We start from the raw sequence: 143,770 nt of genomic DNA on the forward strand, positions 1-143,770 counted from the left end.
AGAAAATGTGATTTAACGTGGCTTACTGCGAGCTTGTCAGAGAAAACGCTTCTTCTTTTGCTTCAGGTGCGTGTTATTCGGAGGGGATGGTACCTCAATAACAGGCTTTCAGGATCTCAAGTATCTTTCTGAGAGGATTGCCAAATATGAAAGCAGCAGGATAACAAGAACAGTTTATCACCTGTCATAAACTATGTGGGAAATGTGAAATAGCGCACTGTGTAAAAATGTGTAATATTTTGGTATTGCATCTGTTTTTTTTTTGTTTTTTTTACCTAAAACGCCACAAATACAAATACAAAATAAATCCTAATCCTAATTATTGTAGCTCCTGATGTAATTATGTGAGTTAGTGCTGAAACAACATGATGCATCTAATATCACTGAGAACACTGCTTTAAAGTCCTTGCTCATGGAGCCAGTCATGCACATTAGTATCTGTCATTTACAGGAAATAATCTAATGTATAGAAAAAACAACACGTAATGCATTGAAGTTGTCTCAGATGCGTGTTGCAAGTATTTCTATACCTTTTTATGAAATTGCATGGATATTTTAGGACATTTTTACATCTTTCATGTTGCACATTTTCAGCATATATTAAAACTACTTAATATTCAAGATATTAAGTGATTTTAAAGCTACTTGGTAAACATTAAGATGAGACGCTTGCAGCCTAAAATCTGTAAATCCTTTCACTGACCACCTTCCACCACTAGATGGAGCTCAGGATCTACTTCTGTCTGGCTACATATTTTGATGTATGGCTGCAAAAACGGTAACAAATTAGTTTCATTAAAAAGCTATGTAAATAACTTATGATTTATTACGAATTAATATTATTTTTATTTTCTATTTATGTTTCATTAATGTCAAAGGACTTATATCGATTGTAATACAGTCTATGGCTTATGCAGTCAATCATGGACATCATAATTTGGTAACATAATCATGGCCCCCTTTTAAGCATTGTGTATTACTGTTGCTGTGCGCATTTTATCATCCTTGAAATTGTATATGTGAAATATATAAATGGAGCTCTAGATGCGTGGTTTAGGAAAATCAATTTCCCTTTTCTACTGAGGTATACGAGATTAAATGGATTTAAACACAATGCATTATTTCTGTTTATAGTAGGGACTTGGTGACAAGTGTAACTGATGGTTAGCTTTCTTTTGGTACTAAACGACAATATTGAGAGAAGCATTTGTCATCCTGTTCACTTGATAAAGAAAGAAATCGAATCTTCAGAACTCGTAAAGAGCAGGTCAAAGGAAGGTGTGTGCGCTAACTGGGCCGAGCAGGAGTGTTGCTCTGATGTTCCGGAGAGGAAGGACTGTTGTAAATGGTCATGATCGATGGGCCCCCACCCCAAGGGCCGAGCCTTTAAACTGAAGGGGGGGTAGGGAGAGGAGACGGGTGGTGCACTTATCTGTCTGAAATTAACACATGACACCACGCTCACACAGCCCCAGTTAGTTTACTCAGGAACAAGGTGAATGGCAGTTTAGATGGAGGGTTATCTAATAAGGTTGGGCAGTTAAGTGAGCTGGTTCTGTAAATGTCTGCTCCTGTTCAAGTCCCAATAAAACATATCCCCCCCCCCGCCCTCTCTCTAGTCCCTGTTAATCACACACATACACATCTGTCCTGGTCACATGACAGCTATAACCACAGGGATCAATTAAAGGTGGGTGACATCATCTCAGTGTCTGGGTACAGTTTCTGTCCCCGTGTGAGGAGGGAATTCCCTGGTTGGCCATGTGTGTGTGTGCTTTACTTCAATTATCGCTCTGTGACCTGCTGTTGTTATGGGTTCAATAAGCATTGGCTCAGAAAATGGTTTAGAATCATATTACATCTTTAGTGATTTGCAGACACATTTGCAAAAGGGAGACAGCATTAATTTTAGGGCTGGGCACTGGGCTGGTGTATGTCGTCAAAAAGATATAAACATCGTATATATTTTTCTATATCTTACAATAACACAGTGTGATACGTATCGTGATAGAATATTTTGGCCCTAAGTCATTTCATATGGTGTTATGATGAGTTAGACAAAGACTTAGTTAGTGTCTTATTCTTATGTATTTATGAGTGCTGTAACGTACAACACATTCACTCATCTCTTTTCAGTAGGGCTGCAACTTTATCGATTATTATTATCAATTGATTAATTATTTGCATTATAAAATGTCAGAAAATAGGGAAAAAAGTCCATCCTAGTATCCCAAGTCCAAGGTGAAGTCTTGAAATGTCTTGTTTTGTCATTCCAAAACCCAAAGTTAATAACTTTAATATGATATCAAGCAGAAAATCAAAATGTTCCATATTTAAGAGTTTGAAAAATTATTTTCTGCCATTTTTTCATGACGAATTAAATTATCCAAGATCATCGGCTAATTGATTAGTCTACTAATCATTGCAGTTCTACTTCTCAGTGAATAATCTCCTTTTTGTTTATTTAATTTTCTCAATATTTAAAGAAATATATGTTCAAATGAGCAGCGGGTGACCCATCTACTAAGGTTGAGCACTTACCGCAGCGACCCTTTTCCTTATGTCGTCCCCTCTCTCTCCCCCTTTCCAGTCTAACAAAGTCAGTCAACAACATTCAGTTTGTAACGAGGCACACAGAATACATCAAAATAAATAAGACGTGCGGCGACATGCTCACAATGAAAACGCTAAAAGCCTAGCATGTTCACCATCTTAGTTTATGTTCGGAGTGCTAAAGTAACATGTGCTTGATAACATTAACACAAAGTGCAGCCGAGGCTGATGGGTAATGCTGTTTGTTTTTAAGGTATTTAGTCATAAACCAAAGTGTTGGATAAATGGAACATTTGATCCGATGATGGTGCCGGATGAAAAGTTAAAGGATCACCAGAGTTGTTACAACTCATCCTCTGGAAACCACAGATGTCTGTACAGAATGTCACGGCGGTAATCCATCTAATAGTTGTTTCGATACTTAAGTCTGGACCAAATTGGTGGACAGACTGCCATCCCAAGAGCCATGCGACTTTCTTAAGTTACATTCTGCTGGAAAGATTCAATGGATACCTAATCTACGCTATACAGGTAAGCTTACACGTATAACACTATAAAATATTACAGAAGACCTTCAATCATCAGTCCCATATGGACAATTCAATAATGCATTTGATAGAAATACCTGTAATATTGGTATTAAAATAATTTTACAGAGTTGTATAGAATCTCATAATCCATTCACAGCTCTTTTCTTTACTCTCTGACATTTGACCTCAAACGTCCTTGAGGTTCATCCACTAGCATCATCATTTTCGCTGCAAACAATCAGTCATCAGCTTTGTTTGAGGAGCGGTCTATTTCTGCCCTGCAGATCTGTCTTCGGAGGCCAAACCAGGAAGAGGTGATGTCACGATGGCTATCGCTTACAATGCTCCAGCAGCCTGCTCCAGATGTACAGACCCCCCCCCCCCTCCTTCTCTCCTGAGGTATGACCTCAGCCTGGTTGTACAGAGGGAACATCTGCTTGATGATCTGCTTAGCAGGATGCAGGTTTGATCTGACTCAAGACGCTACACCAGAGAGAGGTTTCTTGTTTGATCTCGGGGAAAATATTTGCGATCAGACTTCATCTACTGTAGCTCGGCTCGGTGTTAATAGGTCACACACCAAAAGACGAGTTAAAGGTTTCCGCGTCTCCTTGTGTAATATAGTGTCCTTATTCGTGCATCTTGATTGATGAGGTCATTTTAGAGTTGCCCATGAGATGTTTCATTTGTGTTCCAGACGACATGGAAATACCTTTGGCAAGAAGATCCAGCAAGATACTGAATGTACTGCTTGAAAGTGTGACCCTGACATTCTTCAGCGCTGCTGTCAGATGACTCAGACTATCTGCTCACTCCACTGATGATCTATCACAAGGTGTCCAGTCCACCTAAAATATGCTATCAAATTAGATTTGTTTCTTGGCTAACTTTCTGAATAATAAAATATTTTGGCAAAACTTAACGTGATGCTTTAACACTTTTGTTTTTTTACAGAATAAACAAATGTGATATGTGTTTAATTAGTGAGCTTTTGAGGTGCTGATATGTGTATTTTACCTTAAGGCCCTGTCACACATGTCCGTATGGCAGAAACGTACGCTGGCGTATATGAAAATCTGTCAGAGTCCAAATACGTCCAACTTTTCATCTGATCGGAAAAGTGAACATATACAGATACGCATGTCTAACCTATTGATAGAGTATCACTTACTAATACAAACTGTATCAGACGAATACCCAACAAATGCATAACGTATACAACAATATGGCGTATACAAAATATCGGCAATACGCTGGTTTACGTAGATATAAGGTAAGGTATAAGTAGTATTCATTAAGAGCTCACTGTGTTACGCTGGGGTGCGTTGTTGAACGCTGATGTTTTGAGAATGTTAAAATTACCGGACGTACCCGACGTGTGCTTCATAAGATATGCAGACGTTACGTTACGCTTAGACATACGTGAATACGGAATACGTACGTGACTACTTACCTACGTGAATACAGTACGTGAATACTTACCTACGTAATATAGTACGTGAATAGCTACGTGAATACAGTACGTGAATACTTACCTACGTAAATATAGTGCGTGAATACCTGCGTAACTACGTTAGAGGAACGTTAGATATAGGCTACGTCGGCTGACGGTGAATCAGCCAATGTATTGATAACGAGTGGATAACCTATTCCTACCCGATGTTAAGATGATGCCTGACGACGGAGTAATTTATTAAACGTGTTTCTACAGTACAGCTAGGCGTTCAGCATGTTAGCTGTTCTCCAGCATCAGCATGACGTGAACCAGATGGCACTTTTCCAGCTCTGTTGGCCAGACGCTCTGATACGTTTTAAATAAGTAAGTGATACGCTATCAATGTTTGACATATGTATAATATTTGTTATGTATACGTCAGCTATAACACCGCTGTGGAAAAGTTAGACGTTTTTGGACTCTGACAATTTTGAGCTACTTTTCTTATACGCCGGCATGTTTCTGCCACACGGAGCTGTGTGACAGGGCCGTGTGTCTGCCGTGTTCAGCGTATCATCACCTTCGAACGATCACAACTTAATTTATATCAACCTATTGCCGACATTTCGTATGCGCCGGCATACGTTTCTGTCATACGGATATGTGTAACAGGACCTTTAGACAGAGTTGGGCTCGTTTGTTTTTTTTCCTGTTTCCAGTCTTTAAGCTAAACTAACCAACTGGTAACTGTAGCTTTATTTTGAAAGACAAGTATGAGAGTGTATCGATCTTCTCACATAACTAACTTGCTTTATTAGGGTTGACAGTTTTACCAAAGCATCTTGTAAATGGTTTACGATGTTAGCGTAATAATTCTGAAGTCTGGTCAATCTCTTTTATTTCTATAAATGTGACTTGTCCGCAGGTATCAGCAAGCCTTTGCTCAGCAGCTGAAGTCAGAAGGATCTTCAAAGGTATAACATTTCAAGCACAACTTCATTAATCAAAGAGAAGCGCCCCGGACTCGACACCAATGCTTTTTACCGGTATAAAGCCGTGCACCCCTGGGCAATTTAGAGTCTCAAAATTCACTTGACTTGCATGTCTTTGCAAAATGAAAGGAAATTTACACAGACACCAGGTAACACCAGCGAATGGTCAATGTATTGCTAAGACAAAAAGACACTTCCTTTAGTGAAGACATGCTTCTGAGAGTGCACCTGTATAGTGCGGGACAGCTGGCCAACATACAGGTGAACTGCCATGTGTCCACAAGCGTCGGCAGTTGGTTGAAGTTCACCATGTCACAACCCCCTTGTGCAAAATGTGCCGCGACTGCTTTGACTGACAGCTGTTTTATCTCGGGTTAACTGTTCCATCTAACAAGTGACTTTGACAGCTGCTGTCAGACTCTTCCCCTCCCCAAAACTCGAACACTTCTACTCAATAAACCAGGGCAGACCACCCTCCATACTGAGCCCAGGGAATCTCTTTTCTGCGGGTGAACTGAATGTATGCGTCTGTGTGTGTGTGTGTGTGTGTGTGTGTCTGAGTGTGTGTGTGTGTGTGAGGGGGGGTTGCAGACACAGTCCTCAAGGGAGTCTCATTTTACACAGTGTGTTTTGATTTGGAAATACGGCATTGTCTAGTGAGAGGACCAATGATCAAACCTTTTTAAAAGACCTGTGAGAACAATCAATCAAAGAGTGTTTGAGCGACACTAGAAATTGTGTCTGATGAGGTTTATTTCTGCACGCCATGAACTCAACTTATCAATGAACCGCGCTGCATGTAAACGGACATACCGTGACCAAAGTGGCAAACTAGTAGGACTTAAAGGTAGTGTCCGCCTCTGATTGGTGCATCCTCTGTCTCCATGCGACGAAGGTAGAAGAGGTAAACCGAGAGCCCCTGGAGACAGCGTTCAAATATTACCACCCCAGACATTATTTCTAGAAGGACTTGCAAAAAGCCGTGCCAAATGAGCCACTCGTTTGAAATGTGAGCTGGCTTGATGCACTGCTGCCATGCCTCGCATTGCTGCAAAAAAAAAAAGAAAAATGTGATGGACCTGCCAAGAGCCCTCGGATGGCAAAATGAATTGCATGTGTGAAGGAGTGTCATCTTAACACTTGTGTCAGTCATCGTTAAGCATTTCAACCCTGTGCTAATTCATGGAAGTCTATGGAGTTAATGTTGTAATCAATCCTAACCCGTGAGTGCGCTCTTCCTCCGTCTGGTTAGAGATAGGCAGCTCTCCAAAGTTTCTAAATGGTTCCCGCTCTGCATGAACCCTGACCTAATAGAGCCTACTACTAAGTGTTTCAAATGTTAATGTCCTGTCTACACTCTTTGCAGGCAACATGTTGGCCTTGCGGTTCATGTTCCTGTTTTGGGTTGAGGGGGCAGAAAAGAGTTTGACTATTTCAAGAGCAGGAGATCTTCTTTTACGTGAACATATCTGTCCTTCCTGCATGCTTGTGATTTTTGCATTTGACAGTGAAACAAGACTAACTGCCAAATATTGATGTGACAGGATGAGAAATGAAATTTGAGCGTGAGATTTAATTCCTGAGCTTTTGGGAGCAGTATGTGTAACAAAATAATTTTAAAAAAGCCTAAAGGTCCATCTAATCGCTTTTTGGAGCTTTCAACCAAAGTGAAAAACTAAATAAATGTAATGAGAGGTCTATGTTATTATTTGACCATGCAGTAATAGAGAGCATCATAAGATGGTATGGTAACTTGACAGTGCAGTAGAAATCACAGGTCGCTTGCCTTGTACAGACTGCTCATGGGGGATGAAAAACAAAACCATCTATGAGCAGTCCATTATCAGACGGGCATAAAAGGCGTAAGACTTCCAGCTCTTACCTTTCTGGCAGAAGATTTAGGGTTCCCAAGAGCAGGCTGAGCCGCTACAAACACTCATTCTTGCTCATGTCCATTAAGTTTCACATCACTCACATGTGATGTAATACGAATGTAGATGTCGGTTATGAGGGTTGTGCAATAGGTTGGCATTGTCAGTAGGTGTGTATGTGTACGGAAGCATTGTGTTAAGAGTTTGACGTTTTCTTCTGTATGTTTGATTTGTATCTTCTGTGGATCTGCAGCACGGAGTCCAGAATAAATCTCCCTATGAGGACAGGACGTTGTCTTTTCTTTTTTTTAAATGCAAGTTCAGTTTTCCCTATCTGAATGAAATGGATTAGCCATCAATGGATGCCTCCATGTTGTGATGTTGGGCCTTATGAATAAAAAAGAATCAGGATAATGATTAAAAGTCAATTGGTGGGACATTAGAAGCTGATAAGTCTTCCACAAATCTGTTGTTATATATCAGAGAGATAGCATTGTTAAATTCACTGTGATCCAATCATGGCTGTGGACTTTAACCCCGCATGGACTGGATTAGTGGTTTAAACTCTTACAGTGCTTTCAGACCAGTTCATCTGTCCTGACGACTAAAATATGCTTTGTTGATGTTCATACAGGCTTTTTACAAACGAACCAAGAGCTGTCCCACGAGGGGACGCATGTACGCATGTTTACAGCTCTTGGTTTCTGTGTTTTTAAAAATAAAAGCCAGTGAGAACAGAATTAAGAAGCAACAATTGACCATTTAGGATCTTTTGCCAGATATGGATGTTGGAGGGTCCAGCTAAGCCAATGCCTCATACAGGAGGAGGTCTCCAAACTGCTGCGTGACCAGACTGCACCTTGAAGCCACTCAGTTGATTAATTTGAAGCCACATTCTTGCAAAGTGTTTGCAGTTTAATGTGGAAATTATGAACTTATCTCTCAGCCTGAGAGCTCTGTCTTGCCATGGCAAGATTCACCGGGTGCTTACTGTGTCTCCACCTAAGGTTGGCTCACTAAGTGACATGTATGTATGAGATGGGAAGGAGCTGACCCCTCAGTTGGCCTTTACTCTTCTCCATCAGTGGTCGGTGTCCTGCTGTGTGATGGCTCAACAATGGGGACTGTCATCTAATTGCCTCCACATTCAGTTCTTACCTCTACAGTGCAAGGAGAGGAGATAACAGCACCCTCTCTTTGTCTGCTCAGAAGCCAAGAACTTCACTCTTGAGCCAAGAAATTAAATTTGCCAGCAATTCTTTTGAGCTTCTGTAAGATTTATATACTTTTGTTCCTTTTTGCAATGGTTCCCAAATTATGTATACAAACTACATCTGGTGGATATTTTAAAATCTGATTCCAGTATTGATGATATATAGGCCAACAAGTAAATATTATTTCCCCAACAATGTATTTCCTTGTAGTGTGGAGATGGCGTTGAAACAGAATCCAGAACTAGATTTAGATCTAATTTAATTTAATTCCTTAAATAAATTGTTAAAAACAAAATTGTTCCTGGCAAAAACCTTTGGTATAACGGGTTTGTCGTTACACAAGTAGAGGCTATTTATGTTTACTTTGTGGTACTTTACTGGAGATGAATTCAATACATCTTGTATATTATTGGGAAGCTTAGAATAAGATGATGCATAATGTTTTGTGTGTGAATTATATGTTATGTATTTAAAACAAATCATAATAACTATGCTGACTAAAGCTGTACTGTTAGATCAATTCAGTGGCGTGAAAACTACAAAATGTCACTCTGAAATGTACTGGAGGGGAAGTATAAAGTAGCATGAAATGGAAATATCCCTGTACCTCGTAAGTGCGCGTAAGTAAATGTACTTTGTCACCTCTGATAGAAAATACTGGGGTAGAGTAATCCAGTGTTAAATCCAAGATTGACGCTTTATACATATCAAAGTAAAACTATCTTTATGGGCACATTATCAGTTGATGGCTGTTATAAGAAGTCTCATAGCGGCTGTATAACGTCTGCTCCACTACAGCTCAGAGGTAAATGTTGAACTTTTTACCGCTTTAGTTACTTTTCAGATTACAATTTCCACAGCCTTCTTGTCCAATGAAAACCATTTAAAGGTTTGTGATAAACTGAAAGAATGAAGTGTTCCTTTTATTGTTGAGAAACTTCTCCTACTGCTTATCTAAAGCTACATTAACTATTTAAAAACACGTTTGGATCAGCTGGAAAATGCGTCATCACAAAGCTGATGTTTTTTTAAATGTATGAAAAGTTGACTTTTCAGAGATACTTGGTTCTTATATATAGGACAGCGAAGCTACAAACAACTGATGATCATATAGATTATGATGCATTGCTGTATATAACACTACCCAACAGTATATAAAGGAGTTAAAAGTAACTCCACCTTAAACATATACAGCAGTAATATTTAGATAATGCAGCATCTTATATACAAAAACACTGACGGGGAACATTTTACCTTTGATAGACTTACATTTTCCTGATAACACTTACTTACTACGTGTGTGTGTGTGTGTGTGTGTGTGTGTGTGTGTGTTTGTGTGTGTGTTAAAGGGAATCGTTCAACTAAAAAAAAAGTTAGCAGAGCCTTCTCTACTCATAATCATCATCATCGTCGCCGTCCCGACCCCTCCCTCCTCGCGCCCCGCTCCTCGCACTGTTTCCCAGATTTATTCACGTGCAGCTCGCTCCCGCCTCACTCAGACATTCTGTCGCCAGCGCCGTGACGTCACCTACGCCAGGAGCCTCCTCCGCTCTGAACGTTTCCCTCCGCCTGTCTTCAAGATAATCTAGTCCCTCCTCACCACAGCGACCCTGAACTTGATTAAATGAAACTCGCAACAAAAAAGCACGAAAAGACTTTGTTTATGTTTTGCATCACATCACATAATATGTGTATTATTTTACCCTAGCTTTCTGAACAACTAAAGTATTCCTGGGCTATTTAACACTGTAATGTTACTGTAATATTTACTCAAATGCCTGGTGTATGTGTTAGTCAGTATTTTTTAAGATGCTGTATTGTAGGCTACTTGTCAGGCATTTCAACTTTATATTTTATGAGGAAGTGTATTTATTATCTATAAAATCATATGTTGTCACATGGAATACATCTCTTTAACTTTGTTGATCAGATAAGATATTCAAAGATATTCTGTATTATTTTAGAATATTATTTCTAATGCACATATGTATGGACTGATTTAACTCACTTTTGTGGAAATGACACCTAATGTCCTCTGGCTGCTGCTGCTGCTGCTGCTACCCTGGCTGAAGGCTATTTTCATGCATTATCATGCAATATTAATGAGATGGTTTGAAGAACTGTTGGAAGTTTCACTCTTGACATTGCAAAATTATACCTCTACATGCCCACCAGTGTGGAAGCCTGCTTCAGGGATGAACTGGTTGTGTGTGTGTGTGTGCATTAATGTCTTGAGGTGAGAATTGAGATTATGGCATGTATAAGCATGCTCCTGCTTACCCTGCTCTTGGATACTTTTGTTCTCCTGACAACATAAATAGAGCTTATCATATCACAATCAAAGCAAGAGGGGAACTGAGAGGCAGGCTTAACACTGTGCAGTTCAGGAGTTCACTACAGATAAACCACAGAGTTACCCGCCTGTCAGTTACACTGCTGCAACAGATGACTGGCAAAGTATGGAGAAGAAGAGTCGTTTTATTTAGTAAAAACAGAGAGAGAATGAATGAACGTTTTTGCTTGGGGCAATCATAGCCTGTAATTGGAACTGATGGTCTAGTGTTGTCCTATACGTGTCCATTTAAGATGCTTTTTGTTGTATTTTGGAAGGTACTAGGGTGAGAAAAAGTCCTCAAATTCTCTCATTGCGCAATTACTTGTATAATACATGCAGACAGGAACAATTAAACAACTATCCCACATTTTGCAGGGATGTTGTGGGAGGCTCTGAAGTGAAGAGGTGCCCTTTCTGCTTTCTTTCTTAGTCTGAACTGCATCAAACAAGCATCATTTCACTGCAACAACACACTTGGTCATCTGAAAAGTAGCTGGTGAGAAGCTCTTTGTATTTAGCGAGAAAACAGCATTGTTTCACACGGTTACATAATCGGTTTCCACACAGTGAATGAAGATGTTAGATGTGTGAAAAGTAGGTCTTGTTATTGTCGGGGCTGCATCCCCGCGGCGTGATACTGGCGTTCAGCGGAGGGTGAGGCGGCTCCGCGACTGACTGACGCCAGGTCGAGCAGACCCAAGACAGGCAGAGAGAGGAGAGAGAGAGAGAGAGAGAGGGAGAGAGAGAGAGAGCAGCAGAGAAAGAAAAAGGTACTGTAAACTTTTTCTTTTCTTTTCCAACGTGCTAAATGAAAAGTTTCTTTATGTGAAATGTCACCTGTTATAGTGTGCATGGCTCTGTTTGTAAGGAAGTAGACCCCAGCGGTTATCAACTCAACAGTGTGTCTATTGGCAGCTTCAAACTTTTCTTTTTTTCCTTCACAGTTTTTAACCACAGTTTCAGACTGGAGCTGCACATTTAGCCACATTTTCACAAGGGTGTAAGCTAATTGTTTAGGCTACGTGTTAAAAACACCAGTGTTGTGCTAAAGAACTATAGTAATCATGTAATAATGTAGCTTAGCCTACTGTATATTGCAGAAAAAGAGTACGTTTTTTAAAGGTATATTGTAGAAGTGCTGCTTTTGGACTGTAAAAGCAGCATACATTGGGGTTAAATCACTCTAAAAATGATTTCAGTAGAAGCTCTAATAAATGTAATGCATACTGCTGTACACAGTGATTATTCTGGAGGAAATAAAGATGAAACTGCAGTTATTACACACATGGCATGGGGCTATTTGGTTCGTTAAGCTAAATTGCATGGTCTATTAAATGTCAGAAGATTGTGAAAAATGGCCATCACAATTTCCTAAAGCCCAAAGAAATATATTCAAATGGCTTAAACCCAATGATAGAGATAAGCAGCCAATCCTCACATTTTCAGAAGCAAGACGCTGAATATTCAGCATTATTTCTTTTTACTAATGACTTAAATGATTAAATGATTATCTCTATACTATATATTAGTATGGTGGCATAGTGTTTTCTGGCTTATTAAACTACAGGATGTGGTCTTTTTGCATCATATACTTGTTAACTGATCATATTTTGATGAATGAATGAATAAGTATGCAGTATATTGCACCACTCTGGTTACAAATCACACATAGCCTCCCCTTTTTACCTCTTGCCATTAAAAACAAAAAGTATTTTATCATGTAACTCTCTTTTGGCTCATGCTGACTTGCTGAGGCTATTTCAACTGGTGCACTAGTGTGCAGCACACGACATGTGTCTGGCTTTAGGTGTGTCAATGTGTTTATGAATTTGTGTATGTGGTAGAGAGAGGGAGAACGGAGGGAGGGTGAGAGAGAGAGACCTAGAGCAGCTAAGGCTAGATCTCCTGACATTATTGAAGATGACATATCAGATTACCCAAAGGACAGGAATTTGTCCTTGTCCGTGATTTACTTCCAATTGTTTAATCGTTTTTTATTCCTGCATCACCAGGGTATGCAGCTTTAAATTCGGTTTGAAAACAAAACTGTGTTTTTATAGGATTGAAATGACAGGGTTAGTTTTAGCCTCTTTAATAAACAGATGTGATTGTCAGATGATTTTATCATGCCTCTATCTATCTATCTATCTATCTATCTATCTATCTATCTATCTATCTATCTATCTATCTATAGTCATAGCAAAGGCAACTACATACCTACTCAACAACAAGGTGTAAATATAGGTTAGCAGCATTCCTGTATCCAGAGAGTCAGTCACAACAGTAGTGAGCGTTAAAAACCCTCCTGTGTGTCTGTACGGCCCGGACATCATGCGCCATGTGTCGGGGTGAGGTGTCCACCCTAACACAACACTAACCCAACACTGAGTGCCAAGCATGGTTGAGATAGCTGCTTGAAACCCCATGTGTTTGCTAGTTATGTCTGCAGTCGTATGTGGGACAGACTGGTGTGTCTGGGACATAAAGAATCTGATCCCAGTTCAGCCTTTTTTTAAAGTCAGGGCAATACTAACCACGGTGTTTGTGTCCGAAGGTTTTCTAGTGTTTTACTAGTGGAAGTGTGGCTCGCTAGATGTTTCTCACTTGTATCAGTGTAATGTTTACTAGGTCAGAGCTGGGTGTGCGTCGGTGTTTGTGAGGAAAAGTGACCCCCGGCGAGTTTAAGCAACCCCCCCAGGTCAATGCCATGTCTAGTCACTAAGGGCAGCACCTCATGTGGTTATTTCAAGCTCTGCTCTTCGTTTCATTAGACGTGAGTGGCTGTGGTAAATGTCTGCATTTACTGGCTATTGGAAGTGATGGAAGGAGTAATAGTAGTGATATATCAGCCAATATTACGTTATTGCAAATACTTTATTTTACCTCATATGTTGGCCAGTAATCTAGACAAACACGAGACAGATTAAGTTTAAATTTTAAAATGTCGCACTAATATTTTAGTTACACTCCTTAATAACAAAATACAATTGATCCTATTAAAAAATGTCAGGTCAGATTTGTAATTTCGTGTCTTTGATCCTAATTTAAATTCAAATGTTGTCAATTTTAGACTTTTTACTGTGTTTTTACATATGTTTGTGTTTAAACACATTTTAACATTTGGCTTCTTTTGTTAAATGGATGAAAGGGTTTTGTTCACTAGGGCTGCATCTAGACATTATTTTCACTGTCAATTAATCTGCAAATAATTGTAGATAAAGAATGTTTTAAACAATATAAAACAGAGATATAGCTCATACGTGAGATTGAACTTTACAACAACTGCTACTCTGGAGATTCTTTCAAACGTCATTGCTGCATTGCTATGATTTGTATTTGTAAAAGAGCATATATTGCATCCTTGTAGTGTTACTCTTTACTCAGTAATGACCCTTGAACACGCTTAATCGAGAACACACACGATATACGAGGGTTTTTGTCTCTCTCTCCAAAACAATCCCTCTGTCTCACGTCTCTGGCTTTGCCGTCACTCTCACTTTCTTCCTCTCTTTCTCTTTCTGCATAATTCCCTCCCTCTTCCTTTCTCTCTCTCTTTATCTACCACTCTCTCTCTTCCTGCACTCCTCTGTTTATAGCCAGTGACTCCATTGAGCGGGGGCTAATGGAGGCCCCGTCCAGGACCCTGCTGATAAATAATGTAGCTTCTTTATAATGCTCCGTCCCTGGGGAGGGTCCAGAGAGCATCATTACTGCCTCCTCATCCTACACAGCCCAGGCCTAAATTGATTAACAGACACTGGAGCGGTGCAAAATGATCCATGGGACTAGTGTAGTGGCTAACAGCTCGCACCAGGTGGGTCAAAGCCTCCGCCTGTCAGTGTCGCATGATCCCATTCTGTGCTCCCATTAGCCTCAGTCTCTGTCCGGTGGGCTAACTGATGGCCATAACAAGGTACCGCTAACACAATAGCGAGAGAGCATTGCCCGGACTCAGCTGTAGGGAATGTCAGAGTGGGTTTTATGGAGCTGTTGTGTAAATGATGGTGTGTGTTTCAGCTTTTATAGGGAGGAGAGCAGCGGCCAAGGCCAGTGCAGGCATCTGTGTGACTCTTCATTGACTGTGTGAGACAGGGGTGATTAGGCTCAAAGGTTGATGACTACATATAGATGTTTGATGTAAGGAATAGAAAATGTATCGACAATAAATGAGAAGCAGGTAATCGTGTAAGCTATCTATCCCCTAGACATTTCTGCTTTTTTAATGGTTTGTATTATTGTTAGTACGTTTGTGTTTTGGGCTGTTTGTATATATATATATATACAACCTGAGGCAAATCATTGTTAGTCGCAATCTAAATCACTTCCCACATTTAAGATTTCTTAGGGATTTAAACAAAGGTTTAAAGCAAACCAATCAGAGTCGTGTAGGTGGGATAAAGTGTCATCATCAACTACATCCATGAAAAGTAGTGGCAACAAGATCAATGCAGCTGTACAGGTTGCTGTTCGTAGATTTACAGAAATTGCTACTTTTAAATCAGCATTTATCTGTGATTGATTGAAAACAATCACAAAGTGAAACAAAATTTTAGTATGATTTTGAGGAAATCAGCTGAGTCTCCAACTTATGAGTGAAAAACATCTTTCAAGGTGACAAAATAAGGACTTTTATTTTGCATTAGGATTAGATCCTTACTTTGTTGTCTATTTAAAGTAGAATTTTTAAAGAGTCGTTTGGAAAGTTGGTGCACAAAAAGCCTGTTTATGTCATGCGAACATCCCAGTCTATACATAGGTATAGAAGGAACATGGAGGCACAATGGCGTCTTTATATTTCGACTGCCTCACAGACAACTCTAAACTAGCATTGTCCAAAGAACCAACACAAAGCCATATCAGACCCTTTAAATAAGCATGCGGTCAGGCCAGCCGTCAAGATATTTCTAACTGTCAGGGTTGGAAATATCCAAGAGATATCGTCTCCAGCTGCAGCAGAATGACAGCACGGGGTTGTGAATCCTGCTCCAGATGGTACACAACAGAACTTTCTGGAATCTTCCCTCTGAAATGGATTAAAGGTCGTCTTTCTGCAGCCGGTCCTGAACTTGTGCTGAGAGCGCTGGATGTTACTGAGAGGCCATCAAAGCATCTTTGCGGCTGGAAGTGGATCAAAAAGACTCCCTGCCTGTCTGGCTGGTGACCGTGGCACAAAGATGATATTGCAGTTATTGCCTTTTGAACTTTATGCTGTATTGTTATGCTCTACTACACACTCAGAGTCCAAGTACATCTTTTGTTTTTTGTGAAGATGTGCTGAGTCAGCTTAGAGTCAGACAAGGTCACAAAGCAGTGCGCTACATCAGCTCTTGAACATTTTGGAAATATTTAGTGATATAACAACAATAATACACATAGTTTACAGTAGTTTGGAACAACAGCACAGAAATACAGAAACTTTGATGGCGGAACAAGGCGAGCAAAGACTGGACCATTAACATTTGAGATTAGGGTTGTGTGCTGGTCAGATTTATAATCTTTCTTACTGGTGATTAGCCACGCCCATGACATCTCTGACCCATCTGAACACTTTCACTGGTGAGAGAGAGCAAGAAAGGAAGATAAAAGTTAGAGGTGGAGAGTTTAGGAAACTGCCTTTTTCGTCTCCCACCCTGCACCTGTGGAAAAACCTGCAGCTCTCAGCGAGAGGAAGTGATGTCGCTGCTGTGCGGGCGATGACAGATATGAAGACATAACTACACAGCCTGTTTCCTGTCTCTGGGATGGTGGAGAGTTGTTCTTTTAGGATGCTAGTAGTTTGTGACATCATAATGAAAATGATATCGCACACGCAAACACACTCACATACTCCAGAGTCCCCTCCCTTTTAGTTGTTCAGCGTCACTTTTGATTAGCCAATGTGATCAAAGCTAAGTATAGGTGCAGGTCCAGGGCCCCCCCACAACACACGCTACACACAAACACACACTCACGTTGTAAACAGCACCTGTCAGCATGATCTAGCCTACACATGCAGTAGCTGACAAAGATAGAAATCGCTATTCATCCCATAATCTGAAGGGCCAAGAATAACTACAGAGCAGTCTTAATGATGTAGTTGTTCCTGCTCGTAGGAAATCCAATATACTGCAGGCTTTACTGTCGGAGAGTGATGCATCCTCACCCATGAGTCAGTGCGGATAAAAGGTTGTGGATTTCTGACAAGCTGTTGATTTGATTCTAGGATTGCATATGAGCATTAGTGCAAAGCCAAACCTCAAACATAACTATGTTTCTATCTTCCCTAATTGCATTCAGAAAAAAAAGCTTGAAAAGAAGTTGCTACTGGGAGAGCTCAATGTGCTCGTGTTTTCCATTTTAATAGCTAGAATGCGTGTACGTCCTGGCTGCTGAATTGCTCCCGTGGGACCCGAGTGAATGGGCACATTTATCCTGGGGTCCACATGCACTTCCTTTTTATTGTCCTGCCCATTGCCAGATTCCTGCCCAAAAAAGTGTTTGTTGGTCGGGGGTGTTTATAGAACATTTGCTTATTGAAAGTCTCCATCTGAAAGATCTTTTCAAATTTCACACAGATGCAGAGTCGTCAGACAAACACTTTGTTTGCTCTAGATGTTACTGAAACGTGTTTGTGAGAGAGAGAGAGCGACGGAGAGGACTTATAGTCTTATCAAGTAAAACTGGTTGGCAATGTGGATAAATCTGTCACTGCATATTGAGTTTTATATTGCAAAGAGGACATTTGTGATTTAGTTTTGAGCTAAAACGATGAGTCTATTAATCCATTAGTTTCACAATCATTTTAATTGATTCATTGTCAAAGACATTTATTGATGACAATGCCAGAAATGAACTGGTTCCAGCTTGTCAAATGTAAATATTTGCCGGTTTTCCTTGTCTACTATGATAGTAATAATCATAAATCATCAATTTTCAATTGTTGGTTGCATAAATAACTAAATCGAAGACATCAGCTTGGGCTTTTTAAAATTGTGGTAAATATTTTTCATGAGTTTCTGAGAATGTCGCACATATATATATATCTATATATATAGATATATATATCTATATATAGATATATATATCTATATATATATATATAGATATATATATAACAATTTGAGCTGTCATATACATAGCTACAGTCTGAATCAGATGTTGAAGATACGAACAGGGTGGCAGATTAAACCTGGGAAAGAGTACATGTCTGCAAAGTGAATCAGGTTTTAAACCTGCTGGTTGAATTCCTGCAGGTTGTGTGTAGGCTACATGTGAAGTCCTTTACTGTAAATGACATCAGTGAGTGGTGGTAATGTGACAAGCCATACGGACAGGAAGCAATCTGGAGAATGCCTGGATGGGACGTTCACAGCAGGGTGTCCTGCGGTGACTCCTCTGCCAGTTTCCCAGAAGCCATGATCGACATATAATGGTAACGACTATAATGGTGACATCATCGCCTCATCAAGGGCTGTTCTGGCAATCTTCTGGTGAGACGTCAGCGCTGCTAGTGAGGCAAAAGGGGGAGAGGTTCAAATTCAACATACTTGCTACAACTTTGTTAGAAAGGACACTATAAACAGGACTGATCTGCAGAAATGTGTTTGAAATCTCTGAAAGAAAGACATGTTTTACTCAGACATGCTAACCTACCTCTCCTTTTCTTCTAGTGAGTGACGTTCAAGAGGACCTTATCTTACATCTTGGAAGCTGAGGGTTATCTGAAACTCCAAAAGGACAACCGTTTCACCCTTTCTCTTCTAAGACTAGGTCTTCTAGGACTGTCAACGACCGCTGCTCATACTTCTTTTGGAGAGAAAGGAGAGGGGAGGAGGGCGGCTTGTCCAACATGAACGTCACCTCGCTCTTCTCCTTCACCAGCCCGGCGGTTAAGCGACTGCTCGGTTGGAAGCAGGGAGACGAGGAAGAGAAATGGGCGGAAAAGGCCGTGGACGCTCTGGTTAAGAAACTGAAAAAGAAGAAGGGAGCCATGGAGGAGCTGGAGAGGGCTCTCAGCTGCCCGGGTCAGGTCAGTAACTGTGTGACAATCCCCCGCTCCCTGGATGGGCGGCTGCAGGTGTCCCATAGAAAAGGTCTGCCGCATGTCATTTATTGTCGGGTGTGGCGCTGGCCCGACCTGCAGTCCCACCACGAGCTGAAGGCCCTGGAGTGCTGCGAGTATCCCTTTGGCTCCAAACAGAAGGATGTGTGCATCAACCCCTACCACTACAAACGAGTGGACAGTCCAGGTGAGTGAGATGATCCTGAAATAATTAGAGATGCACTGACAGCACACACCTTTTATTTACAAGACTGATATGCAGAATTTTACCTCACATTAAATCTAGGATCAGGAGATTTTGCTTAAACCGAAGTTACAAAGTGCTTCACGCGAGGCAGCAGATCGTCAACTAACAATCAAATTAAAAACTATCAAATGGATTAAAAACCCCACAACATTCAAATCTAATTAAAAAAGTAAAATCATTATAAGCTCTCTGATAAAACTAGGCTATATTTAACTAACTATGTTAGAAGAGACAAACAAGACAAACAAATGCTATTCGGCCTCTTACTAAACAGAAAATAAGGGTCAGCTGACAAGATAGAAACAGCTGTGTGTAGGTTGCTAGTGTGTAAAGGGCCATGTGTGTGTGTGTGTGTTCGTTCATGTGTGTGTAGAGCAGGAATTTCCATCTGGGGGAGAATGAGGGCTTTGTTTTGAGCATGCTCTGTGCTGCTGGCCTTTTTTTTAAACATTTATGCACACGTGTAGACACACACACACACTCTCGCACTTGCACGTGTGTTATAAAAACCAGGATACACACACACACACACACACACATATGACTGCACACACAGTTTCTCTGAGGATGGCTGGAACAGGAAGCTAGTCACCCACACACAATGGGAGGAAAGAGTTGTTGCCTGCCTTGCACACTTTTTGTTTTAGCAGCGGTTGGAAGACGGAGGGCTAAGGTGATTAAACCCCACAGCACCTGTCTGTCCACACACCCCCCTAACACCCCCCGCCTACACACACATCCTGTCAATCTCCCTTCACTATTCAACCAAACACCTGCTCCACATATAACCTTTGAAATAAACTGCTACATTGATGCATTGGCCCGCTGCAGCACACATGGGCTACCTGCAGGAGTACTGACAGCACTGTGGGCCCCGTCTAAAATTTCAGTACCAGCTTTATTTATCTGCACAGGTATTTATAGACACAAGTGGAGCATATCTCTGTGGTTTGTATGTACTGCACCTGAATAGCCCACACATCAGCCAGGGTAGATACGCCAAGTGATGAATTACTCGAGAATGGCTCGCCTCACAATGTCTTTTCAAAGCAGAAACCCGAGAGTCTGCCAACAGACTGGAAGCTGACATTTGAAAAATGCAGGGACATCTGCACTTATAACTCCGAAACATGGAGAGTGCCAGAACAATATTTATTTAATATGTTGGAGTCAAATAACACAATTCCTTTTCAGTTTGTGTGAATAGGTGTCACATGCGTGTGTGACTGTACACAATGTCTACAGTGCCGAAACGATTAGAGGATTAATCATTAAACCGAGGTAGATAAAAGAAGTTCTTCATTATTCCCAATGGTCCTACAATAAAAACCCATAAATAATAAATAAGCAAGTCAAATAAAAGTATACCTAAAAAGAGAGAGAAACTGAACTAAAAACTAGAACCATATTCTTATTGAATGCAGGCTGTTCAATGATCATGCCACAGTAATACGCTGAATATTTACTGAACATTTATGCAAGTCATCTGGTAAGATAAAACATTCAGTCCAGCTTCAAAATGTGAGGACTTGCATCTTTTCAAAGTTTTGGACTGTTGATCGGACTGATAAATCATTTCAGCTTTGGCTCCGGGGAACTTGTGATTGGCAGTTTATTGGCCCTGTCGCACATATCCGTATGACAGAAACGTATGCCCGGCGCATACAAAATATCGGCAATAGGTTGATATAAATTAAGGGTAAGTTGTGATCGTTTGAAGGACGCAGACGTTACGCCGAACACGCCAGACATACACAGTTCTGTATGGCAGAAACATGCCGCCGTATATGAAAATTAGCTAAAAACGTCCAACTTTTCTGTGGAAAAGTTGGACGTTTTTAGCTGTACGTATACATTACGAATACATAACGAATTATTATACGTATGTCAAACATTGATAGCGTATCACTTACTTATTTAAAACGTATCAGAGCGTCTGGCCAACGGAGCTGGAAAAGTGCCATCTGGTTCACGTCATGCTGATGCTGGAGAACGGCTAACATGCTGAACGCTAGCTGTCCTGTAGAAACACGTTTAATAAGTTACTCCGTCGTCAGGCATAATCTTAACATCGGGTAGGAATAGGGTATCACCTCGTTATCAATAAGTTGGCGGATTCACCGTCAGCCGACGTAGCCTATATCTAACGTTCCTCTAACGTAGTCACGTAGGTAAATATTCACGTACGTATTCCGTATTCACGTATGTCTAACGTCACGTAGCGTCTGCATATCTTATGAAGCACACGTCGGTTACGTCCAGTAATTTTGAAAATGCTCAAAACTTCAGCGTTCAACAACGCACCCCAGCGTAACACCGCCTGCTCTTAACGAATACTACTTATACCTTACCTTATATCTACGTACACCAGCATGTTGCCGATATTTTATATACGCCATATTTTTGTATGGCGTATATGTTCACTTTTACGATCCGATGAAAAGTTGGACGTATTTGGACTCTGACAAATTTTCGTATGCGCCGGCGTACGATTCTGTCATACGGATGTGTGTGACAGGGCCTTTATATGTTACTTGCAGCCCCACACAAGAGCTTTAAAGCTTTCTTTCTCTACAAACTGCAAAAACATACAGTGATTGGTGGAAAAACTGCTGACGCATCGAAGCACTTCCTGTTTTAACCATTTTTATTTCTTCCTCAGTGCTGCCCCCTGTGTTGGTACCAAGGAACAGCGAGTTCAACGCCAAGCATACAATGTTGCCTCGCTTCCGCAACCCTCTACAACAGAATGAGCCGCACATGCCACAGAATGCCACCTTCCCAGAATCCTTTGCTCAGGCAAACACAATGCCCCCCAATTTTCCTACTTCGCCGGTAAACAGCTTCCCGAACTCGCCGGGAAGCGGCAGCAGCAGCGCCACCTTCCCTCAGTCACCATCCAGCACTGACCCCGGCAGTCCATTCCAGATGCCAGGTGAGCTCCAATGGTGGACTTTTCTTCAACTTTTCCTCCTCACTGAACAACAACAACTCACTTCCCTGCTCTTTGTTTTTGCCTCCTTCCTGATGCAGACACTCCTCCTCCTGCCTACATGCCCCCAGAGGAGCAGATGACTCAGGATTGCCCCCAGCCAATGGACACCAACCTCCTGGTTCCAGCCCTGCCCATAGAGAGTAACAACCGGCCAGGTAACCATGGCAGTTACTATATCACACACGCACTCACACATCCGCCCTTGAATTCACGGTGATATCATCCACATAAAGCTGTCTGCACCTGCTCGCCTTGATCTGCAGGGGCAAAGATTTCTTGGAAGTCTGGTTGTTTTTAAAGCTTTTTTTGTTTTATTCTTTTGTGGTCGAACTTTCGAATACAAAAAAAGAGAAGAAGAAGAAAAACAACTCAGCTGACTCGGTATGCCATATCCTGTCAGATAAAACCTGAACAGTGTGTGGATAGGATCTGCTAGTTTACAGCGAGGCTCTGTCTGTGGGTGCGAGCCCATGGGAAGCTCAAAGCCTCAGCAAATTAAGCCCGGCCACAGAGCAGCTTTATGAGGTCTATAAAAGCTGGGACTTACAGTATATCTTCTCTGCTGGTTGTAATGACTTGAAAACTCGTTAACGATAAAATTCACTAATTACCTCCAACTTCAGATCTGAAATGTGGGGCAATTTTCTGAACCGTGCGTTCATGAATACGCAATAGACCCTACAGTACTATGGACATGTATTGGACTCCAGAGCCGTCTGATTTAAAGGGTAATTCCATCGTTTCTAGGAATGTCCTAATCAAGTTTTCTTGCACCCGATCCGAGTCATTTAATAAAGTCCTGATCCGATGCTTCTATTTTCCTAGATAATACAGCTGCACAGTACACACTTCTAGTACATTAAAGTTATTAAAATCAATACAAGATATATGCTTGGCAATTAAATAGCTCTGCATTGCATTGAGAAGAAAAAGCCTTTATCCAAGCTGTTCCTAAATGATTTTCTTTACATTTTACAAAATGACAACAAACAACCCGTCTCTGTAAAACCTTCTGGAATGTCTCTCTGCTTTAAAATGTCCTCCGGTGTTTGTTGCTTCAGTGCAGACTTTGCCTAAGTTTCCTGAATGAACTATATATAAAATGATGTTGAGTGTTCTCTCTCATCTTTTGCACAGATTACATTTATAAATGACTTCAGATCAGGCTAAATATAGCCGATACTTTCCTCACAGTTTACAGACTGACTTCCTTTTACAGCTGCTAATACCTATTGTACTTAACATATCAGATGATTTAGATCAGTTGCTGCCAGCCTGCTTTGCCTGTGACCCCTCTGTACAAAGCAAAACCATCTTGCAACCTCTCATCACAACAGGCATGTCTGAGTCACAAGCAGTGCAATCAAAGAGGGATTTTCCCTACTCAGAACGATTTCTAGAGCATGAAGAGGCAAAAGTATGAAAAAGAAGCAATCTTGTGAAGCAGAATTTTTGTCTTTTCTTATTTCATATCCTGGTCACAACACTAAACTATTGGCTTTTATTACAACCTGTCTGACCGTCACACTCGGTTGTAACACATTCTCATATGTCAGTAATTACTTTGGTGAGCGTGACGTTATTACAACCAATAAAAACGATGGCCAAAACAATGGAAACTGGAACCAAACCTTTTCATTAATGCTAAAAAACATATATTTCTGCACTAAAACACCATGCAGGTGTTTGCAGTTCAAATATTCTCGCCTCACTTTGTAACAACAGCTGGACTTTGGTTTGAACTTGAGTTTTCCACACCTGACCAACTACATATTTCTACTTTTTTATGATCATGCACTCAGGGCCCAAACATTCTGCCCACACACGGTGACAGCAGTAGCGGGTGGAGCTGTTCAAATGTTTGCTGAAGTTTGGGGAGTTTTTTGAGTTCTTTTCCACAAGCTGCATCCTGCACAGGGGAGCGGGTTTCTATTGTAGGCCAGCTCCAGGAAGGAGACAGACAAAACACACCTGCCAGCCAGTGCCACGCTACAGGGGAAGTTTGAGAGAAGTATGCGCTTGGATAAACAGGATTTATTCCTCTCTCTCTCTCTCTCAGAGAGAGTGAGGCCAGCTGGCACTCGCTCAGAGAGCATGGCCAGGCACCTTCTATTGACGGTTTTTCTGTTCAATAAAGGCTGGCACACAGACCTCAGACAATAGGCATTTAGGATGCATCCCTATTGATTTTGTTCAGCATAAGTGTACACAAATGTAGCCAGTGGGTCCTATATATTTATTCAAATCGTTGTTATTGGCTATGTGGGACAATTTGGAAGAAATAATTTTGCAGATGAGTAAGATTTATAGCTGGCATCAGTGGCTCCTGGCAGCTCGTCTGCACCGGAGTCTTCTCAGAGGAGTCTTAAATGTGCATTAAATGTGTCTGCGTCTGCGTCTGCGTCTGCAGTGTACTCGGCTCACTCCTGTGACCTGTTAATGTGTTTCCTGCGCAGATGTGCAGCCCGTGGCCTACGAGGAACCCAAGCACTGGTGCTCTATTGTTTACTACGAGCTCAACAATCGCGTCGGAGAGGCGTTCCAGGCGTCCTCCACCAGCGTGCTCGTCGACGGCTTCACAGATCCCTCCAACAACCGCAACCGATTCTGCCTCGGCCTGCTCTCCAACGTCAACCGCAACTCCACCATTGAGAACACCAGGCGGCACATCGGCAAAGGTGCAGGGACTAAATCAATTCATGTTGTCAATAGGAACAGTAACAACAAATCGAGTAAACATTTGAATGCATTGATTTTTAAGATGAGCACACTGATGTTTTTTTTTGCTGATGAAAGTGACACAGTAACAGCTCTGCTTCACCAGGTGACCAAGACTTTATTCTTTCCCGCTTCCTCTCAGGTGTCCATCTGTATTACGTTGGAGGGGAGGTGTATGCAGAATGTCTGAGTGACAGCAGTATCTTCGTCCAGAGTCGTAACTGTAACTACCACCACGGCTTCCATCCCACAACTGTGTGTAAGATTCCCAGCGGCTGCAGCCTGAAAATCTTCAACAACCAGGAGTTTGCTGAGCTGCTGGCCCAGTCCGTCAACCACGGCTTCGAGGCCGTTTATGAGCTCACCAAGATGTGTACCATCCGCATGAGCTTCGTTAAGGTAAGCTGATCTTTTTATTTTTTATTTTAAAGAACAATATTGCATTTGTAGACTTCCTATATTTCAAATAAACTCATTTAATTGAGTTTTAAGTTGTATGTTGTTGTTTCAGAAATCTGGGAATATATAAATGTTATTTTGAAATTGGATTTAAGACTTCCCAAACATTCTTTAGATAAAGAATAAAATGTGCACAATGTAATAAGTAGTTCACTTTCTCTACTTTCTATTACTTGATGCATCTTCTCAACTGTGCACATTCTACCTTTTCTCTTCCCGGTGCAATGAACAGTATCTTCAGACAGCAACACCTTATCTTTAATTAGTACAACAACAACTTGCACAATCCTGTGGCGTCATTTCAAATGATGTGTTTTAATGTGTTCCAGGGCTGGGGAGCAGAGTACCACCGCCAGGATGTGACCAGCACACCCTGCTGGATTGAGATTCACCTGCATGGTCCCCTGCAGTGGTTGGATAAGGTGCTAACCCAGATGGGCTCCCCCCACAACCCTATATCCTCCGTCTCCTAGGCTTCACTGTCCTCGGCCCCCCCGTGGCTGTCTATACCCCAGCAATTTGGTCTAAGTAGCAAGAGTAGGGTCACAGATTGGCTTGTGGTTCAGCCTGTCTGCCTTTTCCGATAACTGATGGAGGTTTTGACTGAAACACAAGCTGATCTGGGACCAGTTGGGCTGGGCGGCTTTGGTCGGTTTGTTCTCTACTTGAAGGATGTCTGAATTGGGCACATTTACAGTCTGGGAGAGGAGTAAGCAAAGTGAGCGCGATGCAACTGGAAGATACTTGATCTTTGTGACCAACTGTAATAATTAGACCATCACACTCATCACGGCGCAAGTATCCTCCCTGATCTTGCTCCAACAATGTCTCTTTTTCATTGTTCTATTATTCTGACTCATTACTAGTTTTCATCTAAATATTCCCTCTCAAATCCAGATACACGTGTGTTGTTACAATAATTATGGGACATTCCACGTCACCAAAATTGCAGTCGGCTGCTGTCTAACTGCCTGACTGCAATGAGGTCGGCATGAAATGTACTTACAACATGTAAAACGTTCGCAGGGACTTGGAGGTTGACCAGTATGACTGAAAATGTGTAATAATCTCCAGATACTTAAACAAGTATGCTGTTTCCTCTTAGTGTTATTGTTTCAGGTTAATAAACTCAAGCAGTACAAAGTTGTTCTAAAAGTAAAATCCCATAACCACAGATCATGAAAATAATAGAAAGGCCACATTAGGGAGAGTTTGAGAGTTTAGAGTGGGGTTTAGTGTGGGGCACGGCATTAAAAGGGCATTTCAGACTATTCAGAAAAAAAGACTAATGTTTAAATGTTGCTCATCTTGTGTTTCAAATGGATTTTAAGGCAAAAAAAGAATAGTGTTTAGATATATTCACTATTAGAATATGTGCTGTGCAGTCTGGTTTTTGCAAAGCATAGTTTGGTTAGTGTAGTGTTACACATTTAAGACTGGGAGCTGAACACCACAAGAAGCAGAGGCAAGTGCAGTTTAGTTTGTCGCTCGCTGTACACTCTGCAGCAAAATCTAATGTGTCAAATACAGAGTCACATTGAGGACATACATATTTCAGTGACTGCTTCATTCTCTTATTACATCGACTGAGCAAAACGTGTTAATGACTGTTATGGGAAAATGTTGAGCATTCAAATTTTAATTGTTGACTGAGAAAAAGGTATCAGTTACTGGTGTCCTAATATTCTTTTATAAAATGCAGATTTTGCCATTCAATGTGTTTATGCTTTGAGCAATCCTCTTTGCTATTAAACTGTATTACTCTTTACATTCTTTTTGTATTTTTTTAACATGTTTTCTGTTTTGTTCGTCTGCACTTTCACACATTGCCTCTTTGTTTTGTTTTAGTTTTTTCTCCTTCTTTGTGTTTTTGCTCAGTAAAACTCCCAGAAAAGCAGTTTTATTCCATGAATATCAAGCCTCTACTGGAAGATTCAATAAATTTGTTTCATTACATGCAATATCTCGGTTTCTTTTATGAACACTGTGTCAGGGTGTGTGTGTGTGTGTGTGTTTTTATATTTGTGTGCCTGTCTGTTTAATTACAGGCCACCCATGCTAAGAAAATATGCATCTTGGTATTGTCAGGGACTTTCAAAAACATCAACCACTGTTTGTGTGTGTGTGTGTGTGTGTGTGTGTATGTATGCGTGTGTGTGTGTGTGAATGTAGACCTTCAATTAGGGAGGCACAACAATTACAAGTGCATCTAAAAGCCAACTGCATTAATGTTAAACATGATTGCATTTTCCAGTAAATTGCAGGAAAATACATGAAATGTGTTTTCATTTGTTTTATGGTAAACATTGCGACAGTACTGGAACATTTGCAACAATCTTCCAGGAAGCTCCCCTGGAAAGCACTGACTTAAATGTGTGTGTGTGTGTGTGTGTGTGTGAGAGAGTGTTTGTGCGTGCAGGAGTTCCATGTGACTGTACATGACGTGGGTGGTATGGTTGCACAGTGGTTAGTACTGTTGCCTCCCAAGAGTTTGCATGTTTCTCCCAAATTCCACAGACGGGCACATCAGGTGGACGAGAGACCAGGGATTAAAGTGTTAGTGAGTGTTTAGACTCTCAAGTCAGTCTCTAAACGCTTCGCTCAACTAGAGACTGAGTCTCTTAGTTGCTAAAATTGGGTGGAAACAATTATTAATTGACTGTTAGTCTGCCCTGCGTGTTACAACCCTGTGAAGTACTGATGAGCCATCAGAGGTGTCTGCATGCTTTCACTTTAAACTCTTAAGTGAAAGCCAAATGTATTTAGAGCTTTAAAACATATTAACACGGTATTTGTGTCAATTAATGTTTTAGGAGACATGCAGATTTGTCATATAAAATGCAGATTTTGTGCTTTTTCTATTATTATATCTGAATATCATTTTCAGTGTTGCACTTTTAGTTCTAACTAAATGAAGGTTCACTATTTTGCTATTACTTTAAGATCTGCAGTGCACTTTTTAAGTTCTATAGAAAGTGTAAAGATCACGTTTTTTAAAACATATTTAAATACATGTTATCAGTTGCTTTTTAAAGTAAAGATTTCTGTCATCATGAAAATGATTTATTCATTTTTGGTTTCATCACTTGAATTTCTGCTGCTTTACTAAATGTTTGCCCACTATTGTATTGTCTGTTTTGTACTTAATTAGTCCAATAGCTCAACAAATTGTAATCCTTTTATAATCGAACCCTTTTGGAGTAGCCTCGGCCGGTCCTCTCTTAAAGACTTTGGGTGATCTAATGTTCTTACTACTGACATGAGGATAAACAGGTGTTTATGATTAGGTATTTAAAAAGCATGACAAATGCAAGCTGTATATTCTATTATCATTTATGTCAAGAGAAATTGTCCAAAACACACAAAACACAAAGTTCCTCTTCATTTAAGAGGTGTGCATTTATAAATAAAGGATTCATTGACTGTAAAACCGAAAAATAAGCTACAATTAACAGTCTGGGAGTAATACAATATTTAAACATTTAGTAAAGCAGCGGAAACTTGTTGCAAAGTTTGATGATTTCCAGGGAGAAGAGCCAGTTTGTGGATGTATTATACAGCCATGGTTCATGTGGGACGGGAAGATTAACCTCTGCTGCCACCTGCTGGTTAAAGTTGTCTCCTGTCATCATTTTTACTTAATACCTAAACGACTCATTACCTCACATAATTTTTTTAAACAAATGCCGTGTTATATACATTTGGTAGATATCTTTATTTATAGATTTGTTTTGCATAAATAAATCGACGGAACCATTTGACGGGGGGGGCGGTGCCGCACGTCACCGGAAACAGGAAGTGGATGAAAGAAACAACCGTTGATATGTAACACCTCCATATACATTCGTGAAGGTACGAGGTCAGCGTTCATTCTCATTTCAAACTATTTGTTTTAAGTATTTTATTAGCTATAATATATGTGTGACAACTGTATTTACACTTGCAGGACGGGCAAACGTCGCGTTCACGTAATGTTAGCCTCACGTGCAAATGAAGATAACCGTTTAAAAAGCTAGTTTTGTAACAGTCTGGAAGTTAATTAGCCATGTCCCTAATGTTCAGCATTAGATACCGCTAAAGTCATGTTTTCTGTCTTTTTGTCATTTAAAATCGTAACTCATATGGAGCTATAGTTAATTTTATATACATTTTGAAGTACTCCCCTCTTTGAATACATGTTTAACCTCTTGCTACCCCCTCCCCTTGTTTAGAGGGGTGGGGGATGGAGGTGGTGTAAATCATCTGAAAGCTTTCAACCTGAAGAATAATTTGAGATGCAGCTCAGTACTGTGTGTGAAGATGTTGTAGTCGTAAATGAGCAATACAAAATATTAAAAATAATTTAGATAAATTATTAATTACAGAGAATTGATACAAATAGTAAAATAGTAAAAACAAATGCCCCCAAACTACCACATTAAGACACTGAGACATTGAGGAACACAAAAGAAAAAGTCATGATGTGATTTGTATCTAACACTTTTGACATTTGGAGATGTCTGCAAGAATTGCATTTTCGGCCGTAAGCACTTCTGTTCTTGAAATTACTCAGAAACCACTTTATGGTCAATAAAGATAGGAAGGCCATGCATCCTCTAAATGCCCTAGGTCTATACTTTGTGGTTGTAAAGTTTCATGAGGCAGTCAATATCCTGGAGGTCACAGCACGTCATTGTATACAGTAAGGTCGAGGAATAGCTGGTTCTTGCATTATCACACATGAATACAATAACACATTTACACTGCATGCACAAAACTGCGTGGTGTTTGCCCCAAACTGCTTGAGATTAGCATAAAGTAGGCATGTGTGTAAAGGGGAGACTTATAGGTACCTATAGAGCACATTTTCATTCAGATAAAATGACATGGTTGGTACCAGTATCTTCACTCTAGCTTTAAAAATGGTGGGCCGTTGGATTGAAGGGCATGTTGTGGTTTTACATAATCATTAACTCCATCATTGCTGCCATGGCCTGTATGCCTCTTTTCTTTTACTAACTATTCCCCTTGTGTTGCCCTTTTATGTGTTGTAAGTGTTCTAATATGTGCAATTGTTTTTATGTGAAACTGCTTATGACCAGGACTCCTGCCTGGAAGAGATCTTGTATCTTAATGGGACATTCCTGGCTAAATAGATGATAAAGAAAGAAACACGTTTCAGAATCCCCACTGTCTCATTGTTTTTCATCTTCTCCTCTTAGATTCCCCATATTTACCCTAAAATGCGACAGTTTGGCTTCTCCCTCCTGCGCCACATCTCTTCCCTCCCCTCCTCGTTCACTGTCCCCTCAGCATGCTGCCTCCACCAAAGGGTCTTCACTGGTTCCCACACCTGTTACCAGAGCACCATCGCCGGTCACAGCTGCCAGCAGCACAGGAGGGCTGTGAGCAGCTCAACCCTCAGGCAGCACATACAGGACCTGAGTGGGCCTGAGCAGAGACTGTTGGATAAACTGTACAAAGGGCTGATCGGAGGACAGCGGGCGTCTCTGGCTGAGTCCATCACTTTGGTGGAGACCCAGCATCCCAGGAAAAAAGAGCTGGCCCAGGTGCTGCTGCAGAGGGTGCTTGCCTACAGGAGGGAGCAGGAGAGTCGTAATGGGGGGAAGCCGGTGGCCTTCAGAGTAGGTGTGTGGTCTGAGTGGCTTAAGGTTTTTTGTATTTAGCTGCGTGAGGAAAACACCAAGGGAAACTGCGCTTTACCCTCCCTGATCACTTTATACATCTATACAGTACAATTTATTGCAATGAAACTGATCTGCCAGAAATTCTACATTTAAGAAGGTTAGTTAGTAAACTTTATTGTCCACTGTGGAAACATTTCTTTAGCTTCACCATCAACGTGAATTACAAATAAGACAACAGTCAGAACAAGGTAAAAACATCAGAAGAGCTTGGAGTTCAATCGTATGTTACACACAGCAAAGAAAGTACATTGTGCAAACAAGACAAATGTGAGGCGAGGGGTGGGGGGTTTGGTTTGACCATGTATTTAATCATTTAACTGCACTGCAGATAGAGGATAGCAGCTCACCAGACAGAGCTGAGGTCCACAATGTATTGATCAGCATCCACAAAGCTTTGATGTAACTGAACATGTGTCTTAGAAACGCGCCTCTCTTAATTATGTCCCACCTGCAACAGGTTAGTGGAACTGTATGTAGTAGCTTGAAATAAAATGATGTACACAAATTAAATACAAGTTTTGAACAGTTCACAACCCATTAAATGAAATATTAATACATATATGAAATAGTGAGCTGCATTGACAAATTGCTTGTTGCACTTTAAAGCTTCTTCCCGAAGGAAGCACTTTAAATTGTGGCTACGGGTCACTTGTTATGTCTAGAGCTTTCTTTTGGTATTCAGAACATGCATGCCGCTTTCTTACGTCTGTGGTTTCCCTATAATCTTCTGCTCGTGTTAACCACTCTTGACAGTTACCCTCTACAGTTGACATTCAAGTGTCCGTACCAAGCGGCCATGTTCAAAGACAAGATGCTTGCCTCTCTGACAGTTTCAATCAAAACTGAACATTATTATCCCTGTAAAGATTGCATTAGATGTTACAGTTTTATCCTCTACACATACATACGTGAATCTCCTGGATGATGTCATGACACAATAGGTTTATTGTTGAGTTTTACATATTACATATGCTACAAGGTTCAGTCACCGGTGTTAGTTTCAAACCTATAGAGGGGAGATTTATACAATTTATCCTTAATTTAAGTCTGTTTTTAGTCCGAGAACTCAGTTCTTACTGCCATGTGTAGCTGATTCGATTGCTCTGTTGATGTCTCAGGTCTGTCCGGACCTCCAGGAGCAGGGAAGTCGTCCTTCATTGAGGTGGTTGGGAAGATGTTGACAGAACGTGGACATAAAGTTTCCGTGCTGGCTGTTGACCCGTCCTCCTGCACTACAGGAGGTAAACAGATCCTCATCATGTGATACTGATGAACAGATGCTATTGGGTGCTTCACAATGCACAATAGATGTTTGTAGGAATTGCAGCAGTTGCTGCACCATGTTGTTAAATTCCCGCCACAACCCCGTCTTGTTGCAGGGTCTCTGATGGGTGATAAGACTCGTATGACTGAACTCTCCAGAGACATGGATGCTTTTATCAGGCCGTCTCCGGCCTCAGGAACACTTGGTGGAGTCACCAGAACAACTAACGAGGCCGTTGTCCTCTGTGAGGGAGCGGGATATGACATTGTCCTGGTAGAGACCGTAGGTAAGACGCTGTGTTTACAGGTGTATCTCAAAGTGGATGGAATATACACCTATTTTTTTTATTTCTTCTCCCTTAAATCTGGCATTTCAGTTGCATCTTTTAAAAAAAATGAAGAGTGGCACATGTTCATGAAGTTAATCAGCTGCGCATTGATACAAAATGTTTCGATGCAAGTGAATGACACACAATTATTTTCTCTTGGTCTTGAACCAAACATCACAAATGGATCATTGTTCAGTGCAACATTGCCTTACGAGAACATTGACACATTAAATGCAGTATAAAATCAACAACATTGTGTCTTGAAGTAACTGTAACATGTAACTGAATGATACAACTGATTTAGCTGCGAGAGCAGGCGTCATATGTTGTGGTGACACTTAAATCTGTCTTTGTTTCCAGGTGTCGGCCAGTCAGAGTTTGCAGTGGCTGACATGGTCGACATGTTTGTGCTGCTGATTCCACCAGCAGGGGGCGACGAACTCCAGGTAAGTGAAAGACACGAGCAGCAACAAGCCCATCTGTGTCGATGATGAAAAAATGATCTAATCTACATATTGAATCATTCAAATACACATTGTCATTATTAAGCAGGAACTGACTTTTGCGTCTACATTTGTATATAAAGAGGAGTATGTTGAAAAACACTACATAGCCTAACTCATTAGGATTAATATTACGGGGGTCATTACAGGACATTAAGCAGCTCAAGTTTCGATTACTGTAATTAAATCTTAAATAAAACTAATCGAACTTACATATAAACAGTAAATGTGTTTTATTCAGATTGAAAGTACAGTATCCCCAACAGCACAAACTTGTAACAAAACTATGTTACATACAGACATTTAATTGCATTATTGTGTGACACATTACGTGACTCAAGTAGAGCAAAATAACTTGTATGTAATATCTCACATGGATAAATCCCAAACAACACTTGAAGCTGCAGTTATTCAGCCTCGAGTCATCAGCTGAAGACCTTTACACACACCGCAGGCCTTTTCTTGTTCAAACCGCCTTTTTTTGTCGTGAATACTTTCACACGAAACGTGACAAAGCGGCATCATTTTATTGCCGGAATGAGGTCGATTTTATTCTGAGCGGATAAAGGCAGCAACCAATCACGTTGTGCAGAACGGACGTGTTCAAAGCGAGGCTTATTAAAAGGGCAACACGGAGGCTCTGAAGTCTTAACCAAGACGTCAAACTGTGTTGCCTCCTTTCAGCGTTATCACGTCCCCGGTGCGTAAAGGCCTTAACTGTTATAAAACAAACTCAACTGCTCTCCTTGTGTTGAATCAGTCAGAAGCTGACAGCAGTGAGGGATGGATGGAAAGCAACAATATCAGAATAATAAATAAGTAAACTGGCAGCCAACCTGCTCCATCCATCATTCTGTACACAGATCCCTCAGCAGATTAGGTGTCTAGACATCCGATTTATTTACAGTGTTTTGAGAAGTTAATGACCCCCCCCCCCCCCTCTGTGTAATGCCAAAATCTATGTCCAGGGTATCAAGAGGGGCATCATCGAGAGGGCCGACTTGGTGGTGGTGACGAAGTCGGATGGAGACCTGTTGGTGCCAGCCAGGAGGATCCAGACTGAATACACCAGCGCACTCAAGCTGCTCAGGAGACAGTCCAAGTCCTGGAACCCTAAGGTGTGTGTATGTGTGTAAGGGAATGTGTGTGTGTGTGTGTGTGTGTGTGTGTGTGTGTGTGTGTGTGTGTGTGTGTGTGTAGGCAGTGTAGTGAGGGAAGGAGCCAACAACAGCATGATTAGGCATTTAATAAAATAAAAAAGGGTAATTGACAAGTGTTCAACATTTGACCTACTGGGCAGCCGCAGCAGAAGTAACACTGCTCTGTGGAACCAACAAGCCGTCCCACTGAGAGGTCAGCTGACCCAGGAGGGGGCGGGAGGAGGACGATGATGATGATAATAATAATGATGATGATGATGATGGTGATGATGTCATGGCATCACAGTTTCAGTACTGCAGTGTCTCACCCCTCCCCACATGTCCCAGCTCACCCGCCTGCCTGCCTGCCTGCCTGCCTGCCTGGCCTTGTCCCTTTGTTTTCCCAGCCCAATGCAGCATCTGCCCACTGGGCACGCTGCCAGGAAACACCCCCACCCCTCTCCTCCCCCGCCACCCCCCCTACTCCTGCTGCTCTGAATACTCTGCTGCTGCGTCATGCATTTCGCTGATTAGAAGCCTGCGCACTCGACATAAAAACTGTTCTTCATCGTCTCCTCTGTATTTATCCTTACTTTTGCTGTCTTGCCCTCCTTTGTGTCTGATTGCTTTGCCTACAGCAGCATAATCTATGATTTGAGTCTCTCGCTGTCTCTCATCTTTATCAGTCTGCCCTCTATTGTCCAGCTCACTCAGCATGAAAACGTAAAACATGAATGGCATGGCATGAATGCTACTTTGATTTCTTAGTGATGTGTGAAAAATGCTGATGAACTACTTTTACTAACAATTAGCGCTGCAACTAACAATTAATGTGTCAATTGATTTAATTGTTTGTTCTATAAAATGTCAGGAAAATGTTAGAAAAACATGTTAGAGCCCCGGGTGGCAAGGACGTTCAAGGTACAATGATATGATACACGGAGTATCCCTTTTTATAGCGTCCGTTCGCCAACATATTTTGTCACTTACCTCACAGTTTTCATAAAAGGAGAAAGTAGTTTCACTGAAAACTATTAACGGACGAACAAACCGAACCCGAAAACATAACTTCCTTGCTGGAGGTAATAAAAGCAAATCTATGTGCTTGGCTAGACGCTTTAACGAGGATAATTCGGCGAGCGTGCAGTATGTTTAGTCTCACAAAGTTTGATTTCCTGTTTTTGCATCAGACTCAAATCAAGTCCTTGTAAAATGATTAACTCAGTGATGTAATTAGAGGATTCATAATTGGCTGTCGATCACAGACTGCCAATATTTATCAGGCTGCCACATTCAACTTTGTTGATTAGCAGTTTATGTCAAATTATCTCTAAATGATACGTGTAATTTCATTACGCTTTAGCAGTCGGGACTATCTGAGGTTTTCTTTGACATCACTGAGGTCTTATCTCTCCTCCTCCAAACTCCCTTTTCTCATTTCTATTCCCGCGTGTGTAATGAAGTGATAAATAACAGACGGTAAACTTTTATATGAACAGTTTCAATGCACTGACTGAATGAACTTTGTTTTGCCTTCCTAAATGTGAGGCTCTTTCACTTCTGTGTCTGCGTTGAATGTGAACGTTACCCTGAATTTCATCATGTGCTTTTGAATCTGCAGCAAGCTCTGAACAGAGACATGCAGTCACTTGAACTAAACGCATAAGTGACATTTCTGCACAGATTGCATGTGTGAGCGAGGTGTTCTGGGAACGACACTGTTTGTTTGTAACGGCGTCTTCCATGTTAGAGGTGCATCGCAAAAACATCTTAAACATAGAAATAACCCAAAAAGCAGCGACTCCCCAGACTCGACTGCAATTAACTAAATGCAAAATGCTCTTTTTATTATTAACAACAAAGCCGACACTGTTTTTTTGGAATTTTTGTTTTGCATATCGCTCAAACTAAAACATACGCAGGACTACCTTTTTATCGTTTACTTGTTTAAACACAAAGCACATAAATCAATATTTTAAAAATCAATGTAAATGTGTCTGCGTTGCTCAGTACTCGTAGGCCTGAACAAATATCATTTAAAAAAACACGATACAAAGTGAAGTCACAATAAGAAATGAGAGGAAATTCATCACAAACAGAGGATTTCATAGGAAGAGTATTCTAGAGGTCTGCTGCGGTCACAGAAAAGGCCCAGTTTTGCAGCATGAGTGGGACAGTACTATAGTGTTGAGAAAGAGACCCGTTGTATTCACACGTGCATCCCGCACCCCTTCCCCCTAACTCCCTCCTCAGGTGGTGCGCGCCTCCTCATACACCAACGAGGGCATCCCAGACGTCTGGGCCACGATAGAGTCGTACCGGGACGCCATGCTAGCCAGCGGTGAACTGCAGGGCCGGCGGAGGGCTCAGCAGAGGATTTGGATGTGGACTCTGATCCAGGAGAACGCCCTCTGCCATTTCCAGAATCACCCCAGGGTCAGAGAGGCTCTCCCCCACCTCGAGGAGAGGGTCACCAAAGGAGCCATCTCCCCAGGCCTGGCTGCTGACCTGCTGCTCAAAGCCTTCTCATCTGCATTACCATAGTCATCAGTGGGACTTGCACTTATGGATGCTTCATGGCTGATCGGGGCAACTCAATGCCAAGGAAAAGCCAGGACAGAGGGAGAATATGTGACCGTGACTCTTGTGCTTTGCACAAAGAAAAGCAGCAGTCTTGCTCTTTTTACACTTCATTTGAAATTTAAAACACCTAAGATAGAAGTCACCCCCTCCTCTGAAACTTCACAGTCTGAATACCTTTAATCCAAATCAGCAGTGGGAAGAGAGTGCTGACAGTTGTCACTTCTCACCGGCCGCTTCAAGACACATACACATTTGGACGGTGGACGGCAAAATGAAACTGCTATGTGATATGAAAAGTTGCACTGAAGCAGATGCTGGGATTGTCTTCTTGGACCAAGACACGACATATGAACAGTTTTAAGTGAGACTGTAAAGGCCATGTTGTTACTTTTGGAGTTTGGGCTCCAAATAATACCCATCATACCTCTCACTTGTACAATCAGGGTCATTGCATGGTGTGTGTGTGTGTGTGTGTGTGTGTGTGTGTGTGTGTGTGTGTGTGTGTGTGTGTGTGTGTGTGTGTGTGTGTGTGTGTGTGTGTGTGTGTGTGTGTGTGTGTGTGTGTGTGTGTGTGTGTGTGTGTGCGCCATAAATTACTTACTTTAAATAACACAAACAGCTAATTGTTAATGAAATGATCAGGCTTGGATAAATGGGATTTGTCATAGTCGGGTGTTTCTCTTGTTGAACTGCTCGAATGACATGCACACATTTCCCTTTGAAACTGGACATACACAATGTTGTTTCTGCTGAATATAATAAAAGAATGATGTGAATCTTAAGTGGATAAGTGAATAACATTAAATCTGTCGGTGCAGTCGGCCAAGCTTCTCTCTCTCTCTCCTTGTGTTTGCTCACGATATGAAAAAAAGGGGGAGTTATTAATGTTACCTCTACGAATATTAGTCCTGAGGTTTGTCGGAGTCGTAATGACATTTCTTTCCTGCACTATGGAGCCAGAAATGTCACTGCTACGTGTGTGTGTGTGTGTGTGTGTGTGTGTGTGTGTGTGTCCTGAGTCGGCTGCTTCCTATTCAGGCAAAACTCACTTTAATATTTTCAGAATTACTTTCATAATGCACTGCTCCCCTGGACGCCACCAGAGAATTAAGACAAAGAGAAGTCACACACTCATAACTCCAGTGTCGCTGCTTTATTAATTTAAACAGACGTGCTGCTTTATTCAGGATAAAGCAGGAGACTCCAGTGTCAGTGACTTGTGCTTGTATAATCTTTATAAAGGCTAAGGGAATCACAGACATCAGTCATTGTGATAATATCCTGCAACTAACTGTTATTTTTCTACTCTGTCAATGTTTTTTATTTTATAATCTATTAATTATTTCTTCTTTTAATGACAGAAAATTGCCGAAAATTGCTCTATTTTGTCCGGCCAACATAAATATTCATATTATGCTTCTATAAAACAGAGAAAAGCACCAAATCCTTATTATAAGAGAAGCAAACAGCAATAGTTTTTGCTTGATAAATGTCTAATTTGGCTCGACTGATTGGTTCCAGCTCGAGTGTGGACACAGATTTGAGTTGGGTTATTTGAGTTTTGAGTGTGCAGCTTTTCTTTTCATGTTTTTTGGTGTTCTTCCATTAATCCAGCATCTCACTGATATACAGGAAGTACAAATACCAATCAACAGTGAACTCTGGTCATTTTATGATGTAATATTTTGGTGTATAATAATAATAATGATGATCAGTTTATTAGTTAAATCCAGTTATAAATAATTAATTAAATGGTAAAAGAGATCTAATAAAATGAGCAAAAATAAACTAAACCAGGAAATATAAAATAATTCAAGTCGACGTACTAACTAACACTTTGGTGTTTCTAGCCAACATTTAAAAGAAGATTGTGAATGATGGTTGACACGTTGGAGTAGAAGAACTTTGGGTGGAGCTTTTTTTTGTTCCCCTTTGTACATATGGGCTCAATATGTCTGAAATATAAACTCTCTGACGCTTCAAACACACAGAGCTTTCTTCATCCAACAGCTGAAGAGCTCAGTACTTGGAAAATATGACACTTCTGGGCTGAGGAAGGAGATGTTTCTCTGAAAGGTGTTGGCACAAAACAATCAAGTTGCCTCGCTGAACTTCTTTTTTTTTTTTTTTACTTTCAACACAATTCTGCAAATGTAATTTAGAGTGGTTATGATACTGTATCTACTCCGTGTGGGTGTGAGCTTCTACTTTCTCCAGCCACTAGAGGTCTCCCAAATTCCACTCAGCTGTGGATTCATTATCCTAATGACTGGGCCCTGAGTGCCAACCACCCTCCTCCTTATAATGCCCCCGCCTCATGCCCTCCATCCATTCTTTATTGAGGTTGCCCAGGGTGCCAGGTCACTCGGAGGTGAGGACATCAGCAGCTGCCACTCTCCTGGAGCACAGGCTGTACTGTAGTCCTCGCCCTCAGTGCCAAACCCTCCTCGCCTTTTCTCAATCCAAAGAGGAGCCATGCGTAGTACAGTATAGAACAGTAGGGTTGAGTCTGTGACTTCAACCCTCTCTCTGAAAGTAGCCTTTATTTCAAGGCGAGAGAAAAAGGTAAATTCAACACTAATCCACGCTTGTCCTTGCTGGTCTGCTTTGGAAATAGTGAGCCTGAGCCTAAGCCCCCCCCCCCCCCCCCAACCGCTGGACGCGCTCCCAGGTCGCTGCTCGTTTGCTCTCGCCTGCGTACGAGAGGAAGAATGCCCCTTGCATGCAGATGGATTCATTAGGTCTGAGTAACACCCTTCTCCTCCATCATGCTGACACAAACACATACACACTGTAACTGCTCTGGCTTTGCAAAAGGGAACAGTGAGTTCTGCAGCTCTGGACACACTCCACACACACACACACACACACACACACACACACACACACACACACACACACACACACACATATGCATACACTACACACACAGTTGTCTCCAGTGTAAACAACACCATGCGGTTTCACTAAGGAAGATTAACTCAAATGCTGCCGGATCGTGTTCGGCCATTTTAGCCTAAACACGGGATCCATCCACATGTGTTTAGCATTTCACTGGATCTCTTGAATGTAAGCAGAGGACAGAGACTGGCTCTTTGATGAGGTCTTTTCATGTTTAATGGAGGGGCTTACATTGACAGCCTTTCTTTGTGTCAGCAGTCTGAAGTCAGAATGCTTTCCTGGCTCAGGACAAAACAAAACGGTGCCCTCATACTGTTGTAATTACAGTCCAAGAACTCCGCTTCCCCCCCCCCCCCCCGTCGAAACCTCAAAGTCTGGAATGAGTGCTGAACAATGGGGCTGCTACAAATGTCAGTAAACAAAAAAAAGAAGCATAACGTAGCACGGAGAGACATCTATGTTTTTCTTCTTGTTGGTTTTGTCAGAGTTCTAGTTTGGCTGTTTTCTGGTCAGGTCAGCGTGTGAAGGAAGCCTGACACTGAGGGAAATGTCAGACCGGCCCTCCTACCAGGCTGATTTGGGAGCTGTGTGTGTGTAGTGTGACAACCGGTCATGGGCTGCTGCCACAAAGCCTCACCCCGTCTCTGCTCTGTTTGCTCTGCTCCTTACACACACGCACATACCACCACACTCACCCGCCCTCCCCTCTCTTTGAACACTCGTCCTTCTCACCTCCTACACATCTTGTACATACATACAAGCCATCCATCCCCTGTCACACACACATGCACCCACACACGCTGCCTGCCTTGTTGTCTGACCGGCCGTTCCGACTCGGCTGGCTGCACCTGCTTTCCCTCTGTAGTGACAGATGAGTGTGTAAGAAGCATTTCCTCCAGGCTCAGAGCTCACTTTCGAGACGGCTGCAAAAAGATACAAGAAGCCACATGCTAATGGGGTTAGAGAGCTGCAGCGAAGCCCTGATTTTGTGTGTGTGTGTGTGCATGTGTGTGTGCATGTGTGTGTGCATGCTTGTAGATGTAACACCCCACTCATTATGCTGCTCTGATGGGTCACTGTGCAGCCTCTTTATAAGAAGACCCTTATGGCGACATGTCTTATTATATCAACTGCTGAGATGGATGTTAATACCAGGCTGCGCTGTGCATGCTGCGTGCTCTCTAGCCTGTAGAGTGATGAGACGTGGTTGGTATTCGAAGTGCGTCTCATTGCACGGGCTAATTCTATTTAACCTGGTGAAGTCTGCTTGATGGTACGGTCAGAATGCCCCAGGGAGACCAGTATGTACCTCTGCTTTATTACCCACCTGAGGAGGTTCGCTCTCCCACACATGTCACACACTGTTTGCTATGTGTAATTTACTGGGCAGCCTGTGGGCCAGGCCTTCATCTGCAGGAAGGCGCGAATAGAGCCTTGGCGCCAGTAATTGGACTTTAGAACTGATTGGGGAACTTGATTGACCCCCGGTAATGGATTTGAGTGAATAATTATTTGTAGTTATGGTTGGAAGATGATATCAGGGAGAGAGAGAGACCAATCCCACCAGTGTGACTCACCCCTGCCGCCAGAGCAGAACGCTGCCAGCACTCAATTAATGAAATCCAGCTGCTCAGACTCCCCACGTGTAGTGGCTGATCAAAAAAACACACAGGGGTCTGGTCAGAAAAAGGGTTATCTTCAGCCAACCTTTCCCTTTCGCCCAACTGGCAGCCCCGTGGCCCATCACAATAGTGATTATAAAATCTTCTCCACTCCAGGTACAAGACATTAAGGTTGATAATGTCTCCATTATTTTTTAACTGCCTGTGGCAGTGCTCAGCACCGCCCACGGCAGCCATGTTAATGAGACCTCTCAAGATGGCAGGCAGCGCCTCCTCAGGACACAAAATGCAATCACTCTTAATCCAGCACTTTAATTGCTGGCCAAGCCTGCCTAAGTGAATTCAGCTGTTCCATCTCTGCAGGCGAGTGGCTGCGCCTCGAGAATATCCAACATCATACTCCCAGAGATAAACTGTGCTTCAAAACAAATGGGAAGTGATGCGCGGCGGTCTGTGTTGTTAAAGCTGAGGCTTATTGTTCTGGTTTGAGGGTGTTGGACAGACTGCTGAGAACTCCGAAAGCACAAGTCAGATTTTCTCTTCTTTTCCCTCACAGCCTTAACCCATATTTTTTTGGCTTTCTTTAGAGGCTCAGGGAGGTGCAGGAGAACAGCAGCCACCTTCCTTACCTCACGGTTATCTTCCTCTCTTTGCTTCTTGATTGATCCACTTGCTCCCACATCATTATCCTCACCACAGTACATTTCTCTTTCCTCTCTTCTTCTCCCTCTCACTCTCCTGCCTTAATCTTTCCACCAGTCCTCCTGTCATATGTCCTTGTCCCCCCTCTTCCTCCTCCTCTCTCCCTCCGTGTGACCCCACATTGCCCTCTTGCCAGTGTCTATTATTTCTGGCTGCCCAGTGGCCTGGTCAGGCTGGTGCTCCGGGGCTCCAGGCAGCCCATGTTATGACAGGTAACACTGGGCCGCACACTCTCTCTGGTAACATGCGGAGGTCAGCCTGTCATACCTGTCCACAGCTCCACTGTGTGCACACACACACACACACACGCACAGACACATGTGCGCACACACACAAATGCCATTATTCACTGTGTATGGATAACTGCCAGACAGCCCTGGCCGTAACCTTAGATTCAGCAAAAGTGAGCGATGAGGCGCAATGGAGTAGAAATACACCTTTCCCCATTCTGTTCCTTTGTGCTCGCAAAACATTGTCTTTTGTTTTTAGAAGGTCTTTACATGATATGTTGCTTTTACAGCCTTGGCAACCAGTAGGAATGCTGTAGTTGTTCCTGTTTAGCACAGAGGAGGAGGATTTCACTGGAAGGTGGCTGTTAACTACAGCTAGACTCCTCTCTCTCTCCTGGCATGGCCTGCTCCCCGTGTTAATGACCACTCACAGTTGCTGCCCTGAGGGGGCTGCAGGACAGAGTCGGCCAACATCAGACCCTCACAGCACCTCCAAGACCATCTGCTCAAACAACGGAAAATATGTTCCGCTTATTATTTGTCTTTTGCGTTCATTGTTTTTGGCTTGTAAGAGGCGGTGCCAGGTTATAACTTGTTTCATTCATAGCAGTTTTTAATCGGTTGGGATTGCTTCTGCGATGTCCAAGGGTGTTCCCTGAATGCATTACCTCCTCGTGATGTCTCATTTCTGTCCAGCTGCCCTCTATCAATTAGTGAATAGCCAAGTTTTGTAAGGTTCAGGGCCAGTAATGAGAACAGTCATCCTGTACCCGACCGAACAAGCTCTATCCACCCTGGACAAGATGGTAGCGCCCCGGTAGTCGATCAGCGGTTGTTGTAACCGTGGCATGTTCCTGGCTCCACGTCTGATCCAGGGCAGCGCCCCACACTACCAGGCCTGTGAGGGGCCAAGGGGACGGCATGGGTTTGTCACGCCAGGTTGACATTTCAGGGAGCTTTGCCAGGACACCACAGCACATTTCGTCCTCCTGGACAAGTGGTGTGGGAGCAAACGTGTCAACTCGGGCAGATGGGCAGGCGTCAGTGCCAACCGCACTGGACCGTACCAGACCGCTGGCCTGGCAACTGTTGGCCAGCCAGACGTAGCGCTTCCTGGCACAACGTGGAGGGGCAGGTGTCTCCCTCTAGCAGCAAGATCTGGGAACATGTCTGTCTGCATACAGTTTATGTGTGTGTGTGTGTGTGTGTGTGTGTGTGTGTGTGGTGTGTGAGAAAAAAAGATAAAACCATACAAGTTATTGCAACTCAAAATAAGTATGCAGAACGGAATAAAACCAGAACCGTACAAAGTGAGGCCCGTGGCCCAAAGTTGGGCCGCAATTTGGCCAGCCCGATGTTTTCTTTTCCATAATTAATAGAAATTAGGCTTCTAATATAAATCACAGTTTATGCTGTTTCAGTTTTTGTGAGGTAAATGTTCTTTAAATATGTAGGATCCCTAAATATTAGTTATTTTTCTTAAGATGACAACAGTTAGCAGCGACACTTCAAGAAGTCAGTTTGATTGATTGAATACTGAAAATGCATCTCATGAACAAATTGTGATAAGAGCACTGATATAAAGATCTTAACAAGTAATGACAAATGGGATAGTATAGTATGGCAGAAACAAAGTCATATTATATAGTATGTCTTAAATAAATGTCATAAAGGGGTCACAATAGATTCAACACCGCTTTTGGTGTTTTCTTGGGTAGTAAGTAAATTTGACTATTATGTTCAATATGTAGCTACTATATGTGCGTACTGTACAGGTTTTGGAAGTGTGCATACATCTGGTAGCATCTGTGTTAGCCTGCACCTGTGCTTCTGTAGGAGTAAGCCTGTGTTTTGCTGCACGTCTTAGCCAGGCCTGCTTGGAGGGAGGGCCATTAATCTTCGCTAAATCAAATAAATCAAGTGCACTTTAGAAAAGAGCTGTCAGTGTAATTGTCGTGATAGCCATTCCCCGGCTTCTCCGGGGGGAGCTCTATTGAAAATTGTGCCAGGGAATGCACACTCACCGCCGTCCAAAGAAATGCAAGGGCTCTGGGAAAAGATATAGCCGAGGCTGCCCTCGGAATGAAGACGTCTGAAGCTACTCAGTAACATGATGAGCGCTGCTGAGAGTCCATCATAGTGGGATGTTCGGACAAGGCCGCTTGCAGTGTAGTAGGCCTGTCTTTGTGTTTGATCTTCCCTAATGCTCTGCGGTTGGCGCTGCTGTTAAACGGTTTCGCTCAAGAGAAAGCCACCGCGCTGATAGTTCATCAAACCTTATCTCCAGCTCCATCCTGTGCGTCTGCGCAGAAAGAGCACAATTTGGTATTTACATTTAAAAGAATGCTAAACCCTTTCAAGGAAACCATATTGGTGGCTGCGGGGATGAGACAGAGGAGATAATGGGGATGGAAAGAGCAGCATGTGAAAAGGCTGCTCTGCCCTCAGCGTCCCTCTCAACCAATGAGGGTTAAATGATTATCTGGGCACCTTGGCAACCATTTCTGTGCTTCTTCTCTTTCCTCTAATTCAGCCGTAAACTGGCAGAACAGGCTGCGTTCATCAGTCAACTATGCTTGTGCTTTTCTCTTAAAAAAGAACCAATGTGTTATTAAAGATTCTTGAAATACGTTTGATCTCACTGGAACTAACTTGGGATGTTTTCATCAACGCTTTTATAGTTTAGTTTATTAAAAATATCCTCTCAACATCGAAATGTTTCTCAAGGTTCCAGCAGATGGTGCCAAACTGTGTGTGTGTGTGTGTGTTTGTGTGTGTGTGTGTGTGTGCTGATCTCTTTAAGTGTGTGTCTTTGTATAAGAGCTTTCTTGAGAGATGAAGAGAGCCACTGTCACTCACCTTCACGTCAGGTATCACAATAACCAGCGGAGGACAAAAGATAAAACACTATACTTGTATTTATTCAAGGTTTCCGTAGAATACATTATAATCACAAGCACGGCGCTCGTTTGTGCAGACGGAGGGGGGGGGGTCAGGGAGAATCATATTGTTCCTATTTATAATGAATATTTAACTGCAACTCATCTTCACAAATCCTATTCCACATAATACAGGGATTTAACCTGATAGTTAAAAAGTAAAAAGTAACACAAAAAGGATAGGAAATGTGAAAAAAGATGAAAAGACATGGATGGATGCGATCTCTGTTAATTTGTTTGACCCACTCTCTTCTCAAATGAGAATGGATGGAGGGATTCCCGACGTCCTGATTGGAAGATGGATGAGTGTGCAGCTATGGCTTTAATTGATTGAAGACAGGAATTCATTTAGGGATAATTGAATCATGGAAATCATTAAAAGCTCAAGTGCATGAGATAATTAGGAAAGCTACTCAGGTTGTAATAAACCCTGCGTACAAATCATCTTTAGGATGCAGACTAAAAGGAGCTCCTTATCAAAAATGTAAGGCTTCGTGACATTTGGTGTAAAACAACAAACCAGCCTTTTATATATAAAGGCACACTGAAGCACTGGATGTATATTTATTAATAAATGACTGCTCTGTTTTAATATTTCTGTTTACTTTTGCCTAATTGGTCTCCAGGCCAGTTTTCCCTGCTACAGATTCCCAGGGTCAGCCGGGGGTCAGCGTTCTACTTCATTACTCCATCCAGGGAAATGAGGAGGCTGATTAGTTTGGGCTTGACCTTGGGGCTATTCTGTTAAGCTCTCTATAAGTAAATCTCCTCTCCTCAGCAGACTCCAATCATTGAAATCTGTGCATCTCACAGGAAAGAAAACGATAAAGCGTCTGTAGATGCTTCAAAATGAACATCGTGTGTCATGTTTTGCTCGCAGAGATTTCACTTATACGCTGCTGAGAATCGGTGGGCGATATCTTTAGCTTACAGAAGATGTGAATGAAGTGCGGCGCCAACTGTTACCCATAGAAACCAAGTAACCTATGGCTGGTGACTGTCATAGAATGCCATGGTAACAGCAGAGCTTAACAACAGGGGAGTTGGCTGGCTTGTGTCCTATCTATTTCAAAGACACGATCATACTCAAGTAGAGCTGCTCTCCCTCTGCCCATTACCCCCCCCCGCCCCCGCCCCTTCTCTCTTCTATAATGTGTTTGTCATCCAGTTGGAGTGGCCAAGCAGTAGCTTTGTATTTGAGGCAGCACCCAGCAGGGGGGTATGATCTGTCCTCCCTGCTGATTCAGGCCGCCCTAAGTCTGGATATGCTTGGCCCAGGGACTTTTGGGTAAACGCTCCCCCCCCCCCCCCCCCTAAAACACCCCCTGCAGAGCATCCTGAATCAGATTGCTGCTGACCCCCGCAGAGTGATGTCTCACCCCAGAGAATGGGGAACGGGCGCAGCGGGGGTTTCGGGCAAGGCAGTGATGCTATGCCCCGTGGGCTGGGCACCAAACATGCATGTACTGTAAATACATGTCCCATCATGCGTGTCCAACCAAACTGGACACACATGCACAAGCGGCAAGTGAGTGACGCACCACATGAGAGATCATCTCTCTCGGCCGCCTGCCCTCAGCCCTAGACTGTCTTTTCTTTGCACAGACTTGAACCTGACATCTTTGTTTTTGGCTCACACTTTGCATAAAGCTGCATGTATTTCCAGCAGACTTGCACAACTTCTACACACTATTAAAGACTGAATAAACATGGAATTTCATATTCACCAATTAGTTTCGGTGCCTAATTTTTTTCCAAAGATGAATAGATTTACGAATCAACAGGCAGCCTCAGCGGAGCCTTGTTCCGCACAGTTTTTGCCCTGGCTTCAACCCATGCCAAATCGATTCCAGAGGTCATTTTCTTCCTTCATTTTCTCTTCCTCGTGTGCCAGTGGTTCTGCTCTGCAGCCTGTACTGAAGGCTGTGTATGGCAGGACTTTGTGTGTTTATTTTGTCTTTTGGAGAAAAAAAAAAAGAAGAGATCTGTCTCCACTTAGCGAAGCCTCAGCTCCTTCACAGGGTAAAAACCTCGATGGCGGATGAGGGACAGTGAGGAGGGGGAGTCCTGGAAGTATCGATGCTGAGTGAAGCATGCGCCGGAGTTAACTGCAAAAGCTGAGGAGGTAAACAGGAGAGGAGAAAAGGAAAGTATTGAGTGAGGTGTGAAAAGAGAGATTGTGTGTGATAAAAAGATGTATATGGAGCTATAAAGGGGCAAAGGGGGAGTGTGAGGTAGATATGGTGAGCAAAATAGAGAGAGAAAAAAAGAGAGAGAGAGAGGCCAGGCAGCTGGGAGCTCCCACAGACACGCACTTCTGTCTAAGCAGCTTTCCTCTCAGGGCAGGGTCACGGCGGGTCATGGCGGGATTACACTTTTGGCAAACAAGAGGGAGCTCCTCTCTCACAAAGCCGTGCACGACTCCCCCATGACTCTCAGCAGCTGTAATAAAGCCAAGGCAGCCTGAACCTTCAAACAAAAAGCTAACACGCTATCGATCGACAGCGGCCAACTTTCGCGAGGTGGTGTCGAAAGGTCGACATTGTGCAGACAACTCGGGCCAGGGTAAAGGGCTATTATTGGGATGAGCAAAACTCCAGCATTTAGTCTCATCTCAGAAATTCCTCACTTAGTTGACAATGTCAGCAAACTGTCAGCGCAGGAATAAAGTTATTATTATTCGGTAAATGAAGAAAAACAGCCCCCCATGTACAGTGTGGTATTCCAATCACAAAATCCAAATGAGGTTTTCTATCCTTTCAATCAATAGCCATCCCCTGCAGTGCCTGCATGTCTCTCCACTTCCTAATCAACACTTCCACTCATAGGGAGGTCAGCTGAGCAGGCGCACAGTGCCCCGGGCGCTGCTTTGAACTTAATTAAGCAGCTTTAAACACAGCCGAAAAGATTCATTATTACACAGGCAAGATGAGCAGCTAGATGAGAACATGGCCCCTCAACAGAAGAGGTTCGGCTTCGAATGGCTGTCGAACCCACATGGGTCAACACTGAGGGCGCGGTGATGGAGGTCCCGCAAGGACTGCGAAATCCTTTCCGTAGGAAGGTTCCTCTAAAACTTTAAACGGTTAAAACCTCAATACATCTTATTATAGCCGCTGTGGATGAGAATGTATACACATAGAAATGTAAACAGCGATATTATCTGTTAAAACAACGCAAAGCCTTGCAACGAATAAGAGAGGAAGAGGTGTCCATGTGCCTGGAAGCTGCAGCGTGCCACCAGGGTACTTTGAGGCAGGGCCTGTTAAAGGAGAGCTCCAGACCAAGGTGTTCTATAGCTCGGGGGCTAACGGTGATAAATGAGTCCCTTAATGTCGGCAAACACTTTATCTCTGCTTCATCTGTTTTCATTAGGCAGGGCCAACCTTTGGCTGGGCGAGAACGTGCTGTAACTTTCATTACTACAACGCAGAGAGGAGAGGGAGAGAGACCTCCCATCGGTCTAATAAAAACACCAGCTAGACACCATGACAGATCCTATTCCTTATTATTATGATGGCACGCCACCGTTTTAAATGAGAGAATGCTATGTCCCTCAAAGATGATCAGTGCTGTTCCTTAATTCATGTCCCTGGCTCCTCTCTGAATGACGTCTGCTCTTTTCTGCTGCCCTTATTGCTCGGACACATGAAAAGAAACGGCGAGAAGAGATGAAGAGCATGTCTTTACTTGCGCTTCTTTCAACCGTTAATGGGCACCAAGGCTTTTATATTTCTTGGTAATATTTGTGGCAGAATGAGTTTATTTCATCTTCGCACTCCTCAGAAGTTGATTTGGATGCGAGCTAAACATGAGGATCCTTGTTTTGGGCAATATTCAATATTAGTTTATTGACTTTCAGAGGAAGCGTGTCGTCAAATGATCTTTTAGATTTTACATTTAATAATATAATATATCATGTCGACCGTATCTGAACTCTAATGCCACTGAAGGTTTTGTACTATTGTGTTTGATTTAACTAACGCTTTCCAATTAAACATCCTATACGCTTAAAAATTATAATTTTACTTAAAATATTCTTAATTATTACAATTATTTTCAATATCTTTGTTTAGCGATATGAACACTGTCTTTTTTTAATTTAAAATTGTATACGGCCTGTGTTCTGCTTATTGGACTTTAAATAACGCTACTAAAGGAAAAGAACAACTGTAGATGTTAGAATATATTAGTAATTATTACACGAGTATGACACAAGCCGGATGCTCGGCCGAGTCGTCTGATCACCGTTCAACATGCAAATAAACTTTATAGCATTGATAAATAGAAATGAGTCTCATTTAGCAAAGTGAAAGCGTGACGCCGTTCGTGGTGGATTAATGTGACACACACACCACCGACATAAAGAGCAGAGAAAAGACAAAACACTTGACGTAATATCTGATGTAAGCTTTACTTTCAAATCCTGTTACATTTAGACCTGGCAAGTTGAACATAAAATAATGCCAAACAAAGAAAACAAAATACAAAACCAAAAAAGTACAAATGATCTATTTACCAGTTATCGTCACAACCCTGTACAGCCTTAACAATGGAGTAATAAAAAAAAGCTTTGTACAGCACATACCAATCTTTACCGAGTGCCAAAAGATAAGATAGCTGAGCCTTTTCTAAATCATAACAGACAGCCAAACTTAAAGCTAACTGATTGTAGACAGTGCAGTGTGATGCTAGCTAAATGCAACCAAGGGAGTTAGTTTTAAACACAGTTAAGTGCTAAAGAACTATAGAGGGGGGCAATGTCATGCATACTCTGAAGTGCTGAAAAGGTAGTCAAGCTTTTAAAAAAAATAAAATAAAAGATCACTGTGTGACTTACAATTTGGGCTAAAGATAAACAGAATAAGTGCTTAAGAATATTGGTTTTCAAAACGGATCGAGCCCTGTTGCCTATTTAAACATTACACTCAAACTAGGGGGGGGGGACATAAAGAAGTGCAGCCATTCATGATTACGCTGTACTAAAAAAGGCAGACATTTTTAAAAAGGTGTCAAGAGTGGACACATTCTTTTCAACTTTTCTTTTCTTTCTTTTGGACCCTGACAATTAGTTTGACTCATTCTCAGAAGTCTCAGGTGGTTTCCTTCCACCAAGTGGCACTAGAGTATAAAAGATAACGTAGATAGTACAAGGAGAGTGTGTGTGTGTGGGTGTGTGTGTGTGTGTGTGTGTTGGAGGGATGCTCCTTTCACTCCAGAGACAGCATGCCAAAAGGAACAAACAAACAGTGTAAAAGGGGGGACAATCGAGGCATCACTCCAGAGCAGGACGTGACGGATTCAATCCTAACATCACATCCTGCCCAGAGTTACATTTTGGTCTCGACAATTCATGTTCTCCGTCCAAATCGACATTATTTCTTCCGACATGATTTAAGTAGAAAAATAAAAAAAGCAACAATGATTCATTATAAGAAAATGCATGAGTAAAATAGACACAAGGAGAACATAAGGAAAATAAAAAAGCAATCCCTTTACAATAAGGGATTTTGGCTTGAAGACCACCCACTTAAAAACACAAGCGCTATCAATAACGGGTAAAGCTTTTTTTTTCAAAATAAAATGCTTGTACTATGCTGCCCTTATCTCGGAAACGTACTTCTTTTTGAGCATTTTACGGATAAATACATATTCTCTTAATAATCAAAAAGTGCAGCACTGTGCAAAACTGGCTATCACAATTTAGCCTGGGACCTTTAGTTTCCAGGGAGAGCTTGACCTCTACTGTCTAATTCATGCAATTTGTATTAATTTACGTTCTCCGATTTCACAGAGGCAGGCCTTTTGCACTGCTAGAAATGCCTACATGCAAAACTAAGGGGTGTTGATTGAGTCATTTACAGCAACTACTGTCCAGTTCACATTACGGTAACTTGGTTGGATCTAAATTTGCGCTTTAAAAAAAAAAGGAAAATAAAAGGTTTAAGTGCTTTTGGCTTGAAGTGTAACTACATTAAGTGCAATTAAAACTCAAAAGGTTGACAAGGGGAGAGGAGGGGGGAGGTGAGGGGGGGGGGGGGGGGGGGGGGGGGGGACAAAAAGCAGTACCATGTCTGCCGGCCTAACAGAAGCCAGTGCCATTTAAAACACAATGCTGTACAAATGAATGGCTTTGCTTCATCATTGCACCTACAGGAGCTTTTTTTTTTCTCACGATGGGTTTCTCTATGAATGTTAGTAGAAAATGTTTTATTATGATGTAAAAGGCTCAGTAAAAAAAGTAAAAAAAAAGAAAGAAAGACAAAAACAACCCAAAAGACACAGAAGGCCACCAAACACACTAACTTTCCCCGTCTTTTCCAGCACAGAAGACGTCCCTGCTCACACTTCTGTATCGCTTCTTTTTCATGTACATAAACAAAAATACATTCATTCAAGTCATTTTGGAACAGTTTTTTTCTTTTTTTTGTACACAAAAATTACAAAAAGCTCCAAAAAGCACCATTAAATCGGCCTGTGGTGACCCTGGCTGTGGGGTAGCTCGCTAACCCAGAGCTGGTCACCTCCACAAAACAGTTATCTCATATATCTCTTCTAAGTATAGGTGCGTGATACATACTTCTGCATATGAAGCTGCGCTGATATCCACCTGGTCTCACGAACGTGTTTCTACTTTGTCGCGAGTCTCATTATTTCACTGCTTATTCACCGGTGAGTGCAAAATTCATTGTCAACATTTATATTCAAATCAGATTGTTAGCAATAAATGTAAAACATGATGGGTCAGATTCTCCTTATTTACACGATCACAGCTTATCTTCCGTTTTGTGAGCTTACAAAAAAACCTATTAAAATTAGCTAGTAACCCATTTAAAGGATATTCATTGTGAGACGGAGGTGATATCAGGCAGCAGCTATGCATACAATGTGTTCACCGTTATACAAAAAAACAACGGAAATCAAAAAAGATGGGAAGGGGAGGGGCTACAAAACTATGTACAAGACTGATAAATAAGTAAGTGCGTGGTTTGAGGCGTTGCTTTGGAAACGTGCCTTTTACAATGAAAAGCATTCCGTTTCATCGGTTCGTTCCACGTTGCACCGCTAACACTTCAGGATATCTCAAATGTAGCTTCCTAATGACGTCAAAGCTAGTTGAAACACAGGCATGCTATTTCGATGCATAATAGCGATAGACAAAAATGCACTAAAATATAGCACTTGCAAGTTTTGTTTCATCTTTTTATCTCGTCAAACGACTAACGGAAGAAAAAAAAAAAAAAAGAAATCTATAAAACTGAGATACGTTAGTTTCCTCAGATAATGCAACTGGGTCCAAGTCATTCAGACATTTAAAAACAGAAAAGAAAGGTAATAGAGAGTAGTAGTTGAAGTAGTAATAATTCAATCGATAGAACTGATAAGAAAAGCAGCTTTTTGATATAAATGCATTTTTAGCATGTACAGCCTTTTTCTCTTATAAATGTTTTTTTTTTTCTTTTCTTCAATATGTTTGTCTGGTCCAGCTTATTCTGCTGGTCTGATTGGAAAAGACGTTGCTCCCACTGCAATGGTCAAGTGTCATTCACAGCACTGTCCGAGGAGTGGGAGGGAGAGGGTGAAGAGGAGGAGGAGGAGGAGGAGGAGGAGGTGGGCGAGGTCAAACAGTCTTGGCTCTCTCCATCAGTCCCAGGTAGGCCAGGAAGGAGTGTTTGTGGGAGGAGGGTGAGGGGGGAGAGCGGGAGGGGAACGCCGAGTTGGAGGAGAAGAGGAGAGGAGATGTGGCGGGCCGCCATCTGGAGTGGAGGTGCGAGTGGAATGTGAAGCGGCTGTTGTGGGTGAACAATGTGGTGAGGGGGATCAGGTGCGCCCGGTCGCAGTTCCTGTACTGCTCGAACACGTGGCGAGACGAGGGGAGGAAGAGGGAGGGGCTGCCGCTGCTCGGGCCGCCGGGGTTTCTGGCGGCGTTGTTGCCGTTAGAGCTGACTAGGCAGCGCAGACGACTGCTGGCGTCCAGCTGGTGGGACTTGCCCAGTGTGAGTGACAGGGCAACGGACTGGAGCGCCTGGGACGCCGTTAGACTCATGAGAGGGCTGTTACTCCCACTCCCGCCACTGCTCCCTCCTCCTCTGCAAAACAAGAAGTTCTCCTCACTCTTCCGCAGCGAGGAGCCCCCTGGTGATGTTCCCTGGAGTGGCAGCTCCTCCTCTCCTGCCTCCTCGTCTTCCTCCACTTCTTCTTCTTCTCCTAAGTCTCCGTCCAGTCCCCCCGCTCCTCCACTCTGGTGTTTCTTGAGGTGGCGGCTGAAGACAAAGGGGTGTGTGGTGGTGAAAGGGCACTCTTGGCAGCCGAAAGTCTGGCGCGGTGCGTGCTTCAGCTTCTTGTGCAGGTTGAGGTTGTCCTTGCGCTTGCAGCTATAAGAGCAGCGGTCGCAGTGGAAGGGCCGCTCGCCCGTGTGCACGCGCACATGCTCGATCAGCTTATTGGCCGTCTTGGACAAGTAGCCACACTGCTCACACTTGTAGTGGTTGCCCAGGCGGTGCCCGCGCATGTGGGCCTCCAATGAGGCCTGGTCGGGCCACAGTCCCTGGCAGATGCGGCAGCGGTACTCCATCTTACAGTGCGTCTTAAGGTGGCACTCCATGGCCGCTGGACGATTGGTGGAGTAGATGCAGAAAGGGCACCTGGATAATGCAACAAAAGGGAAGTAGGGAGGGAGGGCACGACACACAAAAGCAAAGGAAAGTTGAAGGGGAAGTGAACATTGAAAAGCACATAACATACCTTGAAATTTTAAATCACTCAAAATGGTGAAGAGGAGAAGGGCAGGTAAAGGAAAAGTGTGTGTCATGTAGAGTTCTGTGTGCTCATGGTGGTATGTGTGGCAGTTTAATGGTTGGAGAATTGAGGTGATCAGGTAAATGTGTGTGTGGAGGAGGAGGAGGAGGAGGGGGGGGGGGGGGGGGTGACAGGCTGGAGAAAAGATTGGAGCAGTAGGACATGAAGGGAAATGAAGGAATGGAGTGGCACTTACATTTAAATAGCACCTTTCATCTGCTCTGGGCCCCAAAGCGCTTCACAAACCCTGCAGAACAGAATCACCTCAGAAAAACCTCCAAATGGTCAAGGCCCTCTCTCCCTTTCTACACACTGCTACATAGAAACACTTCACATTGCTCAAGCGTATACACGTGTGTGTACACACCAGTTGAGGGAAAAAAAAAAATCTTGATCTGGATGTTGAGGTCAGAAAATGTAGGCAATACGAGTTCATCTAAAACCGGTTTGCACTTAAGGTCCGTCGACTGACTCTACACCCGTTTGGTTAAATCCGGCCTGCTTTTGAAAGTAAATCTAAAATGTGGTTTACACAAATTAAAAGACTGTGTAAGCCTTGAAGAGCTGAACAGATAACCTACATGTGCAGATGTAAACAGTACAGCAAAGACGTTGAGTTAAAGCACATTTTCTGATACATTTAAATATAAAAAGATATCAAAAAAGGGCTTTTATCTCTTTTTGTTTCTGCCTTAAATTAAAGAAAAGATGTAAAACATCCACAATCTGCTTCTTTCCCCTTTTAAACGATAGCTTTAAAGAAATCAATCTGGCTTCAAAAACATTAACACCAGACAGAAGAAACATTAAAAACGGTTGTAAAAACTCCTTTACATGTATTCACGCACACACTACAGCTAGCAGCAAATCCTCCAGTCAGGGGCTAAAGATGCTGCGTGGAGACCTTTCAGCTACGAAGGGGCTTCTTGTGTGTTTGTCTTCCGTGAGCCAAAGGGTGTGTATAAAACATAAGTCAATGTAACTGTGTTGACAGCTTTTACATTTAGAGAAAAGCTACCATTTCCAGACATTTAGCAATGTTTACAACATCCTAGCTCCGCTGCATGGCTGCACAGAAAAAAAAAAGGATATAGAACACAGATCTTTGTTTATGACAAGATGAGGCGATAATCATAATGATACTCCATGATTCTGCACATGCACAGCTGGAGTTATGACAGCAACTCAAAAACAAAAAAAAATGGCTTGTGTTGCTTGAAATGAATCTTTACAAAATGTTTCATTTACTGCAATATTTCTAAATATATATATATATATATATAAAAAAAAAAAGGCCAATATTAATCCCAGACGCCGTAAAAGTACATTATTATGATTGGCCGGGACTCAAACACTAACATCATCAGTGTGTGGTTTGGTTGGTTCGACAGATTGAGGTTTTATGTTAGCTTGACAGACCTGAAATGGGACATAAACGTGTCACAGTACAACAAAGGCTCCTGAGGGACTGGAGTATGGAGATGGAGAGGGAGGCACGTGAGGAGACTACAACTGCGTAAACAGTCAATCCATATTAGGAACGCAAGGCTGCCTTAGATAACTATATGCAATGTGCACCAGCACTTGTTCATATTCTTCTATATGTAGGGGGTGGGATGCAAACTGTAGTGTGAGATATGTGTTTCTCTCCACAAACAGCCTGCATTAGTTTTGGTATATATATATATATTTACATTTGGATTAATTTGTGTCAATGTGTAGTGCAGGGTTGCCCAAACGTTGACACTTAAGACTTTCTTTTCCAGCAGTCTCTGCACAGCTGCGAACATATCTTCCCCTTGTTTGGTGCCACAGCGTCTCAGTACCAGACACATGTAGGCTTTCACTCACTCCCTGCAAAAACACCAAAAGCGGTGCTGAATCCGATATGACATTTTTTACGACATACTATAAACATTTGTAAGACTTTTCTGATTCTTTTTACAAAATACGACTTATTTTCTTTTTTTTTTAATGACTATTTTATGTTTCTTTTTCTTTTTCTACATAACTTTTTATGACATACAATGCCAAGTTTTCTTTATGACTTTTGTTATACAGTGATTATCATTTTTATGATGCCATACTTTATATCCGTGCTCTTATCAAAAGGCTGCAAGTTCAGCAGTTTCTGCCCTGAGATGAAACTTCAGGCTTCAATCAATCAAACTGACTTCCTGTAACCGATCTCATCTCGTTACTAATGAGGGATCCTACATATTTAAAGAGCATTTTACCTGACAACAAACACAACAGAATTAACTGTGATTTATAATATCATTTGGAATCTAGTGGGCCAAATTGAACCTTACTGCAGGAGCACTTGGGGCAGCCCTGGTGTAGTCTGTGATGTTACAGATCTAAGTAATATGACGTTTGTTCTTGCTCGAAATGATTATTTCTCTAGGGGTGTGCCAACACATTTTATATAAGTGTCTGTATTCGGGGAGGGGGGGGGGGGAAGTAGCTTTCTGGAATGCAATGTTTCAGATATCTTTGGCATGGCTGCTAGCTGTGGGCAGTAGAACAACAGACCCTGAGGGGAAACCCATTTCCATCTCCTTTCCACTCTCCCTTCTGTTCATAGCAGCCACAGAGACCACTGTCTAATAACTTACACTTGCCAAGAGAGGCTGTCGAGCAAAAACTACAGCTTGTATCATTTCATTTGCTGGCTGCAGATAATGAACATGAAAGGGAGGTTAACTGATTAAGGACACTTGACGAGAATAACCTTCAAACAGACCACAAATCTGTGTTTCCGTCTTCAGCTGTATGACTGTTAAAAGCTCTTATTTGAAAGAACCCAGATAAGGTCTTTACGTTATTTCACTAAAATTCCACTTAAATTCCTGAAACCTAAATTAATCCAGATTTAAAATACGCCATAACTTGCACACCCCTACAGCTGCTCGACGATGTGTTTATACTGAATGCATCTTTTTGTGTCTAGTGAAATCGACAGGGTGGGGGAGGGGGGAGGACGGGCGGAGTTAGGAACCTCTGTCTGTACTTGCTTTCCTTACTTGAGCCCTCCGGAGGGGACGGTGTGGCACTTCTTGTGCTCCAGCAGCTGCTCGGGCGTCTTGAGGAACTTGTGGCAGACGTCACACTCAAACATTCGGGTGATGAGGTGGATCTGGAGGTGCCGCTCATACATGCTACGCGTCTTGCACACAAAATTGCAGAAGACGCACTCGAAGCCTGTGGAGAAGCAAACAGGGAGAGGGTGAGCCTGGTTGTGCTCTTCAGACAAGGAAGAAACCAAAAGGGATGACTATGCTCTTAGTCAACAACACAAGAGACCTACGTTAACGTTAACATTGTCACGTCAGAACTCATTTGCATTATCGGTGTAATTCTAAAATGACAAAAGTACTGATGAATGAGGCCGTCACAGTGTTGAGTCTCATCACAGATTTCTACTTTACAAAGGCCCTGAAGTCTCATCAAGGATAGGGCCCTACATAACCTACATTGTTTGGTCACTGTCAATCAAATCTGATAGAACCACACCCACACAGTCTTGCAGAGTTTCTGACTGTTTAACTCGTCATAAATAATACCTCATGCCTTGTTGTTGCCGAGTCAGACATGAATATAAACATTACAAGGATTCAGTGCATCTGGTTGCAGTAATTCCCACAATGCCTTGCCTTTTTCAGACTTGTCCTCAGTTCCTGATCCCGAGTGGCTTCCAGAGCTGGACTGGCTGCCTGCAGAGGAGGGCGGGGCGAGCAGGCCCCTGAGTTCTTCGTTACCGTGGGTGAGGTCTCCGCCCTCCGAGCTGTTGAGTGAGTCGCTGAGGGCCGAGAGGGACGAGGAGGTGCTCTTGGTCTCGCTGAGGGGACTCCTCGAGTTCAGACCTGGACACAAGAGGACAGATTGCAAAGAGTGAGAAATCTTTATTATTACGTTGGAAAGCAATGTTGGGGAAGAACTGTACCAAGAGCCAACTGTACAAATTGTGGTGTATCCTCAATGCTGAAAAATCTGTTACAAGAACCCCTTCGTTATGTACATGCACACACACGCACACACACACACACACACACACACACACACACACACACACACACACACACACACACACACACACACACACACACACACACACACACACACAAACAAACAGAAACAGAATACAAGCAGGCAGCCTCAATTGCCCTGTGCTCTGACTAAGGCCCTGCTGCCAGTCAAATCAAGATGCAGTGTGCTTTTATTGATCCCCTTCTCTAAGTCTGCAATTCACTGGGAAGGGAGAGGGAATTACAAGGGGAGGGGGCGAGAGAGAGGGAGGGAGGGGTGAGGAGCGTGGGTCATGGCCGAAGGAGCTAAGATGGCGGGAGCATCTCAGGGCACAGCTCAACAAAGGGCATTCACTCAGGAGGGAGTGAAAGGAAGGAGAAAAGGCTGCACAGATCCTGAAATGGTTGACCTATCTTTTTAATACAGGCACAGGCGCACACACACACACACACACACACACACATGGGTCTAAAACACAGAAGAAGGTAGGCATGCAGTGCACACACAAGGCATTATACTTTAATAGAAGATATGATTAATTGCCTTCAATCAAATCTAAATAAACCAGGGTCATTCACAGTGCGGTGTTAGCAGCATTTTGAATATGATATTGAACCAGCTTGAGGGAGCTTTTATCTCCACTGCTGCAGTATTTAACATACACTTGCCTTCTCTTACAATATCCAAAAGGCTAATGCCACAGAATATAAGCAAAAAGGGAAGAAAAAAAAAGAAAAGGCGCTGCTCTTAGCCAGTGGGCCTCGACCTTGAAACACACCTTTACTGAAAAATATTCCATTTTTCTCTTTTACAGAATAACTTCGTCCTCAACGTTCAAGACATACGAACAAGCAATAAAAGAAGCAAAATCTTCCTCTCTGTCAAAGTCTCCAGAGGAAAAATCAAGTCAAAACCTGTCAAAACCTGTCCCCCCCCCCCTGCAGAGAAGGGCACCCAACCAACCCTCTCCCCATGGGAGTCCAGTCCTCAGCTTGAACTGTCACACCTGCTGAGCTCAGCCATCTCCTGCCTGGGAGTGTCTAACACAGTTGACCAGATAACTAGCCTTTTACCGTGTGACAGGATTCACTCTAAGTGCCGTTCTGTCTCCACTCGGAAGTGTCCACGCTTTAACAAAACAGGGCTGGACCGTGACACTTTATTAAGACTCGTAGAAGGTGGAACGTACGAGGAGACTACAAGCTGCGGTACACGTGTGTGTTCGGCGGTGGTGGTGTCCATCTTGTGTGAGACTTGGATAAATGCCATCCAGGCTGAGAGACTTAAAAGATGGCCACAGTGGCATCGTAAACCCAGCTCGTCTCCTAAGGAACCAAGGCCTATTGATTTTTTCCCCTCAGGCACGATAAGGGCCAACCTTCTCAGATAAACAAGGCCACTGTGGCCTCTGAAAGACCCCTCAGCTGTCTAGGCCGGACAATCCCACCCACCCACACAAGAAGCACACACACACACACACACATTGAGGAACAGTAGAGGAGCAAAACGTCAGCAATAAACTGGACAAAGCTGTTTTAGACAAAAACACTCATATCGACCACCAGGGGTTTACACCAACAGCTTTAAAAGTGCAGAGAAGGTCGACTGGAGGAGGTTTGTTTGTGAAACCCAATTCTACGGCTTTTCTTTCCCCGTGTCCTCTGAACTGACACAGAACTGTGTGTTTATGAGGCGCAAATTACTGTCATATTAGGAAGTTTTGACTTGGAGGTGAAAGTTAGGTGCTAATTCTAATTGATTTATGTACAGGTACATGTACAGGTAGCAGGTTCTCACATGGGGTTTATAATCTTATATGATGATGAACTGAATAGATTTGATTATGGACTGTTGGTTGGATAATTGTAAAGATAATCTGCAGATTAATTGATAAACGACACGGACTTTGAGCTTTAAATCGAGCGTGTTTACACACACAGTGTCGGCGTTGCACACTTATCGATGTCAGTAATTGGAGGGGCTACAATTCTCAAAACCCTTAAAAAGCTGAAAGCCAGCGCTTTAACGCCAGTCGCTGGTTAAATTTAAACCCCATGTGTTGGAGTACAGAGCCAAAACAATAGAAAATGTGTCACTGTCCAAGTACTGCACTGTATTTCTATTCTGAGCCGTGAACAAGAGCCACAATGTGTAAGCTACCACCCACTCGAACATGTGAGAGTAATTTTGAAAATAACTCCATAAGGCATTTTTCTAGGGCTTGTATTAGGCACTTAGCTACTATCCAGAACATTACGTTTGAGAACCCTGCACACACAGCAGACACAAGGACGTTACTCTAAAGCTGAAGAGATTAATCTTTTAGTCAAATCGACAGAAAAGTTGAAATTAGAAAAAAAAACGATTAATCGTTTGAGTTTAGATGCGTGTGCAGTTCCAGCGTCTAGATCTGCTGCTTTTCTTTGCCTTATGCAATAGTAATAAACTGCATAAGTTTAGGTTTTTGACTGTTGGTTGTCGTCTCCTTGATGGCCGTTTTTTTCACCATTACACCAACACACACGTGAGAGGGACTGTCGGGCGTAATCAGGGACCCTGTACCTGCATGTCCAGTACTAATGTGGTTCTTCATGTCGTTCTCTTCCATGCAGACGTAGTCACAGACGCTGCAGCAGAGCGAGAACATCCACTGCTCCTTGTCCACATGGAGCGACATGTGGCTCACAAACTGGGCATTCAGCTCAGTCTGGAAATCACACACATGGCAGCTGCACAGAGAACAGAGAGGAAGAGGGAGGAAGATGGCGAGAATAACAGGGGGGAGACCGTCAGCTTCAGTGTTATATTATGTCTGCATACATTTCTAAAGTAGTACAGCCTGGAAACATTTCTTCTAATTGAATAAATATGATTGAAAATAAAACATTTCCACACAGCAGACGTGGAACTAATTCTTTTCAGATCATTATTGGACATTTTGGGAAATGCACTCGAAGGACAAGATTGAGAACATTCTCTCGTCTGTACAGTAAATACTGCAGCCAGGACACAGTTAGCTTAGCGTAGCGTAGCACAGTAGCTAGGAGCATGGTGAAATATCAAATCGTAGATAGAAATGTGGATTTCTCCATAAAAAGGGCCGTCTTTGTGCAGCACATCAAGTGTCATGATCGGCATTATTACTTAATTATCATTATTAATAATAAATTGCATCTTCCCCGTCAGATAAAATAAATTGAATATTTTTGGCACATAACCCCACCTATAACCACAAACATTTTGTACAAATTAAATGAACAAGATTGTTTATGTTTATGTTATGATGTTTATGAGGAAGATTTAGAGGTTGGAGGGAAACGAGTGAACACAATAGAGCAGTTGGGGAGAAATTAAATCAAGAAATATATCAAGATATACTTGGGCGTCAGGCAGCAGATACAGATCAATAAAAAAAACAAGATTTTATCCTCTGCTATTTGCTGGAGACGTCCTAAAAAGAGTTGAGCGTTGGTGTTTTGGTCTGTTGTCACCACCTGTAGTAGTAAGGGCAGTTCTTGCGCTCGGTGGAGTCGGCTGTAACGGCGCTGACGATCTGCTCAGCGTCTGTGTTGACCAGCTTCACAGAGTGGATGGTCAGGTGCTGATTGAGGTTAGCCCTGCACTTGGCTGCGTAAGGACAAAGGTGACACTTGTACTTCCTCTCTTCTGCAAAAATAAACACAGACACAAGACATCGGGTTACTGTAAACATTACCTCAGATGATATTTCATTAAGTTGCGCTCAGCCTCTGAGCTTTTAAAGCAAGCTTAAACCTAATTGCTTAATGCCTAACCCTGCCTCACCTTCGCCTGACCCCAACTGTAACTCTGATCCTGGGAAAGAGGAAGAAAAAACACCATGTGATGTTTGATAAAATCAACTTTTCAGGGTATCTAGATATTCCTGTAAATGCCACAAGATGGTGAAAATATGAGAACGTACAGACATCATTTTACCTAATTTGCAAGCACTATAAAATCTAATTAAAAACAATTAAATCACAATATTTCCTTTTATCCCTAAACAAATCAACGTGTCCACTTCCTATAGCCCCCCCCCCACCCACACACACACACACACACACACACACACACTTTGCCCCAAGGACATGAAGCCAGGCAACCTTTATGTCGCCGGGGAAACCAAAAAGACCATCACACTGACATATGCCCCTGCTTCTGCTCTCTGTGGTGTGGCCAAGCTGTTCACAGCCAACACTCTCAGATGGTGTGTGTGTGTGTGTCGTGTAGCGTGTGTACGCAAAATGCGAGAGCATGTCCAATTGTGTGGGGGCATTTTGTACACAAGTCTCCATTTGTGCGCCCGGTGATTTAGTCTGCAATCTCAAGTTGCATTCATTTCTAATCCAGCGGTAATTTGCTTGAAATAAAATTGCATGAAGCAGGAGAGTCATTAATTTATTTCCCTAATAAGGACAGAGAGAGGGATTGCAGTAGACAGTGATGGGATAGAATGGATCAATCGGGAGCAAAGAAGGGCCAAGTTTAAAAACACAGTGTAATCAGGACACAAGGGAGCGTACAGCTTCATCCAGAGGAAGTCTCCCGTGTCTGAGTGTGAGAGAGAAAGTGAATGAGGGAAACAATCGTGACGGCATCAGAATTACTGGTGTGTGTGTGTGTGTGTGTGTGTGTGTGTGTGTGTGTGTGTGTAGATACTCTGTGAGGCATTCCTCTAGCTGGGTAATTAGACGGGCAGATTTCCCAGTGAGACTAATCATGGTGGTAATCTCTTTAAAGGAAGGGTAATCTAGTCTAGTCAACCTTATTTACTTACTGTGGGCCGCACGAACACGGCAGCGAACATCTACACATTAAACAAAGAGATGCAAATGTGCGGCGACGAGTGTGCACATACGCCGACGACGTGAGTGTATGCGCGTGTTTATTTACCTGTGTGTAGAGACAAATGTCTAGAAAGAGTCTGCTGTCTGCCAAACACTTTGCCACAGACAGGACACGGGAAGAGCTGTTCATTTAGTCTCCACTGGGCAATCCCGTTTCCCAGCTCCCCATCGTCCTTCTCCGAGTCTGAAACGCAGAAAGAAAACATACTCGTCATTCACAGTCGTGCAGCTGGAACATAAGTTTAATATGCTTTGATGTTGAACCTACCAAACCACAACACTCTGCTGTGCGGTGTTGCTCTGATTGTGTTCTTTGAACTAGAGGGTCATTTTAACTTTTAGTTCAATAGTAGAGAGTTGAGAGGTGACAGGGAACAAGGGAACAAGGGAACAGGGGGGAATGAATGCAACAAAGGTCAGAAACAAAAGACGGGGTAAGGTCGCAATCAAAATAAAACATACAGCATGCGTCTTACCCACTACAACGCCCTATTTACATCCATCTTTAACGAGATGCATCTCCAGTAAAACAGCTGGAACAACACGGGGAACAACATTTTGGGAAATCTGCTTATTTCTCACCGACCGTCGGATGAGAAGATTGAGAGCGCTCTCTCGTGTCTGTCCTCCCAACATGAAGCTACGGGCCGCTGGGAGTTATCTTAGCACAAAGACGCAAGAAATAATATGATACTTTTTTACCCAGCTATAACAATCAGCGTCCAACTCTTCTGTGTGGCTTCCCACGCCTCTGGCCTCCACTACACTACACAGACAGGCAGGCAGGAGAGGCTGGAGGGGGTCTGGCACTGGACGGACGAGAATTAAAGATGCGAGACAAAAACGGAGCATCGGAAAGCGAGCGAGACAAAACACTCGCCTAATATTTCACAATCTATGGTTAAGAATGACATTACGTTCAGTCATTTGGCAACTAAGTGCTCGGTTAAAGTATCGCAGAGCCAAAAACTACAAGGTCAAATAGTCCAATCTATCAGGAACAGTCTCATTGCCTTCAGTTTCAGTGAAACAGAACAACTGATACACTCTGGGCTAATTTGCTAACCCACAAGACTTAAACCTGTCTGCTACCACTTGACAGATGCTCCGTGTGTAGCCTGCGGGTGGGATGAAGTGCAAATGCATTCTTAATGTCAACAGCAAGCAGCAGTCCTTTGCTCTAAAGCCTGCAGCACACACATTTCACTGTAGCTCTCCTTTACTGTATGTCACTCCCCCCCCTCCCTCCCCACAATCAAAGAAAGGAAAAGAATGAGTGCAACTATTTTCAGATGCTTTGAGAGTCTGAAGAATTGAAGTTTCTGCTTTGAATTCAACCTCATCACAGGACAGAGAGTAATTCACGAGGATGAAAACGTGCTTTGCACCTTTTGTAGATGGAGGCAGGGTCTTTTAGCGATTGTGTGCATTTGTTCAAAGAGCATGATACCGACATTGGCTAAAACCTTTGCATTTGGAGATTATTCTGAGTTTTATTTTCAGTGTTTAAAACTCCCCTGCTTAGTTTCCCCCCTCGCACTAAAAGTTGTGATTCTTTACAGATGTAAATCAGTTCTCACAAGTTCTGACTCCACAAAAGAGGAAGAGAATAAGAAAAAAGGGTTGTTCAGTTACATAAAGTACAGTTTATACTCAACAGTGAGTTGTGGAAACTTCTTGAACTCACATTTTATCATTAAAACATGTTTTTTTTCAATATTATACAAAACACACAGATGAGTAAAAGTACCACAGTGGGAAAAAGGAAAGAATATATTATATTTTGTATATTATGCTGGAGGTATTATTATGGTACAAAATGTTGAAGAGCGGACGCATCGGCTTTTGGAAGGTGGTGTGAAAGGTCACTTTGCTGTTGTTGCACTGACACACAAACCCGAGAGCAGTTTTGTCTCCGTGTCGCATATTTAATCCCCTCTACATGCAAACTAGTGAATGTATGTTGTGTGCCTTTGTTTGCTTGCTTTTAGTTGCGTCACACCATCCCTCGCACATCTAACTGTCAAAGCAAACATACAGCACATTTGGTTTGATTCACAAAATAGTCTTATGCATCATTTGTGGCGAGTAAACTTATATACGCAAAGTATTTGTTGTATAACAAAGTATAACCCATACAGCTAAAGAGGCAGGCTGCATGTGTATTACCCTATGGACCGTTTTCTTTTGTCTCCATATGCTCTTTATATACACGTTTCTATTTTAGTTGTATCTACCTTTTGATTATTTACTTTCTCTACTCATCTGTGATACTGTGCTGCTGCAACAACCACACGACCCCCTGCTGAGGCCTGTGTATCATTCTAAGAAATACGAAACATGTCCTAAGTGGAATATCGCGTCATAACAGAGTACTGAAAGAATATTTTTATGAACTCAACTTACTCACTTAGAAATGTAGTTTCTCAGATATAAGCAGTGGGCTGCAGATCATGGCATCCTCAATGAGCAGAGCATGCGGAGAAATGTAGATCAGTTTAACTAGAGCTGAAATCATTCCATCAGTTAACGGACAGAAGGCCAAATATTCTTTTTTTTTTTTAGTTCTGGACGCAGCTTCTCCAACGGGAGAGTTTGCTGCTTCTCTCGGTTTTATATAACGTACATTGAATATCTTTCATCTCCCTACTACTGCAGATATTTGACCCCATCATTAAGGTGAGGGATGGCACATGGTGTTATGGTAAAGACATGCGAGTAGACGTTTGTAGTTCCTCGCACAGAGAAAAGCCACACAGGCGGCGAAGGTGTCACAACACGAGTAACTTACTGCGGCCTCGACCAACCTGCGAGTCACGCACTGCCTGACCTCCTGCATCAGCTGGAACCAGCCTCTCGCCATCACCGCCGGGCTGATAGCGGACTATAAACGGGCCGTTCAAACTTCGTTTCTCCGCGCTCATTGTCTTTGTATGGCTTATTCTGAGAATCCTAAACCTTCTTACGGGGCTTGTAGCAAATGAAAGCTTTAACTGGTCCGGACTCACAAGCGGCCTTTGTCACACAAGGTGACGAAAAGCCGGATGGCAAGGGCTCGAGGCCACGACCCCGCAAACACACTGATGATTAAGCCGGTTAGGGTGTGGCGTGAGCCTTGAAGTGGTTAATGGGTTAATTAGTGCTATTAGAGCGAGAGAGAGCGAGAGAGAGACACAAACAAGAAATGAAGGATTGTTCTAAACCCCAGACTGAAGCGAGAAGCAACTCCTACTCACTTATCCTTTCTTTCTTGTTTAAAGGGAAACACACGTTTTATTTCTACAGGAATATAACCATTACGATAAGCTCAAACAACACTGTTGGCGATCACCAGTTTAATCGCTCGCAGAGACATACGTGTACAGAAGGTCATCGCTGAGGACTATAATGATAAAACAATATATGTTTCTTCCCCCCCCCCCCCCCCCCTTTATAAAATATCTGCTGTAATGATGTCAGCTTTTGCTTTTAAACACACAGCCAGTTTCAAGACAAATCACGGCACCAGCAGCAAACTGTCAGTCGCAAATCATTTCACAACCAGTAAATACAAAACAATAATCTTAGCGGTGCCGTGAACTAACAGGAAAGTTCTCCAAATACTGAGCCTTCCGACAAGCTGCAACTGGAAATGCTTCCCAATATTTGAAGCAGCGGGTGAAAAAACAGGGAGAAAATAAAGAGAGACAAAAAAAAGGTAAAGAACAAAGAGACACACACGCGGAGGAGAGGAGAGAGTAAAACAGTACTACAGTAAAAGAGCGAGCAGCAGAGGCTTGATCTGAAGCTTAAACACACAAGGGAAAGGGGAGGTGGGCTGGGCGAATTAACTTTCAGGACACTCTTGACACCCAGAAGCCAATCAGATTTTCATTAACTGGCAGAGGGACAGGCAAAGCTGGCACCAGCTAATTAACCTCTGGATCTCTCACTGCCAGAGGAACATGGAGGGAAGTTCTGGGATGCCAGGGAAGAGGGGAGGAGAGGGAGACGGGGGATGCCCTGGGCAGAGGCCTTCGGGCTGGGGAAATGCGTGAGAGCAGAAAGGCCGGATGGAGCTCTAAATGTGAAACGGGGAGAGAGGAGGGTGAGATCATGTAAAGCTGGAGGTGGTTAATTGAGATGTGTCCTTGTGGCAGTACACTCGGATATAAAGATGTCTTCATATGTAATTTCATGTTGAGTAACTCGCCAGGCTACAAAGCCTTTGTGTAAGAGGGTGTGTGTGTGTGTGTGTGTGTGTGTGTGTGTGTGTGTGTGTGCAGGGTCTGTAAATGCATGCACATGTATGTACAGTATGTGTATAATGAGCATCTCCGCATAATCAGATATTTCTCCAAGCGACAAAGAGAATATCTTGAGACTTGGATACGCGTCTCTGAAGACGCTGTACTCTGAATGACACAGACTTAATGACTGTTGGCAGTTAACCCCTTCCTGCTTTGGGCCAGCTGCACATCTTTTTTTTCTTCTGACAATTATCTCTTTGGAGGAGATCTTTGTGTGGAACGACAAACATAAAGACATTAGAGCTGCAGCTAACGATTGCGGATTATTTTCTATATTAATAGTTTATTCTATGAAATGTTGAAAAATAATATCCTTGAAAGTTTATGAATTTAAGGCGAGAAAAAAAAGGCCTTGAAAGTTTAACAAAAAAGACAAATAGACACGAAGTCAATGAAAGAATTAAGATCTTTGTGTTTTGTGAAAGAATAGAAATGTAAGATCTTTTAACACTATTTTACTAAACTTTGTGCGCTGTCTGCATGCGTGTCCTACAGTTGCTTCATCGTTTCCCGCGCCACCTTCCTTTACAAAGTGCGACACTAATTAACCTCGTCTCAAACTTTAGCGTGTTGGATCCTTGGATTTGAGGGAATTGGATCTGTAACTTGCCATCACGAAGCTGTGGAGATCCTGCAACTGGTTAATCGACTTACCGGTCTAAAAGACACGATATGAGCAACGATCATTTCCATCCATCTACTGGCTACAATAAACTGCGATATGTCTGTGCTTCTACTACTACTCCTACTACTGTAGTATGTTCCTGAGCGAGTGTGTGTTTGTGTGGTTGTGTGTGTGTGTTTGACGCGTGTCTTACCGTGGAATAGTGCCCTGGTAGAGGAGCTGGCTTCTGCGGGGGAAGAGCTCTTCGAGCGTGAGTTAAAGGGTGATTGTCTGAAGCACTCATCCAGGAACGGACTGAAACATGATACATAATAACAGTTGCACAGCTACTAAATTAAAACACATACTGTATTCAAATGATATTAAAAAATGCAGGTTGATACCCATCATGGAGCAAAAGCACAGGGTATTATTGACTCACCTGTGTATTCCAACCATGTTACCGTCTTTGTGGTTGTTGGCTTTGCTGACTTTTTCTGGAAAAACAACAAAAAAAAACAGTCAATACAAAATAATTTACATATTTTATCATTTTTATTTATTCAATAGCTAAATCCGACCCCATAATCGATCGGTAAACAGACACAGTTGCAATCTACCTCCTCAACTAACGATTCTTCAAATCTCCCTGCACATTGGCCGTTACAGAACGCTATGTAATCCCGCTTCCTTGAAGTTTAACTCGGCTGGTAAAGCACAGGTTGGCCATGCCAGCAGGGGTGCACTGGCCATCTGGAGTAGTGGGAGTCTCTCTGGTGGCGACCTGCCGACCTGTGAGCCGAAAGTTAGCCCAACGATACCAATATGAAAAGATTTCTTTATTTCTTTTTAAATCAAAATGTGCATGGATGGTTAGATCACACAACCCAGATGGCACATGTGTGTGTTTGTGTACGGTTACACTCTTGTATGTAAATTGGGAACGAAAACATGACAAAAAACCTCTCAACATTTACCGACTGTGGCGTCGAAAAGTGCCAAGAGTTGAATCAACACGGCTAACGTGACAAAATAAAGCAAAGTGAAGATAAAGTTGAAAACAATATTTATTCCAAGGATTCTTTTTATTTGATTGCATTGCAATGTACAGATCTACATAATAGACCGGTTCTCTCTCTGGAGTCTCTGGACACAGGAAAAGTCTGTTGAAAGCTGTTCATCAGTGCAAAATTATAACTTTTAAATATTTCATGGTACTACTCTCGGAGGAATAAATGCAAAATGTGACCAACTGGTGATTATCAAACGTCCCCGTGTCTGACCTGCGATGGAGAGACTTTTTCCCCTCACTCGCATGCAACACCTGATTGCAACTATTCGTCCCAACTTTTTTCCGACATAGCCACGTACCTCTCAGAACAATTACAGTGACATTGATCAACCAATCACCCGCTGAATTAAACAACATCAATAACCTTAACATTATATTAAACAAAGCAGCAACGATTTCTCCTGCCAGCCTTTATTTTATAGTGCTGCGCTATAACACGCTGCAAGTAAGGTCTTCACACCTTAGATCACACACACACGTTTGCATGCAAAGCAAGTATAGTTTCTGTTGCATCCACCTGCAGTTGCACAAAAGCGAGTAGAAAACGAAGGTTATCCAAGTGCACCTCTGTATACCAGACAGTCACTCTAGATCCAACACAGTTGAGTTTCATGAACAGGATACTTGTAACATTTCTAGCTGCTCACAGAGCTATCGAGTATGACGTACAAAAGGATTTTAAGAGGTTTCTAAGTGCCAAGTAAAGTGAGAATTGTATAAACAACTAAATGCTTCTATAGGCTTCCAGTCTTCAGTCGTAACGAGCCCTATACTTCCTGCCTGAGAATGGAGCCATACGAGTGAGTTTCAAGGCGATGTACTGAAGGGAATTTCAAAGCTGCAACCATCTCAGTGTTCAGAGCGACCTTGCTACTGATGTGTCTCTGAGGTCCTACTGCTCTGGGTAATTCATATTGATTGCTCATTGTGTGACAGCAGCCCACACTGTTCCAGTCCCCCTCACATTCATACCCAGCTCTAAGGGGGCGGTCGTCGCTGTTGCCAGGCTAGCGATGCCCTGGCCTCCCTGGGTGGGCATACTGTGTACCCCTGCTGCCCTCTCTACCCTCCTTATCCTCTGCCCCCCCCCCCTCCCCTCTCCCCCTATGCAACCCAACCCCCCCCCTGTAAACACCCCACTCCGTCACACTGCTCGCCAAGGACAGAGGTCTCTTTCCACGTTGCCATGGAGATGCCGCACGGGAGAAATGTAAAGGGAGGAGGAGGGAGGGGAAGTGCAGGGGGAGAGCGTGTGCAGCCAAGTGTGCTTGAGCCGGCATGTCTGAAAACGAGTCAAGGGAGAGAGAGAGAGAGAGAGTGAGAGAATGAGAGAAAGGAGGCGAGGGAGGAGGGAAGAGGGGGCATTTGTGCAGACACCACTCCCCATGGGGCCTTGTGTGAGCGTGTAAAGGTGTGTATGCAAGACTGTGTGGGAAAGAAAAACTGCCAATGTGTGAATTTGTGAATATGTGTGAAAGCAAGAAATGGGAAAAAGATTTTACACAAGCTCGTTTCTTTATATGGCATTTAAGAGAAGCAATCAGAGGCAGGACAGAGATGGGGTCACAGCCCTGGACTACAAGCCTGACCCCGCCCCCCCCCCCCCCTCACACACTCACACATTTGCACCTTTTCCCTGGGGGGAGGGGGGGCACGATGGTTCCACCTCAAAGCTCTGTCTTAATCTAGCAATACAAACAGCTGTCTGCTGCTTCAATGTCACTTTCATGGCCGCACAGGTAAAAAGCAGGATGTCATTACATGTCATATATAACCTCGACTTTACAACAGAGCCACCAGAGGATGGAAATGGAAACATGTAGGTTTTATGATCGAGTATCAAAAACTGTCCAAGGTTTACACTGCGTAGAGCTGCAAGGGGGGGGGGGGGGGGGAAAGAAGACATGTTGCTGTGCATGTGTGCGTGCGGATCTACTGTTGCTCAGAGAACAGCGTGTGCCTGACAGCGCACGTCTGGAAGGAACGTACCTGACAGTTTGAACAGTAGTTCCGAGGCCATTTTGACCGATATGTCCTGGGAGAAGAGGTCTTTCTGGGGGCGGGCCAACGTCTCGGGGCGGTTACCCAATGGCTCGGTCTTCTCCCTCATCCCTAAAGTGCTGAAGGCCAGCAGGTGTGAGGCTGGTCGGGTGAGTTCATCTGGGGATGGGTCCACCTCCATGGGCTCTGCCTTAACTTTCAGCTTCTGGTACTGGTCTTTGTTGTTCTCTGCAGCAGATGATTGAACAAGAGAGGAATGTCTGGTCAGACTCTGAAGAGATTTAAGCGTTATACATTATCTAAGGATAAAGATTTTTGTTACCTTGACCCCTTTAACAATCATACACGGACTAACCAGAGAAATACAAAAACCAATGAAATGTGATGCAGGACATTTACTTGTAATGCAGTACAACAACACCGTGGTACTTGTACTTAAGTAAAGAGTACATCTTCCACAGTTTGTGGGGACCATATTTTATACCTGCTCTTCATTGGACCCGACTTTATGCATAGTACACGTCTTCCACGTGACCCTGACTGCAGAACAGATGATTACGCTGCAGCTGCATATCAAATAAAAGCTTAATTTGAAGCGTTTTCTCTCAAAATTACTCGTCAGATGTGTTTATCTTGAACAAGTCAAGTCGATTTTATTCATACAGCCCAAATTCACAAAATCACACATCTGCATCAAAAGGCTCTAAACGCAGTAAGACACAAGACACCCTCTATTCTTAGAGGCTTGATGTAGAAAAGATGAGATAAGATTGAAAGATATTCATTCTAAGGCTTTTTTTTATTTGATTGCATTGCGATGTACCGATCTACATAATAGACCATAACTCACTGTACAATAATATGCAAAGTCTTTGGACACAGGGGAAGTCTGTTGAAAGCTATTCATCAGTGCACAAATATTTTAACATTTCAAGGTACTATACTCTAGGAGCAATAAATGCAAAATAGGACCAACTGGTGATTATCAAACTTCGTCTGACCTGCGATGCAGAGCGTTCTTCTCCCTCACACACCAGCAGCTGATTGTAACTAGCCGAGCTGTTAGTCTGGACTTTTCCCAACTCAAAAGACTTTCTTTAGCAACGTGCTGCTCAGAATAATTACAGCGAAGAGACCAAGCACTGGCAACCAGTCACCTGCTGAATTAGACATATCCTGATGCTCAATAAGCCTAATATTAAACTTCATAAAACAATTAATAATAATAACTTAATACAGAGTGTACAAGTTAATAACGCATCCAGCATACATGTTTAAAGAACTTGTATGGATGGAATTACAACTGAAATAGTGAAATCCAACAGCCAAAACACTGCAGCTAAAGCTGCGCTGAGCCGGTTAGCATCTAGCTGTTTAATTATTAGGCCGAGAGGGCAGCGGGAGGTCACTTGTCGCTTGGGGAGGGCTCCAAGTAGCTCACTGAAGCAAACAGGGAAGACACCAAAATCAGAATGAGAAAGCCTTTAGCAATGTTAACTAAGAAGCAACGGATCTATGGCTCTGAACACTGGAGGTGTCGCACAGAAGAGCCTCTGATGTTTTTAGCACATGAACAATGGCCTGAAAGGGTAAAAACAGCCGTTGAGTCGCTTTTCATACAAGTTAAGGAGGTGAGGCAAAGTGAGCGGGCTAAAAATAGTCGAGATGGCATCTGTTAGGAATGTCCCGAGTCGATCTGCAGAATCAAACACTGCCTCTCTTCTCTCCACGCATATTAAACAAAAAGACTATAGGCCACCATTAAAGAAATATTGGAAACTATTAAAAGGACATTGTGATGTTCTTAATGCAGAGCTATTCCGATGTTAGACATTGGTTCTCGAATGGCCTCTGTGGCTAAATGTACTTGATTAAATGTAGGCCTACTTAAAGCTACAATAAGGACACACTGTGTAGCTGTAACATTTGGGGAACAAAGACGAATGAGTGAATAAATCCTTGATTGCTACATCCGTTAGCATCTGAACATCCAAGGTATCTGATCTTTGACTGCAGGGATGGCGGGAGGCAGTGTCTCAGTGTGGTGACAAGCAGGAGCAAGACAAAGCAGTGGGGTTGATACAGTGCTGCTGACATGGCGACTCAGCACGATTATGGGATATATGAATTTGGCAGGGCATCGGGAGCAGTGGGAGGGGCAGGGGGGAGGTTAGAAGAGCTGGAGAAAGAGTAGGGAGGGAGGGAGGGAGATACGAGACAGTAACCCTGCGCTAACCCCGCCACCCCTCCCCTCACATTCTCCACCCCTCTGCTGAACGAGGCCAGTGTGAGACACCAAGACCGGACCTGCAGTACATTGCGCGCACATGTGAACATGCAAGAATCAGTATGCTAGCTGTGTGTGTGTGTGTGTGTGTGTGTGTGTGTGTGTGTGTGTGTGTGTGTGTGTGTGTGTGTGTGTGTGTGTGTGTGAATTTATTTGAAACTCCTCCTTGCCACCTCCCCGAGGTCCAGGTGTAGCCGGCATGAGGGGGACACTGACAACCATCAGCCCCACTAATCCCTTAATCAGGTGGCCAGAGTTGGCCAAGAGTAACCTAGGAGAAGCTGACGGAGGGGCAGAGCAGAGGAGAGAGACGGGAGGGTGGACGGGTGAGTGGGGGGGGGGGGAGGGGGGGCACAGCTCTGTCAGGGTCAACAAAGGGACACCCGAGCTTCCATCATTGGATCACCACGCTAACGACAGAGGCCGAGTGGACTGCTGCGCCGCAAAAACGCCCAGAGTTACACACGGAAACACGCTATATGTACTTGAGCTCCCAGCACGGGGACAAACATGCTTACAACCCAAAGAGCCATCACAGAGAGGTCACGTGACACTGAGAGAAAATATTTGGTGGTAAACACAGTGACACCACGTTGAAAGCATCACATCACAGCAGGCCAGATCAGAAGTCTACCTGTCACACAATAAAAACGTGGCCTTACTCTCACACTGATAATAGCTATGGCTTGTTGGTCGGGGTCACGACCTAATGTTCTGAAGCCATAAAAAGCAGCCCTCAGTCTGCCTGAATCCAGCTTGTGTGTCTCTGTAAGTGAGAGCGTGAGTGTGTCCATGTGTGTATGTGTGTGTGCCCTTTGTGTCTATGAGCATGTGTCATCCCCTCTGGTGCAAAAGCCTTTTCTGTGATACACCAGCTGCCATTAGGCTACAGAAACAGGTCTGGAAGAATGTGTGTGTGTGTGTGTGTGTGTACACAAGGGGGTCTGTGCCCTTTCTCAATAAATATCATAGCTTTTCTCTAGTGTCATTGTTTCTCCATTTCCTCTGAATATTACTTCAAAATATGCCAGTGTATATACACTACTACTTCAAAATATTTTCAAAAACTATGGAAAATAAGCGGGGTTAAACTGCAGGCCATTAAGTTATGTGCGTGTTCTATTAATTTCTATGATAGTTGTACCACTGCCGATAACAAAAACTGCTATATGTGATATTTGGGAGCCATTTTTGTGGTTAATATTTGAGCGATATTAGAAACCAGGGAAACTTTATTGTTATTCCTTACAAATAATCTAATTACAAAATGCAACCTTACTTTTAATTAATTTAAAAGCATGCATCTAAATAAAGTACATTAGGTAGTAAGGTAAATAAGCGATGATCTTTTAGTTTTAGTCAGGTTTTTACTTTCAGTGCTTAAGTTCCATGTCTTGAACAAATGCACATGGGTCCTATTCAAAAACAGCTGCATGTGCTTTAGAAACCAATGACACACTGTTAGATTGCAAGTCTGCCTGAATCAGGTGGGTAGAACTTGTCCAAATGTGTAAAAGGCTGCAAACGAAAGCTACTTTCAGCTCCATTTGGTTTGTAATGGCAACCATATTGCCGTTTTACAATGTGTGCGACTGATCTGTATGCCAAGTTGCTTTAAATGCACTATACATACCTTGTTCCCTCTGACGCAGCACTACTCAAGATTTGAGTCAGAATGAAAGTGACTGGGGTTTGTGCGATGTTCTGTTTTTAGTGATCAACTTTGACCTCGGGTGTCCACTTGAATCTGTGTGGATGTGACAGCCTCTTTCGCCGAGAATATACAGTAGGAAGGTACGGACCCAGGACAGATTTGTAACTACACTTAAACTTAAAAAGTCACACACCATTAGAGACTTAATGCATGCAAGTCAATTTACTGCACCACTTTGATGCATCGATGGCACGGGAACAAAAACTTGGACAGACAGGCAAGTGAGGGAGACACGGAGAGGAAGAGGACAAGAAGACAGGGAAAGAAAGAGGGGGGGGGGGGGAGGTCAAACAGTGCCAGAAAAAGAACACCCGAGGGTAAGAGAGGAAACAAGAAAGTGGGATGAGAGAGAAGAGATGGGGGAGGACAGAAGGATGAGGAATGGCTCGAGCCTAAATGACAAGCTCTCCACCTCTCTCTCTCTGCCCCCCCCCCCCCCCCCCCCCCCTCGCGTTATCCTAGTATACCCTTCTCCCTGCTCCGTTATTCCACATCTCTCCATCCCTGCCCCCATCCCTCTCTCTTTCTCAATCTCTCTATTCTCCTGCTCTCCAGCCGACCTGCTCAGACAGGGGTGAAGAGTTCATGCGCTTCAAAGGCTGCAGTGTGGAGACTGCATGTCATGTGGGAGCCACAGCAGCCTTGCCTGCAGACTTCACAGACAGCTGCTGCTACAAAGATCCTCGACCAGCTAGCTTTCAGTAGTTTCAGCCTTCCAACGGTGGCAAGCTGCAGCTACATCTGACTCTAGAGCAGTGTGCTTGATAAGCGGCCCATAGGGAACCTGGTATGGTCCTTATAAAAGTGTTCCTAAAACAAAAGAATATTTGGCAGAAGCCAGCGCCGATCCAGGGCTAGGAAAGCTTCATCGTATTAAAAAAGGTCAAGACAAGAGACAACAAGCGATTGCCTCTGTAATTCCGTCACTTCACATATAAAACTACCTATGCAGGAAACAAAGCGCAAATAGCAAGGAGCAAAAGGACTCAACTGTGCATTTCTGTAAATAGAAATATAAGCAGCGATATCGAGCCGGTGAGACAGAAAGAAACATGTGAAGGTAGGGAGGGTGGGAGTAAAGAGAGGTCAGCGAGCGGCCACACTGAGGGGGCATGATGAGGACACTGTCAGAGCAGTGTGCAGCTTAACATAAAGTAATACTGTACAGTAATCCCAGTGTTGTGAATTAGAATGGTGAACTGCTTACACAGTCTGCTGTGATAAGCCATATTAAGTAAATAGTGAATCCTTTTAAGTGAGCGTAAGGATAAATAATGAGCACTACATTCCATGTATATATATATATATATATATATATATATATATATATATATATATATATATATATATGTGTGTGTGTATGTATGTGTGTGTGTATGTATGTGTGTGTGTGTATGTATGTGTGTGTGTGTTGGTGTGTATGTGTGTGTGTGTGTATGTATGTGTGTGTGTATGTGTGTGTGTATGTGTGTGTGTATGTATGTGTGTGTGTATGTATGTGTGTGTGTATGTGTGTATATATATATATATATATATATATATTAAATATGCATCTATTAAATAAATATATATATATATATTAAATATGCATCTATTATATAAATATATATATATATATATATATATATATATATATTAAATATGCATCTATTATATATATATATATATAAAATTAAAAAAAATAAATAAATAAAATATGTATATATTTAATATATAAATATAGTTTTTTAATATAATAAATATTATTTTCAGTGCTCCATTTGTTTAGTTTTTGGTTCATTCCTTATTGAACCACAATTTCAGCATAGAGCCAGAGAAACTGGGGCGACCAATATAATTTAAACTATTTCTGGTATTTTAATTTGATGTAAGATTCAATTATTTTTCTTTGCACAGGACAGTTGCTGACCAGTGCAAAGAATGACATGTTTTCCTAACCTTCAACTGTGCTTTACTGTCAATGGTGCAAAGTCTGTAGGAGTAGTACTGTGACAGGGTGAACATTGGCTGTTTGAACATTTAGAACTGAATAGCTGTAAACATTTAGTTTTTTAAAGCACCGTTTTGTTTTCAGTGCACAATCATTGAGTTGATCATTTAGTCATTCTATCATCTATTGTATTAGACGTGTGCGGTGCAGAATACAAAAAAAAAGGCAGTACTTACATAGTAATGCTGAATAATGTAAATAAACACAATCTACAACCTGAAACCACACAAAGAAGAAACAAAGCACATATTTAGTGCATATTAGGCAACAATGTCAATAAGTCTATCTGCATCGATCCTAAACTGCTTTTACACTTTGGTTGACTGAATCCCTGCAGCTACCTGAAGGCAGGAGGAGATGTACAATGTGTGTTTTTATCTGTAACAAGTGCTTCATCAAAGAGCAGAGACATTACTCGCCATGCTCCACTGTGGTTACCTAGAGGCAATCATGCACAACCAAACCAGGGTGCTGCAAAACAACATAGATGGTATTCTTCCACTTTATCTGTTGCAATTTCATCCCAAAAATGAAGTGGTACAGCAGAATTAAAACAGGGATTCTTTTCTTTTTTTGGTTGAGTCAAGAGTTGACTTTTCAGCAGAGCAAAACCCCCACAAAACTCTTGACGGAGAGTGGAGTAACTGTCAGATTATCCCGTTGACAGTGAGGATATCCACGCTGTAGGCTGACAAACATGTGGTACGTCAGTCAGTTGTGGCTCCTACAGTAGAGCCATTGTGAAATCCTTTGAGGGGAGGCCAGGTGGAGCTGGCATCCTTTGATTACAAACAGCGTTAATTATCACTCAATCAATCAGCGCTGGCCACTGCTGCAAGAAATGCCAATGCTTTTGGAAATCAACACCCACTTTGCCAGCATTCAGCTAATTGCTCCGACACACAAAATCAACACAATTTTCTTATAAAATCTTGGGCAACAACAATCGCTGGAGCTGGTGGACCAAACCAGGGATCAACACCTGTTAATATTAAACTGGCATTTGAATATTAAGCAGAAAAGGCTCTGATGGAAGGTACGTGGTGCTTTGTTCCTGCCGGATGTGCAAGTAGGTTGATGTTTTCTGTAATAATCAACAAACAGAAACTCATAAAGTTTGGTACGAAGTTTCTCTGCTCCTTAGCTCTCTGTTATTAGGAAGGTAACGAGCACTGTATGGGGGAGAGGGCCTGTAAAATGTCCTCAGAGATGGAAGGCCTGTTCCTAAGGAATGAGGAATGAGTTAAGCAAGTACAAAGTGTGATTTCACACCTATAGTGAGGGTGGCTGAATGGTGAGTGGGTGGCGCGGCTGTTACCCACACGATGCCAGTCTGCCAGGGCACCACCTAGGGCCCTGTACCCCCCTTTCCCCCTCCCTTCCTGTGACGCCATGTTCCCCTTGCCCTGCAACACCAGTGCCCATCTGCTAGGACACGTTAGCCTCTGGCGCCAGGGACTATTTAGCCCGGCGTAATTAGCCCCCAGACACCAGCAGCCTGGTTTTAAACAGATGTGGGGGAGGTAGCGCTTGCAAGGCGACTCAACACGACCAACCAATGTTTGATAAGGAAGAGAGGAGGAGAGACAGGGGGGGGGGGGGGGAGAAGGAGAGAGAAGAAGAAGTGACCTAGTTAAAGGCATGATGCAACTCATGTTACAGCACAATGGGCAGTAATGATGACAACCCCACTTGCTCGGACTGTCCAATGCCGTGGTCGAGTAAGGATGAGCAGCGGAAATCTAATTAGGCTGTGTCCATTTGCTGTACGACAAGCAAGGAAGAGGAAATGAGCGCTTCTTAAAACAGAGAAAAAGTGATGTACAGAACAAAGAAAATGCTTAGTCTAAACTCCCCGATGTGATTTCCCTATTTAAGTGTCCTAACTGGGTTATTGTGCTCTGGGGCTGACCTTTATCAGGGGACAGAGAGAGGTTACTGTGTAGATGCCCTTGAACCTCATGACCGTAATCACACGTGACCGTAACGGCATTGACCTTTCCCTGGCGCTCTCCTTCCCTCCTCGCCATCTTTTTCTCCTTCCCCTTCCCCCCAGGGTCATTTGAGGGTCCAGACTCTTGTCAAGGCTGTCACTCTAGACAGCCCTCTCCATCTACCGCCCCCGCTGTTGCCATGGCAATGAACGGCACTGCGCTCAGGAGGACTGTGTGAGGGGGCAGAGGGAGCCAGCGGACGGATGAACGCTGCAGCATCTTTCCCTAACCTAGGTCAACCTTGCAGAGCTAGTGTAAGTGATGGGTGGGGATAAATGCTGGCCATGCTGCTTGAGAACCAAATAAACTGGCAGGATAACATCAGTGCGGGGATTGGAAATGGCAAAAATGATGGGAGAGGACGAGTGCTAACAGTGATGAAACAAAGAACATGGGTGGAGGCAGTACAGTGGAGGAATTACACACGGCTCACATCATTCTCTCAGCTCCTCTCACATTTAACACAAAGGCCAATATCTTAAATTAGGTTGTTTTTTTCTTTTCGTTGTTTTAAAGCAGTAATCATGTCATCGTTGTCTTCCTCAAACGCACACACAAAAGCAAATGCACACACATATACACACACACACACACACACACACGGAAACGTGACCTGGGGGCAGGCAGTGGAGCAGTACACGTGAAGTACCACAGAGCTCCCAGCCAGCATGAGTCACTCCGAACACCAGTCAACCCAGAGAGAACAATGGCAACTGGTGTGTGTGAGGTGTCCGTCAAGCACGCACGCACGCACACGCACGCACGCACTGGCACAGGATGAAGAGCCGCGGATTGAGTAACGCCCCGCTGGCCACCATCAGACTGCCATTTGCTTTGTGCTTTTTCTTATTCTTTTCTTTTTCTTTTACACTGTGGCTGCATATTTGCACAAGTGTGTCACATTGTACATGCTATGGCTGTATAATTATAGGCTGCTAATCATTCCAATGTTGAAAGCAGTCTGTATATTATTAAAAAAAGAACAGGTAGTCCATAAGAATTACTATGTATTAGAATAAGTAAAATATTAAGAAATATTATTTTAATTCAGAACGATGCACAGAGTGATGCAATGGATCGTTGAATAAAATAAACATTTTCATGTCGCAAGGGAAGCCAGCTCTGTTGGTACATACTGATGCATACTTCAGCATGTGTCATTCTTGACTGCCTGAGAGATGCACTCCTGCAGCCCACAGCGGACTAACACCTGTCCATAATACACTTGAACTAGACCTGGCATTCAGTGGTGATTTTGGATGTAGGCTAAAATAAAACGGCGGCTTTAAACTTTATCTAGCAGCGACACAAAGTGTATAGAAATTGAAAACAACTGTTAAAGCAATAACACAAGTTCAGCAGCACATACGCAATGTGCAACAAAATAAATAACTAGGTTTGAGTCCTTGCCTGAGGACTTGTTACCAACATTCTTGCGGAGTTCAAACCTGAAGCTGAAAAGGCTAAATCATGCTGCGTTGGATGATGTCAGAGCGGTCAGCGCATGTCAAGTATCTTACTGTTTAACTGTCACTGGGATAAGGGTTGAGTTTTAAGTTCAGTATAACAAGCAGATAGATCTTCGGCCATTCGTTTTGACAAGAAACTGCCGCACACAAACAAAGCAGAACAAATCCTCAGCGCACGGCTTATTGTTCACATAAACTTAGCTGCCTAGACGGGGACTGCGGAGAGAAAATCAAACTCCAAGACAAGTTACCTGAATATCATCACAGGGATACAGGGGATACAGGGGATACAAGGGCTACCCCCCCCCCCTCCCATGCACAAATCCATAGAGTATGAACACATCCTACCTGAAAGCTTCATCAGCAGCTCTGAAGCCACCTTGAGGTTGATATCGTGGCTCAGCAAGCTGCTCTTAGTCATGGGGCTTCCTTCCCTTGGCTTCAGTGACCGTGGGCGATCTGTGGCCGCTGCAGCCCCCGCTGGTCCGTCATGGCAGAAAGTCCCGGGGAAGCTTGGCTTTCCCTGGCTCTGGGACAGGGAGGAGGGTCTAGGGCTCAAGGCTTCCTCCGCTTTGGGCTCCTCCTTCAGGTGGAATGGAGACTTGAGCGTCTCCCTCTGGTTGGCCGCTGCAGTCAGAAAGAAAAGAAATCGAAGGAACGAGAAGAAATTAATTGAGGATTTGAGGAGAGAAGTGAGGTTTGTTGGGTATTTTCAAAAAAGGTGTAAACAAAACAAAATAAAGCATTGGTTTTAGGTAACGGTAACATGAAGCGTCCCATGAAGGCAAATCTGGTGTCGTAATTATGTCCATCATTGGTGTGTGTTACGTGAGATTAACGTGTGTGTTATGTAGGTTTCCTTAAAAAAAGGCACAAATATTTCTTATACACTGGACCAGGCTGTATGCCAGTCTCTCTTCCACGACAGGACGGCATGCATCCCTCCACACCGTCTCTCAAAGAGCAGTGAAATGAGAGCCTGGGTCACATGCTGCATTCTGTATACCACTCACCCTCCAGCTTGTGGCGAGCACCCATCTTACATTTATAGTGGTGCCGAGTGAAAAACAACAACAACGGAAGTTCGGGGTAATATGCCGTACAATGTTTCTTCTGAGCGAAGAGGACTGTATACACACAGCATAAAGTATAACACATGCAAATGCAGATTAAATGGAATAACAAAGTAGTCCACAGTGGATTGTCACAGTCCTATCTGCTGTGGGCTGACACAGAGGGTGCAACCCCATGACTGTCCTTCTCTCTTGGTCTTTAGGGCATCCCCATAAAATTCCCAATTCATTTCACCTCCTCTTTTCTCCTTCACACTGCCCGCCTCCCCATCTCATTAATTTCTGCACACTTCATTCTCAGCTCTATTCTACTCAAGTCTAGTTTCATTATCCCTTCTCGCCCCGGACGTCGTCTGAATCATCTTCAGACGTAAGGACATAAAATAACTCCCTCACTTCTATAGAGCGCGATAGCAATCGGCTGAAGTCTTATCTGCCATCTCTGCAGTGTGTAGCCTAGGTTAGGGAGTGAACTGTCACATGGATCCCTCTGCTCTAAAGTCATCTTCAAGAGAAACTGGGCCACATCTAATCCGCCTTAGATGAATAATTAATAATTAGACATGGAGCAACTTCCGATAGCCGCCAAGAAAAGAACAGCGGGGCAAGCGCCTCTCTTTGTGTCTCTCAGCACGTTCTACTACACTCTGCACTAAAAACGAAGGTTTACACAGGCTACAGATTACAACACTGTGGACATTTAAAATGGATATAAAAACAGTGGAGGAAGAACTGCAGGAATATGTTTTAAAATACCTTCTTCTTACTGTCTTCCTAACATTCTTCTCGTTCAGTGCAACTACAGGAAGCGTGGGGAAGCTTAAAGGATACTTTTGTAACCTGATTTACGACAAGCCATTTCTTCAGAAACAATTACAGCAGTAAGTACTTCATTAAGTGGCTGTTGGCGGTGTAAAAAAGAAAAAGAAAACGTGAAACAGTTACAACAACACGTGTGCAAGTTGTTGCTTTTATGAGTTAATAACAAATTATATTTTTTTTGTATTTGTTTGACTTATTATGGGTAATTAGATCATTAACACCTGCTGTTGAAAGACGTGGGAAAGCAGTGTTTATTTGAGCAACATTAAAGCTGGTAGGAAGTGTGTGTGGAGCCTCTTGTTCTCTGCAATGTTGCCATTTGCCAGAAGAATAAACAAATAAGCCACTATAGATAAATAAGTATCTGCAACCTGGGGTGTTTTACATTGTTTAACACGTGAGTCACGAAGCAGAGCCTCGTTGCTATAGCAAAGTTCAAGAGGCAGGCCATCACATATGCTAATGATAACCAAATGTGTGCAAAGGTTGCTTTCTATATTTGTCTTTGTAAATTTAAAAAAATATATGCACCTCAAGAGTTATTTCTCCTCACAGCTAAAAACTTTAGCATTATGATGTTTAAGTCGTGCATTCTGACATAAGCATGTTAATTTGCTGGCGCTCCAACAGAAAGAGCTACATGGACAGCACGAGTTCATCTCTATAATTACCAATAGGGTTCAATTCTAAATAAAACTTATTCCATGAAGTTTGATTGTGGCTGACTAGGGTACAAACAAACACATATAGATGGACACCCTCCCCAACCTTTGACACACACACACACACACACACACACACACACACACACACACACACACACACACACACACACACACACAAGAGCGGCTATCACTCTTGGGCAGACTGCTGTCCAGTCTCCTTTGGCCCCAGCAGAGATCTGCTCCGCTCCTCACCCTACCGCCTCACCTAACATCTCTAACCGCCACAGGCCTGTCGCCCCCTGCCCACATCATCAATCTGTGCCGGCTCCAGCCCCTCTGATTAATGATGATCTATGCCGGAGGGATAGAGGGCTCAGGGACAGGGGATACGGGGCAGCAAAAGGGGACAGGTGCTGGTGGTTTGACCACCTATGTGGCGCCACAGTGCCACACCATGGCGGGCCGGGCTGCAGTTCAAGAGGGGGAGAAGGAAGAGGTTGAGCGGTGGGGGGGGGGGGGGGGGGTTAGTGGGCAGTGACCTTCAAGTTCAGGGGCGGTGGCGTAGGGTCGCATGCGGCACCAGCTGGAAATGTCACACCGTCAGATGTCAGCGGGCAGGCTAAGTATAACCTGGTCAGCACCTGGAAGGACGTCCTCTAATTAGAAGCGTGTTGGGCCATGTCGGATCAGACAGGGACAGCACACTTGGTCACCGCCTTACAAAACACACAGAAAAATACACTATCCCTTTAACCCACACAGACTAGACACACATCTAGATCTTAGGAGAAATCCCTTTTTCGTGTTGTCACATACAACAGTGCACGTGCCGTGTCACGCTCCATTCGAGCCGTACGAAAACGCCGGGCTGCACATAAGCCACTGACGAATACAGACTCAACACAGACTTAAGATCCTCGAATTCTTCTCCTCTGTGGCCTCACGAGAACAAAAACAACCCAACGTGCACTCGCACACAAAGTCACACCACTCCAGTGACCTTTTGGATTGTCGCTATAAATAGAGTGTATTTCCACTCAGAATCTATGTTACAGAGCTCAATGAATTATTTAGTAGCCCAATCCAATGGACAAGTTTTTTTTTTTTTTATTCTTCTAAACTGATGGCTCAATAACAAAAAGCCTGCGCACACTACCAACAGCAACACTTCGGCTTGCAACGCCAAGCTTACACTTTGGCCTTTTGTCTGTCAGAATTTCACAATCACCATAGCATCATGCGCATGCCGTCTCTGGCAGATCATCTTGTGAAGCGAACACAGATCTGAGGAGGAGATGGGCATCTCTGGGTGACTGGGCATCTCTTCTGTGAGCTTCCCGCCTGTGTGAGGACGGACCCAGGCCAATGTCAGCTCCCTGCGCATGATACTGTAAGGTTGGTTCGAGCTCAGGGTTGACGATGCTATCAGTTTGTCTCCATGTTATCGCACCCTTCTGACACCTGCCACGGTGCACTTTTCATCGTCGTTCTCTTCCCCGTTTCTCTTTCCTTCACCATGCTCATCCGTCTCGCTGCCAGGCGCTTGTCCACTCCGCCTCACCTCTCGCTCCGTGGCCAGGGCTGCCGTCAAATAACTTCATTAGCTTTCCACCTCTGTCACGCCGACCTGCTCCCCCTCTGACAATTGGCTGCTGTTTTCTCCCGGAGAAAAAAAAAAAAAGCACAGGGCTACGTGGGGAAGGTTGAGAACCCAACAATAGCTGACAGTGTGCTAGACACCGGACAGTGATACTGATGGCTGCAGTGGGGATGTATGGACCAGAGGTCACGCACAAAAGGCCTGCCTGTTGTCTGCTCATGCAGAGCTGGAAAGCAAGAGACATGCAGATGAAATCTTGATGTTAACAAAGTGACAGAACATTTCGAAATTCTATATTCTGTGTCTACTAAGAGATGGCGCAACAGAACCAAAGTATTTCTACACTACACTTTTTATTTATTTATTACAGGACATTTAGCAGACGCTCTTATCCAGAGCGACTTACAGTGAACTAAGTACAGGGACAGTCTCCCTGGAGCAACTCAGGGGTCAGTACCTTGCTCAGGGGCACAATGGTGGCAGCATGGTGTTGAACTCACAACCATCTGGTGTTCTAGCCGTACCACTAGACCATCACTTCCACATTCTATGGATGAGCCTGTGGTGTTGTCATTTACAATAACTCAAAAAATATTGCCTATAATGTCATGATAATACAGGGGGGGGGACTTATGTTCTCTAAAAATCCCTCAGAAGTACTCAAGATTTTTCATGTACAGGGGTCAAACTGTAGCAAAGCATTGCAAGCAACATACTCTCCCAGGAAAAAGATAAATAAGACAACTGCAAAGCATCATGACAGATGCAACACCTCCCACAACCCCCTGCATGCCAATTATTCACACCCAGCCAGGGTCAAGCTCGTTGTGCCTGTGTCACCGCAGCAGGGAGGGGGGGGGGGGATTGGTGTTTGGAGGGTGTGCAGTGCCCACTGTCATTATTAACTCAGGGTCCACTGGGCGCAGGGTAGGGGCTGTGCATTTCAAAGTGCCTCTGTGGCTTTCATCTCTGAATCAAAATGTGGATCACACTGGATAGCTAACGGTTGTGTCAGCATGCAAGGATAAAAATCAAAGGGTATCAGTATAACACTCAATGGCAAGCAGGGCAACCCAAAAAATGATATGCTTATTATGTCAGAGGTCAGGAAGAGTTCACTGGCTTTTTATGCCTGGGGAACTCGATTCAACTCCCTCTTTGCCTCTCTCTCCCTCCCCCCTCTCTTGCTGTCACTTTATCTGTCTCATTTCTTTATACCCCCCCCCCCCTCCCTCCTTCTCATCCCCCCCCCCCCCCCCGTCCACCCTCCCTTTCCCTCTCCCAGGCCTTGTGGGATTGAGGCACTGAGACAGCAGTGTAAAAGCAGGAGGGATGAGCTGCTCGTGTACACATTCAATCTGGGTTGGCAGGGAGGTCAAAAGAAATGGAGTCCATAGGTCCCAGGAGGAACTTCCTCACCTCTCCCTCCCTGGCTGATCCGTGGAATGGGTAAGACTCACAAAGATCTGAGCCCAGTTCTCCTCAGTTTCATAACCCTGTATCTTTAACTCCACCCCCCAACAAAGGGAGAACTTTGTGATCAAAGAAGCGGTATTCATTAAAACCCATCATCATGCATTCAAGTTCAACATCCTCTCGTCCTGTCTTTTTATATCCTTCCTCATTCTCCTTGAATGATGCCCTGACTAAGATGTCCGCCACTTGACACTGGACTGACATTGCGAGGAGCCATCTTGGCTCCTCTGGGAGTTGCCTGGGCTTGATTGTGCAGTCTGGGAGTGAAGTGCAACTGGCACCCAGGGGGCATCCATGTGGAGCCCGGGCGTGCGAGATCGAGGGGGAGTTAACTAAGCCAGCCCAGTCCCTGCGCATCCTGGCGGGGTCACAGTATGGCGCTGAGGGCGCTAATCATTTCAAATTATGAATTCCTTTTTAATTATGAATTATGCATAAATTTTTAATTAATCTAATGTTCCCAGGGTTTTTTTCCTCCCATCCTCGCTCAAGATCTCAATCTAATTACACAGCATTAAGTGGAAGAGTGGCAGCCATAGCCTCGACCCCGACGCTGAACCTCGGTCAACCTTTTTCCATCAATCTTGCGATCGTCTCCAAGCTCATCCTTTGATAATCTGCAACATGGTGAAATGCATCTAAACACGGACTGGACCCGGTATACCTCAGAGCAGCACGTTTGTCAAGTTTGTAAAAAAATAATGCTATACTATTATGTTGTAAAGCACATTGAAACTTTACTAGTGGCAGAAAATACTTGATTCAATTGTTAACTTTTCATTCTTAAATAGTTTCAAGAGATGAGATATAATACTGCTACCACTATTACTAGTCATATTGTGTGAGATGCAGACAACTAGGTGCTCAGCATCAACTGCAAGGAACTCCTTCCACTTGTCAAGTTGATCTCATAAAACACCATTAGAATAAAATGTGTCACCATTTTGTCATAATAACACCGACACACAGGCAATGAGAATTGTTAACAGGAGAAAGATGCCTAGAGGTTACAGATCTTCAACTCCACTGACGACTGATAAGATGTGGGTGAGAAAAGTTAATCCCTCAACAACTTTTGTCGAGGTGTCCTTGAGCAAATCATTTAATCCCCAACTGCTTCAGTGGAGCTAATCAGTGGCCAGCAGCAGAGGACTGAGGATGCACTACTGGGCAGCCATCAAGTGTCATTTTAACTTTGCAAAAGGAGCAAAAATATATACAGTATATCCTACAGTATGCAACCTTGGACGAATAATTTGTTTTGTTTTTAAATGGTGGAAGAATGTAATATCATGTGGGTATTGTAATGACATTTTTAAGCAGATAATATGTAGTTCATTTCTTTACAAGATTAGATATGAACATACTGTAAATGCTTTGATTTAGGGAAGGACTTTAGTGCTGCTCAGTGGTACTTCAGTTGATTTTTTTGTGGAAAGAATATCCCCATTGGCCATTTAGCTAAGCAGGCACTGACGCCTTATTTAATTTTTTTAAAGTAAAAAAAGCTCAATAACAGAACGGTCTACTAAGTCCTTCGTGGTATGCTTGGAATACTGTTACAATGCGAAGAATGTCTCTTTTGCTTTTTTCAAACACGCCTTCATTGTACACAAGAAGCTGCATGACACATGAGTGTTCAAACAAAATCAGTTAGATGTGCTGGGCTTTACTGCATCTACCATCTGTACATGGATGGAGCCGCCATCATTGAAATGAGTCATCTTTTGAATATAGATTTGCAAAATCAGATCTCACGGGGCACATCTTTCCTGTGTTTATCCCAGAGTTGCATCCAATTGGCAGGTTGTTCTTGTTGTATTATTGAAGTATTTCAAGCCTTTGTACCATAGATTTCAATAGCAATATACAGCATATATATATATATATATATATATAGTATGTGTACTGGCAAGACAATGTTGAGCTAAGGATCAGAAACACTTTTTGTTATATAGGTGCCACTAGTTACTATATACAATTGACATCAGAGTGTCGAGTGCACATGATCAAACTTTTACTAAATAAAAAAGGCAACATACATGAGTCTGTTTAACAGCTGATTACTAAACTCATCTATTATATATCTTGTTATTGTAAAAGGCTACTTGTAGGCACAATAAATATAACCAAAATCTTATTTGTCAAATATGCAGTGTTTTGTCTTCCTCAAATCAGTATCATAAATGGACAAGTTTTGAATTCTTTGGGTGCTGCCCTAACTAGTTTAAAAAGGCATGTGGTACATGTGAAAAGGCGTCAAGTCCATGGCCTACTTTTGTGCCATACTCATGGGAGACGCAGAAACAAAAGGTTGTGAATAACCCCGTGTACAAGTGAAGGCATCCCTGATATCCACAATATGCACAGTGATAGTTGGAAGTCTGAAATAAAACAGCTCAAACATACGTGTCTGAACCTCAGACCCACGCAGCTTTGGCACATATTGTGTAAACTATATTTAATTCACTGTATAAAAAGATGATGATTCCAGCAGGACTTTAAGATTTGATTCCCATGTTAGTGCCCATAAAACGTCGGAACTCATTAACGTACATGCTACTGTCAAAAGCTAAAACTGTCGATTCACTCAAGGTTTGAACTAATTCTCACACATTTTAGGCTCCCATTATTTTTTTTAAATCCATTTAAAAAACAGCTCACAGAGAAAAACTGCGGCCTTGACCTGAAACGATAAACATAAAACTGTTTACACTTCTTACGAATGTTATTTCTGGTGACAGTGAAGAATCAAAACAAAACTTAAGGCAAAGGAGAGACAACATCTCGCTGGAGATCAGAACAGATGTCGTTCACATTCAAGTCTGGAAGAAATGAAAATACTTTTTATAAAAGTGCAACTACAATGACTGGAGTTATAAAGTCAAGTCGAGAAAATGGTACAATAAACAAAACAATTATGGATTACAGGAGTCAAGCTAGGAGTGTGTCTATGCACGCTGCTATTCCATGTGCTTCTCAAAACCACATTACTTGATGCGATCTGTCAGAAGTAACTTTTGACTAGAGATGAACCGATTCTATTCGTGTTGGACGATGCAGATTTATAATTAACCCTAACCTCCTTTTTATAGGCAATAAAAGAAAACTCAAATCTCCTCCTCCGATCCCTTCACAACATGATCTGCCAGAGACTAGCGTTACGCTTTTCATTTCTATAGGCTCTCACAGGTCATCCAGGCAGCCTGTGAAGTCAGCTCAAAAAGTGAATATTTTCTTGGTGATATGATACCAAACGAAACGACTTTGACTTTTTAACTGTTGGTGGAACAAAATCAAGGACACTGCAAACTTGTGATGGGTATTTTGTTTGCCATTTGCTGAACTTCTAGAATTAATAATGAAAATAGGCATTAGTTGCAGCCCTAGAGTGAACTGCAATTTTCATTTTATAAAAAAATTAAAAATTAACCTGAAAGCTTCATAAGCAGGTCAGTGGCCGTCTTGGTAGTGATGTCAGGACTGAAGAGGGAGGCTGTGGTTGGACCAATAGGACTGGATCTGACCCCGATTCCTACCCCAAGCCCAGGTAGGTCCAGGGAGTTGGCACTGCTGCTGGGACGGTCCCTGCACATGCTAAAGGGGGAGAGCACAGACAGATCTCTCTCCTGCGGCTCCTCCTTGATGTGGACGTGATTGGAGGAAGCCTCGATCGGAGGGGACATCTGCTGCATGGTGTCCGAGTGCAGCGGGGACATCTCCGTCCCTCTCAGGTCTGCGGAGCCGCTGTCACCCATCAGGGAGCCCTCGCCCTCCGTGTCGGTGGTGAGCTCCTCTTTCACCTTGACGTCTGTGCGGGGGAAGTGCTGGTGGCAGCGCATGTGAAGCTTCAGGCTGAAGTGACGGGAGGAGGTGAAAGGGCAAAGTTCGCACTGAAATGTCTCACCCCTGTCCTGATGCTGATGTACCTGAAAAAGGAGGACAGGTATAGGAGTCAAATCATTTCTTCCCTCTGGAGCTACCGAGCATCAAGAGGAAAGGACTCGTTGCTTAATTTCAAATTTACCTACAACACATATGCGGTCGTGTTTAATTATGCCATGTAGAGGACATATTACACATCTGACTAAAGCATGCATATCCTCTAATGTTAACAATTATATTCCAAGAGCCATATTAGCCACTAATTAAAGATGATGCGTGTGGGGGTGACAAGGGTTGCAGGGTCACAAGATGACGAAAATCCATATCACCTCACCTTCATGTGGGACTTAAGATTGTCTTTGCGAGCACAGCGGAAGGGACACAAGGGACACTGGTGGCTTTTTAAGCCTGTGTGGATGACCATGTGTCTCTTCCAGTAGCTCTTGCGTTTGATGACCAGTCCACACACAGGACACTGGAATGGTTTGCCACCTTCCTCAGGAGAGCCTTGAGGGCACCAAAGAACATCGTTAGAAGGAGAGTCATTAGTATTTTAGTGCATGGAAATATGTACGATGTTGCTGAAATGTCCTTTTGTTACTATAAAGAAAAACATGCCTTTCATAATGCAGACGACAGTATTCACTGGAATAGACAACTACCCCACACCTAATGGTGAAAACTATCAAGGGAAATGCCAGCTGGAAGCAATGGAACAATGGAAGTAAAAAGCCAAGCATGTTTTAGTATCTCGATTATTGTTGTTGGCTTCATATCCGGCATCCATTACCGTTTAATTGGTCTTATTAGAAAGAGGCATGATTGCATTACAAATTCTACAAGGTTCTGTCAGGATGGCTTCATAAGTATTCCAGTGCCGTTCCTTGAAAAACATCTGGTAATCAGTGTTTGGTGAAATTACTGTGCTCAGCCATTCATTGACCTGAGGTGTAAAACCTCGAGACTGCCTATTTGCAACAATAAACCGCCATCTGCGGCCCAACCTCTCCACGCACAGCAGAGATCACAATGCAAAAAAAATGACTTCTGCTTCCCCCCCCCCCCCCGAGTTGAGCCGAGTGAAGCGGAAATAAAACAGTAGTGAGGACATGTGCGTGAGTTTAGTACCTTCGTCTTTGTACTCGACACGTCTGTTTCCTATTTAATCACAACCGTGTTTTAGAAAAAGGGAGAAAGCTCTCCTTATATATTAAAAGTGAAGAGCATGCCCGTGCGAGAGTTTTATAGTAGAACTGGCAAGGGACGACAATAAAACAAGACATGACAGTCAATAATCAAGGTCACATTTCTCAGTCTGCCGACCAAACAACTACCTGCGTTTTTACAGCGCTGCTCGACCTTGACGGCTCGCGGGTTAGAGCAGACCCCCTTTTTAGCATGCAGATCACAGAATATTACATCGACTGCCTCATCTGTCTGAAGTCAATTTGATCCAGCCATTTTAGATTTGGTGAGGTTGCGACACAATCCGTCAAAAGTGCCCATCCATCTCCCTGAAAACATTCTGTTCTCCCTAAAGGCTACTTAGCAAGAGCCTGCACTTTGAAGCGTTCTATCTCCCTGTGCAAGAGGGAGATCTGTGTGTGCACCCCTGTCTGGTTATATGTCTACATCTGAGTACACACTTACAGAACATACTGCATGGCCATTTGTGAGTAACAGAGAGAGCATAAGTGTGTGTGTGTGTGTGTGTGTGTGTGTGTGTGTGTGTGTGTGTGTGTGTGTGTGTGTGTGTGTGTGTGTGTGTGTGTGTGTGTGTGTGTGTGTGTGTGTGTGCGCATCTGTATCCAGTCAGTGGAAAGTATGATGTGTTTGGCCTTAAGTCTGCTGTGCTGATCAGTGCAGAGGGCTCTGGTTAGTGGGGGTTGAAGCCAGGAGGAGGCTGCCGAGATGGATATGGACTCCAGGGCTCCCCACTGTGCAGAGCACACACACTGACGGCCCCCTTTTGGCAGCGCACACATCCGAGCACAAACGAGCTGGTCTGAGAAGGCAGTGAGGTCTCAGTCGGAACCCCCCGTTGAGCCCACAGACCATTTCCCAGACTAGAAGGCCAGCCAGGGCTGTTTTCTTTCGGCTATGCTCTCTGCTCGACTGACAGCTAAGCTGAGGCTACACTGCTCGCTACTTCAGCGCCAGTGAGGTGAGAACAAAACCATTACAAAACTAGAAAAAAAACATGTCATGGCAGTTCAGGATTGTGCTTTTTTTCTGAGAGGATTTTGGTGACGGGTAAACCTGCTGCACAGAAGTATAATGATACTCTTTTGAACTTCAGGTAAGAAGATGAAAACTTTTCATGATGAGCAGCATGTTTCAAGTGAAGTGATCTTGAACTTTCATAGTCTCTCTCATCTGCACATAAGGTAATTTTATATCATTGTAGCTACTCAAGCTCAATAAAGCTTAAGTAGCCTGATTCTATGTTAACGCGAGGCAACAAATTAGAGTGTGTTTCAGTGTTTTGTAACCGTGTCTCACATCTTTTCACTGGATAAATATAGTAAAATGTACGTAACCTTATCCTGTTATCGGTTATTTGTGCACTGTAGTATTACCATTACTATGCATATAATAATTGCTATGCATATATTATTACTTGAGATTACCTGCTTGGCTGTTGGGTTTGCCTCTGTTCTTGGGAGTAGAGGGCAACAGCAAGTCCAGGCTCTGGGTGGGTGTAGAGGGCGTGGGAGTATTGTGGTTCTTGTCCAGCAGGGGCTTCACATCCTCTTGGAGGACCCCTGCAGTCGCCAGGGAGGAACCATCCTTCATCTCTGCCAGCAGGTTTCCTGCTGCCCTGGCTGCCACCTCTTTGAGCAATGCAGCAGAGGAGGTCATTGACACAAGCGAGAGAAAGGAACTGGCGGAGGATTGGTGGTCAGAAGCAGAACTGGTCGTTGACGAGGCCTGGCTCCGCTCACTGACTTTCTTGGAAAGTGCAGCGAGGGTGGAGCTAGCTGACTGTGGGCTGAACGGAGAGTTGAAGGCATCAAAGCGCACCACATCATCACCTCGACCACCCCCTCCGAGGGCGGGCACTGCAGATGAGGCAGAAGTGGAGGAGGAAGAAGTCGTTGAGGAGGCGGCCACGGCATTCTTGTCTTGAAGTACGGCATTCGCTGCTGCTTTTAACTTCTGGATTGCAGAGTCCGGGGATAGGCTGGAGCCGCAGGGCGTGGAGCAGCTGGCCGGTGGCCACTTATCTGCAACACCTGCCCATACAAAGCCACCGCCGTTGCTAGGGTTGACAGAGTTAAAGGGATCAAGGGGCTCTTGCTTAATGTTGGTGACTGAGGGTGCCAAGGAGGCTGGTGAGGCTGAGCCGCTGTTGTTATTGGCCAGTTTTCGGGCAAGAGCACTTAGCTGCTGGGCATGGTGGGAAGATGGGGAGAGAGTCAAAGGTGGGGCTAGACCTATTGGAGGAGACTCTCCCCCTGCACCTCCCCTGGATGACCGACCCAGGAGCTCCCCAGTGTCAAGTTTCAGCGACCCAGCCTCTAGGAGGCGACGTAGGTTGCTGCTGAGGGGTTTTCCCAGGGCACGAGATGCTGCCTCACCATACAGTGATGATACCACAGAGGAGAGTGTGTCCTGGGCCGAGAATGCACCTCCATCCAGTCCGAGAAGTTCCAAAGAGGCACGATGGACGGGTGTGGGGCAACCCAATGAGCTCTCACCTCCACAGGTATCGTGGTCCCCGGACCCAGTGCTGACTCCAGGCCGTTCATCAGGAGAGGAGCCCCTGGCCATGAGGAGCTCATCCTGGGTGTCTCCATAGGACGACGACTCTGAGCGCGTGTCAGAAGCATTCCCAAACCAGCCTTCCTCCTCCACAGGACCGTCGTCAGGCCCTCCTTCTTCGTTGCTGTCCACATCTGGAAGAGGAGAGAGAAAGATACAATTTACCACAAGGGAACATAAACAAAAGGCTGAGTGCAAGTATTGGGACAAAGATATCACCATTTTGCTCTAGTGAACAGTTAGACGGAGCATAAGCAAACACTGGAGTAACCCGAGTATGAATTGTGACCATCAAACACTTATTACTAAGAGTTAAGTAGCGGGCCGAGTCATAGCTTCTGGCTGGACAGCTTTTAACATTGGAATATTACCATTTCCTATTAACTGTTATTATTTCCCATCTTTGCTTGGAGAGAAATTAGTGATCTGTACTATGTGGAAGCCTAATTAAGACCTCGATTTTCAACATTCACTAAGACAATTACCTGCCCAAACCCAAATCCATTTGAAGCCGCATAAAATACACTTCATTGCTCAGCAAGGAGACCGATAACATGACACAAATTCAACCTCTTTCTTATACAATGGCAGCTTTCCACCAGGCGCATAGAAGATGTTTGAGTAATTTAGATTTTTCTGTCCTTTTTAAACCATATTTTTCCCACCCTTGGTCTGGAAGAGTCTAGTAAAGGGGTTACCATGACAACGGGTCCTTCTGGGAGGCTAGACAGCAAAGATTAGGGTAATGGAGGTTACAGAACTAGATTAATATTCATGAGCCTGCAGATACCACCGGGGAGCCAATAAGGATAGGGTTAAGGTCACCAAGGGTCATTAATATACACTTCATGTATCAATATTCATAAGCAAAACATTACAGCTTGCCAGACAAGGGCGAACAAAGAAAAGTGAATATTCCTGATACATATTAACAAACCTCCATAAGAATATGTCAAAAGCACCAAGCCTGGGCAACACAAAATGTGAAAACTGACTCCCCCCCCCCCCCCCCCCCCCCCCCCCCATCTTCCTCCTCTTTGAGTTCCTGTACACAACCTCACAAAACATTTGATGAAAAGAGACGGAGTGAGCGTACAGTACAGCCACTAATACAGTGGCAAGAAAGTGTGACAGAATGACTTGTCTCACACAGCAACATACATACAGTGCACACACACACACACACACACACACACACACACACACACACACACACACACACACACACACACACACACACACACACACACACACACACACACACACACACACACACACACACACACACACACACACACACATCCTCGCGACCCTGACGGAGGCCCGGTGTGTCTGCGCTCTGTTTACAGGCAAAGGCAAAACGGTTGCCGGGCAACCCAGCCCAGCGACCTGTTGGGATCATTAGAGTTGGCTGACATCTGGCCAGCGTGGCTCGGCACGGTCCACAAAGGTGACCACAATCAAAACCCACTATGACCGCTACTCTCCTTCTGCAACAGATATCAAACAGGGCTGACGCACATCCAAACATCTTCTCTTGTCTGTCACACACACACACACCTTACTTTTTTTTTTAATAACACATAACCAGAGGATGACAGGAAATGTCAGATGCCTAAAAACCAAGGCAACGGATTATGTTAATGGCCTTAGGGGTCTCCAACCCGTCTATGAACCCATGTCTAATAGACTTCACCTACACAAACAATGCGAGATGTAAGAGACTGATGAGCATAGAAGCATGACCTTTCCAATTTCTTAAGACTGTTTAAAAAGGTGAATAAATACGTCATAATGTGCCAATTGTGAGCCCAATTTTCCCATGCTCCCTGAAGCCATTTTGTCACCTGAGTAGGGTTAACAGGAATGAAAGAGAGGAAGAGGGAGAAAGAGCCAGTGAGTCATGCAGGGCAGGGCTTGACCTATTTCCATGTGACATGCGAAAAGCAGCAAGAGCCTCTAATGGCTGTAATGTGGTTAGAGGGAAATCACTAGATTGCAGACCCAAGGTCTCAGCTTTGAGGCTGAACTCTCTTGCTTCCTAGTTTCACTCTTAAACCGTAGGTACAGCTGAACGCAACACTATACCACTAGGCTTCTGTCAGAGTGCTACAGTGCACTAATGCACTTCACTACCATGGCTTTGTGTGTCACAGGCGAGCCACCCCTTGTAGGCGGAATGACATTTTCCAAGGTCACGGTCTCTGGCCCAAGCTCTAAGGGGGCTTGGTCCGAGCTCTGTTCTCACAACTGCTGCTGTATGCACGCCACACGCACGGGTGCTTACATATGCATACATTCGTTTAGACTACAAACCCACAGCGGAGAATGTGATTTAATGTTCAAGTCTTCCCCCCACTGCATTTCTGACACACATTCAACTGCTTTGCCTCCAAATACGGTGGCTGGCTCTGCGACAGTAACTGCAACCACCCCAAGTGATGGAAACGTGGAGATACGGGCCGAGGCGGCAAGCGTCTGCCACTGAAAGGGAACCATTTAGTGGTGTAATGGCGGGGATGACTTGCATGTTGAGACAAACAGCTGCGGGGTGCTCAGCAGTCTGGATCTGTTATCACTCACACACGGGTGATTCAGTGGTGCAGCAGCGGGGGATTTTTTCTCTGGGCCACAGAGATGTATAGCGCCACCACATTATAGACAAAGACAGAGCCATAACAAGTCAAAGTGCACGCTGAGGCCATGTAAAGAGAAGGCTGTGAGGCTTCGAGATTGGCTAAATAAACTGCTTGAGCTTTAGCAGAGATGTAGACTGAGCAGCTAAAACATTTTTGATGTAGCACCTCTGTAACTTACAGTGTTTGGAAACCTTTGTGTTGTGTTAACCGGTCACAAAAAAAGGAGGAAAAAAAAGGAGCTCACAGCCAGTAACTACAGCTAAAAACAGTTGGACATTACAGGTAGTGTACGTGTTCAATGTTTCACCACGCAGCGCTGTAAACATTCTCCAATCGTGAACTTGGCAGGATTATTTTGGCCGTGGCTTTTCTAGGTCAGAGAGGGGTTCATGTATGCGTGTGTGCACGCACATACATTAGAGTTTAGTAAGAGAGCCAGACAGTTCTCCTCGTCAAACAGAATGATCGCTGGTTAAGGGGAGAGTTAGGGAAGAGAGAGAGAAGAGCAAGGGACTGGAGTAAAGGTAGGTCAGGAGGTCACCCACCACATGACTTGTGTGAGGCTGCTGACTAACATATTCCCTCTTCTCTCTCTCTCTCTCTCTCTCTCTCTCCTCTCTCTCTCTCACACACACACACACAAAGCTATTCTGTGACTTAGCCAGGCATGAAAATTGGCCTCACTGACCCCAGGCCTGAACAGGGTAGGGGGAGAGGAGACGGGAAGGCGAAGGAAGGAAGGGACAGATAGAGGGATGGCGAAGGGATGGCGAAGGGAGGGCTGGGCAGGAAAGAAGAGGAGGCCATTAGCCGATTAAGCCTGGACAGGGGTGCATCAATACTGCGCCGATGTCAAAATGAGAGTCATGCCCACGAGCTAATATAGCAATGAGAGTAAGAGAGTCAAAGAGAGAGGGAGCACAAGCTAGAGAGAAGAAGTGCAGGTCAGGGAATCACTCAAAATCGCCCAGATTGCTGACCACAAAGCCATAAAAAGTGAAATAGCATAAAAGACTGCCACAACATACCAAGACATGTACATCGGCAAAATGAATAGTCTTACATTTTCCCTGCTATGACTGGGAGAGGGTAATGTGTGTGCATGCGTGCGTCTTTGGGGCTGGGTTAAAGAGGTAGAACAGGGGGTGAGGGCATCGGAAGGAGGCACAGAGTATGGATGTAGTGAAGAAGGAGCCACAGCGGTAATTAAGTGTCCGGCTGGGACCTGGCGGGGATTGCCACGGCCGCGGGCCATGCTAATGAGCACGCCCGACGGTCAATGCTGCCTTATTAGCGCCTGCTGGACAATATGGTGGGAGAGACGCTCTACTGGCGGGCTCGCGTCTCTGCAAATGACTAACAGTCCTCCCGAGGAGGAAGGTAATTCCATTAATTGGGACACACTGGGTCAGGATCGCTTCTCTTTCCTTTTCCATAATCTCTCACTTGCTTGATCTCTTTCACACTTGCGTGTTTCTTTTTTTCTTCCTTCCCTTGTATATCGCTCCCTTCATCCCTTTCAGTCTTTCTCCAGTCTCCATAACCAGGAACACAAATATTAAAGATTTTTTTTTAAACGCAGATGCTCGAAATAAATCCAGCTGGGTGTGTGGGAGCTACCAGACATACACACACATAACCCCCCTCCCCCCCGCCATCAAATGAAATTATACGCCATCAATCTGTTAAATGCTGTCTTTTGCAGGAGCTACATCCAACGTTTATCCATCATGTTATTTCCATTAGGAAGTTGATGAAACATGACAACCAACAAGTGATCCCTATAGGTCCATGTGATACAACGAAGCAGGTAACTGGTTTGCTTTTGATGAACTCGGTGATGGTGTGACACGCTTGCCTTGTGTTGGGAAGTAAAACCACTCCTTTTACATTATTAACCTAAATTGAATTAAAACTCTGAAAAGCCGCACTTCTATATACATGCAAACAGTATACCGTGTAGTTAATTATATAGTAGCTGTCAAGGCCTTTAATTTCAGTTAGTTGAAAAACTGACACCAATTTTTCTTCCATGCAAGAATAAACTAAACCATTAAACATTCCTTTTAGCAATTAATTATCTTGACATGAAGTCTTGATCCAGGAAAATAAATCCTCCTGTGTATTAATCGAGGTTCATGTTAGACATTTAAATATTATGAGAAATATTTCTCTCCTCATCCCGTACAACTAGTAGTCTGTGACAAAGACGTAAAAAGCTCATCTTTTATTTGGAATCTGAGGTGAGGCGATACTCTCGCTGAGGATCAGGGTTCAGGCAGCAGGGCTATATATAATGGCGGTTGAGTCGTATTGAAATGTAGTGCAAATTACCATCTGTGTATTTTCAGCCTTGGCCTCCGTGGTTTGTGGGCACTTTGGGCGGCATGCCAGAGGTGAAACAGGAAGGAGAAGTGTTCTTGGAAGAGAATGAGACGACAGAGCCCCAGACCTCTGAAATTCCTCATTGCAGATGAAGTGCACTTTACCCCCTGGTTTATTTTTCCCTTCCATTTATAGCATCTCATGTAAAATAAAAAAACTAAAATAAAAAAAAATCTTGCTCATAACCTCAGATGTGTCATCAAAGCTATAGACCTAAACTGCTGGAGGGAGAGATGTGGTATGTTTATTGCATCTTTGCAGCATAAACTGACATATTACGAAGATGTTTGATTAAAAAGAGATAAACTAAATCTGATTGTGACTTTATTTTCCTCCCTGAAAGAATTCAGCAACTGCTTTGGACAGACCATGCGTTTGTATTACTGCGTCATGGTAACAGTTGTATAACGACAATATTATTTATTGTGTGTCTCTAACGCTGTGACATCTGAAGAAAAGTTGTGATAAAACAAACCTGTTTTTCAAAACTAAAACCCAGATTTTTTCTGCCTGCCAAGTAGCACAGGATATGAATTTAGTTCGATTGCAGCGGGCTGTGTCGTTAATGTGGCTCCTGCCGTTACGGTTATTTACATTTTTTCGTCCCGCATTCCTGAAGAGAATCAATTTCCCTTTCACATGCAACAGCATCATGGTGCAAATGTTTAAATATGGTGTGAGATCATTACACCAATGCCTGTATGAGTCATCAATCAACTACAAATAGATATATACAGAATATGGCCTTTTTTTTAATATCTCACTTCACAACACCCTCTGTAGTTGAACACAAAACATCTCACTAAATGATTAAGCATATCATTCTAGCATGAATCTACAGCCCAGGCTTGAGGCAAACTGCAGTATCCAGCTAATGACCCTAATTGGTGAGTGAAAATGGGCCAATGTTCGCTGTCAGAGTCCCAAAAAACAGCTTCAAAACGTTTGAAACATCTATACACATGAGACTGTCAAATCCCATCTCTGTCTACCAATCCCCATTTCAACTGAAGGGGCAAAGGGTAGTCACGATCTGATCACTGCGCCATACTATCAGAGACTTTCAAAATCATGTTTGTGTATTTAGTATTTGTCTTCTGCAAACGTCTACAATGAAATGCAACTGTAGAATCAGAACTTTGCTGAAAAAGCCTCCAGATTGGTGCATTCATGTGCCATCCCAGATAAAAAGGACTTCCCAAGTTGTCCACTTCCACAAAACATCAACCTTTTGATGACGTTGTCGGGTTTAACGTCACTTTTTCCATGCACTCGCCAAATGGCACAAGCAAACACGCCAATAACTTTATGAATTGGGAGAACTTTAACAAATAATGAAAACAAATATATCTTAAAAATAAAAAGGCCATAAGAGTCAACAATGTACTGGACAGTCAGTGGTGTGTAAATGTGGGGCCAAAAAAAGCCTCAAGGTATATAGACACCTGGCATAATTTGTCATACGGGCCAAAAACCAAATATTAAACAGATGTATTCTGGACTTCTGTGGACAGATTTGATAAAAATATATTTTGAGTTTACTACACGTTTTATTTAGAAAACTGTGTGCTTATTAAGTTAATGTTATACAGCCCCTGTGAAGGTATCCTTTCAATATGCCTCTCCTCTATTTTGCCTTGGGTGGTCTGTAATAACATGCCTGAATTCTTTCTTAATCTAATTCTGCAGTCGATTTCAGTTGCAAATATAAGATGCAAATGCTGACTGCCAATCACAATGGGTGACTTGGGCAACTTCTGCGTATGGTGACGTGAAGAACATCCCCTTCAAAATAAAAGCCATTGGCCTCCAACATAGCCAACTGTTATCAATGGCAGCTATTGGTCAATTACCAAGTTCTGATCCATAAAATAACCAGACAGGAATGTTTGTTTTTGGATAATCATCACATCGATACAAAAATAATATTGAATATTGCCACCAATCAAACAGTCCTGCTCATTGGGTTACCACAGGAGCCACCTACATTATACTGTGATATTGTACTCCCCTGTGTGATGGCTATGATTTCTGACCTTGAAAGATGACATTCATCAAATCAAGATAGGAAAAAAAAGACACAAATAGCGGCTCACTTATTGTATTCATGGGTGAATTTGCTGCAAGTGCCGGTCTTGGATATCATGTGCATTTGTGGTCAGTAAAGCCTCCGTTTAAAAATCAGCCAGATTTAACCCACTAACATCTAAAAGAGCAAACGCACAATCTGCGTGATAAATATCACAACAGCACAATGATGTGTTCATGGCATGAGTCATTATAAATAGTTGTCCAAGCTACTGGATCCCTGACTAACTCTGGAGGTGGCATTTGTTCTGACTGGGTACATAACACAACATCAAAGACAGTTGGCCTGTGAAATAGCAGAGAGGCAAGGTTCAAAACGGTGAGAAATACTAAAACCAGCATTACCAGATTACCAGATTGTCCAAGTGGCCCTGGGTCAGCATTTTACTGTATGGTTTTACTGTCAAACGCTGTGCCAAAAGGTTTCATTTTATTATGAATGACTTATTCTCTACTTGCAGTGTTTTTGTTAAAGATGACTCGTGCCTTTTTACAAGCTCTGGTAAATAATCTTAGCAGCCATTAAAAAAAAAAAAAAGATCACATGTCCGACAAGGTTTTCATCCTCTTTGAAAACTATTTTATATACAGTTCTCTGTTGAATGAATACGAAAAAGATAATTTCACTCACAATAACAGCTACAATGTCTATTTATGGATCAGAGTACTACACACTACAAAAAAAGGATTGCACTTTTTTAAATGAGAAAAAAAATCATTAAAAAATAAAAAAGGTATTCAGTCCTGTGAGTCACATGGTCAGTCTCGCTCTTATTGAATATAATCTTTCTTGGTAAATGAGGGAACATTTCCTGCCATCATTTCACAAAACAACAACTGCCTGTGTATTTACAAAAAAAAGGTTGGCAGCAAAAGGTTTCCATCCCAGGAATGAACGGAAGAAACCCCCGAAACAGATGAGTGAGTTGGGGTCGTTAACAGCATGGCGTCGGTGAGGGGTATTACTCCGCAGCAATAAATCTAATCCCAGCATTTAAAACTGCTGACAAGACATTGTGCTCAAAATAATTTCTTCAAATATCTTCATGTTGCGTTTTACCGTTTTGTCTATTCTAATCTCTACTGCTTTAGTCTACTCTTCTTCTTTTCTTTTTTAGGGCATTGTTAAATTACTATTACTTGTATGCTAAAGGCACAGTACACTGTTTCATTTCAATATAGTGCAATCGTAGTCGATCCAAAATTTGATATCATGAATCATAATGCAACACATTTATTGTTGATAAAAGCCAGATGCCAAGTCTGTCTGTAAGCAGCCAAAACACAATCCTTTCATTTTTTTATTTTTTTTAAGCAGTAGGCTATTCAGAGGGATGCTGTTGAGATGGCATGGTCTCTCAAACTAATTGAGAATAAATTAGCATCATTTTCATTAAGGGATTACTGAAAAGTAAAATTCTTGTGTTTACATTTTTTTGACTACTGCTGCTGACACACACACACACACACACAAAATACAATCTCTTAAAAGTGACTTAAAAAAAGGAAAGACAAAGCTCTCCTATATAGATTAACTGTGACGTTTTTTTAAAACATAATTGTTGAAAAAATGTAATTAAAAAAAGCTTTCATAGGTTGCTTGATAAATGGGGCTCATTGCCAGAATACTACACAACAACACGGACCAATCTCTTGATTCTGTTAGGAAGGGCGGTTCATATTCATCAAGACTCAAGCCGTTCCCTCTCATAGGAATAGGCATATGTGGGTGGCATCCTTCTTTGTGAAACTGAATACAGGCAAACACATGCAGCACACTTTAAAACACCACATATCGTAGAAAAGGCCTTGGTGTTCTTACATCCATGTGTGAAAGATGCAAGAATTTATGCCTCAGACATATAAATGGGCACAACAACACAACTTCTTTAATGCCAACTGCTGGTTTGCTTATCTAAAAACACACTTGGTAGCATTACAATTGATCGACATAACCAGATAAATTTGCTGTGCTGCGGTGGTTGTTTTACACGGTGTCGTGTATACACTGTTTCCTACAGACTGGCAGAGTAACAAATCCAGAAGACAGCGTGATGACAACAACTTTATCACAGCTACTATGGAGACAAAACCATAGAAGGAGAAAAAAGAAAATCACAATTTCTAAGTAATTAGCATATGCCCGAAACTGTTCAACTAATACAACTGCCTTAAATATTTGCTTTATGTCAGGATAAACTGTCTCCAACAGCTCAGATTACCATTTCACGTGGTTTAAAAAACGACTAATTATAAAGCCTTTTGACATACAAGTCAGATCCCATACATTTGTCTTCCGGTTGACAAAGTAACCTTGTTCAACCAAGACATGGATGTCGCGCTAGCATTCTCAAGTAGACAGGGTACATTCTTTGGAACAAGTGCGAAAAGAACAGGCCATCACCCTGCTGCGTAGTTTTTCTGGCATACTGAAGCTCCTCACTGAGGTGATTGTGTGTCTGTGGAAGAGAAGTGAGAGAGAGAGTGGGAGGGTGGAAGGTGGGAGTGTGTACAGCGTCCATGTATTGTTTGTAAATCACCCTACTGGCAAAAGGGACACTCGGCTCTATAGCAGCCAGTCCACCCAGGGATACAAAGAAAGGTCCGGTGGGAGGTGGGGGAAGAGTGTGAGGTAATTCTATATGTGCATGCATGTATGTAAGGGGACAGTGTGCTAGAGCGATGGAGGCAGTGTCTATTAGAGACACTCAGAATGGACGGCAAGGGAGAATGAGCAGAGGAGCGAGGAAGACGAAAGAGGGAGGGAATCTTGAGAATTGAGGGGGAGGGGGTAAAGATGGCTTTTTTTTTTTTATGGTGGTATTGCTTTGACGGCTATTTGGCAGAGGCGCCCAAGGCAGTGCCTGCTTGGATTTTAGCCTGTCACTTAGGACAGGGACACTAATCAGGATTGGTCCTGGTCCCTACCCCAGGAAAGGGGGAGCACTTTCAGGCCATTATTTAAAAAAAAGGGAAAAAAAGGGAGCAAGAGAGTGAGAAGAATTGCTGTGGCACAGCAGGAAAAGCTAACCGCTAACCTCATTTACATGCAGGTCCAGGGAGAATGGGGGAGAGCTTATTCCGTTTCCAATCTCCATGTTAAATGCTGGCCAGGGCAGCTGATGGGAATGAGAGGCATTGTTCGCCCCATGCTGCTCTTCCCTTCTCAGTTACACCAATACCTGCCTTGCTTTCTTCAAGGTATAAAAAGATAATTTTAACCCCCACCTGAGATCTATATGAACTTGACATGCAATGTATGCAGTGGTTTACTTTTCTGCAGACTGTGTACTGCAACCAACCCTCATAGGTCTATCTGTTCCGTCATAACCAGGTTGTGACCTGAGGCTGCCGCATTCAAAGCCATCCTTCACCCACTGAGTCTGTGCTGTGGCATAATGATTGCTATGACAACCATCACTTAAAGCCATGGGTAGGTGGAGGAGAGATGTCAGCTTCTCGTCTACTCTTCTGATGATCTCATTTCTGGCTGGCAGGTACAACAAGGTCAAACCACTGAAACTGGAAAAGTGGCTGCTTGCTACATGCAAATGATGGAACCGAGTTTCCAAACAATTACACTGCCCTGTCTAAATCGACATGGGGCTAAACTCAGAGAACCACAAGGTGGGGGGGATAAAGTAAAATCGGGGGAGTCAGAGAGAATGGATGTAGAGGGTGGGATGGCTGTCTTTGGCCAGCTATGAGCACAAAGTCTGGCTGTGTGTGCCAAATGAGGTTTTTAAACGTTTTTTTTCTGGGAGGATTTGTGCTAATCTAGAAAACCTTCTGGAGGAAGTGCAAATACATCTGCCGCTGACCACTCCCCTGTAGAGTACGAGGGATTAATGACATGGCAATCTGAACCAACATGGCCCCCATTCAAAACACTCATGGGGTGTGCTGGGAACATACGGGCAATCATGAGCCGAGCTACCCGCAACCATTCATTCATTCATTCATTCATTCATTATCGTACTCTGCTAATTTGTCCAGCTTCATTTGTTTCTACGTATGGTTATGGTTCTTACAGGTACCATAAGCTACAGGGCTCCTCACTCGGAATGAAATATCCAGTGATTAGCTAATCTCATTAGCATCACAAGGACAAACTCAAGTGACCAAATGCCCTTGGTAAACAATGAAAGGATGAGACCTGAGCCACATGGTTTGTTTAATGCACTAAGAGATGCTATGAGCACATTGTGCAAATCGGGAAGCCTCCTCTACAACACAGAATTGGTCAAGACGCTCACCTGCATTTCCAGCATCATAAATAACCCCACACAGCACTGACAATAGCTTTCTCCGAGATGACATCACATCAATGATTTTAACTTCTCAGGATTTTTGTCCCGGAGCCAAACACTTCTACTTCCTTTTAGAGGTGATATATTGTTTCCCTAGAGAGCTGTCACTGCCTTATGGTCCTACTATCCTGTGTCTGTCACAGCCCCCCCCCCCCCTCCTCATCTCTACTTCTTTTAATCTCCCTATAAAAACTGGTCCTACTTCCAAAAAAGCTGCAGACACATAACTGTTAGCCCGGCTAGTTAAAGACATTAGCCTGTGCCTTGCTCTTGACTGCCTAAATGTGCAATGTGGAAACCCTTCCACGCCAAGAGGAGAGAGGGGTTAGCCATGCTAGTGCACTGAAGGCTAACTAGAGCCGGGCTGTGCTTGAGAGAGAGAGTCTGTGTGCATGCGTGTGTGTGTGTGTAAGAGGCCTCCTGCCCTACTCTACCCACACAGGAAGTGAGGTCATCTCATAGCACTGCGCTGTGCAGAGTGCATTCAGCGAGGGCGACAAAGATCAACATGTGGGCCAAAAGCCATTTTAAGCCCCCCTGGCAAAAATATACATACTCCGATGACCTATCCAGGATTAATATGTTTCAAAAAGCAGCTTTATGGACAGTTAATGTACAATATGTTAAAACATTAGGTTTTTAGGGAGTAACTAAAGCAGAATCCATAGAACAGAGAAACTGATGCCACCGTATGCCAAGAAATTCTCTATTTCACACACTAGTTAAAGATGTACCACATGCTCCAAAACAAAAATCTTCACAGCCCACAGGCGATGGTCTTTCTACTAAGACGATTGAGGAAGTTCTTTATCTCTGTTCAATGTAATTTGTCTTTCTAGGAGTGAAACGTGAGACAGAGTCCAACAATAAATCACATCCCTGTTTAGAGCGGGCGTCTGGCACGACTGGCCGGCTTCAGCTCCCCAGACCACCACCACCTCCTCCACTGCCGCCGCCTCCTCCTCCTCCTCTCCTCTCATGCTCTCCATCCCTCATGCCTGTTAAAGGCTTGTCCTGCAGGGCCTGGATGCACTTGTGTGGTACAACAACAGAGAAACCGCCCAAAGCTCTTAACAGCTCTTCCTCTCCACTTCCTCCCTCCCTCCATCTCCACTGCTTCCACCACCAGCTCCTCTCTCCCTCTCCACTCTGCTCTGTCTTTCCCAGCTGCACCGGCGAGCTGTTCCGTATGAACTGCTGCCAGCTGAAAGCCTGCTACTCCTGTGAGATTGCTATTACTCAGTGCAAGCAGGGCTCTACGTAGCCAAAGGGCTGCTCTCCGAGCTGTAGATCTCCATGTTGTGACTTGTCAACACGGGAAAAATCGTTACCAAGGCTGAGGCACTTCCATTCCACACAGAGGGGGTTCTGATTGAGACCAGGCAGGCAGGTACTGGACTGGAGGTTTTAGGAAGAACACTGTTACTGAGTTTTGTGCTGCAGGAAGATTTTCTGCTTAGAGAAGGCACTTTGAAATAATTAGATAACAAACATTTGAAGAACAAACACATTTCCACAGTGCATTTCAATTTAAGTTATTGATATTAAGTTAAGTAACTGAAGATGCTCGGAAAGAAATGAAGAGACAGGATGCAACATTTGAGAAGTCTGTTTTTTTTCCTGATGCAAACAGACAAGCAATACACTGCAAACTAGGAAGAGCAACTATGTTTGCCAACATCCCTGGTAAATGCAGGACCGTATGGAAGTTGTTGGTACTTGCACTGAGAACACCCGAGTATAAATAGATTATGCATCAGTGTTTAGTGTTTGCAGCTGCATGCCAACACAAACAACAGCAAACAATTAACTAAATAAAGTTTTAAATCAGGCAAAGGTTGATAAAAGAACCAGTAAACTACACCAAGAATCTTCTTTTTGATAACCGGTGCTACAAACCCATTTCAGTTTGTATTCAAAAAAAAGGTATTCAGATGAAATACCTGGTCCCAGGTAAGTGAAACCTACTCCCACTGTAAATATACATTATTATGGGACACAATAACATTTAACAATCAAATACATATATTATAAATGGTGAAATATGTGTCTATATATACACACACACATTACATATGTGAGCAGCTGTTGGGTTCGCTATAGGGCTGCACAATATAGCATTTCAGCATCGACATCGCAATATGCGCACGCGTCACATTGCAGGACGTGCAATGTCAAGTAAGCAAACTTTCTTTTGCTGCTCGATACAAAAAAAAGGAAAATTGTGCACAGTTCTCATTTTCTATGATTAATCTACAAGAGTTGGTTGCTAGTGAGTGACACGCAGGCTCTGTATGCACAGCGAACCACCAATCACAATCATTCTTGATCAATTTATCAGAAACAATCAAAGCAGGCCCGGAAAGCCATCGACCACAACGTGAAAATGAGTGAGGAACTACTTTAGACTTCTGGGACACACATCTAGCCTCTTACATGCACATATAAAAACTTTACCAGCTCTTCTGCCAAAAACACATTTGTGTTGCTGAATTATTAAACACTCGGGTCTCCTTCCAGTGACCTCACATGTGTTGTGATCAGGAAATGGTGTGTTTTATAAGACAAGATAAGAGAAACAATTCAGAGGTGTAAGTCAAGTCCATTTTACAAATCACAAATATCTTTACGCCAACTACAGTTGAACAACATAGACACACAGGTTGTGTCTGAGCCGCTACTTGTTGCCAGGGGTTGCTATAATTTACAAGGAATAAACAATGCTCCTAAACAGGAGATATAATAAAAATGGGACAGTCTTCAAGCTCTGGCTGGCTTCTCATTTACTTTTGCCATACTGTTTAAGCTAAGTTAGATAGATGGGTTGGACCTGGACTAACATAGCTTAGCTAACAGCCGACAACTAGCACATGGAAGCTCTTCTGATGAGACAGTCTGCATTATTCAGTTCAAAGGGTGTACTGAGGTTAAAGTCCTGTAGGGAACTATTTTATATTAATACAAATAGTGTTACCACCCCTACCAAAAAAAAGCAGTTGTGAATCTTTAAACTTATTGTCCCGATATATACAAGAATCACATTTCACTGAAGCTGTGACTTGTGGAAATGATCGGCCATTCTTATTGGAGTTATTAGATGTTAGAAAGTTGTATCGGACTATTACATCTCTAGAGGAGATATGGGAAATATGTAGGGACAGGAATAAATAAGATTTTAATTGATACAGATTTCCTTATCAATTTCTGATAAATTGTTAGGTGCAAAAAGAGTATTTTATTTTATTCTTACTTTATTGTCATCTATAGTGGTTCTTTGCAATAAAAACATACAATTCAAATGATTAGGAAACATCTTTAATATATTAAATAATTAAGTATTTGCTTTGATTGAAGAAAATCTTGCCATTAGTAATATTATTTATGTATTATAAGCTGCTTAGAGCTAGTGTAAGGATGTTTAACACGTCATAATTCCCTTTCTAATATCCTTTTTATATTGCTGTGAAAACATCTCCTTTAAACAAATGTATTTATTCAAGTTTCTCTCCAAAAAAAATTACATTTTACAAGATTACATTTGAACACACCATGATAACATTCTAATTTACCGTCGCCAAAAACAAAGCTCGTAGCTCTGTTAACGTTAGTGAGGCGAGCAACACTGTGCCGTCCACCGGCTGCTAACAGCTAACAATACAAGATGAAGAATCTCATGTTATTCTTGGATAACCTACAGACCCAGAGAGATCTTTGATTCCTAACAAACATTTATATTTAAAGTTGTATTACCCTTGAGACGTATCACTGACATGATGATAAACCAAGCAGGTATTTATGTTCCTCGCCAATTGTCGAACGTAGCAAATAAGGGTAGCAAACGCGTGTGTATAATACCCACACCCCAAGGCTTAGCCAGGCCCATTGAACCTTTTATTCACATTGGTGTTTTCATTTACTATCAAGCAAAAGCCAGAGTCCAGTTTGGCCACTGAATGCTCCCTAGAAGCAGGTTTCTCTGCTCTCGGTGACAGTGTGTGTGTGGTGAGCGAGGCATCCACCACCTTTCCCCTGCCCTTTAATTCATTTCTAAATTAAAGCCTGTGTATCATTATTCGCTTGAGCTCCACTCGCCCGACACCGCCAGAGCACCCAAGCCCCATCAACTTGGGGGGACGTAGCGGTGGTGGTGAGGTACGGGATTCTTGGCAGAAATACCTCACAAATTTTATGCCAAGAGCGAAATGGAAACCTCCTCTAATTTTCCTTTCCCCTTAATCCAATGTTTTTTGAGCCCCAGCCCCACCAAGGTCATTATAATCATAGCAAGTGGAAGGGAGCCAGTGACCAGCCATTACAGTAAGGTAGAGAGCCACCCAGTCAGTCAGCTATTGGCTGACGAAGAGGAGCCGATATCAGTGTAGAAATGTTAATTATCTCTCCATCTCAAATGTAGATTACCAGTGTACAAGTAGGCAGAATACAAATGTGCCTCCCAGTACACTTAAGGTTGTGCTCTTTATGATTTGGACTCCATCTCAGTCTATATTTCTATCATACTCACCCACTTACTTTTAAAGACTGCTGGAGAGATGTTAAGGGGACTAACGACAGCAGACTTTAATATGTACATTTTGGAATATATTATGCCGAACAACACTGAATATTTTTGACCTATTCGAACTAGTTCAATGTCATTTTTGAAATCACAAAGTCACCATCACAAAACATTGAACCGTATAAGCATTTTCACTAACTCTACTTTAAAGAGTGAATAATAAGGCAGCAAAATTACACCAACAATAACACACTGCAAGGTCATAAAGAATGGCAGTTTTCATTGTGGCACTAAAGGTCATGTTTACTTGTCAGAGTGAAGGCGCCATACTGTACTGTGACCTCCATAGCCGGCTTATGTACCTACAAACACACACACAGAGAGAGACACACACACACACGGGTTGCCTGTTCACTTTCACATGTGCGTGCCGTGCACACACACACACTTAAGGAGTAGTCTCCTCTCACAAGCTGTGCCACAGACAATAGGACAGTGCACACTGGGCTACACAGGCCATATATCTGGGTCTGTGCTAAGATAAAGCACCTCCAGCATTAAAGCCAGTGTATTAGCTTGCCCTTTTTCACCACAGATGAAGAGATTTGAAGCTCGATATTGTGCTCGTTGGCTGGCACACTACCAGGGTGTTGTTGGCTGAATAATGAAAACACACAGACTGACAGAGAATGGCATGAGGTGACACTTCCATTCTAGAGTGGGAAGATCCAAAACAAAGCGCAAAAAGCTTCTGACAAATTCATACTTTCCGTTGACAGTTTGTTGACTGAGGAGGGAAAGAACTCCTATATCAGAAAAGAAAAAAGGCTTTCATTTAAATCCAGGAACACAGGCACAGTAGTGCTCCAGTGTAGCGCCTACACATTTCAGATTTCAGATGCGTGGGTGAGGGGTATATTTTAGTTTCAGACCAATTACAAAAGCACCTTAATTGAAAGGTTGACATTGGCTAACTTTGGTTTTCTTGCCCAAAAGATGGAAAATATTGAACTTCATGTTCGACTGATCCAGACAGTATAATGAGACCGCTGTGTGAAATACAGCTTCAGTAAATACAACCTCATGCAATTTAATTGTTAGATCTCACCATTTCTTATACGTTAGTGATTTTTTTGGTTTAGCCTATCATTTTTTTGTATCTAGAACTAACAAAGCCTGTGCTTAAATATTCTTATCATTATTAAGCAGGGCTTAGGAAAGAAAGAAATCCATGTTACAGTTGGATTGTGAAAATAAACTAATCAAATGCAGTAAACCTAAGTGGGCAACTACAGTATGTGCTAAAACAATGAGTGTAGGTCTTCTACACAACAACATAAAATATATTTATTTTCAGCTATACTGAATAATATCACAAAACCTATCGAGTTTCGTGTCCCTGTTTTTGTAACCAGGAAGTCCCATTGAAACACAGTGACTCACTCCACGTAACAAAGACACTTTTTTCTTAATTGGGACTTCACTGGGCTTTACTGTACTCCATACTGTATTATCCATCTAATCATGTATGAATGCCTTTAACAAAAAGGGAAATTCAGGAGAAGGCCACCCTGTTTTAGGCACTGAAATAACACACTTCTGCATGTATTTTATGAGTACACTGAATACTAAATACACTTCATAAAACACAGATTTTGCTAACCAATGAGGGAAACATGCAGTGGACATGCTGCCTAAAAGAAGCTTTGGTATGAAGAGTGGTAGTAAAAGGCTGCAGTGGGTTATATATATATAAATATATGATATATAAATATCATGACCCTGTTCTGTGCAGTTCATTCATATAGCTTACATACTCCTTATGCAGCATATCGCCGTCCAAATGTCTCCCTGTCACTCAGTCACACACACATATACATACACACACACACACACTCACTCACTACTGTCACCCAGTCTCCACCTCTATGCCTCCCAGCCAACCTCTGCCATTTCCCAAGTTCAACCCTAAGTCAAGCACCTGAGCAGTATATCAGGTAATATTACCACGAAATAAAAAACAGCATGTGTGTATAGTGTGTGAAGCTACAGGGATTACTCTGTAAATGTACATTTGATTTAATCTGTCAGAAATACTAAACTGACAGGTGAAGCAGGAGCTCATTCATTCCTCAAACCCTTTGAAATGATAAAAAGAAAACTATGCAAGTAAGCAGAGTAAAAGAGACAACTTAAAGAGCCTTTTTTTTTAATATGGTGGCTGGCCATGATGAACAGCTGGCATGGTCTGACATTTAAGAAATGACGAAGATGGTGTCATAAGATAAATGCATCAAGACGTCGTTGATTTAAAGATGAATCACTCAATTATTCATCACATTTGCATACCAATATGACTAATTGAGCAGTTTTATTACGCAGGAATTGAGCAGAAAATGTCACTCTCGGATAATTCCTTTAATAGTCGTTGTCATTGCCCAACCACCATCTAAGCAATCCTCTAGTGGCCGGAGTGTGTTATCGCAGGTTTTTCATTATCTGGACTGATAAAAGGCACAATACGAACAACCAAGATACGGAGGGTCAAATGTACAAAAGTAAAACCAACCTCCAACCCAAAAAAAAAAAAATCAACAACACGGAAATAACAATGTGTTTCTGCTGCAGCGTTATTATAAAGCAACGCAGACGAGCAGGAGCTGTCGTTTCCCCTTCTCTAACCGCGTTATTGATCGTAGTCTGTCTGCAATGAATGGCTGCAAAGGGAAGGGGGGGGGGGGGAAAAACCCTGAACTTCAGGTGACCGACCATGGCTCTGACATAGCCTGCATACAAGACTGGGGAGGGGTAGAAAAAAAAAAAAAATACATTCGCTTTTGGGGGTTGAAAAAAAAAAAAAAATCTCTCCACCACTTTTTAAAAGTCGACGACAAACAAGCGCGAACAAATTCGGTTCCGCGATTTGGAGCAGCAAAAAAAACTATGAGGCGAAAGTTACACGTTTAACACCGAGGAAATGAAGTTTACCGAGCGTTGCTAGATAGCGCTATTGCTAACTAGGAACACTAGGGTACGGGTAGCCAGACTCTGGCTTGTCTGATCCGACTGACCCTTCATTTTATTGCGGCCAGACTCCCAGATCCTCCCCTTTCTACCCGAAAAGCGAGCAAGCAGAGGCGAACACATTACCGAAAAAACGCTCGGCCGTTATTCCTCACACACACACACACACACACATAACCGACACATATGCCAACTGACCGCAACCTTTTAGCGGAACCGGACCTTCTTATCGATTATACTCTTTAATAAAGCCACGTATCATTTTATCCACTCACTGCCTTAGCTTAACGTTACCCATCGCCAACAACATGGCTGCCTCGCTCGGACCTAAAAAGGGAGAAATAACCTACGCCGAGTCTTTTGTCTGTTTCACCTCTTTAACCCTAAACTACTGCGCAAAACACACGGAGAGCCGTTAAAATGCAACAAATCGAGTGAAGGACTTACGTGAAGGCAGGCGCTTGGGTTGCTCCTGCTTCCTCCTTGGCATTTTCCCCCGTTTTTAATCACATTCTCGTCCTTGTTTAGGGATAAGAAGAAAAAAGGTTTTTCCCATTGAGACTGGAGGCGCCAGTGATGGCAGGGACTTGGTCGTGCACCTGGCTTTGCTCGGTTTAAAGTGTATTGTTGGGGAATGGGAACACAGGCGGAGGAGGTGCCGCTGTTGTTGTTGCCGTGTCTTGACTATGGCTGCTCTCGGTGCAAGTGTGTCTCCGAGCCCCTAACTAACACTAATGCAGGGATCAAAGGGCAGCAACAGCAGAGCAGACACACACACGCGCGCAGGCACACACACACACACACACACACATACACACACTCACACTCACTCACTCACTCACTCACACACATTCACACGCTCTCGCACACACTCAAACACACGCTCTTGCGCGCACGCACACATTCGAGGAGCTCGCCCCCGAGAGCAGCGAACGGACAAGGTGCCCCCAAGCTTTCAGGGTGTATTGCTGAAAAGAAAATGTATTTGAAAAAAAAAAAAAAAAGCAAAGAGGGTATAAATCAGCAGAGAGACCATATTGATCGAGTCGAATACATTAACGGAATCTATTTAATTTCCTTCAAAAATAATATAATGGTGAGTGAAGATAATAATTTATGCGAATGATGCAAACATGAATGTCAATTTAGACGCTATGAAATACATAAATCACAGGCATGATAAACATGCATTTAGCTTGCTTTAGCAAAACAGACAATGAACCACTACAACCAAATCTGTATTTTAATTAAAGATAAGCGTCCCAATTGCAGCATGGTACAATTGAAGTGGTGAAAATGAATTTTAGAAGGCTTATATTGACTGGAGGACTTATTTTACACACTGATTTTTTCAAACTTCTACATTAAATGTATGCTGTTATGTAATTGTGATACTAATAATACTTTGGATTTTTTAGTATGTTAATATTAATACACCAAAGGTATTTATATACTCAAAGAGGAAGACATTTCAAGCATTTTGCTTATTATACCCACTCTTTCTTTTGAAAGGTTTCTTTTTCACCATGATTCATAAACTATATAAAAGTTGCATAAAACACAAACAAAACTGAGAGCTACAACTTGAACTTGATTGATTAATTAAAATAAACCATATCATTATCAAACAGCCTATAACCTATTTTAATTTGGTTTATTTCTGTCATCACATCCTCCTGCCCCTCTTACTCACACACAGTATTCATACATGTCAGGCTGCTAATTTAAAAACTGCCTGCTGAGTTATACCTAGAATTTGTCTATTAAAAGAACAGTTTGGGGAAAGAAAGGTACATTGTGTGGGAACCAGTATCAAATCAGGTGGGGACAATAACAGGTGTCAGTGTCAGAAACATGTCCAACAATTAGAATGTAGTCATCTCCTCATCAAAGTTGAGAGACCAAAACTGGCCAGAGCTGAATCCTCCTCCCTCTCAGCTGGGTGTTGGGGCTTTTTCACAGCGCAGGCTGTCCCCCACTCCCTGCTGTTGGACTCCTCCAGGCTGCGTTCTGTTGGCCTGCCGCGTTCTTTCACACCTCGGCCGTGTGTGAGGAGAGCTGTGTCTTCATCCCTCCATCCTTCCATCCTCCAGTCCTCCTCCTGCCATGCCTTCCACCCACCCCCAGCGGAGGCGCAGGAGGCTCGTTACCGTGGCAATTAGTGAAAAGCCCAAATTAGCCCTCTTGGCTGTCCACAGGTGACAAAGACACTTTGCATTTCTGCTAATTAGGAAACAGAACAACATGATTAAATGGGGCCTATCAGGAGGAGAGTGGACAAACATGTTCCACAAATAGAAAAGAGGTATATATTATTGCATCTCCTGCATGAAATGATTAAGACATCCCATTAGGTTTGTCATTTGTGGAGAGGATAATGTTGGGTTGTGATACTGAATATTATAATGGTTTACATTACAATTTTAATAGACTTGTGTGAGTGTGTTTGTGTGTCTCTGTGTGTAGACAGCTGTGTTTCTAACCTTCACCTGCAGATGGATAGTGTATGGACTGGTGCTCTGACCGAAGAATGGATGAGCTGCTTTTTCATTTCATGCACATGGTGTTTTTGTGGACGGAAACAAAATATGCATATGGCAGGACCTCTAGACGATTGCTAAAAGTACCTCAGGGAAAAAGTACTCAACTATAGTTCCACTGGAAACATTCAACTTGGACAAAGAATTATAAATTAAGGAGTTTATAGAACATACATAATGCTTGTAATTTATGCTAGTGCACAGATAAGCCAGAAATAAGTTGTAAAAGATGCAAAAGGTGACTTTAAGAGCATCCATAGACATTTTCTAGTTCAGATCAGTTACCATGTCTAAGAAATGCAGTGCAGTGCAAACAATATTTTTATGGTTCCACTAAATCATTGTAATGCAGCATCTCTGGTTTGAATGTCCTGATGGAATCACAGATAAATGTTGTTGTTTTATGGGTTTCTAGATTTCTGAGAGTGATGTTTGTGCTCACAAATTTTATATTAACAATCCTCTGGAAGCCGAAATTCTCCTGCTGGATGACTTATTCAGAGCGAAATCTTGCTCTGTGTGTCCACCCTGTGCTTATTACGCCACATCAGCGGTAATTAACAGCAAACTCCCTGCAATAGCAAACTTCAGTACCAGGCTTTAACCAGGCTGACTTAATCCAGACGTAAATCAGTTTGGAAATCATCATTTACACCGAACATTTTAATTAAGAGAAAATAAGTTACACTAGACTGGAGTTAGTCTTTATGGTGTTTTTGTCCCCAGTTGAGTTCGGTCACCGCGGGGAGGTCACAGCCTGTTCTCTGACCCTGACAATGCCAGGCAGCTGAGGTAATGCTGGCAACAGGACAGTCTGCTGATAGTAGCCATGGAAACACTGACATGACCTCACTCAGGGTTGAACCTAAAGGTCATTCCTCATTGCTCCGGGGAAGAGTGCTCCAGCTATATTACCAGTGACAGCGCTCAGATTTCCCAGCTGGAACACTATGCACACACACACTAATGTACAATGCCTTTAACTGAAAACGCCCTTAAATAACGCCACAATAAGTGCTGTGCATTCTTGTCTGCTTTTCGAACTAAGTGGAGATGTAGAATATACTTGAGGTCAATTAGAATTGTTTTTGTTTAACTCCCCGATAACTGGCGCAGGATCTCTGCTTTGAAAACGGCTCATATTGTCAGTCGGCATTATTACTACTTATTAAAATGGTTCCCTATAGTGGCACAACAGTTAGTGGGGGCTTAATGAGTTTCAGGTGCTTCAGTGGAGGATGGAGCAGACTGCAGAGAAATCAGCTAACTTGCTTATGTGCCTTGGGGGCAAACTAAACATCCTGCAGGTTCTTCTCTTTTCACTGTCTCTTTTTCTTCCTCTCTTCTATCCTCTCAGGCCCTGTCCTGTGCGGCGGGCAAGGCTGGTTGGGCTAACGTTAGTCTCGGCCAGTCAGATGTTGCCCTGGGGTAAACAGAAACATCTGTCCCCTGCCCAGCCGTGACTGTCGCTGAGTGATAAATCCTGGGGTGGCTTGTGCCAGCGCTGTCCGGCGTGCCACCTGTCCCCCTCCTACACAATATCCCCAACCCAACCGCTACACAGACACACACACACTTCACCCTATTTGCACTCGTCCGCCTTCATCCTGACAGTGTGACAGAAGCAGGTGGTTCACACCCTTTTTGCCCTCTGGCCTTTTATGCTCTCGTCCTCGGTTGGCACATTTATGCAGAGAGCGAAGAGGGTTGTCGCCTCCAGCAAATACCAGCAGAGAGATCCCTGTACCAGGTTATTCAGCTGTGGTTCGAGGAAACTCAAAAGCCTGAAGCAGTCGTTTCCTTTAATCAGACATGAAGATTGCAGATCAGATAAATTAGGTTTCACAAAGGTCAACCGAATAGGCCAAGTGAGCAAAAAACAACATCAGAAAGTGCTGGAGATTTTAGAGGATGTGACTTCAATACTAGTTTTGAGTTATATGAGGATGTTTAAGCTGCAGTACAACACATCTGAACTTCTTGAAATGTTCAACTGTCAGACAGCAGCATGGACACATACTGACACACACACACACACACACTTTCTCTCACGTCTTCCTCTCCTGCCGCCACTTCCTCTCTCGCATCTACTACTTTAACTAAAGTGACAGAGGCAGGTGGCCAACTTCCTGCCCTTTGACCTTCAACTGTTTCCCCGCAGTAAGAAGACAGAGCAAAAGCACACACTTACACACAGAGGAGGAGCCTTCGTTGGCCTGGGTGAACTGGAGCAGAGGTCTTGCAAAAGGCGAGTTATTTTAGCAGTGCCAAACCTGACAGGCTCAATGATAACCCCCGCAGTGCCAACACCTCAGTGATATATGCACATGAAAAAGAAAGAGATATGCACAGTATCTAACTAAATTCTGAAAGGAATCAGTGAGCTGATTAGTGGCACACTCCTTGCGAACATAGTTCCTACAACAATGTGCTCTTTTATCTTCTCAAGCAGTTTGCATATTGAATTGCAATACATTTTTCACAGAAAGTCACAAAGCACTATGACAGTAACACTGTCTGCCACCTGCCTCTAAATCACTTTTTTATACCAGAGGCTGAGGGAGCAAAACATAATTATAATATATAATATAATAATTACAAAAAGTGTTATGAACAGCTATTCATATGTCTACCCTTCTGCCCTTGGCTGCTTGACTATCTTTTTTCTTTACAATATGTCTGATTTTATCTAGCAAAAAGATAGATACATTCTTTATACCATTTCAAATAATATCGATAGAAAAAGCACTTCAACACTCAAACTGGTGTTGTTTTGAGCTGTACTTTAGGCGTGTGCACGTCTGTGTGTATGATTTGCATGTTTGTTTTATGCCTCTATGTGTGTGTAAGAGGACCCCCGCTGATTAATGTCACTTCGTATCGTAATGGAGCGTGCTGAACATGTTCTGATATCTGTAATGTGTTACCAGACTCAGCTTGATTTTATTGCCATGGTCTAATAGGATATTGCCACTACCACAATTTGGATTAACTTCCATATCACTGCTGTTAAACCGAGTGAGATTTGTATGTGTGCACACAAATGATAGAGAAGTGGGGACGTCTATCAGTGTGGGCTGCTCCGGTCGATTAATTTCACATTCAGCACCTCCTTCATAATGTGTCTCTTCTGTTTGTCACCACAATAGTTTTTAATTTGGACTGTTACAACTGCTCTTTTCCCTCCCTCATTGATGCGGAAGAAAAAACATGTTTGACCCTGTGTGAATTAAGGCGCTGCTGTCTGAATTTGCTGCGGGGGACAGTGTACTGGCAAGTGCTTTCATTTTTTTTTTTACCAGCCTTTTATGATTTGCTTGCCTTTGACGCACACACACAAACACGCACGCGCACACACACACACACACACACACACACACACACACACACACACACAGGTATAACGAACCCTGGTAAAGAGGTCTGGCACGCTTTTGTCCGAACATTTTTTTGTCAGCAGGGAGCAGGGAACTCTATGCAGAGGAGGCTGCCCTTGCTCTGTGAGTCCTTTGTCTCCCTACATCCCCAAGCTCCACCTCTCTCTCAGCCAGCCCTCCAATGGGAGAGCCTTCAGGTGTTGACCTTATCGGGTGGAGGTCAAAGCCAGGTCAGGGATCTGTTGCTAGGCTACCATCAGATAAGTGGTTAGGGTGGGCAGCAGTGGGGAGCTCTGTCATTCAGGGCTTGTCATGTAATCTTGTTCATTTGCAGACAATTGTCTGGACGTCAGAAAGGCTATCTAACCCATACTGTTGTAATGAAACACATTAAAATATTAAAACCAGCCATGCTGAGCATTGGCAGCTCCACTTGGCACATGCCTTTTTCTTTTCTTTTTTTTTACAGTCATGCCAACTGTCATGCAGTAACATGAACCCCTTAAATACGCCTGTGTGGATGGCTGTGTTCAAATTGTTGTAGAGGATAGGGTGCTGCTCATTGTATTTGTCCTGCAGCATTTGATAGTTTTTAATGTTAAGCAAATGTAAGAAAATTATTAAGAAAATTAAGAAAACCTTGTAATAAAACTTAATTTCAGCTAAATTATTTATATAAACAGTGATAAAACTAGATATGTTGATCGTGAAAGAACAACTCTAATATCCATCTGTGTCTATACAGTTGCATGTATTTTTCCTGCAAATACTGTACATACAGTAAATAAATGACTCGTGACTCATTTAGGGGTACAGGTGGGAAGGCATCTTGTTGTTTCCTAACCTACAACCTTTAAATAGAGTACAAAGAAGAGCTACAGCAGTCTGTTTGAGGAGGGACAGGGAGGGAGGGAGGGAGGGAGGGAGGGAGGGAGGGAATGAGAGAGAAAGAAAAAGAGAGAGATAGTTGTTGCATCTTCACACAAACATGGTCTGTTCTCCCACTCTGCCATTCCACCACCTGGACCGAGCTATGTGGGAGACTGCGCCACACAGTGATGAACAACACCAAACAGGACAATTTCTGTTCACACTGTGGGTCATATGGAGTAAGACAAGTTGACACGGCTTCTGTGTCATATCACAGATTCCTCTTTGGTGACACCTGCATTTTGTCGATGTCACCCACTCAGCTGCTCAGGTTAACCGCCTGGTCTGGGAGGAAGTGGCCTTCGGAGGCCGTGTGTGGAGCGAGACCTCAGACAGTTAGACATAAAGAGACCCAGATAAGGCACGTGGCAATTTATCCATGCCAGTCCTTGTACTGTAGCTCCAACATGGGATCTCGTCTGTTAGATTGGCGCATTGTGAAAAGAGGTTCTCAGTGTCTGGGCGCTTGCCAGCTGACATTCCACGGAGACAAATTGAGAGAGAGGCTCCGGCAGATTTATCGGGCCATTGGCTCGCCTCAGGAATTCTCTTGTAACATGGCACTCCTGTGAAAGGGATAAAGAAATTAGTGTAAAACAGCCCCCCCACACCCACTCTCCCACAGCATAGTTAGTACTACTTGTACCCCCCCCCCCCCCCCCCTAACACACACTTCCTTTTTTTATATAAATGTGGATGAGTACAAGATGGATGGGTCTGAGTTTGAGTCCTCTTATTTCTATGAATATTCAAGAGGGTGGGCAAGAGAGCGTTGCTGTATCCTGGCTGATGAGTCACAGGTCCTCAGTGGCAGGAAGCACTGCTGGTCAAATGACAGAGAGAGAGAGAGAGAAGGAGAGGGAGACATGGAGGAGAGAGGGAGATATGCGTGTGTGTGGGATTTGAAAGGAACTGCTCCTGGCTGTCTTGGATATTTATTCCTTTCTAAAGCAATGAGGTGTTTGGAGAAAGAGGCCAGTTATGTTCCTAATGCTGAAGTGAGAATAGGGAGCATTCTTTTGCACTTGTCCTAACAGACCACGGTGTCGGTATGGTACTTGAGAAATTTGATTTACTTTTTCCAAACAAGATCATGTGAGCTTCTTTTTGGATATCCATACAACACATACATTATATACACCATAAAATAATAATGATTATTTATTAATTACTGGCATAACCAGCCGCGTTGGAAATTCACATTCTGCTTTTGCATACAATAGAGCCCTAATGCCATCCCCCATATCATCTGTCAGCATCTAGAGGTTATCTGCCAAGTTGATGAACAGAGAGATTGGCTATGAAACACAAGGTGTGACAGTATGGCAATATGTTATAGTATGCAGGCAGAGCTCATCAGGAAAGAGAGGACGAGCGGCTTTGTTCCAAATGTCACGATGCATATTTATGGGCGCACTGGAGTGGCTCCTTGTATAAGCACCATTCACCATCTATCAAGCAAAACCACTACAGTGTCTCTTTGACAACTTGGTGGGATAGTGTTGTGTGACAAAGTGATCAAACTGGGCGATCTGCTCATGGCTCGAGCCAAATTTCCTTGTGAAATTGACTGTGATTTAGACAGTCAAGACAAAAAAGCATGCTGAGGTTAACAAAGTGTAATTATTAGTTACTGTGCACGTAATTATTTTCATGACAGGATGCTTCTAGGCAAACTTATCCAAACATGCTTGTCGTATCGGTGGTGGTGGTCTAGTTTTCTGGGTTCGGCTTCCAAATATAACACCGGAAGGTTGTGAGTTCAATACCAGGGGCGGCCACCATTGTGCCCCTGAGCAAAGCACTTAACTGTAGTTAGTTTATTGTAAGTCGCTCTGGACAAGAGCATCTCCTAAATGACAAATAATAATAATATTGTTGAACATAGTCCATTTTAAGGATTGTATAATGTTCTTTTTTATTCCCTAATGCGACAAAAAGGAACACTGGGATGTAGGGCTTTAAAATGCAATCCTTCCTTTCCTCAGATTGAGATATTAAAGGGAAGTAGGAGAGGAAACGGTGACATGACAGGGTGCCACAGACAGAAAAGCAGACAGACAGCCAGATACAAGCAGAGCCCTCAGCATAAGCTCCACTGAGCTCTCTTTCCACTAAGGGGGATCTCAGGAGAGTTGTGTGCTGGCTGGCTGCGCCTGGGCCATATACCACAGCACTGGCAGTCTGACTGTCTGTCTGCATTGCCACTCCTTGGGGAAAGAACATGGCTCCAGGGCTGTAGCTGATTTGAGATGGTCCCAGGACGAACCCCTGTGGGACACCAACCAGGCAGAATTGGTTCTCTCAACCTCTCCTTTTATGCTTTTGAAAGCAGTGGAGCTTGGTGGCTGTGTAGAGAGATGGAACAAGAGGAAGGCTTTCATTTAGACTGTGAGCAGCTCAGTGTATTTCCTCCAAATTACAGGGAGTGATTACATCCCACCTCGTCTGCCTTGCGCCACCTACTTCTCTCAGCATGGGGCCCCTGGGTAGCCAATCAATGTCAACTCTCAGTGCTCACAGCTGAGTCATTAAGTGAAAGTTGAGAGATGTGTCATTGGCACTGAAATAATAAGGAGCAAAACCTAAAGCACAGGGACACTCGTTGCTCCCCGCACGTCATTTACCTCTGCTTATAAATTGTAATTTTTTTATTGCATAGTTACAGCCTACGACACAGGGATCCAGAATTCTTAAAGGGGATGTATTGCATGGTGGATGGATGTGAAGGTCCGACCACCTGTTTTGCTCCTGCACAGTTACATGAACAGAGCGCAGGCATTGAGGGAGTCACAAGAGCTTTGAACAAGTCAGCCATTTAAAACAACCGTCGGTGCCACAAAGGCAACAGATCCAAGCGTTCAGCCATGCAGCGGAGGTTTCCTAGCCCACTTTTTGATGGAAGAAAGGTTTTCCATCACTTCTAAGCTATTACCTCTATACAGTTAGGGATTACATAGAAGCAAGAACGGGGACACTCTGTCTACCTATCTGTTTTTTATTTGAAAACTCCCCCAAGCTTTTCCATTATCTTCTCCATATCAAGCTTGACCTGAAGAGAAAACCTGGCTTCAGAAGGGTCAATGCAGTCTAGACCTTCTCCTCATCCTGCACAGCCGACCCCCACCTCCACCCCCATCCTGCATATTGCTTTAGGATACAAGAGGGATGTGCACTCCCTTCTTCCTTATTCCCGCTCACCTCAAGTTTCTGCCTCCTTTGGTCCAGTCCCCCATTTTCCACCTACAATAGCATCTCCCGTCACTATAATCTTTCTATTTCACTAGCCCGCCCTTTGGGCTTAAGGGGTCTGGAGATGGAGATGGGATTTGTCTTTAAATTGACAGCACTGCTGTTGTGCTTTCTGGCTGTGTCCACTCTTATACTGGATGGTCAGTGCATCCGCTTGAAGAAAAGTCACAGTTTGTCCAGACATCAAGGTGTTAGATGTTTAGGTAATTTAGCTTCATAGGGCTGGTGAATAGAAGACAATACCTGTTGATAACTATATATATATATATATATATATATATATATATATATATATATATATATATATATATATATATTGGGCTCTAAATGTGTTCACAGTTCACTCTAAAATAATATATTTCATTAGCCATCAGATGGGTCAGAGCTAGGAGCAAAAACAAAGCCTACTAACTGTTATTACAGGGCATGTAAAAAAGGCTTGGCATTTTAAAGGTGTACTCCTACGCTCTTCATTTCTCAATAATGTATAGGGTGCAGAATGTGTTGCCATCATTGACACGTAAACCGTGGGAAAACGGGATGTGATGTTGATTTTAGACCTCAGTGTCAATGCTTACAATTAACCCCCATTTCAGCTGAATTATTATTTATCCTTTGTGAATTTTCTGCTGGTTACAAGCAAAACACACTTATCCCAAGGCCTCTGGATACTGCGATTTGTCTGGCATTGCTCGGTTCAAGCGTATTTTCTCATTGCCTGCAGTTACCAAGCTGCCTATTAAAACATCCGCATCTAATGCCACTGAGGATGTAGCCTCGGTCGTAAGTTTAAGTTTTATTTGAACCACAAACTTAATGACCTGGGAAAAAAATGATCACGTAGTTTTTACATTATTGGTTTTATTGTATTAAGCAATCAATTACGGGGTAGTTACATTTGGTGCATTCGGGGAGAGAGCTGCATAATGAGTGTTTAACATTTCAAATAGCAAAAAGCCACTTTCTATAATGACAACATCTATTATGATAACAAAGGACGAGTAAATGTAAGTGCACAGAGGTCATTTTTGAAGGCAACAGAGATAAACTGGGATTTTTTTCTTTCCAAAAGATTTCCTTCAAAGCGAGAAAAAACGAAGGGAACAGGGGACAGGGAAAAAAAAAAGTCTTCATTGAATATTCATTAACCGGTGCCTAGGTGTATACATGGCTCTTAACCACTCTTGTTTATGACTTAAGGACTTGTAGTACTGACCTTAGTTTAACACAGCAGCAGATACCAAATTAACCTCTAGCCTCCACAGGGCTAGCCATGCCCTGCTAACAAGCAACCTGTCTAGACACACAAGAAGTACTTTATGATCCCACCTCTCACAATCCCTCTCTCTCTGCCTCTCTCCCTCTCTCTCTCTTTCTCTCAACCTCTCTGTCTCTGTTAACACGTACTGGCACATCCTCCCCCCCCCACTATCCTCTTCTATCTTTCACCTCACCATTTCATCCCTATTTTGCCCCTGCACCATTTATCATGTACCTCCCAAGCTGTGCAGTGTTTGGGTCATGCACCCAGCAACCAGAGTTTTTATCAGATGGTAGACTTTCCCTTATCCTTCACAACACAGCCTGGTCATAGCAGAATGCAATAATGAAAAGATCTGAAACTTCTATGATGCATAATTCCAATTATACTCAGAAAATATAAGAACCATAGTGGAGCTATAATGTATTTTGGTATTATTATAATACTATATACATTTCAAAGCAGATGTCTCCTCAAGGCTAATATAAGACTAGGAATTCCATAAGAGATTTAATAATATTTATATAATCTAACGTACAATGAGGTCACTAAACTCAGTTTAGGGTATCATATACACAGTGTAACTATAACATCGTAAAACAGCAATATTATAATGATTTATGTTGAAGGAATAAGATTAAGCATAGAGTCGTACAATTGAGAATGAATAGCCCTCTGTCAATTAAAGTATAATAAAATATTCTGTTCATGTCAGGACAAATCTGTCAAAAATACAAATATTGAGGCAGTTTTATTAGTTTTAATATAATTTATTTTGATATCATCAATACCTTTTATTGCTTTTCGCTGACTAAGAAGAGCCAAATACTGCTTTTTAGTCTTTAGTTTAGTTTATTTGTTTTGTCTAAATATTTTGGAAATGAGAGAAAGATACTGTTATAATTCCCCAAATCCAAGGTGATGTATTGCTTGTTTTATTCAACCAACAGTTCAAAACCTCAACATATAGGGTTCACTATCATACATGACAAAGAAAAGCATAACATCTTAGATTTGGAAAGCTGACTTTGAAAGTGATTAGACACATATCAAAATAACTGGAGATTCATTTTCTGTTAATTGTCAAAAATCAGTTCATGAACTAATTGTAGCTGCTCTACTGTACTTACAGTCTGCACTAGGATTTTAGACATTACTCTCCTTCCTTGCTGGCAGATCAGACCTCAGCTCAGTACTGTACATCTGGTGACCAGCCACAAGTCTACTGTCCAGCAGCAGCCAGTTTTCATCGAGACTGTAAAGGTTTGCACAGGTCCATGGAAGATGTGCTGTAAAAACAAAGCATAGTGCAGGAACACAGGAAGAAATTAGATTCAGTGTAATATTAGCTTCTATCTAGTTTTACAACAAACTTGTCCTAATATATGTCATGGTTTATATTTCAATTTAAAGTAGGTAAACTTTGAAATCATACATTAGTATTTTATAGGAAATAAAATATGTCAATAGGATGAATTTTAAGTTTTAATCATATCATTTTAGGATTGCAGTCTCATGCTGAAGAGGTAGGAAGTGTACAAAAAACGGTGCAATGTGTTACTGTTTGGAAAATTGGTGATCTGTTGACTAAAAACGTGTCTTAAACACATTGAAATATGACACACTTGCAAACTATAGAATGCTTACAGTGTCTGTCCACATGTTTCTGTCACGTGTTTACCTCACCGCTGCCTGCGCTCTTTAGGGTTTTTGTCCTCACTGAGTCTCCGTATACTACGCGCGTCTGATTGGTCAATTCACCGTCCGTGCTAAAAACGATCGTTTGGAAGACGTCCATCGGGTAAGTGAAATGCTACCAAACATTTAGCTACTGATAACAATTGTCAAAATAAAACATATCCATGTGCATTCTGCTTCAATTCAAATAAATGTATAACATGTCCTGACAAGGATAACGACCTTCTCAGACCATTAAGTGCGAGCATTTTCATTGAAGAGTTGTCAGTTAGCAGGTTAGCTACACTAATTAGCTAGCAGCTAACGCTACTTATCCATACACTATTAAGCTAGTTATTACTGACTACGTTAGTGTTTTGGTCAAATCAGGAACATTACTACGTGCCACACTCAAAACTCATTGTAATTAAAGCCCTGCTGTTGGATTAAACAAATGAACGCTATTGAGCACGAGTTAGCTGGCATGATGCTAATGTAGCTAGTTAAAGGAAACTGCCACCATAACATCGTTACTTTTTAAAAATGTATATCTTCAACCCTTTCAGATCACAGGCAAGATGAGTTTGAGAAAGCAGACCCCGAGTGACTTTCTGAAGCAGATAATTGGGAGACCTGTGGTGGTCAAACTGAACTCTGGTGTCGATTACAGAGGTAATGCTCCTGGCATGTAACTTTGCAGCCTATCCACTTGTTTTACATCATTTGACTTTAAAAGTGATGAAGTTCTCTTTAACCCAAACACTGCACATGTGTGATCTGTCTACAGGTGTCCTGGCCTGCCTTGATGGTTATATGAACATTGCCATAGAGCAGACTGAGGAGTATGTCAACGGGCAGCTCAAGAACAAGTATGGAGATGCTTTTCTAAGGGGAAACAATGGTAAGATTCTCCCATTTATAAATATATCCCTATATTCCTTTATGTATTTGTAGACCTGTTGTTATACAAGCCAAAATGAGGGACTCAGGTTATAGCAGGAGCACTGAGCCACATATCGGTCTTTTTTACAACAACATTTAGATGGCTCTGTTCTATAGGTAGTGTGCAAACACATGACAAAACTGTGTGACTGGCTGGGTAGTCTTCTTACCAAACAACTGAAAGATGACAGGGTGCTCGTCCACGCCCGTGTAAATCACTCTCAAAGAGCTCGAGATACACCGCTCAAGCCGTGGTTTGTGAGTGAGAAGAGCGCCGATGTTATCCTCACACACTGTGATTGTATGGCTGGAGTAAGCGAAGCATGTTCTCACATTGGTGCTTTGCTTTTTCACAAGTGAAGTAGTCTCAAGAATAAGCAAAACAAAAACATGCACAGAAGAAAAGAGCAAATGGCATCACATGTAAAGAAAGTGCCTTATTTACCAGTCAGCGATATGGAGAAGTAAGGTCTTACAGTGTTCGGGTATATCATAAGCACAAATGTTTAACGTAAACATTGAAAACATAGCTTTAGCATGAGCTCTTACCAGATATAAATCCTCACGAGTTATGTTGCTAAACCAGCGTACGGCGTTCGGTAGACAGCAATTCATCCCTCTTTTGTGGATCGTTGTTTTTGATGATTTTAGGAAATCTAAAGAACCGTTTCTCTGGGTCACGAGTAGCGTTATGACCACAATTATACACTGCGCACACGATTGGCATTTTCTTTCAATCTTAGACGTTTAAATACAAAGAAAATTACGAAACGTTGCAGCAACTCACACGTGAACGGCCGCAGTCTTGGTTGTGTATACCAACCAACATGGTTGACTTCCGGGTTGGGAAATAAGCGTGACGTCACATGCACACGATCTATTCAAGTGTCCCAGTTTGAAATATAAATAGCCTATATTTATCCTTTATAGATTTCTACTGAAGTTCTCCTTTTTAAGTATTTTACAGGCAGTGATATTGATGCATATCACAGATGTATCGGCTCAGTTTAAGAGCGTTGTGGGTAGAGATATCCCAGGAAGTGTGTTATATAGAGCTTCAGATGATGCCAGTTAACAAAACAGTTTAAGTGATAACACAAAGCTTTACTGTTCGACAAACAAAAGTCCTACGACACAGAAAGACCTGACGGGTAACTCGACACTCATTATCATCTAACACTTAGAAAAGTTATAAAAACATTAACATTGTATTCTGAAGTTTTTTTTTTTTCTTTATTTTCAAAGCTTCAAGCTTTAAGGAGGTTTATTTGCTTTTAATTTTGTCTGTCACTCTAATAAAGGGTTGTAGTGTGTTTTCATAAATTCTGTATTCACCATAACAGTCAGAACTTTTGCTTCAAGAATAGTTTTCTTCACTTAAGTCCATATCTTCATTCTTCTTCAGTCTAAATTGTCCCTACTCCAGCAATGCACTGTATTTACTGTGTTATTCCCTCTTGAATATGAGTCATGCTGGCCTGTGGCGTTCAGTGTAATAAAAGGGCCAACCGCTAATGATGGGGCTATTTTAGTCAAAGATATTGCACGTTTATAACCTAAGTGCAGCCTTACACCTCCACCCAGAAGGACCCGTGCAAAAACAATTCCACAATTGATCTCTGATGAGAAATGTGATCACAATGCGATCTGCGTCAGTGGGTCTTTGTTTCCCACAGAATTTATTTGTGGTGTACCATGGGAAGTGAAGGGTGGTGGGACTGCAGACGGCATTGATCATCACGCTCTAAAGAACATTGTATTCACAAGTCAACTATCAATTCCATATGAATGCACAATTGCAGCAGACCTTTTTAGTTTAGTTGGAGTCAACTGTATCCGGTTGGCTCACCCAAATAATTGTCCTCATAGAGCTTTATCTACAGAAAGCTGAGAAATGTTCATCTGATACATGATCACAACAAGAAACGTGTCGATACCTTTCAGATTTATTTGAGATGTTATTGTGTTGCTCAGTAAATCTACAGCCTTAAATGTTTTCCTCCCCCCTCCTCCCTTCTCTCTCCACAGTCCTTTACATCAGCACCCAGAAGAGGAAAGTGTAGTGAAGACCATTCTGTTTTTCTTGTCCCAGTGCACAACTGTCCCATGTTTTTGCTTCCATAAACCCTGAAGTCCTGTTTTTGTTTTTGTAAAAGTGGAATATGTTAATAAATCCTTAATTTTGATTTATGTCTTAATTTTCCTTTGTAACAATGTAACAGTATCATCTCAACAGGCCTCATTTTGAAAAAGTTTGTCGCTCATATTATAATATCTTGTGATTTAATTCTTGTGCCAGTGGGATTGTTGCAGTGGAATAAAGATGGGTGTTTTTTGGCTAAATCCCTCACTCTCAAAGTTTATCCCTGGAGCAAGCAAATCTACCACTGTTTTACCACAAGGCCTCAAAAAGGATTAGAACATAATTTCGTAATTTGTCAGTACTAATTCTGTAATTGATCTTGATACGACTTGCCTGCAGAAACCCATTACTGAATGGCCTGTGTACAAATGTACTCATCATCCGGCATTAATTTCTATTGCAAGTATTTCGATGAACAGCTGTTTTTATTGTTATAAATAAAAACTGTTCGAGTAATGTTTCACATAGGAAGAAAAATTTCTGTTGAAAGCTTTTTTTTTTCTTTCAGATTGAACATGAGTGATGTAACTGAAAATGTTCCTAGAGCTCTATATGATGACTCAGTCCGCTAATGTACCTGCATCTGAACACCGCTGCATGATGGAGTACCTATACAAAAGTAACCTGTTGCTTGTTTTAATGCAGTATTATAGAACTATTCAATATGTACACGTGAAAGAAAATTCTTCACTTACTGCCCATTTAAATATCCATTACTGAATAACCAGAAGTGACTGCAGGAATAATCCATAAATGGTGCCACCTGCAGGCTATGTCAGGCTGCATTAACATGTAAACAGATCTGTCAGATCGACTCCCACTGCCCTCTGCAGCAGACTTCATGTCTTAGTGTTTTCAAATGTCTCCCAACACACAGCTTACCTTTTGTCACGTGCGACTGCACTTAGATGCTCTTTGTTCATGAGGTTTTGGACGTGGCCCTGTGAAAATGAACGTAGCAGTATATGCAAGGAATTGAAAGTTTATTCCGTTTCTGTGTGGCCTGTGGTAATTTAGCAAATGAGTTCAAAAGTGGCATCACCTCATTACGCTAAGATAAGAACGCTATAAATATATGATTCATTAGGCTCTTAATGAGAATGCTGTAGTGAAGAGGCAGTGAGGGGAATTATTTTCCTTCCGAGGGTGGATTTTTGAGAGCCTTGTTTTCCAACCTGTACATGCGCACTCTGGCCCCTGGAAGGAGACAAAAGGCTGCCAAGGTCAGGCCCGACTTGAGAATGAAGGACGCGTTATTGATCAAACTCTGCCGGGCTGCAGCTGTAGAGAGGGAATGTTGGGGGGGTTGAGCTGCAACACAGACAGACAGACACACACACACACACACGGTCAGACATAGGCACTGAGTGATGTGTACACAGAAACGCATTGTACACAGTGCAACACAAAGAATCATTATGGCACCTAGTGAGGGTGAGTACAGGCAAATATTTACCCACTGGAATCATAACTGAGCCGCTGGCTGTGTGGCCTTGCAGGGAACCCAATTAATACCATTCACGCAAATGACCTAGTGGCAGACATCATGCGCTTTTAAACAAAAAACACTGAACTGATGCCGTCACTTTGCACATCTTGCATGTCCACGTCAACATCAGAGTATTGATTTCAGCCTCACAAGCCCTTTTGAAACGCACATTTTCTTTCTTTTGTAACATTGACACAGCGTGGACGATGAATGTGAAAAATAACCCTCTTTTTATTTCATATAGTTTGTTTCAAGATGCCTTTTGCCCTTGTCTGGCGTAGTTTGTTTAGGGTACTGGTCCCTCCCCACTCACCCTATAAAAGCAGACTGGCTCAGGAGCTGGCGGAGGATGCTGCAGTGGTTCAGCGTTGACGTATGGAGGTGAGTGATGGAGGGGAGAGGACAAAGGAGGATAGAATAGGTGACAGCCTTGTTATGTAGGAGAAAAAGCAACGAGGAGACTCAAGTCTTATAGCACCACCAGCTGCCAGAGCTACAAAACTACAGTGGATTCACAAGAGGGAGGAAGCATGAAGGAAGGATGGAGGAGGGAGGGAGAGTGGAGTATGACTTTGACCCTGACTGATCACTGCAGCATGACTGTCTAGCCTTTTCACAAGGGATCAAAGGATGACAAGGACAACCTGAAAATCAGTGATTTCTCCCCATGTTTGACTGTACCATGTTCTCATTTGGACAAGGACACATTTCTGTCTTCTATGTAAATCTATTCAGAGTGGATCTTTTATATAAAAGGTTTTGCCAGGGTTGAGAGTTTGCTACACATCGGGAACATTCAAGTCATTTTCTCTCCCTCCCTTATTTTTTTCTCGGCAGTATCGAGGTGAATTACCGCACGATGAATGAACGCGTCATGTGTGTGCACAGCAGAAATAATGTGGTGAATGTACAGAGGTGGACAAAATATCAGAAACACCTTAAATGCAACAAACCACCACAAATGAAAAGCCTCTTAACTTACCATGTGGCTCAATCAACACCTCCCTTTGCTCTCTCTGTTGGAAAAAAAAGCACAATATGGTAAACAAAAAAATAGTGCTACTCGCGTTACATTATCCTATCATTGTACACACTGTCACTAGATGGAACAATCTGTTTTCTCATGTGTAAAGAGGCCTCCCTCGTCACAGTGTATGTGCTGTCCCGTGTGAACTTGACCAGCGTTAACCTCAGCCTGACAGCTTGTCATGTGTTTAGGATGTAAATGATGGCCGTGACCTCCCACACCGTGTCTCTGCGCTCACATTCCACTGGCTGGGTCAGAGGTCCTGTTAGGCTAGTGCAGAATAAACAAACACCTTAGAAACGGCGTAACAATGGCTGACTAATGTTGAAAACAGCTGCTGCGGATTATAAACCGAACGCTCCTTGTTTGTCTATTAATCCTTTAATCAGATGTGGTTATTCCTCTCAAAAATATGTCAGGATGTGTCACTGGTGTTTCACTTCCTTGTCTTTCAGTAACCTAAATCCAAGTTCAAGTTTGACGGTTGTTTTGATCCTAATTGAGTGTGAGGGCCTGCGCTAGCCTCTGCCGCTCTGCAACCCCTAGGCTCTTTATTTAGCCCAGAGGACAGTCAACCTTGGCCAGAAATGTGACCCTTGACTTTCTTATCTGGAAGAAGCTATTCCCAGCATGGAAAGGGGCTTCTGTGATTTATCTTGGCTCCAAATGACTGCGTGATGCAGATGGTAAGGTTAGGGGAGCGTAACTAGGTACCCTTCAGTAGGCCAGAGAGCAGTGCTGTTGCACTCACAGAGCATGTTATGTGTTGCACGGGCTCTAACGCCACAGACTTACAGACAACAGCCAGGAGAAAGTCTTGCACGGTGCAGTACCGTGGTCCACGTGAGTCCTTGAACCTTGGCCCCAGAAGGCTCTCCAGCTGTCACACAACAGAAGGGTCTATTTTGGAAACACATTTGCTTGAAATCTCTTACTAGATTATGAGCATATTGTACTATTGACCATGACCTGACCCACTTACACCACAAAAAGCCGGGTGGATGTGAATACAAAGCACATCGTCACTATTCTTCTCAACACACTAAATGTTATTTCGTTGGATGTTATTGGTGCGGCTTAACAAACTTTTTCATACCTGTTACAACAAAAAGGGGCGAGGCTTCAGGGTTGTGGGTTAAGTGTTATCCTTGATTAACTTCTCTATTTAAAAATAAAGAAAATGAGACTTCCTTCACAGAATTAAGTAAAAAAATGGTTTTGACTTTTGAATACTTAAATGGCAAATTATTTAAGTCTCCATAAGCTGATGAAGATCATGCGGTTTGACTGAAAGCTCCAGAACAGCACCTCGAGAGGAGGTTGTTTTGTGAATTGCTGGTTCCAATGTTTAAAATGAATTTTGAAACTCAACTTTTTAGCGAACATGGACGAGAAGTCCAAGAAAAAGTACACGAAAAAAACATTTGATAAGCTCCAGAAGAGATACCTGGTAACATCTCTGAACATTAATAAAGAAATAGTAATGCCAGGCCTTGAATAAACACACAACTTGACTATTAAATATGGCCCATTCATTGATAGGACCATGTCTCAGCTTTGTAAAGAAATGCTCAAATGTCTTTTCATTTAGAGGTCTAAAGAAATACTTGCAATTAACTTGCAGTGTGCTTTTACAAAACTTGACTTAAAAACAGCTCTGCTATAATATCACTACTAGTGTAGCACTTCTTTGGGGGATTATTTAATATCCTAATGTCCTAAAGTTCAATTCAATCTGCACAGGACAAAAGAATGATAAAAGCTTCTGTTCTCATGTAACAGCTCTGCTTTTATGTTCCTCCTGGTTACAGAAATGTGTTGGTTTTATTCCCCGTTGTTCCACAACAAATCATTTACCATTACAAAATACTTGGTACCATAAAATATAAGGTTGTGGAAGCTTATTGAATAGCTGTCTTGGGACCTTGTCGCACGAATAGTATATCTAAGAATGAGATCATCAGTGCTTGTGAGCAATAATTAGTGAATATGAAGTAATCAGCCCGTGTCAAAGAGCCATTTTCAATCAACTTTTGCTTCAGAAAGGCTATGCTTGTTCTGTTTGTCAGCCAAGTCTCACTACTATGCACATGAGATTTGCATGAAATACAAACTAACCCTGCACTCAGGCAATTAGCCTCCATTACGCTGGCGTTCCAATTGCCAATTTGTCTGCCATGCAAGGTAATCCGCGGTGTGGCTGGCAAGCGCCCAAAATGGTAATAATGGTATTGCAAGAGTCTTTTGTTGTTGTTTCCTCTCAGACTAACGGCTGGTTTGTCACGGGATGAAATGTCGAGGAAGCGGAAATGTTTGCACGGCGGTCAGGAGTCGAGACATAACTCTTTGAACCGAACGCTACAGTCCGAAGGCTTTTAGGCTGCAGTTGTTGCATTATTCAGGGTTGTTCTTATGTCTTCTGTTCTGATAAAATGACAGCGTAAAAGCTCTAAAAGAAAGATATCAGGAGTCGATAAGAGCAAAACTTAACTAAGAGTAGAGTCAATACTGGACTTATTCAAACTTATTTGGAAGAAAAAACAAAGGTCAAAGTTAAAATGATGACCTAAACGTAAGATAAAGGTTAGGGTTTACACGCCACCTGAACTCCGCACTGGCCGAAGTGCTCGCAGTGTTCCTGTGCATTGTGGAATTATTACTGACATTTCTAATGCCATTTATTTCAAGTTAAAGTGTTAAAAGTGTCTGACCCCTTTTATTTCTAGCCTTGTCAGTCTTTGCTGTAGTGATCTCGCAGTTTGCCCTGATGTCAGCGACAGCTTTGCTGATGTTATTATAACTGAGTGGTTAAAACTATGAAAATAACACTCAAGTTGTTACAACCAGGAATTACCCTTTACTGGTACTTTGACAGCTTAGGCTGTTATTGTCCGGATAGTTGACTGTGTGTGTGTGTGTGTGTGTGTGTGTGTGTGTGTGTGTGTGTGTGTGTGTGTGTGTGTGCGTGTGTTTGTATTCACCTTGTGTGTCCACAGTTATGGAGAGAAGCTCGGTGGTTTGACTCGCTGCACTCACAGTACCTGTGATATTGCTCAAGGGTAAAGCCCGACAGAAGAGTTATGACTTCAGCCCATCTCTGGCCATCAGGGAGGTCATAAGGAGGCTACAGTCACACACACACAATTTACCTAACACTCAGGAACACACGCACACACACACACACACACACACACACACACACACACACACACACACTAAACAACCTAATCTATCACACACATGCACTAACACACACACTTGGACACTGGACAAGGGCCGTGTATCGGAGTCAGGGCACTGTCATAAACACAATTACAGCCTTTCAGTCTTGGGCTGGGGCTAGGTCTCTTCTCTGTGTGTGTGTGTGTGTGTGTGTGTGTGTGTGTGTGTGTGTGTGTGTGTGTGTGTGTGTGTGTGTGTGTGTGAGAGAGTGAGAGAGAGACACAAAGAGAGAGAGAGAGACTGTATGTGAACATTTGCTTCACAACATATTATGAGGCAGACGAGGGAGAGCACCTTTCACATCAAGATATGATTCCCCGTACAGCGAGGAGCAGGAACAAGGGGCCATTAAATTCAATGTGACACTCCCCAGGTTAGCCACTGATGCTTTTTACGTGGGCGTGTCACTTTGAGAGTTTTTAACGACCATCATGGAAAGTGGAGAGGCGATGCACTCCAGCTCACACACGCACACACGCACAGACACACACACACACACACACACACACACACACACACACACACCTCTGGCAGAAGGTGCCAGTAGGATTGGAAGAGCAGCTTTTATAGGGTAGACGCATATAAAAGGTAAAAACCTGGGAGAGACTTTTATGAAGTGCCAAAACGGAAGGGGCACTACTTTTAAATGTGCATACAAATTACAATATCTTTTTATTTATTGTGACAATTGATGTAATGTGCTCCTTAAGAAAAGCGTGTATAACCTTCAGATGAATGTGTGCGGGGGTGTTCTGTGTATTTTGCATGGTATCTGGGCCGTCACCAGTCCCCCGGCTGCTTTACTGTATCGCTCTAAAATGTGTTTTCGACATTTCCGAGACATATCTAAGCCCCTTGTGCCCTCTTGTGGCAAACCTTGGCGGTGATTTCACTCGCAGTCAGCCACTCAGCCCTCTTGTTCCTTATTTTAATTGACCTGGATTTGTTCCTTTGCTTTGCTGTAATGAAAAAGCGAGAGGTGCCTCGAGACTGAAAATCCTGTCAGCTTCGCCCCTGCAGCAATTCCCACACCCCAAAACTGGGTCCCCTTTACAAGATCTACTGTTTGAAGCTGAGCAGAAATAAAAAATTTAAAAGACCTGGGTGCTTCAATGCCTTGCGATGAATAATTAAGAAATATGCATTTCCAGATAATGGAGAGGGGAATCTTAATACAATTGGATGTAAATTCATTGAAGAAACACTTTGGCATATATTTGTGTGGGGCTTGTACATGAGTTTGTCTTGTATCCTTATTTCTCTGTGTAAAGAGATGGTTAAATATTCATCCGGCGTTTCACATTGAGTTTCCCCTTTATGTGAAAACATAGAGAATGAGCAGGATCACTTTTTAAAAAACAGAAACCTGTACAAATGGGACATGTGCTCATTCGGGTCCTGCACTAAGAGAATACGAACAGGGATATACTACCGCCCGTCTGATACATATACATATTAATGCTGTCTGTGTCGACTTCTCCACGCGCTGCTGAGAGACTTATATTATCAATACAAGGCAATCAATAATCTACACCATGAACAAGGTCATTCAATCAAAACATGTCGGATTAAACATTAAACTGTTATTAAATTACTTTCAGAAAGAGATGAAGAACCAAACTTTGTAATGAATGGATTACACAATGATTTGATAGATACAGAGACCTTCTATGAATAAATAAAATACTATATAAATATACAAAATACTGCATGTATGTGTGATTAAGCACGATCATCCCTGCAGTAAAAAAAAAGATAATGGAGCTTTCCTCTTTTAATGACTGAAATACAGCTGCTGATTAAACTAAAGTCAGTTTCTCTCAAGTTGCCTTGTGAAATATTATAGATAAAAAAAAAGCATAAATCATAACAATTGAGTGAGTCACACCTGTCACCACCTCCACCTGACACATCACGTAAGAATAATATTTGAGGATGAATTCTCCCTCGCTTTTGTTTTTCTGTTGTCATTACAGAGACGAGCTCACACCTCCCTGCGCAGGTATAATCACATACCATAAGCCTGCTTGACTTTACACAAGATGACTCATGAGAGGTTTAACTCTTCACATTACAACCTGGTGACACATTTATGGCCTCCGTACTGGAAGAACACGGTGCTACAACAGAAACCTCTCCTGTCTTCATCGCTCCTGTCCTGTGAGGGCAGAGCTGGGTGGAATCATCTTCGCTCGGGGCTGGTAGCAGAGAGCCTGGCAAGGCTGGGGCTGAGGTGTGCGCGTGTGTGTGTGTGTGTGTGTGCGTGCTATTTGTTGTGTGTTTGTGAGTGAGTTTCGTCCAAATTAAGCATCAGCAGCTTCTTGGACCAGGGGGAGGCAAGACTTCACAGCCATTAAATCAGGACAATGCTTTTCGTGTCACTGGTGCTGGCATAAGATGCCCTGCTTCCCCTCCTTCTCCTTGCATCTCTTCTCACTCCTCACCCCTCTGTCAGTCTCACAGCTGCCATGCAGCCGAGGGCTCCAAAAATAAATGATGGCTTCCCAAGTGCATGGTCAAGGCCAGGCATGTTGGCAGGGCCGGGGCTCCTTCGAGAGCTGTAGCAGTGACTTCTCTCTGGCACGCCCTCTACTGGTGGTGCGGGTTAACTACAACTACACAGGCTTAACGTAACATGTATGTTTATTAAATGTTACTTCTCTCACCTATTTGTATATTCATTTGTTAGCACATAGATACGTGTAGGTTTTCTTTTTCCTCTTGCAACACTTTGCAATCTCTGGTTTTATGTATAAATAAACGTTTAAAGCTTCACTACGAGGGTTGTTGTATTGGATTCCATTGCAAATGTGTTCCTGATATCCTGCCCACTCAACCCTCCTTTAACAAGTCTTTTGGAGACGATTGATCTCTTCAAACCTAATCTCTCGTCTACACGCTGTATGTCAGATCCCAGCAGATAAAAAAAAACGTCAGACATCAATTTGTATTTTAATGAAAGCAAACTGAACGAGTAAAGAATGTCTCTTCCCTTGATCCAAAGTCTCACTGGGTGAAGTGGAAGTGAGGGCACTGGCATGTCGAAGTGGGTCAGTGTGGAGTGTTCCTAATACAGACATGACCTCAGGCTTAGTCACTCTCAGGGACAAGTAAGGTCAGCAGAGGACCAGTCTGTGTGTGAGCGATAATATTTAACTCGTCCAACCAGACACATCCAAACATACGTAGCTTGAGACTACAGCTGAAATGATTATTTAATGATTTGATTTGTCAAATGGACAGAAATGAATCGGCAAGTATTTTAATAATGGATTAATTATTTCAATCATTTTTCAACCGAACATTTTCTTTTTTTCTTTTAAATGTAATATATTTGGGTTTGGGACTGTTAGTTAAACAACACAAGACATTTGAAGATATTACTTTGAGTGCTTTCACTATTTTCTTACTATTTCATTAATTAATAGACCAAATAATGAATTGGAAACATGAAAATGAAATATACAAAAGAGAAATGTCATTCACAGAATATGCACGTGAGCAGGCACACACACACACACACACACACACACACACACACACACACACACACACACACACACACACACACACACACGCACACAGTCTCATCTGCCCTCCATCAAAACTCAGCTCAGTGCTGCAGAGTGGATGAAGTGTCCTTTGGTCTGGTATTAATTTTACATACTCTGACGAGGCCATATATATCTTTTATCCATTTAATTAGTTCTGCTGTCTGTAAGTTGGTCAGATCTATTGTACCCGTATAGGCTGGTCCATGTCAGTCATAGAATTCATCAAATATATGCATTGCATCTCTGAGGACAATCTGGGCTTTAATACATATTCAATGTCTGAGTTATTGTTGTCAAAGGCAGACGCACTGAACTGCAGTTGAAGAGAGAATTGAGAGCAATTTAACTCACATTTCTACACAGCCCGTTATTGACTTTGGCATGAAACATTATGAATAATGGCTTAGTCTACTTAAATACAAATAAATGTTCATAGACACAGACCAGTGCTAAGGGCCTAAGGCGTTTTAACTTGAATACTTTCTGCAAAACAATTCAGGACATGTGTTGCTTGTGAAATGCAATCAAAACATCTCAATATATGATTTATTCATTTAAACAAAATTTATACAAGTTTTATAGATGTTTTCCTTTTACTGTTTTTGTGTGAAGCCTCTGTAAACGAGAGCCGGTGCAGCAGTGGGTGGACGGGGTGTCCACTAGGGGTCAGGCTGACACAAAACATTCAGCACCTGCTGGGTGAGCTGAAATAACTCCACACATGCTAAGATGTTAGAACAATGTGAAATAATGTAAGATCCTTACAGAAAAACATCCTCATTAAAGATTAGAAAACGTGTTCATTTTCACTTTAATTATTTTCAAACATGTTTATATTTTATTTATGTTGCAATCCATGCATGATATATTATATATATATATATATATATATATATATATATATATATATATATATATATATATATATTATATTATATATATATATCATATATATACTATATATATGAAATATTTATATATATATATATTATCTATATATATATCGATATATGTATATATATTATATATATAATATATATATCATATATATAATATATATATGAAATATTTATATAGATATATTATATATATATATATATATATATATATATATATATTTTATATATATATCTTATATTATATATATATTATATTATGTATAATATATATATATATATTTTATATATATATATATATATATTATACTATATTTTTTATTTACCTTTTAAAATATTTTGTAGCAATTAATGTTACATAAGAGAAATTCCATAATGACTGCGAGACAAATTAAATGATTAATTTCATTAGATGTGTTTTTGTTCAACATAAACATATTTATTGTAAAATTCTTTTTTTTTTTACAATTAGTGTCCAGAGCCCGATTGTGCAGTCTGTGCATTCACCTCGAGTACTGAGCCTGAGCAATACTATCAGAAAGTGACTTTAAGCTATATCTTATATTATGTTGTCCAATGTTATAAACTCTATGCTGTGCAAACCAAGGCAGCAACACATATTAGTACAAATATATTTCAAAATGTCAGTGTTAATGATACAAGTTTAGAACCAGTATTTGTTTGAAAGGGTGAAGGGGAAATAAGATGAAACTAAAAAATCATAAGAATAACAGTGGAAGATGTCTTTACTTGATTCCTAACATTCAACTCACAGTTAAAATGTAAACTATAATTACTGTCATTCAAGATGTACGAACATTTATCACAATATCTGCCAAGCAACAAATACCTTTTCTGAAAATATAGATTTAAAATCTCAAATCTAATGAATAAACCGAATGAACTGTGCCCCGTTAGTGGAACGTTCCTGCATCTCTGCCTGCCTCAAACCGTCTCGCTAACTTTTCCTCTAATTTGCATTTTTTATTTTATTTTAATTGTGCCATTTTGTCTGTTAAGATCTGCAGGTGAAGAGAAAAACAAGACAAATGTAACTTGTTTGAATTCGACCCGAGACGGCATTAAGAAGAACAGAACAAAGGTTTTAATCTGGGACAAAACTATTAAATGTAAAGGGGAAAGTTCAGCAACTCTGTCAGGTTTAATTACAGTAATTGTTAAAAAACATAAAAATAAAATAGTTTCCTTTATCATGTGTTTGGTATGTTCAGAGGAAACTTAGTTTGTATTTAAAATGTATACTCATTTCTTATATCTGCATTTATTTATACTTTCAATGAAGGCAAGCACTGGCCCATTGTTCTATCAGTGATCAACACAATACTTTTGTTTTACAAGTTTAACTAGTGCAATAATCAAACATAATCAAAAGACAGAACAGGAACTAAACATTCGTCAAATTCTGAAAAAAAGAGCAAACAAATCAGAAGTTCATCACAAGTAGAAGAAACTAATGTTGGCTCTACTTTGTGAGTGGCAGCGGCACATTTGTTTTTTTTTTAAGGACGAGGAAGTTCCAGTCCAAAAGACGGCTGTTCTGCCGTGTTCCACTTCTTTACACTCTCACATTTTTAGCAAACAAGAATATGTGTATTTCCTGTATGTGTGTTGAAATATGTGTTTGTGTATCGCAGGGTTCTAATACACAACACAGTGGGAGCAGCTCCAACATGGTGGAGTCTTTAACAAGCTGTCAGGGGCCATAACATTGTTCTCCTGCAACAGTTAACACAGCACATCGCTGCAGCTCCAGGTAGTGACACCCTCAGTGCACTACAGAGCACCTCTGCGGTCTGAAAAACACACTCACACGTACAGCGCGCACACACACACACACACACACACACACACACACACTCACACACGTTAAAAGTGTGTCTGTGCAGTCTCCCGCTTGCATTCTCACTTCTGGCCCCGTACACACCAAAGCAGCTAATAGGCAGCAGTGTTCTTGCTTAATGGAAGTGCAGAGAGAGTTCTGCTGTTGAGGTAGATAGGGCCCTCTGGGCAAAAACACATTAACCTATTTGGAGGGCGTGAATTCTAGATGGTGTTATTAGCAGAGAGTCTCAGCACCTTGAGCTGAGCTGTTTTAATACTCAGTGTGAGTTCGTGTTTGTATGTCAGAGAGAGAGAAAGGAGGGGAGAGGCAGAGAGAAAAGAGAAGGTCTTTGCACAATCCGTCTCTGCGGTGTGAATCAGCAGGTCGGAGGTAAAGCTGGACTCCCGTCACTGAGGCTTGTATTAGTCATTTGGCTGGTGCACAACAAGTCAATATAGTGCACTGGAACTGTGGTGAGAAACAAACCTGGCCAAAAGAACCGGTCATCATCAAAAATGGACAAAGTTGAGAGTCTGCCTGTGGACAGGTTGTGTTGTCTTGCCCTTTAAAACAGCAACGACATGTCTTCACTGTCACTACCACGGCTACATACTAGATTTTGCCCTAAATGATTTGAAAAAAAGGGGGCAATTACGCTTATGCCATCCACCAATTCTATCCAATTAGCCAATTAAGGCTAATTACAGTTTTAGCTTTGGCACAAGGGTTTTCATAATTAACCATTTATCAAAATCTCCACCCTCTTTCTCTCCAGAAGACGCCCAGGCAGCAGAGCAGAGCAGAGCAGAGCAGAGCAGAGCAGGCTGCCTCCTGCTCCGCCACGCTCCCAAGTCCACCTTTTCCCAAGGGAGTGAAGCCGTAACTGGGCTGCAGCTTGCATCATACTCCCCCCCGATTACCTTGTAAGGGTTGTTAATACATTTTTATTTGACCTCTTTTAACAGGAAATGTTAATTAAATATCACTATATCATTATTTCACACACACGAGCAGCCTGGCTGTATTTACAGTATGAATCTGACCAAACATCGCCACCTGCGCCGTATGAATTCATTGAGGTGACCACGGGGTCAGCAGGCCTTCTAACCTGAACTCATAACACACACACACACACACACACACACACACACACACACACACACACACACACACACACACACACACACACACACACACACACACACACACACACACACACACCACTCTAACCCCTATTGTACTACTGCATTATCTACTTTTAGTTAGATTCTCCGGTTTCACAGTGTAAGTGAATTTCGTCGAGTTGTGCATTATTAAAAGGGCAGAAATTATTTATCTAATATTCATTATTTATATTTATACAAGGAGCTTGTCCGCAGGGAGCAGGTCTCATTTTCAGCCTCATATTTTGTAAACAGGCAGTCACAGAAGCGACAGTTCCTCTGATTTAAAGAGACAGGCCTGCTTATGGAGAATGATGCCTACCTTGAATTCAAATGGAAAGGTGATCAATTTTTCATACTTCTTCATGCAGCATTTGCATTGACTCATTCTCGGATTCTGCCGCTGCTCCCCATTTCAAATGGACAATGAGGGCAGACAGGTGAGTTTGAAGTGGAAAAAGGAAAGAGGAACGTCATCTGTGCTGCCATCACTGGACATCATTCAGGCAGAAGAGGGATTTATTCAGCCTTTGTTTAAGTTGAGTAAAGATATTACCAGAAAGAAAACACCTTTTGCTCCGTGCTGTCTCTTTTGCATCTTGAAAGAATTATTGATAAGCGGTTAAATTAATTAAAACGTGACGACAAACAGAATGAATTATTCAGAGTTTAGCTTCTACTTCTGTTTAAAACATGTTTGTGGAAAAAGCCACAGTGTCCACACACACACACACACAACAGTCTCGGCCACAAACTCAAATTGTGGTTAAGTAAAGTTCCTAACTGAGAACTTGCTGGAGGCCCGCGCATTAAAGAAACAGCGTTGAGTTGGTCGGGATTGTAACATCCAGTATGCATCTTTTCATGTTAACAGCACAGAGCAGACACACAGAAGGGATGGCGAGGCTAGACAACCGAGTGCGTGTTTGTTAGCCCGAGTGTGTGTGCCCGCACCTCCACACCCGCCGCGTCTGAGTAGATTTAAGTACGAACAAAATCGCTTTTCAAAGGGAATAATGTAGAACAACATCATGTCAACTTTAGGATATATTTATATATTTCTTCGGGCCGGCATTAATTTTAAAGCACCATTTTAAAGTTGAGGAAAAAGGGAACGCTGCGTTCAAAACCGAGACGAAACAAGAGACACGGAGAGCGGTTATGCAAATGAATGAAATAAATGTCAAAATGGCAGTGAAGAATTGATGAGGACAGAGAGCGCTTGTCTTGGTTGCGAGGGGAAGTGGATGACTGAGAGGACAAGTGACGTTCATTTTCAAAGGAAAGTTTCACGCCGCTATCATGGCAGCAATTGTGACTTGTAGATAAATTTTAATGCCCCACTCTGACGACTCTGTGTCACTCTCCCCTTTTCCGTTTTCTTTCTTTTCTTGTGTGTGTGTGTGTGTGTATGTGTGTGTGTACCCATTGCTATGTCCTCTTCATATCCTGCTGCGATGACATCCGAACAGACACATGTGCATGTGGAGCGCCAGGACCCAGAAAGCCCTGTGTGCACATGGAAAAGAAGGATAGAGGGAGGAGGGGGGGGGGGGTGAAAAAGTCTACATAAAAGATTCATCACAAATGTCTCTAATCCACTACTGCATTGTCAAGGAGATGTTATAAAGCACACATTGTAAATGGATTCTTTCCTCACTGACTAAAGTCATTTCTGCAGAGGGATGGGGGAGTGGTGCCGGGGCGACAGGGGGCATCCTTGTGTGGCACCAGACAAGTACATAGTGTGAGCAGATGAGCAGCACTCTCTGGGACTGCATTACTACTTGTCCCCAGTGCTG

General features: G+C 42.6%; 4 protein-coding genes across 7 annotated transcripts; 3 read left to right on the forward strand and 1 right to left on the reverse strand.

Moving 5' to 3' along the window:
* Positions 1-11,588: 11,588 nt before the first annotated feature.
* Positions 11,589-27,351, forward strand: smad1 (SMAD family member 1). Its single transcript, XM_029438853.1, has 7 exons — positions 11,589-11,700; positions 18,580-19,158; positions 21,881-22,153; positions 22,252-22,368; positions 24,670-24,891; positions 25,074-25,330; positions 25,720-27,351. Exons 2-7 carry the CDS (start codon positions 18,759-18,761, stop codon positions 25,861-25,863), a joined length of 1,413 nt encoding a protein of 470 aa, XP_029294713.1. The 5' UTR covers positions 11,589-11,700; positions 18,580-18,758; the 3' UTR covers positions 25,864-27,351.
* Positions 27,352-29,154: 1,803 nt separating this feature from the next.
* mmaa (metabolism of cobalamin associated A) lies at positions 29,155-37,366 on the forward strand. 2 transcript variants are annotated; one of them, XM_029443506.1, is made up of 7 exons: positions 29,155-29,242; positions 30,592-31,018; positions 32,196-32,318; positions 32,457-32,627; positions 33,030-33,115; positions 34,141-34,290; positions 36,565-37,366. In XM_029443506.1, exons 2-7 carry the CDS (start codon positions 30,613-30,615, stop codon positions 36,853-36,855), a joined length of 1,227 nt encoding a protein of 408 aa, XP_029299366.1. In that variant the 5' UTR covers positions 29,155-29,242; positions 30,592-30,612; the 3' UTR covers positions 36,856-37,366. The 2 variants fall into 2 exon arrangements, with proteins under 2 accessions (XP_029299366.1, XP_029299374.1); XM_029443514.1 differs by having other exon boundaries at positions 29,172-29,249.
* A 12,317-nt stretch (positions 37,367-49,683) lies between these two features.
* Positions 49,684-113,494, reverse strand: znf827 (zinc finger protein 827). Of its 3 annotated transcripts, XM_029450421.1 has the most exons (16): positions 113,100-113,494; positions 92,556-93,824; positions 90,260-90,432; positions 89,474-89,969; positions 80,753-81,031; positions 70,939-71,178; positions 68,320-68,374; positions 68,092-68,192; positions 63,031-63,168; positions 61,921-61,950; positions 61,611-61,782; positions 60,679-60,845; positions 57,744-57,953; positions 57,114-57,291; positions 54,284-54,334; positions 53,797-53,933 (listed from the first exon to the last, which is right to left on the reverse strand). In XM_029450421.1, exons 1-15 carry the CDS (start codon positions 113,140-113,142, stop codon positions 54,286-54,288), a joined length of 3,600 nt encoding a protein of 1,199 aa, XP_029306281.1. In that variant the 5' UTR covers positions 113,143-113,494; the 3' UTR covers positions 53,797-53,933; positions 54,284-54,285. The 3 variants fall into 3 exon arrangements, with proteins under 3 accessions (XP_029306124.1, XP_029306197.1, XP_029306281.1); XM_029450264.1 differs by lacking the exon at positions 54,284-54,334 and having other exon boundaries at positions 49,684-53,933; XM_029450337.1 differs by lacking the exons at positions 54,284-54,334; positions 61,921-61,950 and having other exon boundaries at positions 49,684-53,933.
* A 12,180-nt stretch (positions 113,495-125,674) lies between these two features.
* On the forward strand, positions 125,675-128,974 carry lsm6 (LSM6 homolog, U6 small nuclear RNA and mRNA degradation associated). The gene is made up of 4 exons (XM_029435821.1): positions 125,675-125,813; positions 126,256-126,361; positions 126,477-126,590; positions 128,660-128,974. Exons 2-4 carry the CDS (start codon positions 126,268-126,270, stop codon positions 128,692-128,694), a joined length of 243 nt encoding a protein of 80 aa, XP_029291681.1. The 5' UTR covers positions 125,675-125,813; positions 126,256-126,267; the 3' UTR covers positions 128,695-128,974.
* Positions 128,975-143,770: the final 14,796 nt, after the last annotated feature.

This window comes from Cottoperca gobio, chromosome 1 (assembly GCF_900634415.1).
Source record: "Cottoperca gobio chromosome 1, fCotGob3.1, whole genome shotgun sequence".
Taxonomy (NCBI): domain Eukaryota; kingdom Metazoa; phylum Chordata; class Actinopteri; order Perciformes; family Bovichtidae; genus Cottoperca; species Cottoperca gobio.

Coding starts and splice junctions, on each gene's coding strand:
- smad1 (XM_029438853.1), top strand. CDS start 18,759: ATGAACGTCACCTCGCTCTTCTCCTTCACCAGCCCGGCGGTTAAGCGA. Junction 19,159..21,880: donor CAAACGAGTGGACAGTCCAG/GTGAGTGAGATG, acceptor TTTCTTCCTCAG/TGCTGCCCCCTGTGTTGGTA. Junction 24,892..25,073: donor CAGGCGGCACATCGGCAAAG/GTGCAGGGACTA, acceptor GCTTCCTCTCAG/GTGTCCATCTGTATTACGTT.
- znf827 (XM_029450264.1), bottom strand. CDS start 113,142: ATGCCAAGGAGGAAGCAGGAGCAACCCAAGCGCCTGCCTTCAC. Junction 71,179..80,752: donor GCTGCTGATGAAGCTTTCAG/GTAGGATGTGTT, acceptor CATCTGCTGCAG/AGAACAACAAAGACCAGTAC. Junction 57,954..60,678: donor CATTAGTACTGGACATGCAG/GTACAGGGTCCC, acceptor TCTTGTGTCCAG/GTCTGAACTCGAGGAGTCCC.
- lsm6 (XM_029435821.1), top strand. CDS start 126,268: ATGAGTTTGAGAAAGCAGACCCCGAGTGACTTTCTGAAGCAGATAATT. Junction 126,362..126,476: donor CTCTGGTGTCGATTACAGAG/GTAATGCTCCTG, acceptor ATCTGTCTACAG/GTGTCCTGGCCTGCCTTGAT. Junction 126,591..128,659: donor TTTTCTAAGGGGAAACAATG/GTAAGATTCTCC, acceptor CTCTCTCCACAG/TCCTTTACATCAGCACCCAG.
- mmaa (XM_029443506.1), top strand. CDS start 30,613: ATGCGACAGTTTGGCTTCTCCCTCCTGCGCCACATCTCTTCCCTCCCC. Junction 32,628..33,029: donor TGTCCTGGTAGAGACCGTAG/GTAAGACGCTGT, acceptor CTTTGTTTCCAG/GTGTCGGCCAGTCAGAGTTT. Junction 34,291..36,564: donor CCAAGTCCTGGAACCCTAAG/GTGTGTGTATGT, acceptor CTCCCTCCTCAG/GTGGTGCGCGCCTCCTCATA.